The 144,179-nt window shown below is 36.6% G+C and overlaps 9 protein-coding genes across 12 annotated transcripts; 4 read left to right on the top strand and 5 right to left on the bottom strand.

Moving 5' to 3' along the window:
- Positions 1-22,577: 22,577 nt before the first annotated feature.
- Positions 22,578-36,349, top strand: gtf2e2 (general transcription factor IIE, polypeptide 2, beta). Of its 2 annotated transcripts, none has more exons than XM_028017037.1 (8): positions 22,578-22,791; positions 24,699-24,863; positions 32,670-32,752; positions 33,360-33,467; positions 33,874-34,056; positions 34,504-34,597; positions 34,680-34,795; positions 34,943-36,349. In XM_028017037.1, exons 2-8 carry the CDS (start codon positions 24,704-24,706, stop codon positions 35,060-35,062), a joined length of 864 nt encoding a protein of 287 aa, XP_027872838.1. In that variant the 5' UTR covers positions 22,578-22,791; positions 24,699-24,703; the 3' UTR covers positions 35,063-36,349. The 2 variants fall into 2 exon arrangements, with proteins under 2 accessions (XP_027872838.1, XP_027872839.1); XM_028017038.1 differs by having other exon boundaries at positions 22,581-22,795.
- smim18 (small integral membrane protein 18) lies at positions 26,869-31,002 on the bottom strand. The gene is made up of 2 exons (XM_028017040.1): positions 30,791-31,002; positions 26,869-27,977 (listed from the first exon to the last, which is right to left on the bottom strand). Exon 2 carries the CDS (start codon positions 27,970-27,972, stop codon positions 27,658-27,660), a length of 315 nt encoding a protein of 104 aa, XP_027872841.1. The 5' UTR covers positions 27,973-27,977; positions 30,791-31,002; the 3' UTR covers positions 26,869-27,657.
- LOC114144333 (dynactin subunit 6) lies at positions 34,805-38,210 on the bottom strand. Its single transcript, XM_028017039.1, has 7 exons — positions 38,092-38,210; positions 37,852-37,916; positions 37,649-37,754; positions 37,453-37,538; positions 37,302-37,349; positions 37,073-37,215; positions 34,805-35,941 (listed from the first exon to the last, which is right to left on the bottom strand). The coding sequence occupies exons 1-7, from the start codon at positions 38,118-38,120 to the stop codon at positions 35,849-35,851; spliced, it is 570 nt and encodes a 189-aa protein (XP_027872840.1). The 5' UTR covers positions 38,121-38,210; the 3' UTR covers positions 34,805-35,848.
- A 1,171-nt stretch (positions 38,211-39,381) lies between these two features.
- hgsnat (heparan-alpha-glucosaminide N-acetyltransferase) lies at positions 39,382-49,234 on the top strand. Its single transcript, XM_028017035.1, has 18 exons — positions 39,382-39,622; positions 40,723-40,838; positions 40,975-41,111; positions 41,987-42,105; positions 42,236-42,305; positions 42,516-42,585; positions 42,721-42,821; positions 43,679-43,755; positions 43,865-43,895; positions 44,127-44,287; positions 44,444-44,559; positions 44,677-44,798; positions 45,067-45,193; positions 46,197-46,283; positions 46,369-46,446; positions 47,400-47,470; positions 48,025-48,137; positions 48,234-49,234. Exons 1-18 carry the CDS (start codon positions 39,436-39,438, stop codon positions 48,413-48,415), a joined length of 1,965 nt encoding a protein of 654 aa, XP_027872836.1. The 5' UTR covers positions 39,382-39,435; the 3' UTR covers positions 48,416-49,234.
- Positions 49,235-49,562: 328 nt separating this feature from the next.
- On the top strand, positions 49,563-57,126 carry rbpja (recombination signal binding protein for immunoglobulin kappa J region a). Its single transcript, XM_028017036.1, has 11 exons — positions 49,563-49,789; positions 50,427-50,465; positions 51,496-51,591; positions 51,683-51,848; positions 53,252-53,426; positions 53,507-53,644; positions 53,740-53,852; positions 53,972-54,112; positions 55,323-55,478; positions 55,574-55,677; positions 55,759-57,126. The coding sequence occupies exons 1-11, from the start codon at positions 49,770-49,772 to the stop codon at positions 56,075-56,077; spliced, it is 1,467 nt and encodes a 488-aa protein (XP_027872837.1). The 5' UTR covers positions 49,563-49,769; the 3' UTR covers positions 56,078-57,126.
- Positions 57,127-59,957: 2,831 nt separating this feature from the next.
- On the top strand, positions 59,958-74,922 carry stim2a (tromal interaction molecule 2a). Its single transcript, XM_028018146.1, has 12 exons — positions 59,958-61,197; positions 64,688-64,818; positions 65,812-65,923; positions 66,007-66,118; positions 66,842-66,957; positions 67,135-67,312; positions 67,411-67,588; positions 69,216-69,377; positions 69,538-69,638; positions 69,731-69,987; positions 70,307-70,499; positions 70,639-74,922. Exons 1-12 carry the CDS (start codon positions 61,077-61,079, stop codon positions 72,155-72,157), a joined length of 3,180 nt encoding a protein of 1,059 aa, XP_027873947.1. The 5' UTR covers positions 59,958-61,076; the 3' UTR covers positions 72,158-74,922.
- A 3,462-nt stretch (positions 74,923-78,384) lies between these two features.
- LOC114144912 (uncharacterized) lies at positions 78,385-80,842 on the bottom strand. Its single transcript, XM_028018151.1, has 5 exons — positions 80,737-80,842; positions 80,243-80,635; positions 79,537-79,683; positions 79,390-79,451; positions 78,385-79,195 (listed from the first exon to the last, which is right to left on the bottom strand). Exons 1-5 carry the CDS (start codon positions 80,771-80,773, stop codon positions 79,079-79,081), a joined length of 756 nt encoding a protein of 251 aa, XP_027873952.1. The 5' UTR covers positions 80,774-80,842; the 3' UTR covers positions 78,385-79,078.
- Positions 80,843-87,900: 7,058 nt separating this feature from the next.
- LOC114144911 (uncharacterized) lies at positions 87,901-91,579 on the bottom strand. The gene is made up of 5 exons (XM_028018150.1): positions 91,449-91,579; positions 90,918-91,307; positions 89,635-89,781; positions 89,479-89,540; positions 87,901-89,328 (listed from the first exon to the last, which is right to left on the bottom strand). The coding sequence occupies exons 1-5, from the start codon at positions 91,483-91,485 to the stop codon at positions 89,206-89,208; spliced, it is 759 nt and encodes a 252-aa protein (XP_027873951.1). The 5' UTR covers positions 91,486-91,579; the 3' UTR covers positions 87,901-89,205.
- Positions 91,580-96,235: 4,656 nt separating this feature from the next.
- LOC114144910 (uncharacterized) lies at positions 96,236-106,990 on the bottom strand. 3 transcript variants are annotated; one of them, XM_028018148.1, is made up of 5 exons: positions 106,722-106,974; positions 106,173-106,568; positions 98,233-98,379; positions 98,083-98,141; positions 96,236-97,934 (listed from the first exon to the last, which is right to left on the bottom strand). In XM_028018148.1, exons 1-5 carry the CDS (start codon positions 106,792-106,794, stop codon positions 97,806-97,808), a joined length of 804 nt encoding a protein of 267 aa, XP_027873949.1. In that variant the 5' UTR covers positions 106,795-106,974; the 3' UTR covers positions 96,236-97,805. The 3 variants fall into 3 exon arrangements, with proteins under 3 accessions (XP_027873949.1, XP_027873948.1, XP_027873950.1); XM_028018147.1 differs by lacking the exons at positions 96,236-97,934; positions 98,083-98,141; positions 98,233-98,379 and adding exons at positions 103,939-105,121; positions 105,226-105,284; positions 105,385-105,537 and having other exon boundaries at positions 106,722-106,982; XM_028018149.1 differs by lacking the exons at positions 96,236-97,934; positions 98,083-98,141; positions 98,233-98,379 and adding exons at positions 104,986-105,121; positions 105,226-105,284; positions 105,385-105,429 and having other exon boundaries at positions 106,252-106,568; positions 106,722-106,990.
- Between the last annotated feature and the right edge of the window lie 37,189 nt (positions 106,991-144,179).

Raw genomic sequence — 144,179 nt, forward strand, 5'->3', positions numbered from 1 at the left:
ATGTGTCATTCACATGATGATAGTGGTAAGCTTCACCGCTGCCTTGGTGGTAGCCAAGGCAGCGTCATGCCTCTGACAATCTCTGCCCTCTGACCGCCCCCAGCAGGCCAGGTAGTTGAACATTTGAGACAGATGAACTGGCAACCCACCAGTTACAGGACAAACTGCCTGTAACTACCTGAGCTCAACAAGCCTCAACAAGAACAGCTAGGAAAGATTCCTATCTTTGACTGCCCCTGCCTTGTCAAACTGTACAATGTATTAACAGAAGTAGTCCCAATAAATTGTGTTACACAATCTTATATACATAATAAGAAAAGGTTATTCTTAATTTGAAAAAAAAATTGCACTACCTGAATTTAATAAAATTGAAGGTTAGATTTTTCCAAATGAGTAAGTCTGAGATTATGTAGCTGTCAGGATCTGTGTTTTTCTGTGTGTTTATTTTGAGTTTCCTGTGTATCTGTGTCTCCGTGTTGTCCTGTCTCCCTTTGATTAGTCCTCAGGTGTGTCTCGTTCACTGATTACCTCCTGTGTATTTAGTGTCACCTGTGTGTCTGTGTCTTTGTCGGGTCCTCGTCTCATTTGCCTTCAAGTCTGTCGTCTGTGTACCCAGTCCGTTTGTGTAACGGTTGCTACCGCCGTCGAGCCCTGGCTTCTGCTCGGCCGTGCTGCCCGTTGTTTTGGACCATGTTGGACTGTGTTATTCTGGACATTCATCATTAAAATCATTCATTTATCGCATCCTGGGTCTACAGCGTTCTGCCTCACCACCTCTACACCGCACTTTATGACAGTAGCTGAATACAGATGAATTAATTTTGGCCTTACCTCCTTTACAAGAGATGCCACTAACTGCGATAAACATCATTTAATGTAAAAAATAAAATTAACTTTGAATATTGCCCAGCTAAATAAGTGAATAAACTGTTATATTTTTCTAAAGTTTTAAAATGATATTACACTATTGCAAAAAAAGAACAATTCATGTCATGAATTTACAAGAGATGCCAATATTGTGGAGTGCACTGTAGTTTTAAAAGTCAAGTAAAGGCATCTATTGCCCTTTGCTAGTATAAATTAATCATAAATTCACCCACACATTTTTGTTACGGCTTAGAACCATGGTTTCTAAGCAGTAAAAAAAAATCTTGTTAAAAGCATTTTGTTCACGGTTTTCCATCTCATAGCATAAAAGCTGAGAGCGAATCAGGCAGATTGTAAAGGTGTGATCTGCTCAATTCTAACATCTCTCATGTCTTTTGGGTGCGTTTTATAATGAATGATTAACTCTGCTTGTAAAATAATTAGAACATTCCCCAAAGCCTAACTTTAGCTGATAAACTAGTGTATGCTGCATAATCACCAAGTTATTAGGTTATTAATTAAATCAGAAAGGTAGTTGGGCAATTATAAAAAGAGTTCATGTTCTAAAAGTTCACCCCAGTATTTTTCTAAATAAGTTTTAATATAAGCCAAATAAACCTTTTGATGCTGATTTAAATAATTTACTGTTTTGTCCATTTCACTTTCAAAGTTGTAATTGTTAAAACATTACAAAAAATAGATGACGACTAAAGACCATTTAATTTAAACCTTGAAAAATTATTGGTAAATACACATGGATACAACTGGATCTTTTTTTTTCTTTAACACAAACATGAACAATCACTGTGGAGGACAACAGAATGTCATTAGGAAGTTAAGCTTGTGTCTTCACCACATTCTCCTTCATCTTTGGTTTATAGAACAAAGGAGGCCTCTGATTTAACTGAACAAAAATTAGCTGCCATCACTTTCCTCCCAATTTTAAATCTGATTTTCTATCATACAACACTCATCATATTGAATTTCGAGGTAAAGTTTAACCAATGAATTAGGATTCAGATTTAGGTTTACAGATTAATGACGGCTGAATAGATTGCTTTGTGAAAGCTGAAATGTTAACACTTAGTTTGAAGACTTTTGTCAAGTCAAGTAGTATTTTCTTTTTTACTAAACAGCAAATAAAAGTTGAAGTAAAAGTGTTGTCAGAGTAACAACACAGATCTCCTGTTACCTCAGGTGTGCCTCTGATTAGTTGATCTTTCCATCAGGATGACTCCTCTCACCTAATCACACTCTGATGAAGGAAACACATTGCTTCATGTTGTATAAAACAACGTGCTCAACATATGTCCAAACTTTGGAAAATGTGTTGAAAAATGTCATAAGAAGTGTGTCTACTTTATTGTAAAACATCCATTAAACATCTGTATGTCAGTTCTTTGTTGCAATTAGATAACCAAAGTAGCTAAATATGAACCAATCAGAAACACCCTTATGTCCTCCACGTTACAAGGCTTCTGATTAGGGTTGATACTGAGTTACCAAAGTTTCACAGCTTGTTTAACCTCGTCCTCTGACAGTAGCAAGACTTTCTCTGCACCCGGGAAGACTAATAATAACACTACCCACGACTGAGAAATCACACCTGCCTACACCAGACACAGGCAAGAAAAGTGACACATAAAAAGCAAGACAGGGAGAAAAAGAATAGCATATGTGTTTCTGAGTATAGACCAGGGGGGAGAAGGAATTACAGAGCAAGGATGATGCAAACAACACATGAAGTTGGTTTACTCTATGTTAAATAAGCAACTAGTGTGTAGTATAACTCCCCACACACAGGCTTTAGCCACAATGCTGATACTTTCTTCTTGTTGGTACATTGTTTTATTTACTCAAAACCAGAACAATATCTAAAACACTGCAGACCTCACTTGCCTCAGCTAATGTCAGTGTTTTTTCTTTCCCCCATATTTTTCTGTTTAGGAATTTTAGGAATACTATATAGAGAAGCGTTTTGACTCCAGGTGCAAGGGAAACTATCTAAAAAAAAAAAAAGATCTAAAATAAAAAAGGATATCTAAAGATTTAATAACGTGATTGACTTCATTAAATCCAGATGCATCTGTCATTAAAGTGAACAGACCAAAACAACAAAATAGGTACCTGTTTGTATGACCTTCAGCCATTTGGAGTATTTGTATGGTCTTTTACATTTGTGTGTGTACGTGTGTGTGTGGGGGGGGGGGAGGATGAGTAGGTGTGTGAGATTTGTCACCTGGGGTGTACGGGTACAAAGCTGTTAGAATGGTGAGAATGACAGAAAACACACAACCCAAGAGCAATAAAGGACAAGCAGCCTCTGTTTCTGTAGGCTGCCACAGCCCCGGGCGGGTGGCCATCCGGCTCCTTCACAGCCGACACAGAGCTAGGTCCACAATCAAGCACAGAAGCACGAGTCCTTTCATACATGGAATCATCAGTTCAAAACTTCAGTTTGTATTTACTCTGGTTATTTTGGTCAGAAAATAACATTTATTTCATGATCTGTATGGTGGCAAATTCCTTTTTCAGTCTGCTGTAAAGTATACACTTGCATACTTGAAAACAAAAATGAGCCACAGAAAAGGGATTACTTAAAAATATATATATTTTTTTATCTAAATGCTGTTGATGATGAACATTTCTACACTATTTTTATGCAGCCTCTATGCTCTGACACTTAAATGCCAATGTGCTTCTGAGATGGAGCCGACATTATTGAACTGATTTTTTAGACTATTTGTTTTTGCATGTCTCTTTCAGTCGTTGCGTTGGTCTCTTACATGTACTTACAACTTCTATAAATACACATTCAATTCAAAACCAAAAGAGCGAAAGAGTCGTTTATGCAGCGCCTTCTGAAGGATCTGCGGCTGCATGTGCTTGAACCTCTGCAGCACCAATCAGGATAAGTGATAGAGGGAATGTGAGAGCGTAGAATTGCTGGACAAAATGAACCATGTATTTGGGATGCACAATATTTTATTTACTAAATGGAAGAGAATTTGATCTTTAATGGTCTCCCTTCTAGGTTGAAATACTTGACTGATTCCGTGTTCTACAAGAGCATTAACCACATGTAGTAAGTCATACTTTACACCAACCTAATTTTACTATGGACAACATTTTTATTCCTTTGCTGTAGGCTTAACGCATTTGCCATATAACCACTTTGACATTCTATATTTTTGCAGTTTTGGTTGTTTCAGATCTTATTTTTTTTTAGCTACGAAGAGAACCCATCAACTATGGGTCAGACCTTTAGACCATTGATCTTTGCAGGAACATTGGAAAGTTTTTAATCACGGACTGTGGTTTTAAGGTAATGCCACAGCAGGATTCAGGTCATGACTATGACTAGGTCACTCCAAAGCCTTCATTTTGTTTTTCTTCAACCATTGCGAGGTGGGCTTACTGGTGTGTTTTGAAACATTTTCCTGCTTTACAACCCAAGTTCACTTCAGCTTGAACTGAATGAGGCTTTCCTTCAGGATTTTTTGGTAGACAGCAGAATTCATTGTTTCATTTATCATAGCAAGTCTTCCAGGTCCTGAAAAGCTCCACTACCACCACCATGGTTTTCTGCAGGCGTGACGTTCCACACCTTCAAAAGGGTTCAGCTTCTGCATTGTCAGTCCACAAATTTTTTTCTCTCATAGTCTTGGGATAATCAAGGTGTGCTCTAGAAAAGTCTTAAGGTTCTTTTTGCTAAGCAGTGGGTTTTGTCTTGGTACTCTGCCATGCAGGCCATTCTTGCCTGGTCTCTTGCTTGTGTTGGACATGAACTCTGATCTTAACTGAAGCAAATAAAGCCTGCAGTTCATTGGATGATGTCTGGGGGTCTTTAGTGACCTTGTAATGAGTCGTTGCTCTTCTTTTGGGGAACTTTTGGTTAGCTAGCCATTACTGTGCAGGTTCACCACTGTTTTATGTTAAAGCCATTTGTTGATAATGATTCACTATGTGTTTTAGAAATGGATATATGTCTGAAAGCCTTTAGTTCTGATAATTTTCATGATTTTTTGCTAAAAGCTAAAGCAAACATGACCTTTAAAACTTAGAATATTACATCAGACCAATAAAAAACTATTTTTAAAAACAGAAATGAGGTCTTAATGAAAGTATGTTTAATATTTGCTCAAAAGTTACTTTGAAAAGGTACTTGACAAATGAGACACATTGGGCCATAAATTCTAATTTGTTGAATATGAGGCAAATCTTCTGCTTCCAGGAGCTTGATGGATTCCTCCATTTCCTAGTGTTGCATCATAAAAAGTTCTCTTTTGCAGCCAGTTCTTTAAGTTTCAGCAAAAATAAATGAAGACAGTTAATGATCTAGAGAAACATAAAAGCTGTTTACTAAATGTGTGCATCCATATTAGCTATCAACTACTCTGAACCAATATTACATGAAAAAGTGAAATTACAACCAAGTGTGCTGGTTTGAAAAAGGACATTGTTAAATCAACACCTAAAAATGCTCTCACAGTTTTAAAGCTAATTGGTACTGCAGTAAATTAAAATATATATTTTGATTAGGCTCATTTGTGTAAAAAAGGATAACTTTTCAAAACAAGATATAAGAAGATATTAAACATACTTTATATTATGTAAGTATTTTAATATTACAATATTTTGTATTGATCAGATGTATTATTCTCATTTTAAATGTCATGTTTTCATTTGCTGTAAGCCAAATACTTAGTAAAATTAAAGGCTTGAAAACATCAGCGTGTTTGTAATTAATCTGTATAATTTGTTTCACTTGGTGAATTCAGTTACTGAAATAAATTAACTTTTCAATGACTGTAATTTATTGAGTGCAACTGTCTGTTGGTACTGCTAACAGATTTTTTTGACAAATGCAACTAGCTTAGCTGCAGATCAGTTAATATACTGCAGTACCAGATGTGCAAAAAGAGGATGCCAAAGCAATATTTACCTAAAATTTCTTCAGACACAGTCCAACACAAAACAGATATATTGTGTGACAGGAAGGGTTGTGATTACAAAAAATTACAAAATCTTCATGAAATGTGACATCACACAATATTAGGTCCAAGATGAGATTGCTGCAAAATTCTGGGGAAACCTAAAATGGGTTTTAGGGATCAAGGGTAAGGTTTGTTGAACATTTTGAGATGGAAAATTCATCCACCAACCTTTGCCACACTCCATTATCAGGTAATGTTTGGAGAAAAAGGTATTTGTTGAAGATCTTTGTCTCCAACTTCAACTTTGAAAGCATCTCTTTATAACTTAGTTGTACTGACATATTCTAATTTTAGCAACCACTTATAGGACAATATGTGGAGTTAATGTCAGACATAGCTGATTTTTCTCAGTAATTGGTGGAAATTGCAGCAAAGGAGTGCAAGTATTGGCCTTGCATTCATCAGGTAGACAGAAAAACACTCCAAATGAATGGAAGAGCTGCTAAGATGCCCCAACGACCCTAAGGTAATGATGTCAAATTGTGTTTACAACTTGTTTTGCTGCCCCTGTTTGGCCTAGAATATCTATCAATTCAACTGGAAGAGGACAATAAAAAATGTATGACTTATTTTCATTTGAGGGGCAAAAGAGGAAAGCAAGCAGAACTAAAAAATAAATAAAGTAAAGAACGGCATGAGTCCTCCTTTAGCAAAATAATGTCAATCAAAAGTAGATTATCAGCTGTAACAATGGTTTGTGTTTTTCTGTTTGTTTTTAAGATATAAATCTTACATTGTCCCCTTGAGGAGAATGACTCGGCTCCGGATCGATCCATTATTGTTCATCCCACCCTACATTCCTATTCTAGATTCAGTGCATCAAGTAATCAAAGCCTCATGTTGTTTGACAAAGCTTTTCATGATCTGTCGATGATGATAGATTGTGTGTGCAGCAAATATAATTAGGGATTTCAGCAACATAACATATTTTACTATTTAACGCTTTCAGAATAGTGAGTGTGTTGGATTTGTGTGAACTGGCAAAATGCTGAAATTATTTTTGTACATTCCAAGAATTTACAATAAAATTACAATTGAAATTTAGAATCATAGATGTAATTTTCATTACACGGGATAATACTGCAGTGCCTCCTCTATTGTTTTCTTAAGGGATGACTATTGCTATCTGTAACACAGCTTGTTAGGCTGTTTGCCTCATTAGTGAAGATGATGAGAAGGAAAACATAAAGTATTTGTATCAGATTTTGCTTCATTATTCAATTGGTTTTTCCACTTTAGTGTGGGAAAACACTTATAAAAAAAAGAGGATTATAAAAGAGTCTGGGAAAGTACTGTGTGCCAGCAGATATCTGGGGAATTCCTGAATAAATTAAGCTCACAATTACAGACACACTAATATACAGTAGATGTGTACACGCACACACACACGCACGCACACACACACACACACGGCTCCCCCCCTCCCACACACACAGACTTAAGCAGACAAATGGTTGACCTACGGTGTTCCCACGACATCTGTTCGCACAGCATCCAGTTGGTTGAGCAGAAAAGCCACAATGGACTACACTAGAATATTACAGGAAAAAACAAGTACAAAAATAGCTTAGCATGAATTTCTGGAAATCATGCTTATCCTATTTTTCTCTCCAGTTTATTGACTAGTAGTTGTCAGGAGCACTTTTAATGCTGAAATAGTGGACAATTTTATCTTACTAAGATACAATTATATATTTAAAACAAGCCATAGTACTTCTAGACATTTTTTATCAACATAAAACGTGCTCAAATTAAATATTTAATTTTAGCTTAAGAATTTTAAAATTAGAGGCTTTTAAACATCTTTAATAGCTGCTGTATATACAGAATTATATTTATTCTATGCAAATACACTCACCATTCAGTTTATTGAGTACATCTTTTAACACCATTAGTAAATAAGCTAGTCTTATGGCCATCACATGGTAGTAACTAAATGTATGCAGATATTCAGACAAAATGAAGATGCATGGTATGAGTTGCAAGTTCAAACAGAGAATCACAATCTGAGGGAACAGGGATTCAACTCACTTCAGCTGTCTACCATACATAGGAAAACACAGAAGCAAAAAAAATATTAATCTAATAAGACATGCAAAACTGCAGCACAGAACACCACAACGCTGAAAACCAAGATGACAAATTAAAATCAAAGTCCTGCAGATAATGACAAATTATCCCATCCTCTACCTCAGTGTCAGAATGTCTTGAATGAATACAGCAGAATAAGATACACAACAGTTTTGTTTTGGTGTCAAATGAGTCTCAGAATAGTTTCACCTTTAGCTTTGCTGTTTCGCACTTTTGCTTTGAGTTTGTTGACAACTGGAAAACATGGAATCTTCTTTTCTTTAATCATTCTGGATTTCACAGTAAATAAATAAAACATGCAGCTTGTTTAATGTTGGCTGGCTTTAGATGTAAACATAAAAAGCAATCAGTGCCAAATCACATCAGTTGCTTTGTTTCTTTGATTATTTAACTCCAAAAGGTAATTTATTCCCCTGGTAAACCTGAAAGTTGTGATTTCTCGTAGCAATTAGGAAGATGTAGTGTGAGGGGAGATTTGTTGTTCTAATAATGTATATTTTTCTCTCTAGTTTCAGTTCATTATTATGAGTTCAGTCAATGAGTAGGGCAACCAGTTGTCTTAATAATATCTTTGAAATTGTTTAATAAGCTGGTCTTTTGCTTTATTTTTGAAACCTCTCCACCACAGCCATTAGTGCCACCAGTCTCCCGCAGAGTTTGACTTTAATAACTGTAAGCATGCATGTTTTTCATGAGCATGTAGCACTGAAACTTAATGTAATGTGGTGTCGCAAGTAATACCTTATAAACACACCTCAGGTGCTTCTCAGTTTGAGATGGGAGTTTGAGCTGCTGCACAACTTAAATCCTCGCTGAAATTCAGTGTAAACTGTTATTTACGTGGATTGGCTGCAGGAAAAATCAATTCTGTTTTTTGTGGGTAATTCTGGACACCTTAATGAGTGTTTGTAACGCAAACAGTGTTTCTTTTTCAATAAAACGGTGAGTGACGAAAGAAAAAGAGAAAACTGTGAGGAACCAGAGAAGCAAACACTTCAAAATTTGCTTGGCAGTTGGTCGTTCTTTCATTCTTTTTTTCTTCTTTCTTTTTAGTTGTTTTTTTGTTGGGTTTTTTTTTTTTTTTTTTTTACAATCTCCCAGCCGGGAAAATTGATACGCTGCTGCAAAGTCTAAAAACAAACATTAGCATCATAAAGCAATGCCTGATGCATCCACTGTATTTTTGCCACTTCTAAAGATGGTCAACAATTCCTAAGCAACAATTCAAGGAAGCGCTGTTGCTGTGGTAATTGTTTTCTTTTATTATTATTTTTATAAGCCGTATGGAATAGATTCGGACTGAGTGGTGACAGACTGTGGGTGGACAATGACTGCCTGGATCCAGCACTCAGTTTTGTTTGCACCCACATTAGTCACATGGGAAGGGACTATAATTGAGTCAAGGCATCAATGGGAATACATGAAGTTTTGCCAGACTTATAAAACACAGATGAATTTCACAGTTTTATACATGTATAAATTAATTATTCCATAATGGCCTCACATATGTTTCACAAAGCCTCGTAAAATGTGGGGTTGGATAATTGCAGCAGTGTTATAGAAAACTGGGCCACCATTTGACCACTCACAGAGTTTTCTTTTGATCTACTTCTAACTTTAATGAACATGAAGGAAGACTTAGCTACAAACCGCTTGGGAAGGATATATGAAAATCTGTTTTGAAATTTTATGGTGGACTGGTGTTGTTATGAAGACTTTTTGAAGTGAGTGGCTTTGTGACGGCGAGTTTTCAAAGATGGAGAATGGGACGCACAAGAGAGATATACACAAACAGATGGAGCACTTTGTTGTCCACACACATTTAAGTAGATCTGAGAGGAAAAAAATCTTCACTTTTCAAACGCTTAAAGCAGAGGTCAGGATCTTTTAGAATCCAGAAGCCATTTATGCCCTCTGCCCAGTGAAATAAAATTTGTTTGAAACCTCAAGGACGATCTTACAAATAAAGATAACATAGTTTTTCTTTATAAATATCTACTATTGGAAATTTGTTTTGATTTTTACATGAAAGAACCACCAAACTCAAACTAAAAACACTTAAGTTTTTGTGATACAGCATTGTAATAAATGGTAAATGGACTAAACTTGTATAGCGCTTTTCCAGTCATTTTGACCACTCAAAGCGCTTTATACTAGTCACATTCACCCAGTTGCACTCACATTTATACACCGATACACAGATTGGTAGGCAATTTGGGGTTAAGTGCCTTGCCCAGAGGCAAGCTGGAATCGAACCTACAACCTTCCAATCGCAAGACGACTACTCTACCACAGTCGCCCTGCGACTAATAGCAGATATTACACATATGGCTTCACTTTCACAGTTGTTACTGTCACACAGCATTCATGCATTCAAACTCTGGATATATAGATAACATTCAGACAGTTAAATGCTCTCTAAATTTCCTAATGGCCCAACCCACCCATTCAGATATTCAGGCTCCTGGAAAAGCATATTTTTATAAAAGTTACTTACTACTTGCTAGCAAGACCAATGATGTGGTTATTAACTATGTTACATCTCTTGCTGGTACTTTAATGCCAGGAATAATCCTAATCATCTTTCATTTTTGTGCAGAAGTTGTGCTACCTATTCATTTTTAATATATTTAAAATGTATTGTTACAACAGAAATAGCAAAGCCAGGGAGGAAACAGCAGCAGGGACGATGATACAGGATCTTCTCAGGTATTGATAGATTATAACTTGTTAAGAAAAAAAGGTTTTTACATATATTTCAGAATTATCATCCCCACTCCAAAATATTGTTGTCTACATTATAACAAGTGTAAGCAGCATACTGTTTCCCATACAATTTATTTCTCACACATCATTGTCTCTTTGTCTGATTGGAAATTGGAAACATTAGTTTCTTAGATTTCTGAAAAAGTAAAAGCTAACTCTTATGCTGACTGGAACATAATTATTTTTTGGTGACTCATCCACACTTGCATGGTCATTGTTTACATCAGTACTGTTGATTTTGTATTAATAAATAACATGGTTATCTAGTTTGAAATTTTACATTAAAATTTTTCATATACTTATATTTTTAAAAAGTATTTACTGCACAAAAAAGTAAGCCATTATCTGCTCCGCAGCAACCAGGTCTGAGTAGCACAGACATTGGTCAAACAAGAAGACAGCGACAAACTTGTCTCTTGTAGATATTCATTATCTGATAATGTAGTGTAACATCATGACTGTGAATATTGACTGTTAAAGTTATTTTTAATTGGCTAAAAATGGCAGAGGTCACACTCTGACTTGTCATTAGCCTTCCCCAACAGTAATGATAACTTTTTTACAAATTCACAGCCATATAAAGTCTTTCTAATACAGATAAGAGATCATTTCGAATGATAGCTTCAAACATCAGTTCAAAAGATCTAAGCTATTTCTTTAATGGTAGCAGATTGTACTCCATGCACATATATAAACATACACGTGTGAGGGAACACATTATGGGCCCTGCTTCCCAGGAGCTGGCCCTTCTGTGACATTTGGAAAGGGCAGGAGCAGCATCACTCACATAAAGCACACACGTGCCGCTTTGACCTCGGTGTCATGAGGTTTCAACATAGTCCCCCCCTGTACAGAAGTTCAATACTCAGATTAGCATCAGGAATAAGGATTAGCACACTCCTGTGGGGTTTGGACAGCATACACTCGTTTCACCAGGCTATTCCTCAACCCCCAGGGGACAGCCACACAAAAACACAACACACTAACCTGCAAATCCACATGCGTTTGGCACACAGTGTATGGGGGCAGTAGGACCAACGCTTTGATTTATGCTGAATGGAGTTCATTTATACTCAAGCCAAGTTATTGGTGTATTTGTTAATATTTGTCAAAGCTAAATCTTTATTTTTGTATTATGTTCTTAGAGTGGATAGTGAAAATGTTTGATATCTATTCCTGATTCAGTCTTTAAGTAGATTACATCTGAAGCACTTTTCAAAGTGTGCTTTATGTTGCCTTGAACTTTTTCACATTTTGTCACATCACATACATAGACTTCATTGTTTATTTTTACATTTTTGCACGATAAGCCATTGCATGATTATGCAGTGGTAAGAAACATGATCCAAGAATTTCAAGTTTCTTTTCATAAATATAAACCTAAAAAGTGTGGTGTGTCACTTAATTTACTCTGAGACACTAAAATAAATATGTCACTTAATTTAGTAAATAATCCACCTGCATGTTCTTTAACCACAGTTTGAATGTAACTGTTCTATGATGAGTTTTGTGAAAAAACATTAGGAAAAAAATGAACGAAGCAGCCAGTTTAGAAATAAAGTTGAGGAAAAGTTTAAACAGGATTGGGTTATAACGCAATAGTCAGAATATTACTCAATATATAACCTTTAAATTGAGCTTGGTACAACTATGAAACTGTTGAGGACTATTTATCAAGATTCTTTGAGTGGAAGAAAAGTAAAACCGAAAAAAATCCAGAGTGAAACATGATGTTGGCAACATCACCAGAGATGCTGGACAGAGAAAGATAGATAAAACTACAGATAGAGCAATCCTGCCAGACACTTCAGAGGATTCAAAATACCTGCATGGCCAAAATCAAAACCTAAATGCAACTCCAAATATGTAGCAGAACCTGAAAAATTATGTTTATAGCTGCTCTTCATCCAATCTGATGGAAAGAGTTGAGTCTTTGGATGTGCAAAGCTGTAAGGACATACCCCAAAATAATTGCATGCTGTAATTGCAGCAAAATTTGGGTCTACGAATTTTTGATCCTGTATTGAGGTTTGTGATTGTAATGTAACAAGCAAGTCAAAGAGTTCAAAGGGTCTACATACTTCAGCAAAGTAGCCTAGCTACAATGCAACTAAAACCAAATTAAAATGCCATAAATACTGAGACAATCACATAATGCAAGCAGCAAGCAAAGCAATGTCAGACGACGCTGATTAAAACATACTTGATTTTCACATACAATTGTTTCAGAGCATTGGACCCAGCCCAGAGAATCCACAGTCCCCACATGTCCACACACTGAGATTTGTCACCCTGTAGGTATCTAGATGAACTGTATGGAGTTACAAGGTCGTTAATGTAAGAAGGAGCCAAATTATGTGTTGCTGTAAAGACCTGGAGGTTTATTTTTTACTGAATCCTGATTTTAACTAAAAGCCAGTGAAGGTACATGAGAACTGAGAGAGTGCAGTACGGCGTCCTGGTAAGCAATTCTACAGCTGGGATTCGGCACGTCTCTGATGGCTGAAGCAGGAATAATGAGAGCTATAATAGTCTAGACATAACAAAGCAAATGCATGAAATATAGCTTCTTGCAGTCAATAGGACAGAAGTTTTTAGTTTTATTTATTGGAGGAAAATAGAACAAATAATATATGTAATTTATTTTCAAATTTTGATTGTTTGTTAAGATTATGTCTACTTTTGCGACGTCGTATGAAATTGATTCCTAATAATCTAACGGATTTGAACTAGACTGTTTTTTGAGGCAAACAGTAATCTGAGGTATTGCTACAAAAAAAAATTAAGGGCCATCCAGTGTCTAAACTTTACTAAATATTGAATAGTGAACTTTGTAAAAATCTTAAGCGATAGCCCAAAAGGAAGCATAAACCAATAGAAGGGGCCAGTTCCAAAAATTAACCCCTACTTTTAGTACAGATCAGGGATGCTAATAGACGTTCCCCTTGAGGTCACATGAAACATTCTATTCATAAGTAATAGATGAAATACTGAAGAACAGCTTACAGATCAAGCAGAACTAAAATAGAAATTTGACGATAATCTAAGCTGATATTTTTATGTATCATTAGTAACCCTAAGGAGCACTGTCTCTATGCTCCCTTTGTAGAAAACTTGACTGAAATTCGTCAAACATCTAATTCATAATGGCAGTCTGCAGCTCAGCTGCACTGAATACAGCAGAATATTATAACTTTCTTTAGAATCTGACATTTCTAAATCTTTTTAAAATGAATCTGCTCAATTATCTCTGCTGTGAAGTACAGGACAGAGGGAAAACTGTCTCAGCAACAAAATAAACTCCTCTCCATACTTGACTGCCTGTGCAGCCTTACATAACGATGCCTCACAAGCCACCTCACAGCAAGTGAACTTGTTCAGTATCATCAAGAGGCATCTCTTCTATTTTTCACTTTCTCAGATTTAGCGGTGGATGGCTGACTTGAAGTAGGCCCTTCTCAGTCAGTCAGAGTTAGATCATTGATTTTTACTTACGCGAGGTCCGTGGAAAGGACAAGCAAAAAAGTGTCTAAACAAAGCCGCAGACTACTTTATCGTATGGAGCATTGCTGCGTGTCAGACCTCAGTGTTTGCTGTGTTAGAGGCACTTTTGTCCCATGGTCTGCCCTGTTTATATTTAACAAGAAAACCTGGATGCTTCTGCGGCCACAGTGTGCTTTTTGCTCAGAAAGCTTAACAGAAGAGCAATGGCTTAGAGACTGGGTTCAACGCAGCGGGTTTGGCTGTTTTTATCTCCCCTGTCTGTCTGTCTGAGAGGCTGCAGCTCCTCTCCTTCGATGAGTCACTCACTGGGCTGCAGCAAAAAAAAAATAACGCTTTCCTACTGCCACACTGTGGCTGCTGTAATAATAGAATTAGATATCAAAATCTAGTCCCTCCAGTTACGACTCCGGCTTAATGGGACAGTGGTGGTGTACACCTGCTGCAAAGTCTGCAAGAGTAGTGATTTTTTTTTAATTTTAGTTTCAGAGAGGGAGCACAGACTTCCATTGTTCAGCGTAAACCTTTGCTGGAGCCATATTTTAGATCAAAGTAGAACACTAACTGTGAGCAAAATCTTACATCCTTCCCCTTTTCAGGTTATAGAAGTTTTGCAAAGAAGCAAGAAAATGCTATGTACAGCTACTAACCTAGAAGAAAAGCTTCAAAACTCTCCATCTAAACAGTTAAAACACCATCGGTCCTTTACCATAAAAATTCATCAATCACAGAAGATGTGGACCACATTTTTTTGGCATCTCTGCCAAAAATGAGCAAAACTGATCAATTTCACACTGAAAGTATACATTTTTACAGTTCTATTACAAAGAGCTTTCTATTCACTATTAACTCAGGTCTATGTATGACTGGCTTCTGGTGTTAAGAGACAGTGATGTTTTACAAAGATACAGTTTAAAAACTGTGAAACATGTAGTTGAAAATCCTTTTAACAAAATGCCAAGGAAAATGTCAGAGTGACCATATGTTTCTCACGCTGTATGGAGTACAGCCACCACTGGCCTTCCCAAATATCTTCAAATGTGGCTTGCAAATATTTGTGGTTGTGAAAAACAGATATTCTTGGTGAACACATTAGAGCAGGGTCTCTTATCAGTCATATCTCATGTATAATACATCATATACTGTATATCACATAATAAACTCAGCAGACTCACAGTTTGAACTACTTCTCAGTCCTAAGAATGGCTGCAACTGGCATCATGGAGGAGCGTTATGGTGATGACTTTGGGAACAGCAAGGGATTCTTAAAAAGACAGAGGCCCAATTTCAAGGTGTCAAATTGCAAAATCAAATTTCTCACAGCACTTTTGCAACAACATAGTTCATTGAGTGTGCTATAAAATGGCTCAGAGTGCCTTGAAAATACATAACAGGTGCAGGCTTGCTTCCTGAGCAGATGCCCTGACTAATTAACCAGCCAGCATTGACCTGTTACTGGCAGAAAAGTACAATATTCTGTCAATTGGCAACTTAAAAATTACAATAAAATGCTTAATGTTATGTTATTGGATTTCATAATTGTCATAATCAATATGTTACAGAGCAGCTCTGAAAAATCTTTTTATCATTATTTATTAAATGTATCATCAGGAGTGAGAATTCACATTGTATCAGTAAACACAGTAACTAACAGCATGTACTTGGATGCACATGTTTGGGTGCATCAAAGCCTTCAGTCAGATCAATGCTTTGATGCATAAACTTAAATAGTCTTGGAATTTCTTCATTTTACACTGGATTTAAATCCACGGCTCCTGTCAAAGAATCTGCAGCACACACACACGCATGCAAGCACACACACATATTTTTATATACATATTAAAAATGTGCTACAGCTTTAGAAAAACATAAATTCTTAACCATTAAAAAACTTGGCAGGTCTGAATTTGAAAAGAAGCATAAATAGATTTTGGCCAAACATATATAGTCATTTTTGTCTCTGTATGTACATAAATTAAAGTTTGGATTTTTTTTCCTGCATTTTCAGAAAAAAATATCTACTGTGAATAGATTTTGTTTTTCTTGCAGCCTTCTTAGACATCTTTATTACGAGTATCAATAGTTAGGGAGAGTGCTGTAGAAACAGCAAACTAAAGTGAAAGAACTTAGTGCTAAAGCAATAGTTTCACTTATTTAAAAAAAAAAGCTAGGCATTTGATAACCAAAGACCTAACTAACTCAACAATTGGCTCCACCAGCAACCTCCACAGACTTTGCCCAGGGTGTGAATTATTTCAGCTGCCAGTAGGTCACACCCCCACTGGGGAAAATCACCTGGTGTGTAGTTCAGACATGCCAAAATTTTTACAGAAAACTAGCTGGTGCTGTGGGGAAGACAGCAGGCAGGAACAACCTTACAGCTGCACACACGTGACTGGAATTTGTGTACTTACATTTTCAAGCTAATTTTTTCTGTTCTTACAGTAGAAAATAAATGTGAAGATTTGCCATTCTGCAGCAAATGCTGCAAAACAAAATCTGTGCATCTGCACATGGCAAACTCAATAACACTGAATTCTGGATGAAAAATTAGTTAAGAATAATGAGTCCTAAATGTTTAAACCGTTTATATCACCCGAGTTCTGCAAATATAAGTGAGATGTTTATTCCAGGAAAAAGAAAAAGAAAAAGGAGACCAGAAAGAGTGTGTGTGTTTGTGTTTGTGTGTGTGTGTGCACATTTTGGTACTTCAATAATGAAACACAGTCAGTGAAGCCCTTAGTTCTGACAGGTAATATGCACACATTCTCACATAAGCACACACACATCCACAGCTGTTCACATACTGTTGCAATTGAAAGCTGTCAGTCTGAGACTTCACCCTCCACAGGGATTTGCACCTGACGACAGCTCCAGGACTTCACTCCTTCTCAGCTCTTTGATATTATCCCTCACCTCCAGATTCTCAGCTTCTGTCCTACTGCTACACTCACCTCTTTACTGCCATCCATGCACACACAGTGCACACCTGCAGCAAAACCCTTCAACGGTAAAGAAAAAAAAAACACTAAGTACTAAAGCTCCTCAGTATAATAACAGAACCACAGATGACTCCTGAAATTGATATTTCAGTCCCCTGTTCAGTTCACTGCAGACTGACAGTATCAGTCTAATTGGCAGCTGTTGTATGTTCACTTGCCCAGCTTGTTGTGGCTTGAAAGAAACTGCAGTTGAAATGATTATGCAGCTGAGACATCTGGAACAGAATCTATTTTTGTGACAAAGAGTTTCATTGTTCTTAGATAACTTACTTTTCTCTGTCTGCTATGGTTAAATAGGATCATTCATAAATTGGACAACTTTAATTGTGTTTACACACGTTAGCTTAATCAGCAGAGGCACCTAAATGGGACCTGGTACATATTCAGCAATCATTTTCCAGGGAAGCTATAATAAGCTCTTACAATACACAAATTACACCAGATGTTAACATACACTGAACAAAAAGACACATGACTTTTTTTTTTCTTCCATACATAACGTTAAATTATATCAAACTTGCGCTTAGTCAGTTGCAATTACCAATTTAATCTAAATAAAAACCCAAGTGATTACTTTACTACTTTCTTGAAATGTGGGAGTTTACGTAAATTTTCCTAATATATGGTAGATTTGCCTTTGAAATTACTTAGGTCAAACATTTGGGGAATGCCTCAATATTGGCCATCTTCAGAGTTTAGACTCTAATAAATAAATTTAACCATTTTTTTTCACTGGAGTAGTCAGTGTAGCGGCTAACTATGTCATTTCACTGTGGTTATTGACACTCTCCTGTTTCTTTCTTAAGCAGTATGATGGCTGAAAATCTATGTTGTTGATACTTGTATACAATCATTTGAACAAGTGAACATAACACTTTCCAGCTACTAAAAGTAGTTCCTAAGGATAAGCTGAACTGTTGGAAGTCCACACTTGATATATTTACATACTGTATATATTTTTCCATGATGTCACACAAAGACGCAGGATGTTTGAGGGATTGCCTTATCAACAAATTTCACCAAATCCATCTTCAACTCAGAGGACCAGCAAAAGATTACAGTTCAAAATCATTTAAAAATTAAAATAAGGATATGCTTCAGGGGCTATTGCTCAAAAATGCATAATTTGGTAGAAAATAGGTACTTTGTCTTGCTAGTTTAGTTTGTTATGGAAAGCAAAGTATTTCGATTCTGTGGAACTTGCTGCATTACACCTTTACAAATAAGAAATCTAAGAGTAAATTGTAAGAATTTAAAAAAAAAATCAAAACATAAAACAGACAGAAGTTATGAATCCATCTTAAGCTTATAGCTATTTCCATTTGTGCACCTTCAACCAAACAGAAAGAATTAAAAATAAAACCAAGTCACCAAAGATCTGATTATATTTTTGTTATCTTTGGTATTTCAAGACATTTTTGAAGTTTAGATATGTAGGCTACTGTAGGTCCAAAGTCAATGTCAAGCACCACCTATTTTACCTTAACAAACTCCTGCCTGAATTTATTTAAAGATATATTTAAAAAGTGCTTTTTGCTGCAATGAGATTCTAAATCAAGCAGAGATTTAACTTAAAATTAATATATATACATTTATTGGATCCATACATTAAGAATAGTTTAATAGTAATCAATCAAATGTAGGTATGCAGAAGATTACATCAGTACTACTAATGCTGCTAAATGTAACTTTTAAATTGAATTACAACATATACGCAGTGCATTCAGACCAGTGTGAAATCCCTAGTGGTTGTCATTCACTCTCAGACCGCTAGATGGCGGCAAATTACTTGAGGAATCTGCGGTATGTGTCGAATATGCATCTCGGTTGCATTTAATACCAGAAGCTGTTGGGTGTGAATTTTTGCAGCAATGGTGTGAAAGAAATGAACAGTAAATAGAAAAAAAAATCTTTCAAAAGTCACATTTGATTTGGAAATTGAGACATAAGTTATGAAATAAAACTAGAAGCTTGTAGAGTAAAAAAGGTTTTTAAAGGGGGAAAGTACTCAGGAACAATGCACTCAAAAAGGCCCAGTTGTGCAGTGGTAAAGAAACAAGAGATTTGGATGAAAAACAAAGGAATTTCAACAGAAAATCTGTGCCCAAGTGATCAAATTGATAAAGCATGATGACTTAGGTAGTAAAGCTTCTCTATCTCTCATCTCTCTTCCTTATTATCTATTATTGATGTGTTGTTGAAGTCCTGCTGAGTTCCCCAAAACTTCCTGCTATGCCCCAGGTTGTTGCTCCAGTAGAGAATAAGGAATGATGTGTATATAAGAAGACATTCAGAATGATGTGCCAGCACAGATGTCAAGACTTGAACTGCAAACCCTTACTAAATTTTATCATTACAGAGGTATTTCCACACAACAACCCTGGGGAAATGCTCCAAGGTTATTACAGTTACTTATCAAAACACTTTGGAATATCTAGAAGTTGTGGGCAGTGTGCATCTTGATATCATGAATTCTTGTCATCACAAGTTAATTTTTATAGCACTGCTGGTTTGAGTAATAGATTTATATATTTTCTTTGTTTTATTTTATTTTTTTTTCTTACAGTTCTTTCAAATCCCTTTTCAATCAAATCCAATCAAACCACCTACAAACTCCAGGTACCACATATAAGATGAATGCGTTTTTTCTTTCTTAGAATCAATAAAGTGTTAAGAAAAGCACTTTCAGCCACTTTAATCTGACAGACCACAAATTCAGTGAAACAAAGGGTTGACGTACTTTGCCTCACAAAGCAATTGAATCCACAAAGAAAACTCTTTGACATTATGTCAAGCCAGTCAAAGTGAAAATAAAGCAAGAAAACATCTAAAGTGAGCATCAGAGGATTTATGCCTTGAAGCTCAAGCAAGTTCCTCCTCAGTTCTTGGATAAAATGTTGAGGCATCTTACATAATAAACTTTTTGCCTTTTTGGTTACATAGAAAAGCTCTTTCAATTGAAGCAAAGACTATTTTTTGGAAATAAGCCGTCTATTTCTCTCACTCAGCTTGATCTAAAAGCTAGCTCAGTTATAAGACTTACAGTCCACACCCTGCTGCTTTGATGTGTTTACCTGTCTTTTTGTCTTCTTCTTGGAAGTCTGGTTAGACTGTAGCTTTATCTCATCCATTCTCTCTGCTGATTGCCTGGTGGTGAAGTTGCCTTCCATCTGCAGCCAGTAAAGCCTGGTCTCAGTCAGTGAGAGATGTAGTCCGAATATATCAGCAGTATTGCAACAACCCTGTTCCCTGAAAGACAACACATATACAGAAATCCATCACAATACTATTTTAAATTATATAAATAAACAGTAGATATTAAAAGACAGCCATGATTGAAGATACACAGATTTATGGTTTTTTTTTTTACTTGTTCATTATTGTAGACTAAAAGGGATCACTAATAGGTTCATTCTTGATTCTATTTTGTGACTAACTCCGATAATGATTCATCTTCAATTGGTGTAAATATTGTGACTCTTAAGTATAGAATTCTCATCTTAACTCTTTGAAATTATTCAAAGAGTGTTGTAAGCACAACACAGAACAGAAAATCTCCTTTGTCATCCTCCTGAAAACACAAAAGGGGTTTCAATGTTAGACTAAAGGTTTTTAACAGACACAAACTGTGTCTTAGACTGAAACTTGACAGCTTGCACATTATTACACCTTCCCAAAGAGATGAAAGCAATTCTACCTAAATAGAAAGGATATAGCCTTACCCAAGGGAAAAAATAGTTGAGAACATTTTAAGAGCTTCATGCAGGTGTTAAGATGCATGTGTGAAGACTGACCAATAAGTTCCAGAGCCAAGATGGCTGAACATGCTCTGATGCACTGTACCCACACCATCTATCTATTTAAAAGCATTAAAAAGAGGTTGGAATGTTATGGTTTACTTGGTTTTCCTTTGGCTTTTATCATCATTTCCCAGATGAACACAACTGTCATAGCAGTGACTGGGAATCAATATAAGAGGTCCAACAATTTAATCAGCATCACAAAGTTTGTTATATCAGAAAAAAGTGGGTCACTCTGTTTCCTAAACTAGTGTTTTAGTGGCTAATCTGCAGTGACTTTAAAAACAACCCTAGAAAATACAGTGTAGACTTCCACGGCAGTATGTTCACCTTCTGCCTTCAGAACTTCATTGTTTGTGGCATAGATTCAACAAAGTTTTAGGAGCATTCCTTAGAGTGTATACATAGAGCCAAAATAAGGGGCATGTGATGATATAATCCTGAATGTTTTCTTCTTTTCTTGATACTCTGGACATGTAATATTTTATTATATTTTAATGATGTTGTTCGCTCCTTCATGTAAACAGTTCAGATTCCAAGAAGGAATGAAAATCTGGATAAAGTGCAACACAGACTTTTTAAGTTTTGAGTTTATTATCCTGCTCTTGAAACAGGACACACTATTTAAATATACTCCTGAACACAAAACACGGCCATGGCATTCAGGTAAGTCACGTCCACTCTATATTTTAGGACATATGTACTTCATGCTCAGATGATTATTTACATCGACATTATGTCATGTTGTTTTCTGCACAAAGAATAATCAACTTTAGCTTATACGAAAATATGTTTAAAAAATTTATTAAAAAATTCTGCTTATTTAAAGTTCTTTTCTGTGAAAGTTTCCAAGAGCATTGCAAGAACAAGAATTTATAAAAAAAAAATAAATAAATTCACTACTGACACAATTATGCCATTACGCCACTAGGTGGTAGTGTTGAAACACTCTTTCTGAAGACGTTACCTCAAAGTATATACGTATCTTGGAAGGGACAAATATAGCAGGTATTATTTAAATTCCTTTAGAATTAAAACTTAATTTTAAGGACTCTATATAGATATTAACTGAAGATAAGAGAATTTGTTAACATTTGTTATTGTTTAAGGTAAATATATTCACATCTCCAAATATCTACCATAAAATCCCAATTCCCAAAGTTCGTTATCTTTGAGATTATATTTTTCTATTCCAAATGAAACAGCCCTGGTTGATAAATTAATTTTCTAATTGTTTTTAATTAAAAACAACTGTCTTCCAGAACATTCTTGTACAACAATCCCAAAACAGATGAACAATATTTTCATTTTGCAGAAAGTTTCAACACTAATGGGTCAAAAATTATTAACAAAAATGCTTTGGAATTGTGAATAATTTTAAAGGACACTTGTCTTACGTTAGTATTTATTAGGTATGTCTAATTTTCGACAAGTCCACTTCTAGTTTATATTTCCGAAAATTTTGGACAGATAAAAAAAAAAAATATACGCAAGATGTTTTTCTCTGTCCAATGGAAAATGCGTGGTGACGTAGTGTATGGTTAGCTGTCGAAAACCGATATATCGAACAAGAAGCGGAAGTCCTGTGAAGAGAAAACATTTGTTAGAAGTTAGTTAGTTAGCTAGCTAGCTAGCTGGTATCAACTTATTTCACAACAGAAAAGGCGGAAAATTGCTGATTTACTGGAAGATTAATTTGGCTTTGCACTTTGATTAGTTAGTCCTTTTGGACTAACTGCAGTTTATTTGCAGAGGACAAAGCAAAAGGCAGGTACCGTTTACTGACCTAACACTGCATGTGCTAATGCTAGGTTAACAGCTAGACTACAGTACATTTTCTTTACTGCGTTCTGCTGTTTTTTGTTTTGTTTAGATCAGAATATTAATCTGTCTCCCAATGTTTAAGAAGTTATTACGTCAGTTAACTGTTTACTTAATACAACAGTGATGACGAACGTTAGCTAAATCAACCAGCTATTACAGTTCGAGCTCTTACCTTGTTTTTCCTATCAGTTGTTTAGATCAATACCTTTGTGTTGATATCTTAAGAAAATATATGCCCTGTCAAGCTACTAATGTTATTTTCTTCTTTTTTTTTTTAGCTAATCAGAAATGTTTTGGGAGAAGTTCTCATCTAAATTAACCTCGGGGGGTATTTCCAAATTATGAATCGATTCCATGGCAAAGCATGGCTAACATAGGCTTCATTTGTGATTTTGAATCCTTTGTCTTTGTCATATTTGGTTATTTCAGTTGTTATTTTTGGCTCTGCTTCGTTCAGCCTGCTTATTTGGAACGAAGAATAATAATATATCTCTTCTTCTCACTCATTATTTTTCAATAACTTAGTTCTAAGAAGCAAGACTGTTGTAAATGTCACACTGTTCTTTGCAGTAGTTGTATATGTTTGTTTTTTTTTTACTCCTGCTTCAATGCCTTTTCTGACAAATGTTTTTTAGCTGCTGTGATTTTTAGAATGAAATGTCATTTTTAGTTAACTTTATTACATATGACAAAAAAAATCAGACATTTTTGCTTAAAATTGGTTATATGTTCAATGTACCAAATTGAAAATCTATAGGTTTTCTTTAACATTGTATAGACCGATGTTTAATAGCCTATATGTTGTGTTGTTATAGTTCTGTGTATTACCACTTGTTATAAACAATAAATAAAATTGGGAGGGAATGGAGGGAACATGTAATGTGTAAAGGGTCAGAGATGTACCTCAATTTATTCAAATCTACAATGTATGTATAGACTTTGCATAATCTGTTTGAGGTGTTTGTTAAACACTTACTACCCAACAAAATTAGCCATGTTACCATTTTAACATAAATTCATCTGTACTTTACCTACATTTTGTCTTATTCACAAGTAGTGAATTTGTTGTCTGTAATACATTTTAGCTTGCTAATGGAATAATAATAATTAAAAAAGACGCATCCACACTGTGGATGGCAGTGCCTAGATAAATTAGGTCAAGTGGGACGGTTGGGATCTGCAAAGAGCTAATTCATGAACTGAAACATGCATCTGAAGGATTTAATTTTTGCCAAAAACCGAATTGAAATGTACTTATTGAAAATGTTGCTGGTTAAGGACAGAGAATTGATACAAATGGTCTGAAATTTGATACCTTTTCTATGGAACTAGAGCCATAAACTAATACAGGAACTCCTATGTTTTGCACAGTATCAAGTTAGAGAAGGAAATCTAAAGAAATAGATCAATTAGTTTATGAAGCCATCTCAAAGCTGATTTTTCAATAACTAAGTTTGGCTCTATGTTATAGTCACTGTTGTTTAAGATATGAAGAAACACATAGAAAAGATTTCTCTGGCAAATGCTCATTTCTTTCAGAATGGCAATGGTCTTGACTTCCAGGTAAGCAAAATTTTTGAATAAAGATGCAGCCAACAACAAACAATAATATTTGGAAGATCATTAGAAAAAAACCTGGCAAATTTTCTCTGAATATGAATGATTTATTCCCCCCAAAAATTGGAGTAAAGCTTTTTGGGGGAGGGGAGAAGCTGACTCGGGCTGTGTTGAGGAATAAAACAGGGTTTTAGCAAATCAGTCATTTGAAATTTGTTGTGTAAGTCTGCCTGAAATCTGTTTTGCATCAAAATACTTATATACAACGTCCATGTTTTCTTCTTTCATCTCAGCCGGGATGGATCCAGCTCTGCTTAGAGAGCGTGAGCTGTTCCAAAAGAGAGCTCTTTCCACTCCTGCTGTAGAAAAGCGGCCAGCCGCATCAGAATCTGGTTCTCACAAGAAGAAGAAACCCAAAGTAGATAAGGAGAGCTCCTCTGGATCCAAAAACAGCTCTGGTAAGTGAAACATCTCATTTAATCTGTCTGTTTGATCAAAGCATGAAAGGAAGACATTTCTCTGTGACGGATGTCTGTGATATTATACACATTCACATTAATAGAGATTCCCGTTCCTGTGTGTGTCGGCGATTGACTGATACTAAATGCTCCAATGGGCTGTAAGGTTCTATTTTACACTTTAGAAATGCAACACTGCTATTATTCCTAGCTTTTCTGGTCTCCCATCTAATATGATTCTTTCATTGACACGTTTATTGGCCAGTGGTGAACAAAACCTCAAGATTATTTTTAAGTGTTAAAAGCTGATTATGGTCACTTTAATTGCACAACCTTTAGTTGTAATGAAAACATTGCAGTTTTAATATATTGATTGGCACCTCTGGTAAAAAGCCTTAAAACAAGTTTGTGTTTGGTTGCAGTAGCTCACATGCTGCTGCAATGAAAAATCCCATGTTAAGAAAAACTGTTTTAAGGAAAATCCTTGGTGGTCCACTTGGCAAGAGGACTGTAATTAATCAATAACATTTCACAAGTTGGGAACGCTTAAGAGGAGGGAACTTTGACTGTTTCTTCTTTCTACATTCTGTAGATCATTCACAGTCTTCATCCGTCTGTTCTGTTCACATGCTTTTTTTTTGGTTTTTTTAAGGATTTGTATGTCAGAACTGGCAAGGTCATGGAAGAAGTTTGATTTTTGTGTTTGATGAACCTCCTCTTTGCTATCTTGGCCATTTCTCTTATATATTATGTTGACAGACCTGATAGCAACTTTAGTTTGCTACTAAAGCCCACCAGATTTTTTGAATGTTTAGGTATTTTAAAAAAATTAAATGATGGAATTCACTCAAGCTCATGGCATCCCAGATCTGCTACCGTAATTAACAGTTGACGTAAACTGGTTTTCCACTTATGCATCCTTTATTTCATTCTCCATCTCAGTCCTAGTCTCATCTGAACACAGGCCAAACTTACATTCCCATTAGGGCTTTTTCCCAGACAGTTTTTATTCGGATTCTACATAGCAACAGTGAACTTGGAGAAATGCTTATTTCTCCAATCATCCTTATCTCTGTGTGTGGTGGCAGGACAGAAATTCATCTGTGTCCAGCCTAATGAACTTTAGCCAAAATAGGCCTCTGTGTCATGTAATTTATTTTCATATTTATAACAAAATTATAAATTAAAACACTGGTTGACATGCATGTGTTTCAAAGAAATTTTAGTGGGCTACTAACAGTTGTGCCACCTGTGATTTTAAGAAAAACACAAATTGCAAGGAAAATTTGTAAGATATTTAGTAGGTATAACAATATAAAGTGCTTTACACAATGGTAGAAAAAGGCGGAGCACAAAACGGTGAGTTGTCAAACAGAACGTCATTACTGTAGTTTGTATCACCGAGTCTTGTGTGTTCCTTCCGTCTTGATTTCTCCAGCAGTCCTGGCAGCTTTTGAGTCATTCAGATTGAAAAATGTTGCTTAGCAACCACTTAGAACCCGGCGGTTGCATTGGAACACCACATTTTATCAACCAGCACATTTTATCAACAAGGCAGTTCAAAAAGCTTCACATGATGAAAACATAAAACAAGGAAAAAAGTGGCATAATAAAGGATGGTCAATGAAGGAAATCATGGTTTCAGCATTTTGTAGTTTTCTGGCAGTGTTCCAGATTAGAGGAAAATAAAAACTCAATAATCCTTTTCCATGTTTGGTTCTGATTCTCTGAATGCATAGTAGACTAAAACCAGGGGACCTAAGATTAATATGACAACAGGTCTTTAAAGTATATTCGTATTAAGCCATTCACTGACTTATAAACTAACTAAAATATTTGAAAATTTTTTCTCTTAAGTTACAGGGAGCCACAGGGCATTACAGGGAGTTTTAGGCAGATCTGTGACGAAGACACTGTTGCAGTAATCAATCTGGCTGCAAGGCCTGCAGTTCAATTTATGTTTCATCATGGCTGAGAGACATTGCTTTTCTTTTCTTTTCTCTTATTTTGGACACCAAGTAATGGCAACACACTTTTCTGTGAAGTGGGACTTTATTAGAAGAAAAATGACTTTGACATTACATTTCAATGTATGAGTTGCAGAGAAATTGGCTCAGCAAGCTTTGGAAAGCTTATATCTTTTTTTACAACATGAATGGGGGCTTTCCATTGGAAACCTTACAAATTGTATCATTGAACCCTTTTATACACACACATACAGTTCCAACAAAATAATCCCACACAATTTACATGCCAAGCAACAGTCAGTTTTTAATAGTGATTTAAAAAGCCCACATCTTTTAGTGAGAGTTAGGCAGTTTGTAGTAAGGCATATGGAATGACACAATAAAGTAAATGACAGTTAAGCTACCAAGCTTGTGTAGAGCTAAAGAAGCAGTGCTATTTATATTGACGTTGCTGTCAGGCAGGTAATGTGTAACATGGGGGGGGAGCACGCTTGCTCTCCAAAGCATTGATGATGATTAACATCACCATAATTTTGGCATGCAACCAGATGGTCCCTTTGAGTTGGAAAAATGATCCACCAAATAAGCGGTTTTTCTTTTTATTATTTTGAAAGAAGTGTTTTAAGCAAAATTGTCAACTCTCATGCTTTCAATTTCTCAGAGACATTCTGAAATTAGGGGGAGAAAAAAGAATTCTGTTTGAAATAAAAAAAGAACAAAAATTAAGATCTTGTTATTTATTGTTACATTACTCCTTACTGTCTGACAGTTTGAGTCCTTATTTTCCAGTGAGACCCAAAATTCATCTTTGCCCATCTCTGTTGCCTCTATACCACTTCGGTGTGGGACTCTGGTTCCTTGCAGATGTTGGTCATGAGCTTGCTGCAGCTCCCTGGGCCTTCCTCCTGTAGCTGGTGGTGTGTTTTCCCCTTAGTGCAGCACCCACAGTCAAGTAGCTCATAGAGCACAGCCAAGGCAGCCAGAGAGAGGACAGTGAGGATGAAAAGGAGAAGGATGATGAAACAGGCAACGTTCCAGCCATCATGGAAGGGGTAGACCTCTTGGACCTGTAAGGAGACGCGGGACAGAGGGACGGCCTCAGGGAGACTACTTGGGTGGACAGTGGTTGTGATGTTGGCCATGTTTTCTGGTTGGAGACAAAAGCATGAAAAAAAGATGTATTGTTGTGAAATTCTGTGTTTAGTTTTCATTTCTTTAAAAATAAGTAAGAAGGAACTGTTTGGTTTTACCATATGACTATCATTGAACTGTCAAGAAAAACCTATGGTAGAGATTTCAGCTGTTCGGCTTTGATTAGTTAACCAGAACTCAAAAATCGGATATTTTCCCGATCTAGGAATTCACCTTATTTAGCACTACTTGCTCGTATTGAATTCTCAATATGTTAGAAATTAGCTCAGGATGAGCAAAACATTCCTTGTAAGAAGAAGACTCTTCTTACAAGCCTCCTAACTAATATAAGATAATGAAGATTGGTTCAATAGTCAACTGTGTACATTTTTTGGTTTCACAAATAATACTAAAAGGTTGTTTAACAGCAACAGCAACTTCCCTTTCATGCAGTCTTTGCTTCTGATATAAATAACTGACTGCCCAGAGAAAAAAAGAATATACTATACTGTATATATATATATCACGCATACTTTTTCTCATCGGAAATTATTGGAATCGATCAAAATTTTGGTAGCCTTGTGCAAAGCAAGTTATAAAATGGATATCTGCAAAAATTATTTGTATACTTTTTAGAACTCTAAAGGGAGTTTAATAAATATAGGCATTGTATCTAAGGAACTACATTGTTAAATTAGGAGATGTTCAGTAGCCACATAGTTAGACAAATTGTCTCCCATCAGTCGTTCTTTTAGCCAACACCTACCACTTTGAACCACTCTGAGGTGTGCAAGCATTTCTGCCCACACAGACACACACACGAGTGTGCACACGCATGTTTCTGACACACAGAGAGCAGAAAGAGAGAGAGGTAGCTGACCCAGATTGCTTACAGATAGAAAACACCGAGCAGAGGAACTGAAGTGCTTGTCTCTTGACCAGTTTTATTAGATTACATTTACTGTCCATTTCCTCCTAGAGCTTCCAACTCAAACTGATGTCACATGTGAAAGACCTGCTTTAATGTTACAGAATAATAGCAGAAGGGCCTGTAAATGTACCTTTAGAGCTTCTTGTTATCTGAAATAACTCTTGGCATCCTCGCTTCACTTCTCTTAAGGGGTTGCATTGTGGAGGCCATGTTCAATAATTTATTCTGCACCACTTACTTTCACCTCTTAAGATTTTGTGGTCTACATCCAGTCTTTACTTTTCTTAAAGATCTGACCAGTTGATATTGATGTTTAGGGGTCTATAATATTGGAAAAAATACAATTTGTGATAAATATTTAAATAACTTAAGTGTTAGTACTGATCTGCTTTTGCAATAAAAGATCAAATTCATTGTTTCTGCTTCCCTAAGCCACTTTTGTTGTTTTTTTTTGGATAAACTTTCTGGTAGATTTTATAGAGCTAGAATAAGATTAAATCTTTGCACATAGATAGCTATTTATTCACTTTGGAAGTAGAGGCGACAACACAGTATGAAAGAGATCAGTCACTTTAAAACAGTTATTTTAATAGCTTCCTTCCTCTTTGCTGCCAGTTGTAAGCTTAGGTGTTTATAACTAATGATGAAAATGACTGACTGACAGTAAAGACATCTGCCCTGAAGAGTGTTCTGACTACCTAGGGCTCAGGTATGATGGTTCCACTTATTTATTTAGTTTTAGACCATCCAGTCAGCATTTGGTGTTAATGACTACCTTAGTTAAAAACTTGAGTTAAAACAAACTCTGGCCATTATGGATGGGAATTTATTTTTGAAGCCTAAAAGATGGGCATCTTTTTCCAAAAGCAGTATTTTTGTGAGATGGGCCTCTTACTATTGCAAAACATACAAAAAATATTGTTTAAAATTTTTACTTCATATGGCCCACTTCAACTGGTGATCGTTAATATCCTAGTCCTAGTTGCAGGTTTATTTTTTCTGTATTATTGAGATGTAGTTGTTTATGATGGCAGAAGCTTTTGTGTGATAGTGCTTGCTGTCAGTTAATAAAATTTAACTTTATAATCCATGTACAGCATCATTTCATCAGTCACATCAATTTCACTCAGATTCGTTGCCATGGCAACAACCTCACAGACTAACCTTAGCTGACCTCCTCCATCCCCCCTCATGTTTCCAGCTTGATATTTCTGTTTTCCTAACAATCAGTAGGGGACACTTTGGCTCCCTGCAGCATCTGCTACCAACCCCCCCTTTGCGAGAGCCCCACCCCAGCCATGGTTAGTAGGTGTTGCAGGACTACGTAATGCTCTCTCAAAATTGGCCACCACTCAGAAAAAACACAGATTCCTGACGGTGTTTCCCTGGGCATCTCTTCGCCGATTTTACCCCCTCACTGGTTTGTCGTGACAGCAGCAGTTTCCTCAGAGCTGTGTGTTCTGACAAACTGAGACATGACGCTCATGAACGCCTGCGCAGACACAGAAACGGATATTCTGGTGCTTGTTATTCAACCAGAGAAGAGTGCAGTCTGGTCCATGTTTATTTAATCCTCTGTGTGTGTGTAAGCAATTTTGGCCTTGCTATTGCATCTGATGGCTAAAGGTTTTAAATGTAATTTTTTCATTGCTATTATTTGGGAATGCTGCAGTTTTAAATAAGATTGAGCAAAATAGATTTGATTTGCAAATATGAATTTGCTGCATTTTAACATTTGTGATTCAGCAGCTTAAAAACACCTAGCACTAGTCCTAAAATTAAAACCAACAACAGTTTTTGTTTTCAGGTCAGGCAGTGGTTTGTTGTGATTGGTTCATGTCAAACACGTTCTCATGATTCAGACTACCCTTTATCTGGAAGAAAATATACTAACTCACCTGTGTGTCTGGCTCTGCTTCTTAAAGATGCTGGATAAAAGATGAACTCCCTTGTTTTTAGTTCTCCCCCTGTCTCTTGGATCTTCCCCTCGCTCACACTCACACATCAACCTGCTCTCCTCGGCACACTCATGCACTTTCAGCCGTCGCTCGTGCACCCGCTCTCCTCCTCCGCCACTCCTTGCAGCTCTTCATGCATCTCCTGAACAGATCAGGCTTCTCCCCATCATTGGCTCTTTCCCTCCGCCCCTGCTCCCACACCATTCGCTAGCAGAACTGTCAGAAATTTGCCGTTCTGCCCACTGTTCAGCATACAGCCACAGAGGCTCCTTCCCACACCATGAGTCATTTATGAATCGGTGTCTGTTTTTAACCATGATTGGTCAGAACTCACTTCAGATCTGGACAAGGGAGGTAGTGATGGGTGTTATGACTCGACCCTAGCAGAGATTAGCAATTCTTAAGATTAAATAATATTTAACATCTTTTCACACTGATGTCATTTGGACCTATACAAAAAAAGGATTTTTCAGGAGGGTCACAGAAATAGTTATTGTGAGGTGGATTTGGCCCAGGCGCCTTTGGAAAAATAACAGGAAATGTATAAATTTGGGGGAAATGTATATAAATTAAATAAATTTTATTTTTTACATGCAATATAAGTGTTTCCAAACTTAATGATTAAATATTAATAATATATAATGTACAGTCATGGCCAAAAGTATTGAGAATGACACAAATATTATATTTTCACATGATCTTCTGCACGTGTTTCTTTCGAGGTAACCATGGTTCACAGAAGAGAAACAATGATGCCAAGCACCAGCCTCTTTTTAAAGTGTCCAGCAGTGTCATTCTTACTTAATCATGACAGATTGATCTCCAGCCCTGTCCTCATCACCACCCACTCCTGTGTTAATGGAGCAATCACTGAAACAATGTTAGCTGGTCCTTTTAAGGCAGGGCTGCAATGAAGTTGAAATGTGTTTTGGGGGATAAAGTTCATTTTCTAGGCAAATATTGACTTTGCAATTAATTGCTGTTACGCTGATCACTCTTTATAACATTCTGGAGTATATGCAAATTGCTGTTATAAAAACTGAAGAAGTAGACTTTGTAAATATTAACATTTGAATCATTCTCAAAACATTTGGCCATGACTGTAATAATTGTGACTGAGCAGTCTCAGAAGTCAAACTAAAAACTTACAAGAGTCTGCCTGAAAATATGAACAGGAGTAATTTTTGGGTACAATTTGTAGAGGATTAACATACATTTTCTAAACTGGTTACCATCAAAGGCACCAAAAGATGTACATGTACTAATAATCTTTAGTACATTAACAAGATACAGAAGTGCAAAGATTTGGCACACGGACCTGTTTTGAAACAGTTAATCAAGGGATCCAGCAGTGAAAAAGATCTAATTGGAATTGCATGAACTCCAATAAAATGGGTCTAATCAAATGTAGAGAAAGCTATAATATGTTAACAGTTTGTTAATGTCACTGGGGACATTCATGATTTACTGTGACGCAAAATGAAAATGACTTTAACACCCTTGTTCTAAATTCAGTATTTAAAAATGTAGGTTTTGGTTCCGCCTAAACTGTGTTCCTAAATTTTTATTTGGTTCAACACAGCGTTTCAGAAAGCTGCAACACTTCACCTAAACTTAGCTTTTTTATTTATAGCAGAATATCAGATGTTTGACTGAATCAACCCACATTTCATTACATTTTGGAAAAAAGCACTGCATTGATTTTAAAACTTTGTCACTGTAAGAAACATTTCACACATATTTTGTGCATTATATCGACTATGCTTATTATATAATGACTTCTGTTTTTTTCTGTTTTTGTTTGTTCTGTATTTGACAGAATCTGCAAATGGAAGCATTAACAGCAAGGCAAGCGCTGGGTACAAGTTTGGCTGCCTGGCCAAGATTGTCAACTACATGAAGGTAACCACATGTTTAAAAAGAGCATTAGTAGGCTTTGTGTAGATTTGAATATTTTTGTGCCAAATGTTTTTGTCATTCCTAATTACATGAAAAGTGTTGAGATCAGAGTCAGACTGGCTCAACACTTTCCACACCACCATTAATTTTTTATTGTCCAGTCATCTCCATCACAGCTTCATAAATAAGTCTATTTTTCGGATGATCGTATCAGCAGGATGAGTCAGACTTGTCCACTGTGTAACATTTGCTCTCGAGTCTTTCTTTGGGTACATTAACAGCTTGTTTATCATTCTGCGGTTCTGCAGAAGGCAGCGATCTTCTATCTGCGCTGTGACTCATCTTTTTTCTTTTTGCTGAACTCGCATATCACTCGACAGATTTCTTTTTAATGCTTGTACTTTTGTGCCGTCTGTTGATGTGAGTTTTAAAAGCTGTAAAGCCCCCTGACATTTTAGCTGCCAACTTGCAGAAGACGTTGCTGAATTTGTCAATAATTTTCAATTAAGATATTTTTAAAAGTAAAATAAATACAATGAAATATTTTTGTGTTAGCAGGTGTTTCTCCTACGTGTGTTTTAACTTTGCCTGATCTTTGTCCTGTTTACAGACGAGGCATCAGAATGGTGACACCCACTTCCTGACCCTTGATGAAATACTGGATGAGACCAAACTTCTTGACATCAGTCTGAAACAGAAACAATGGCTAATGACTGAGGTGTGCTCCTGTCATGTTCAGGGTCATTGCAGGTCTTTGTTTATTTATCACCCCAAGAGGAATTGGTTCTTTCTTCAAACATTTCCCATAAACTTTATCTTGTGTTTAAAACTGATCCATCTTTACATCATACAAAACTGTGTAGAAATCCCAAACCTTTACAAGTTGCTTGCTTCCAATGTTCTATACTTTTTTTTTTTTAAGGGTATTGGTGTTCAGGCTGTCCAAAGTGTCTTAAGATATCATTTAAAACAGGTTAATTGCTGTTTTTTTTATAGACTCATGATCTAATACCTTTCCAGTTCATGATTTTTGCAATTTTGTTTTGAATAAATGTTGAATAAAATGAATGTGTTTGCACAACAGCTTTACATGTAATCTAGTACATCTTTATCCCAAACTTCAGGCCTTGGTCAGCAACCCAAAAATTGAGGTTCGTGATGGAACTTATGGCTTTAAGCCCAAATACAACCTGAAGGACAAGAAAGCTTTACTGAGGCTGCTGGACAAACACGACCAGCTGGGCCTGGGAGGAGTGCTGCTGGACGATGTGGAAGAGGGACTCCCTAATTCTGCTAAGGCTATCAAGGTAATTTAAAGTCGATTGTATGAGAGAATATAATAATTAACATAACTACCACAAAAGGTGACTTCCAAAAGTTTTCAGGCTTCTTCTCACGTTCCAAACAAAAATTCTAACTTAACAAGGATTTTATGTGATAAACCAACACAAAATGCACCATAATGGTCAAGTGGAAGGAAAATGATCGGCTTAGATTTGTTGAGAACCTCCCAGATACCCCAAAGAAAAACCAGCTGCTTTGAGAAGCCACCTTATCAGTAAATAGTGCAGTTGTGTATAATTTAGCCTTGATATAAATGCAGATGTTCTGTGAAGGCCCAAGGTCTTTGTTAGAAACTGTGTGAAGTAGTAGCATCATGAAGACCAAGAAACACACCAAACCAGAAAACGTGACTAAGATCAAGAGGCATAAATAGTTCTGCAGGGTGTTAAAAACTAAATTGTTTTCCACAGGCTTTGGGGGATCAGATTGTATTTGTAACAAGACCAGACAAGAAAAAGATCTTGTTCTACAACGACAAGCATTGCCAGTTTGTAGTAGATGAAGGTGAGATTTTTTTTTAATTATTAGTTCGCCTCTGAACCAGCAATCACACATTTTATTTTTTGTTCCTCGCTTTGCACTGCAGAATTTCAGAAGCTGTGGAGGAGTGTACCAGTGGACTCCATAGATGAAGAGAAAATTGAAGAGTACTTGAAAAAACAGGGCATTTCTTCCATGCAAGAGACTGGACCAAAGAAAGTGGTCAGTTTCTTTTCTGTATCCCATATTTATTTCAGCAAGTTTGTATAAAACCTTCTTTTAGAGACAAGAAAAAATATATATCTAGTCACACTTATTCTGTACTGGAACAATCATCCTGTTTAACTTTGGATTCTGGCTTCTCTGCAGATGCCAGTTCAAAAGAGAAAGAAGCAAAGTGGGCAGAGGAAGAGACAATTCAAAACCCATAACAACCATCTGGCAGGAGTTCTGGAGGACTACACGGATGGTGTGCCTGCAAAGAAGTGAAACCGCAAACTATAATCCGAGGTGGCAGCAGATGAAGCCCCTGGCTATACAATACAGACTTTGTTGCGGTTCTGTCAAAAAAAAAAAAGAGAGAAAAAAAACAACCTAGCATGTTCATTTATTTTCATTCCCTCCAGGGATCAGTAGACATTACATGGAGCCAATAGCAGCAGTGTTGTGGAATGCTTTTTAGAGTCACTGGTCAATCAAACCTCAAGGACGTTTTGGGAAGAGTACCGAGATCTGTAAGCACATGAAAGCTGGACAGAAGTGGGCACATCATACTTACAGATAAAATGTAAATGCGGTTAATATGTGTTAATATTACTCTGACTATTTTTAGTTGAAAGCAAAGATGTGTTTTGAAAGGTGCAATTTGAGTAAAGAGATGTTCTGATGTTAACCAGATGTGTGGAAGACCCAGCATAAAAACATCTCCATCTTTTCTAAAACCATGGTTCTGCTTTTACTTTGCAGAACCATGGCACAGTGGTTCAGAATACAAGACTTTTGGATTTATTTTAATAAATTTCATTGTTTCACAATACGGTTTCAAATCTCTAACAATAATTGGTCAGTACTTAAAGTCCATCTCCCAAAACTTGAGGGAAAATATTTTTTTTTTTCAATCTTAGAAAAGAATAAACAAGCAAAGGGAAATGACTAATCTACAGTTACAGAGTAGAAAATACCAAAAGGGCACTATTCTTGGTGTTTAATAACTATATACATTTGTTACCTTCAAACAAAGCAATTTAATTTATTTAAACAGTTTACTGTTACATTTTAACTGGTCATGTGGCTTGCTTTAATTGTTTTCTTCAAATGGTGGTAATTTGGCAAAATCTTCATCAGGAAGTCAAGTTGGAGGGTCTGCGGCTGTAATGACAATAAAACATTTTAATGAAGAGCATAAACATGGCAAAAACAAAATCCTAGAAATGTAGGTAGGCTGGGCGCTCCTGGATAGCTTCATCACTGTTGTACATTTTCTCCAATTGCAAATAATGGCTCATTGTAGTTTCCTGGAGGCCCAACAAATGTCAAACACTTAAATTTTCTTAGAGACAAGATGTGTTGTTCTTGACACATTTTAGCCCATTTCATTTTGCCAAATGGGTTCTATTTAAGTGGTTTCTTGATTTGAGAGAATAAACGGTAATCAGGGAGATGTGGCAAGCGTAGATAATTCATAATTAATCAATGGATGCAATTATATCTTCACATGGGAGTAGGTTGGTTTGGATTGTCTTTTTTCCTAAATAAAAACTACCTTTAATATTCATATCCACGTTATCTGTGTCTGGTATTAAAAGTGTGATAAAGAAGAGAATAAAAAAGTAAGGGGGCACTGTACTCTTTGTAGTGTTTATAGAAGACTGGTTTATTTCTGCTCTTTATGCAGCAATGCAATTATGAAAGTGATATTAGCTGGTTAAACAGTTCAGGTATTTGCTTCAGTAGAGCCTTCAGTCAGCAGCTTGTCAGCTGTAGTTTTAAACCTGCTTTCTTTAACCCAGCAAGCAGATGATGTTCAGCAATGGTTGGGAGAAAACCTCCGCAGCACCTTGGTGTAAAAATCATGGCATCTATGTTTGTTTTCCTTTTTCAATTGTAGATCCCACTAAATGTTAAGATTAGAATCGCCATTTTGCCAGTAGTAGAATTTAACAAAATAGTCACACTAGGAGTAAACAGTGTAAACCATTTATTCCCTTCTACTTCTGAACATTTGAGCTATCATAAAAATTGCTCAGAGCAGTAGCTAAGTACACATGCAAAACCTTTAGTCAGGCAGGGATGTTTAAAAGTAAGGAAAATTGTTTTTGTATACCTAATGGGTAAAGTGGCAGGGGTATAGAATACCAGCTAGCTTCCATTGAGATGAATAAACAGTCCCAACAGAAAAATGTATTAATTTATTATATTGTGACACCAAAACAAAATGATAATCCTACACCTGGAATATTTCTCTTCAACCTGGATGTGTCAAACCATGTGTATCCATACCTGTGGTCTCTCTGTTTGAACTCTCCTCATACATCCAGAGCCATATATCACTGTGTTCTCAGGTATGACCTCACAGGTGTTGACCTGACAGAAGGCTCCAATGATGCATCCACTGGTGAGAATCACATTCCTGCCAACGTCAGCTAGACGGCAAGGCACAGGAAAAAGAAAATATGGTGAGTAATTCTATTAGATTTTAGTTCTAATAGCTGAATTTGGTAGAGCCCACCTTTAGATTCAATGACGTTGTTGTCACCAATTTTCAAGGCTTGCGATACTGATTAATAACAGTTGAGGCAAATCTGGTTTGAAATTATGAAAGTGCAACACATTCAATTATTTATACACAACAACAGCAGAGGATTGTCCAAAAAGGATACCACAGCCGACTTCAAACACGTTGTTTGTACCAATGGTCATGGTCTTTGGCTCCACTTCAGAGTCCGGGGTGATGTTTTCTGGATAACTTAAATTCATACAAAGGTGCAAAATTCAATTTTTACCCTTAGAATTTGTTGTAAAGCTCTATCCACATTTAAATTTGATAAATACTTGTAAGATGAGGCTAATCCTCACCTGTTGATGATCAGAGCTTGTTCTTCGATCAGGTTGCCTTCTCCAATCACAATAGGTCCTGCCTCTGCTATAATCCGAGCTTTTGGATGGACCACTGTTCTAGGGCCTGAAACAATAAACAGTTACAGTAAAGACAAGTTACAATCCATTTGCAACATCTCTTGGCTTATGTGTGTTTGCTACTTTCTTTTTTCAAATCTTACCAATAGTAACATCTCCTCTGATCTCGCTTTCAACACAGACTACAGCCCCAGCTGCTATTTTAACACTGTGAAAACAGCAGAAGTAACCGCTTAACAATGCTAGCTTAAGGTGCTAATTAGATACTTTTCTTGGCGCGTTAGAAAAAGCGGTAAAACTACTTCCCAGTCACCAGTTCTCAATTATTTCTAAACAAATAGCAGTTAACCTAATGATTGGACATAAACCTATGCTGACCTTACCTTTTCTGTGCGTTTAATTTGTCTGCCATGACAGGAGCTGCTCTGATGGGAGGCTGCGTTGATTCACTCGGGTATCGATTGGAAATCCTTTTCTCCACCCTCTGTGCATGTGCGCATGCGCCTGTCAATGTAATCGCTCCTGCTACGCTGTACCATACAACACTGTACAACTAACATTACTTGATGCATTACTACTGCAAAACATTCAGGCGTCTTCGCGGAGATACACTTTTAAAAACGTATACTAATTTAACTGACTTAAGAAGCAGTTACCATAGCAACCAACTTTAATGACTGCTCCCAGGAAATAATTTGACCAATATGATGGAGGAGACCTACATATATAAAAGGATAACCAAACCACAATTAATAAATGTCTTAATAAGGTAATAAGGTTGGTACTTAATGTGCCAACAAAGGCACAATAATAAGTGTTTTAGAAAATTATATGCAATGTGACAATTGATCTGTTTATTATTATTAATATTATTGTTATTATTTCACCATATTGGCATATATACATATTTATTTTAATTATTATTTCCACTGTATTTTTTTTATTCAGTTCCTAATTATTTATCCTTCTTGTAGACATTTGAAAGTAAATGGGGCATCAAAAAACAACCATATCTGTCACTACGTTAGTATGTCTCTATTTTTGTTGTGATTGTTGGCACATTCATTGCTTTATTTGAACATTCATTAATTTATTAATTTAGGTATTTTAAATATTGCTGGGTTTTATTCACTATACGGGTAGCTTTTAGTAACAACGTTTGCAGCGTGATATGTTTGTAATTTAAAATCTGAAAATTAGAAGTGCTCATAATTATGAGGTAGAAAGTTCTGCAAAAAGTGTTGTGTCTTGTATCAATTTAGGATACATCTAATTAATTTGCATTGAAAGCACTATGAGCTCGCTGCCTTAAAATACTCTACATAAATAGAGCAGTGGAATGGTAGTAAGCCATGACTGTATGGGAAGCTTTGTGGAGAAGCTCGATACAATAAGTTACATTTATATTTATATGTTAAAGAACAATTGGAAATAGCGAAATCTAAAAAAATAATAATAGAAAAGAAAAAGAAAAACTCTTACCAAAATGCATGAAATTGAATCATGTTCAAGTTTGTGGGATTATTTTACCCTCCAGTGTGTCTCACATCTGGAAATGCTCTAATCAAATGCCTGAAAAATCAATGTCACAGCCTTTGTTTAACATCTTCAGCACCTGCTGCCCGATTGCAAAATTGATGTGGCAATTTTCTGAACGGCGGAACTATTTTTGTCCCTTCACGCTTCCACTATAATATGACAACAAGGAAGAGTAGGAAGTTGAATACATGGCAAAAAAGAAACCAGAAGAAAACCCAAAGCACATAACTTCACACAAATCTTCAGCTGTGAGAGAGAAGCCGGAAAAGGGAAACGAAATGAAACAACCCAAACAAGCTAATATCTTTTTCCTCGCTGTCATTGTTGTTGTTATTGCCGTTTGCGTAGGACCACTAATGGCTGAAATCTCTGCACGTAAGTACAGGAATGTAGGCAAATAAAATCAGATACATTTCTTTGTGGCTTGGTTAGCAACATAGCTGTTTGGCTAAGGTTAAGTAAAACTTTTCGCAACCTTTTCTAACTATTTACACCTCAACAGTTTTAAGAAGTCTATAACCAGTCACCGCTATGGACGTGAAGAAGGTTGAAACTATTATTTGTCGCTAAAGGGAAACATAATCCAAAGAGTTTGTTGTCACAACGTAGGGCTTGAGAGAAGTACATATCTAAATAGGAGACAAATGCTTATACTGGATAAGCGTTAGGAGATACTTTGACTTGGTCTATCTCTAAAACTGTACAGTAAAATTATAAAATATGTATTCTGGATATAGTCTCATCGACCCTGTAAAATAATCCAAAGAGAGTTTATTGTCACCAATTAGGATTTCAGAGAAATACTTTTTGAAAATTATAGTCTTGATTAACATGGGTACTTTCACTGAATCTGTCTCCAAAAATCCACAATAAAATAATGAAATATTTATTTTGGATATAACATAAGTATGTGAAAGTAAAAGGAATGTCATAAATACACACTTGACTGTTTCATTTAATTTTTATCCGCCTGCAAGGGGACTCCTGGTACTCTTTTACCGTAAGCCACCATGTATGTGAGAAGCTAATGTTTTAAGAGGTCGAACGGCTTGACCGTATTTCTGAGTTTTGGCTTGGAAACTGAGCCGGAGATATTTGAACTTCCCTCTGAAGGCTATTTATGGATTAACTCAGCATGTGACCAGTGAACTCAGCAGCCATATACGCTGCAGACCTCTCACATGCTTTAGTCCTCCGCACCTTTTTGCTAACTGGCATTTCTGCTACCAAACTGGTTGGAATAGTCCTCTTTCTCTTTTTATTTGTACAAACGCATATTTAGGCTATTTGTTGATTATATCCTGAAAATCAGAGCTTGCGTGCGCGTTTATTTCAGAACAAATCATTGTACATGTTTCTGATGATCTAAGTGGTTTTTATAGTAGCTGTGCTGAACATAATATGCTAGAACGCTTTAGTTTATGTAGAAGCCTAATTGTTAATGGATGTCATCTGACCGATTTTCTTCCCTCCAGCTGACTTCGGTCACTCTAAACACGTTGCTGTGAAGATGGATGAGGCTCTTTTGACAGTCAGCAATGAGCTGGAGACGGAGGTCCTGGTGTCCTGGAGGTCAGAGCGCTGCTACCAGGTAAGCTCAAACCTACCAGTTTATCCAGCTCTTCATGACTGTCCTGCATCACAAAACTATAAACACACACACACACACACACACAAAACAAACAAATCTGATGCGTTTATTGATTTATTTCCGTATGTGCTGCTAGTGTTTGTACCAGCATCTGGGGGTGGTGCCAGCAGGAAGCAGCCCTGGCCAGCCCAGTTCAGCTCACTTTACTGTGAACACAGAACATGAAATAACCCTGCAGCTCAACAGCACTCCTAAAGCCCAGGAGCTCTGCAAGTAGGTGTATTAAACACATTGTAGTTGAGAAATGGTAATGTACTGTCTAATCATCATATGCTTGGTAACAGAACTTCCATATCAACTATTGATTTCAATTGCATGTTAACTTTGACACTTGAGTAATTTTAAAAACATTTTTATGAGTTATAAATATGCATCAACTGGTTATCTATGTTGTCTTGAATACTCTTGTCATGTCACAGCCACTGTAGACAATGTATTTTATTTGACTTTATTTTGGTATTTATTTGATTAATGCTTTTGTTGCTCGGCTTGTTAGTTTAGCTGGACAGTCATGTCTCAGTAGGTTTGCAATTAGGTTACATTCTTCCCTTTTTCAGAGGATGGTTTGAACACTGCTCAGTGAGTCATTTGTAGCTTGTTACAGTGTTCTATAACTTTAAACTTCTCCACACCTTCATGGTTTCATTTCTGACCTGCTGTGTTCCTTGATTTTCATTACGCTGTTTGATCTCAAATTAACCTGTGGAACCTGGATTTATATGAGAGTAAATTACACACAAGTGGACTCTAGAGTTCATTTAGAGATATCGGAGTAATGATGGGCTGAATGCAAATGCACTCCACGCTTTACAGTTTTTTATTTATAAAAATGTTAAAAGCCATGTATCTCTCTTCATGAGACTTACAGTTATGCACTAGTTCATGCTGGTCTATCGCAAAACAAATTCCAATAAAATACAAAGAAATTTGTAGTTTTGACACGATTAAATGAAAAAGTTCTAGTAGTACGACTTTTTTTTTTTTTTGCTTGGCATAGTATATACAAAACAAGGATAAGTGACAGTCTTTATAAAAGAATTTAATAACCAGTTAAATTTACTGTGTTTGGTTGATGTTGTAATTCCCAGAGTTCAATTCCACTTCGGGGAGCATGGGAACTACTCTCTGTGGATGAAAAATCTCAACAACGTCTCGATCACTAACTGCTCCCTACTGAGCAATTCGGACCCTGTAAACAGTAATATGCGTGAGTGTCGCACACATGAATGCTTTATTACACTGGGGTCATATAGATGAAGGTTAAATATTTTGAACCCTAGAATGAGGCTTGTACAAATAACATTTCTTTACGCTAATGTCCCGCTTTTTCCATGCAGCGATCTTGGTTGCTTTTTTTGTCATTGTCGGACTGGCCTTGATATTTGCCGTCGGATGTAGAGTATTAAGGTGGGGCTGATTTATAATATTTGTCCTTTTTATTAAATCATTTCCTGATAAGACGTAGTTTTAGTTTTAAGTCTTGTGTGTGTGTTTTCATGTATAATATTTGCAGTGTTGTTGGATAAAAATGTATGTAAATCTCTCAAGCGCCAATCTTTTATGAAGCGCTATGTTTCTAACTGGTTCCCCATAAAACACACTGTGGTTCTTGTCTAGACTTGGTGTTGTAAGAGGTTTCGTCCTCAGAATCAGTGGGACCATGGAGACGGAGAGGCTCATTAATTCTGTGAGTGTTTTTCCCTGCAGGTTTTTGTTTTTTTGGGGTCTTTTTTTTTTTCCAAATGAATTCCTTTGGCATTTAAGCACCTGATTTTGGTAGAATACAATAAAGTTCACATGTAAACTTACTCCAACCATCCAGGAACTGGGGTCTCCTCGGACAGATGCGCTAGTTACTGACAACATCCTCCCTTCCCCGGCCAACACCATCAGAAGGCTTCGTTCGCTCGACACGTTTCGAGGGTAAGACCCGCCCCCACAGTTCACTCCAGCTCTGCTGATGCAGGATTAAGTGATTTACAACTTTAGCCTGACTTGTCATCTTTATTTCATGTGATTCTCACAACAAAGAAGATATTGAAACAATCACATATTATTTTACTCCCACTAGTAAACATACTCAGTCTCTTGGTGCTACACTATCATAAAAAAAATACAGTTTAGTTACTTTTTTTCGATTTAAATAGACAGAGTTTGTGACCAAACTTTCTGATATATAGTCTCTGGTATACAGTCCCTTCCCCATAAACTTTTTCACAAATTACCTCAAAATGCAGTGATATTATAATTTTAATTAGGTGCGTTAAAGCAGAGATGTAACACAGGTCTTGAAGGACTAAACTTTTAAAATCGAAACAATTTCATTTAAATTTGGTTGTATGTTTAGAGTCATTCTGTAACCAAAAGGTGACCTTCTGACTCTGCCTTAGTTGTTTTGCTGCCTGTAATTTCAGTTTTTCAGCTTTAGCATGGTGTTCATTTGTAAATAATTCTCCCCTTACCCAGCCTGATTTGGTGGTTTTCATTTGCACTGGGTTTTATTTAGGTTTGTCAGACAGAATACAAATGTGCACAAGACATTTAAGATTTTTATAAAAAATAAATAATACATAATTTTTTCTTTTCCTTCACAATAATGCACAATGTTCTGTTGGTCTGTTTCACAAATTCACAATAATATACATAATAATATTTGTGGTTTTAATCTGACAATATTTGAGCAAACCTAGGGGGATGTGAATGCAAGTACACTGACATGCAAGACTCTAGATGTTCTGGTCTGTTCCCTCCATTTATTAAAAGTTTTCAACTTCCTTTAGGATCTCCTTAGTTATTATGGTGTTTGTGAACTATGGAGGAGGACGATACTGGTTCTTCAGACATTCAAGCTGGAATGGTGAGCCTAACCTTTTAGCTTTCTTCCTTTTTTATGCTCTTATCTGTTCTCATCTTGGCTTTTGTTGCCTTTCATTTTGTTGATTTATTTATTGTCCTTCGCTTCACAGGTCTTACAGTTGCTGATCTTGTTTTTCCTTGGTAAGACAAGTGAATTATTTTATCTGAATTTCCCCACTGTGGGACAATAAAGGATATTTCCATGCTATTATTTTACCTACAAATTTTTCATATGTACACTGGAAGGGTGTAGCTCAGTTAAACAAGAGTTTTCAGCCCACAATGTTTGTCTTTCTTATGGTTGTCCTAGTGGTCCCTTCCAGTTATGTTTCATCTTCTCTCCCTTCACTGCATGTCTCTGACCTCCACCAGGTTTGTGTTCATCATGGGCACATCCATCGCACTCTCTATCAACTCATTGCTGCGTGGGGGAGCGAGTCGTTCCTCTCTGCTCAAGAAAGTCTTATGGAGGAGCGCTCAGCTGTTTCTCATTGGAGTCTTCGTCATTAACCCAAACTACTGTCTTGGACCATGTAAGAATAAATGTCTCCAGTGGATGTTTTGTCATTTATTATTGATTATTTTTGCTAAATTCAGTCCTAAAGTGTACAAAATTGGCTTTTATAGTTTACATTTGTTGTAGTCTTTCATCTTGTGTCTTTGCCTTAAGCTTTTCATTTACTCCACAGTATCATTGGACAATTTGAGGATCCCGGGTGTGCTGCAGCGCCTTGCCTGGTCGTACTTGGTTGTTGCTAGCTTGGACTTACTGGTGGCAAGAGGACATCTGGACATACTCACGACAGTCAGCCAAAAGTTTTGCTTTCCCATCATTATTTAACATTTCTTTATATTTTTTAAAGAAATCTTTAGAAAATCTTTAATTTGTTCCAACTGCTAACGAGAATTGTGTGTTTTCCAGGATGCTTGGTGGTCTCCTGGTCTTGATATAATACTTTACTGGCCAGCCTGGCTTTGCGTGCTTCTTTTGGAAATCCTCTGGCTGTGCCTCACTTTCTTTCTTCCTGTACCAGGCTGCCCAACGTGAGTCAACTAGTGCTTTTCGGCAGCAACAATAAATTATTGGGGGTTTTTTGTTTGCTAAGAGAAGGGAATACATTTTCTCTAAGTGAGAAATGTATACCTCCTCGGGACTTCTGGATGCTTTTACCACATTAAATTCAGCTTCATTTTTAAACTTAAACAAATATTTTCTTTTGTACATAATTTTTAGATAGCACTGAAGCAGTCAATTCTGCTCCTTTGTCTGCCCTATCAGTAACATTAATTCTTTCCCTTCATGTTGGTACAGAGGATACCTGGGTCCAGGTGGGATCGGGGATATGGGCCTCCATGCGAACTGCACAGGTGGAGCAGCTGGTTACATCGACCGCAGGCTACTGGGAGAACAGCATATTTATCAAAGTCCCTCATCAAGGGTTTGTGCAATGTTTATTTTGTGCTAATTTTATTATTAGAGATGCACCAAGAAATTTCCACTTGATCAGCCCAGACTGACAAGTCAGCAATGTTGAAATAAAGTTTTCAAATGAGTGAAAAAACCATACCTAAGCCCTATTTCCTTATAGCAGCAACAGTGTTAAGAAGACTAAAAGTTACCTATTTTCAGTATCGGTAAGGTGTATAAAAAGACAAGAAACTGTATTTTCTATGATAGGTACAAGCCCCTACAACAGTGGTCCCCAAACTACGGCCCGCGGGCCAGATGCGGCCCGCCTCCACATTTGGTCCGGCCCCCTGAACAATACCAGAGTATTTTCATATATGTGCATTTTTATTTAATAAGTTGGACTTTTGCAATAAAATGTTCCTTAGTAATGAACTTTATTTATTATTAATTATTAGTTAGTAACTATTTTATACATGCATATAATTGACCCTAACCCTTTTTTTTATGTGGAGAACCCAGTGTTATTTGGTTATTATTTATTTCATAAATAGTGTTATTTCCTGACTTTTGTTTTCTGAAGAATCCAGAAAAGGTTATTTGATTGTGCTTTCTGAAAAACAATACATTTTTATGTTTAGCACTCTTACAATCGTCACACTTTTTCTGTTACAAACTGACCCCGGCCCCCCATCAGAGAAGGGACAAGTTATGTGGCCCTCACAGGAAAAAGTTTGGGGACCCCTGCCCTACAACCTCAAACCCCCATTTTCATAGATCAGTGAGTCTAGATAATGAATGGATTGATGGAAGAATGTAGTTTGTAAACATGGTAAGATATCTGCAGTTAAGTCAGGGCTCCTCAGGAAATTGATTGGAAATTGACCACAACATTCTGATCGGTGCAGCTCTAATTATAAAGACTTTATTCCTAAGAGGCCCTCCCATAGTTACACAAATATTACTGAAAAGTGGTCTGAATCAGTTTTAGAATATTTACATAAACACCTCTTTGCTGTCATTGTAATATTCAGGTGATTTATGCAACTAAGATGCCTTTTGATCCAGAAGGTGTTTTGGGAAGCATCAACTCTGTCCTTATGGCTTTTCTTGGATTACAGGTTAGTATTTATTTAATACTTTGTAAAAAAAAATAAATAAGTGATATAGTAAGTCTTTATAACATGCCTATATTTTTGTGCTCAGGCTGGAAAGATACTTTTACACTATAGAGATGTTCCTACGAGTGTTATTTCAAGATTTCTAATCTGGGGTCTCTTACTGGTAAGATAATTCCCTATTAACTTAGTGCCAACATGAAATAAAACCAGATTAGTAGATCTGAGAACTCACAGACCGATTATGCTTTCAAAGACACCACATGCACACTTGCATTCATTTTGGCATATAAGAGTCAGATTGGAGGTACAAGTGAACAAGTTAAAAAGCTACTAAGCTTGAAGAAAAGTAGAAAAAATAATTCTTTGCATTCATTTTAACATACAAATGTAGCACTAAATGAAAGCATTTTATTGAGCATTTTGTCCTTTAACCCTTGAGTGAGTTTCTTAAGACATTTACACTTGCCCAAAGACAGATTTAAAACTGTCTTAGATGTTATGCATTAACACTTTTTCTCTGTGTACAATTTTGGACTTCAAAAGTGTTGAAAATGGTTTTATGACACTTCCCAGGCGGAGAAGCAGCAGCTTTATCTTACGCAAAGTCATTGCTGATGTATTTTCCTCTCAGCGTTGATAACACAATACTGTTTGTTACAGTCCAAAAAACTGTCAAAGGTCTAGAGTCTATCAGTTAATAAAGGCCATTTGATTTGTATCTCTTGGCCTCTTCTTCTTCTTCACTCTGAAGTAATGTGAAAGCACCAAGAATACCCCTTATTTTTCTCAGACAGCATTTAAAATGTGTTATTTTTTTGTTTGAAAAGATAATGGGCAGTTAAGTCTGTGGTATATTTTGTAAAATTGAGGTTAAATTAAATTAAAATAGGCCATATTAAAAATCCTAAAACTTATAGTAGGTGTTCTTTCTTTTAACAACAGTTGTCTTCAATATACTAGTTTAGCATCACAGCATGAGTTCATCAGGCTAGGTGATTAAAAACAGTTTCGATATTTACATTTCTGAAATGACTACCGGTAATTGTACTGAAAAGTATGTTTTCTGTTGGTTATTTTTCCTCCCCTCTGGATGATTGACTGATCTTCATCCCATAGGGAGCCATATCAGCAGTTCTCACTGAGTGCTCCACAGACAAAGGTTTCATTCCTGTTAACAAGAACTTGTGGTAAGGTTTGCTCCTAAATATTGTAATATGGGAAAGTGTAGTCCAAGTGGTTACTTTTTTGTGTTAGTTGAAAAAATTCTTCAAACAATTGTTTTTAATCTGAGAATCATGTTTTTTTCCAATTCATTTTCAAGTAAGAAAACTCATAAATTTTGTTCTGTAAACACATCAAACATCCTATCTTAAGAATAAAAAATCAGACTGTGTAGATCAGTAGACATGTAGGCATGTAACCAATGGAGGTATTTATTGATAGGAGAAATGCGAGTCTAAATCTGCTTTATTTTGAGTTTTTTTCCAAACCATGATCTATGTATATATACATATATATATCTGTTCATTTAGTGTTAATCGTGTTATAGGGGTGACACTATTAGTCTCTTGCCTGATTGACAGTGTTATACTGACAGTGTTATACTCTCAGTCTGCCAAGACACTCAAATTGTACCCATATTCATTGATGTGCAGTTTCCCATTTTACTTTCAACAAACTTAAGAACTCCTAATCTAAACATCTTTAATAATTATCCTGTATCTCTTTGTATAACCTCTAGGTCACTGTCCTATGTGACAACATTGGCTTGTTTTGCCTTTGTGTTGCTTGTGCTTGTCTACTACACAATTGATGTTAAGAAATGGTGGTCTGGGGCACCTTTCTACTACACTGGTGAGCATTTCTGTCAAGCTAAGCCCCTGTACCTGTTTGATGGATGGGGAGCCATTGTGACTGTTCCTTCACTTTCACTCGTTTGCTTGATTTCAGGCATGAACTCCATTCTGGTGTATGTGGGGCATGAAGTGTTTGAGGACTACTTTCCTTTCCGCTGGCAAATGGCCAACAGCCAGTCACATGCTGAGCACCTCATCCAGAATGTTCTCGCCACATCTTTGTGGGTTGTTATCTCTTACATCCTCTACAGAAAGAGGATTTTCTGGAAAATCTAAAGGACAGCTTACTAAATCAGGAGCAGTGCACAAGCAATGCAAATATTTTTTTTTTACATCTGAATTGCTGGTGATAATATTTAAAACCATATGGAATGTGGGAACAGGTATTAATTTACTTTATAAGTGCCATAATAATTACTTTTTTCTAAACTGGTTTGATTTCACCTTACAAAGCGGACATCACCATTGCTTTTCTTATCTTGCATCTTTTGTTAATGATCATTAGACTGCAGAGCCAAAGATGTTAAGCGCAAATTACTTTTTTTTCACATTTTTGGTTAATATTACCAAGTATTTAGTACATATTTGTTCTCTTTAAATCTGGTTTTCGGTCTCTGAAAACCGAAAACCAGATTAACAGTTTAGCTGAATTGATCTAAACTGTTAATAGTTTAGATCAGTGATTTGGAGCTCTGTAATATACGTTTTTCGAGCTCAAAATTGTAAGATGTTACCTCATTTGTTTTTTAGGGAAAAAACATCTGGGAAGTGAATTTAGGATGCCAGCAGACTTTAATTGATTTCACTACTTGTCATCAAGTATTTGCAAAGTCCAGTCATTGACTTGTGCTAACATGTTTTAAAACAACAATGCTGTTTATTTCAACAAACATCAGATACACTCAGAAATGTTTTAGAGCACATTTACAAGGAATTAAATGTAAAACATGCTGATTATCCAAATGTTGTCAGATTTTGGTGTAATTGTTCATCTTGTACATTTTGAATTGATTATGTAAAACTTTTATACATGGTATTTCTTTTTTATATTGTTAATAATTTGAAGGGTATTTAATAAAGATAATTCAGAATTGCCATTTTGAGTTTAAATACCTTACAATTTCTTGTGAAAATAAAAGAAAGTCTTTTTTTTTTTTTTTAAATGTTAGCCTGTCTTTTATTGGACGGCTTTAAAATATAATTCGTGTTAGCAACAGTTATTTATATTCAGTCTGTCAAAGGGTTGGTCTATTGCCTGAGAGAAGTCGTGGGAATCGTGTAACAGAGAGAGTACTAAAAACGGGTAGTTAAGGTGCCTCTTAATCTCGCGATGCCTGTGGTTTATCGGTTCGTGTCAACAATGAGTTTCCCGTTCTCGCGCGATTTAACTACTTTCCCACGCCTGTTGTTTTGGCGTGTGCTTTCTGTTGGTCACCCCATCGCCACCTTTCCTTTTTACCCCTCCCACTTCTCTCACCCTTTTCCCCCCATCACATCTCCCTCCGTCAATCTCGTCGCTGCTAGTACGGTTTTTCTGAAGCGGATTGGCTTTGGCGAGAGCTTGGGGGTGGGATCTCGCGATTGTTGGATTTTTTTTTTTCGATGGGGAGGGTTGAGGGGAGATTCGAAGATGGCGCCCGTAGTGACGGGGTAAGTAGAAATTGGACCATAATGTGGTTGAAAATGTCAAGTTATCATACAGAGAAGCACTCCTAGGTTTCACAGAGTTTTTATTCATATTTTAAGTAATAGTTTTTTAAAAATATTATTGTTAACTCGGTAATTTCACCGAATCCAGCTTGTGGTTTAATGCTGGGTCAGTTTCTCAAAACTATTTTTCGCAGCATGCTGGTTCTCTATTCCTCTTGAATTTCTCCTTAATTATTTCAGATTAGTGCAGATATTTCGTGTCATATATGTATTCTTAATCAGTTTTTGTCCTTATTTCTCCAGTATATTCCTAAAACGTGTTAATAGCGACATTTTCGAAATAAAAACTAATTTATTTGTCTCAATAGTTTAAAAAGATATCAGTTACTGCCTTCTTTTTGAAAGTATTAGTTTATTATAGCCAATTCTCTTTCCATACTCCACAACAGCCTGTTCCATCTCAACATTTGTCCATTTTATTATTATAGCTGCTGATTGATTATATTCCTGGTGAATATATATTGTGCAATAAACTAGAACTGTGTTAGGACAATAACAGAGGCTAAAGTTTGACTTTTTTGCTGCTGTATACTAAGACGACACGTAAAATGCATCAAATCCTGTTGTTGTTTTGCAGGAAGTTTAGTGAGCAACATCTTCCTCGACGGTTAACGAGGTGAGTAGAGACTTCAGCTAAGCCCGACAGAACATACTATTTACAAATACAACTTACCAATTCAGTAAATCATCAAATTTAAATTATCTGAGTTCTGAAATTCAAAAAGTATATAGATTTGCTACCCACCATGAAAATGTACCATGTAATAAATGCACATTCTTGGTTGGAGCTTCTTTTAGATGCATTACTCCATCAATGACTTGTTGTATGGATGTCGTCAGGATAGTTTGCTGGCTAAGCACAGTGATACCATAGTCAATAAAACAAGTTTTGATGTATTTAAAGCATACAGCATACAATTTAGGCTTGTCAGCACAAGAAAGCATTAAGTTCTCTGAAATGCCCTGGTAGGACTTGATAAAACACTGTGGATCAAACACAGCAGATGACATGGTTCCTCAAACCATTACTGACCGTGGAAACTTCACGCTGGATCTTAAGCAATCTAGATTCTACAGCTCTGTGCTTGTCTTCCAGACTGTGAGACCTGGATTTTAAATCAAATGTAATCTTTTCCTATTTGTGTATGAATTAAATAATGCATTATTTCATTGCCATCTTCTTTTTAAATTACCTTTGTTAGTTCCTTGTAAAGGGAGCTAAAAATCTGACATTAGGGCGTGCTGTGGTGGTGTAGGGGATAGCGCGACCCACGTTTTTAGGCCTTGAGTCTTCGACGCGGCCGTCGCGGGTTTGATTCCCGGACGTCTTCTTCCCCCTTTCCTGTCAGCCTACTTTCATATAAGGGACACTAGAGCCCACAAAAGACCCCCTGGAGGGGAGAAAAAAAAATCAGACATTGTACACAGTCATATGATTGCGTACTACCGACATACATGTACACAAACCATTTCTGTATTGAAATCATTTCGATAATTTTTTTGTAAGGTATTCCAACTTACAAAGTGTAGGAGTTTCACTTTTTGAACAGGATTACCGAAATAAACGTTTTCATATTCTAATTTACTGAGTTGCACCCGTATTAAGTCGATTGCTATTTTTGGTATTTAATACATCTTTTTTTCAGGGAGGCTATGAGGTCTTACTTGAAAGAGAAGCAGGATCAGACAGTCCTCATACTGCATGCAAAAGTGGCACAAAAGTCATATGGAAACGAGAAAAGGTTTGTGAGAGGCCGATTTATTTAAATAAAAAATATTTTGTGAACAGAATACATGTTTGGAGCTTTCTCATATTATTATTGTCCCCGTTAGGTTTTTCTGCCCGCCACCATGTGTGTATCTGATGGGGACGGGTTGGCAGAAGAAAGTGAAGGAGTTGGTGAAGGAAGGTTGCTCTGAACAAGAGGCCCAGCCTTATGTTTTCATTGGGATAGGCAGCAGTGAGCAAGACATGCAGCAACTTTTTCTGGAGGGAAAGGTGAGTCACAAATAATGATATAACATGGGCTCACAGTGTTTTACAAGGGTATTTTGCCACACCACAGGCACAAACATCAATGCGTTGTATTTGAATCTGTGTTACAGATAAGGGTGTAATAGTATCAAGAAACCAGCTGATAGTTTCTTGATACCATCAGCTGGTATCAAGCTGATGGTATCAACCAGATAATGGTTTCTTGATACTAGTTGAGGTTTTTTTTGTTTTGTTTTTTTACTTTATTCAGCAGTAAAGGTTTCTGACAATTCTAGTTTATGAGTGTCTCAAGTAATTCTAAAAGTGATCTGCATAGTGCTAACTCCAGGTTTGTTTTGATTTTCGTTAACTAATAAGGTTGTCATGAAACAATAAAGACACTAGACAACAAGATTTCTGTATGGGAAGTTTCTGAATAACACTGTGCTGACATTTGATAATTGAAACAAGTGTAGATTCCTTTGGAGGAATTCTGATATATAAACAATGCAAATGATTTATGAATTGAGTGCAGCTGCTGTATAAACTCCTGCTGACAGACTTGCATCTGGAAACTGTACTGGTGAGCGGTTGCATGTCTGTTGCTGTTAAGGTACTTGGTGCTGTTTAAAAGCTGCAGACAGTTGGATTTTCCTATATATCAGTAATATTTACATTCAGCTTGAGGTAGTTTCAGGTGTCTAATTAAGTTAATTATAGAGAGAGCTTTGTAATTTGTTGCTAAAAATATTTTATCAGGAACAATGATGAAAGAACCTAGACAAAAGGAAAGTTCACTGTAGCTGACTGAGAAGCCAGCTAATCAGTAGCTTGAATACGTAGACACCAGCCAGAGAGCTCCAGAGATCCAGTAGGAGAATCAGTAGACAGGATATCTCACTCAACAAGTCTAACCTTAGACTTTCTCATATTTAAGAAAGATCCCAGAAATTTCAGATTTAAATTTTAAAACTGCTGTTTAAAACTCTTACTGAGCAGAAGCTATTTTGCTAAAAGTGGGCAGAGCTATTGAACCAACTTAATGTAGTGACAGTTGCAAGTGTTTTATTTTTCTATCATGTGATTTATTCAGATAGGCTAAATACAGATGCACTGAACAATTTTCTGACTTCTATTTGCGATAAATTCTAGAAGCCCTCTATCTTCCCCCTGGCCCTTGACAACAACACACTGTTTTTTTGTTGGAGTACCACAAATCCCAATAAAGTACTCATATGTTTGATAGCAATTTGACAAAATGTGGGAAATCGCATGGGGCATGAACAGTTTTACAAATTATTGTGTATGCAGCAGCCTTATTCCTTAGAAACTCGTTCTTTCAAAAACATAAAAAAGGAATTGAAAGCGGATCAAACTCGGTGTGTCCTCAAAAACACCTCTAATATTTTGTCCTCTCTCTGCGGTAGAACTTCTGCACAGCTAAAACGCTGTATATCAGTGACTCAGACAAAAGAAAGCACTTCATGCTGTCTGTGAAGATGTTACATGGAAACAGCTCAGATATCGGAGTTTTCCCCAGCAAGAGGATCAAAGTCATCTCCAAACCTTCCAAGAAGAAACAGTCCCTGAAAAATGCAGACTGTGAGTCCACAGCACATTACTGTATTGATTTAATCTCTTGGAGAACATTTGGTTTAATTTTCCTCTCCATCTTTCACCAGTGTGCATAGCTTCTGGGACTAAAGTGGCCTTGTTCAACCGCTTGCGTTCCCAAACAGTCAGTACCAGGTACCTTCATGTTGAGGGAGGGAACTTTCATGCCAGCTCCCAACAATGGGGTGCCTTCTACATCCACCTGTGTGAGTCAATCTTCTGTCTTTTTTTAAAACTTTCGGTTATTTATGTCTTTTATTTGAACAAGTAGATGCTCAGAGAATTTTCTCAATTTGTTTAGTGGATGATGATGAATCTGAAGGAGAGGAATTCACTGTAAAAGATGGCTACATTCACTATGGCCAGACAGTGAAATTGGTCTGTTCTGTTACTGGCCTGGCCCTGCCTAGACTGGTATGTAAGTTGCTGTTGCACAAATGTCCTGAAGTGTAGCCCTAAGTTTTTGTTTTTTGTTTGTGTCGGTGTTTTCTTTTGCAGCGTACATGATGGGTATTTTTTCTGTATTTCTTAAGATCATTCGTAAAGTTGACAAGCAAGCAGCGCAGTTGGATGCAGATGATCCTGTATCTCAGCTTCACAAGTGTGCCTTCTACCTGAAAGATACAGAGAAAATGTATCTTTGTCTTTCACAGGAAAGAATTATCCAGTATCAGGTGTGTAGATGCATGCCTGTGCACACCCACATGTCTGCAACTGTTAACAATAATTGTTTTTTTGAGCATTTTATAAAAGGTTTGTCAAATAAAGTTTAGGGAAATATTATTTGAAGGGCGATTCATACTGTAATTGTCTATTTTCTGCTACATACAAGGAAGTTGCAGTACATTTGCCCTAAATGTTTGTCACATTTATATTCTAAATGAAAACGAATCGCTTTGAATGTGTTTATACATTTTGTTGAAAGAGAATTGGTATTGGGCAACATTACAATTTGTGGTTCAGATAGTTGGCCTGTGGGCAGCAAAGCCTGATCGATGTATCTCTAGCAACTTCTTCTGATTTTTATGGCTACACTGTTTATGCTCTTTATTTATTCTGTACATGGCTTTTGTTGCAGCATTTCTAAATGCACTTGGCATGGGTCAATAGACTTAAGTTTGTAGAAGTACACATTGTGTGTTGATACAATGACGATAGTTATGTTTTGTATCACAAATCTACTGCTCTTTTTGTAGTAATGTGTGCAATATTAACATTGCAAAGAACTGCTTGGAGGTTAACGAGTATTTATCGAACAGGTTAGATGTTATTGTCCCACACTGACTCAAGTATTAAAGCATCGAGGTATTTAGGTTCACACAAAGATAAGTGTTAAAATATTTAAAGACAACATTAAGGATAATATACTGTACAGTAAGTACAGAACTATAACATGAAAATACTGTGCCGTTGTCAGCAATAACGTACTTGGATCCAAGAAATGTGCAACTGTGTAAGGTTTTTTAGAAAGATGTACATAATGTGTATTGCATGTAAACAGTCTATCGTTCTGATTAATCAAAATCTTATGACGATTTTTTACGGTAACTACAAACAGCATGAATGTTTTCCTACAAGAAATATTACTTTCTTTACCAGAAGTAATCTGTTTCAGCTATAACAGCAGACACTGCCTGAGTACAGTCCTTCAATACAACCCTATTGTTATAGATAGAAATAATGCATTAATTTTTTTCATTTTCTAACACTATTTAAGTTTGTATTTGTGGTGGATCACTTAAATTGGAACCAGACTGATGAAGAATATTGTTTACCATCAGTGATTCAATCTGTCAGAGCACCAAAAGGTTCAACAAACAAGTGTAGGAAGTTTTATTTTAAATTTTTGTAAGTAGTGTGTAATGGTAATAATTTCTATCCCAGGGTACGCCATGCCCCAAAGACTCTCGCAAGGAAAACATTAACGATGGCGCAGCATGGACTATCATTAGCACTGACAAAGCAGAGTACACATTTTGTGAAGGCATGGGTCCAGTCCCCACACCGGTCAGCCCCGTCCCTGTGGTGGAAAGTCTGCAGGTAACCACAGATCAGACTGTCTCATATCATTCCAACCTTTAGACTACAGTCATTTTTCAGGGTCTTTTAAGATGCGTCTTTTTCTCCCTCCTCAGTTAAATGGCGGAGGAGATGTGGCCATGTTGGAAGTGACGGGACAGAACTTCACCCCTAACCTCAGAGTTTGGTTTGGTGATGTGGAGGCAGAAACAATGTACAGGTAAAACGGTCTGCCAGAACCTAGCTGTGTGTGTGCACACGTCTCTTTTTGATGCGGACTCCAATTTGTTTGCTCGTTCAGGTGCGGAGAGAGCATCCTCTGTGTAGTTCCAGACATCTCTTCCTTCAGGGAGGGTTGGCGCTGGGTACTGCAGCCCGTTCAGGTTCCCGTCACGCTGGTCCGCAACGACGGAATCATCTACCCCACAGGCCTGACTTTCACCTACACTCCTGAGCCGGGACCTCGGCCTCACTGCAGTGCCACTGGGATCATTCTCCGATCCAACAGCAACGCTTCCTCATCACCAGCATCTTCCTCTTCACCTTCATCTTCAGTTGGCGGCCACGGCGACGGCCACGCTGCCAGCAGCAGTGACTCAGGCGTGTCAGCACTGACGTAGTCGGCTGTGGTTCATGGTTCATGGTCGTGCGCTGTCAGGAAAGGATGTGAAGTTTTTGTATAAAAGGTTCAACGGATCTGCAAGCCTGTGCTGAAGTCCCGAAGCTTTATATTTTTAGAGCAACAGTGAAAACATAAGGAATGCTTCTGAGCTGGAAAAGGATGAGTTAAAAGAAGAAAAAAAAAACTTTTTACTGACTCTGTGCTTCAGCGCCCTCTGGTGGGAAGTTGTGGACATGAGCCCCACTCAGACTGATATCCCAGATCCTCACCTATAAGAAGTGGGATGTGCCTTCTAATGCTAACACCTGGATTTGATAAAATGTTGTTTTTATACTTATGTGGGTGTGAAAGGTGTCTTCCTTCTGCTTTTTACCATTAAAATCTTATTTTTACTGAACAACCTTAACTATTCTGAGTAAAGGACAATTTGTAAAGGTAACATTGTTTTTATGTAGCATAAAAACATAATGTTCAGATTATATTTTATAAGCTTTTTCGGTACATTTGACCATTTTTGTATGATACTGCAAACTTACATTATTTTGTTATCATATAGGTTGCTATTTGTGATCCCTATTTTTGTCTTGTCTCGAGTTGGTTGCAGTTCTTTTACTGTTTTACTACAATTTCATTCTCTTCACAGCACTGTTTATTGCATGTTAGGTATTAATAACAAACATTTTAACAATTTTATCTGCTGGTCAATAATGGGTCAGTGTACATGAAGTAAACCTGATTTGGAAACATGTCTTTGAGGTTCATACTTTTTAAAATCTTCTAAAACTCCATGAATGCAACTTTGAGCTGACCTTCCTAGCACTACATATTTGATGCGTCAGCCCAATGCAACCAGTGTTACTTGACAATTTTTCACAGTATGTCATAATTTTTGGTATGTTTTATATGTTGCTTTCACATTGACATGAATGATAACTAAATCAATTATGTAATTAGCTCAGTGTGTTTCGTGATGCAATCTGAAACATTGGACTCAGTTGAGAGGTGAAGTTTTTAAAAGTAAAACATTAAATGTCTTTTTGAAGCCAAGATGCGCATTTGACCTATCGCATTCTCACTCATTACTCATTTGCATGCGTCGCTGTATCTTTGGCACATGCATTATAGGAAGACTACTTAAGCTTCTGAATTGCACCTCTTTGAGAACGTTTGTTGTGTAGGGAAAACTATAGATGTGCCGATATGTGAATGAGGTACAAAGTGATGTGGAAAAAACGGTTACTAGATTTCTTTTTTGTTAGTTTTTTTGTTTACACTTAAACATTTCATATCAGCCAATTCTTCAGTAATACTAATTTGATACTTTGACTAGGTCACTCAGTACCTCTGTTTGTGTTTAAGCCACTCAGCTGTGGCCTTCCAATGACTGCCTGCTGTATAACCCAAGTGTGCTTGGACTCAACCTCAACATTCTCCTTTAGGATTGTCTAGTAGAGAGCAGAATTCATGGGAAGTCATTTGGATCCTGAAGAAACGAGGCACCCAGAGACCATAATGCTACCACCGCCACCATGTTTGGCAACAGGTATGATATCCTTTTTCAGAAATTTTCATAATATTCCCCCAACCTATTTTTAAAATGCATATCAAGGCACATACTGTATGTCTAATTAAAATCTGCTGTCCTTCATTGCTTCATGAGAGCTCAGTTAATTTTCAGTGTAACATATTTGATTATTTGCACCCCTTTTTAATATTGATCACTGAAATATTCACGTTTCTTACTAATGTCAGATCCATCTTGGTGTCCCAGCTGTGTTAATTTTTAATTCTGCACTCTGTTAAGTGGTTCTAAAACAGACTGTCTTTCTATTTGGTATAAGTATGTGGTTGCATGAGAATAACCTACAACCACCATCCAGGCAGCTCAGTTCCTTTGGTGTTTATTGAAGAAGAACCTTATCTCTTCTCATGTAGTTTGTGTTCTTTCCTTAAATTATACCTGAAAAGATGGGTCATAATTTCTGTGTGTTGGCTGACACTTCCGCAAGCAAAGCAGTCTGCAAAAGGTAGTTATGGATTTTTTTTTTTTTTTTTTTTGATGAAGCAAATAATTCTTAGTTTTTATTTCATCCCTAAACAGCCTGATTGGTTCAGAATTTAAGTGAAGTTCTAAAAACAGTAAATCCTTCAAGTCTTGATTTAATGTAAATTCAGTTGAATTTGTATCAGAGGCCAAAGCTACAACTAACACAAGAGCAGCCAAGACCAAAGCAGACTTGTACTCTTCCAAAACATATGCAGTCTCAAAAATATCTGAGCGATTTAAGCAAATATTATTTTATGAACTTTTAGTCTGAGGTCAAATTTTAGTTGTGAGATTCATATATAGCAAATTATTATGTACAAAGGAAATGGAGGCAGTTCTCCACAAATGATCTTCCTCTGTGTAGCTTACCCACTCATTAAAAGTAAGCCACTGTAAAAGCAGAAGGTACAACAGTGGTTTATATATTCTGTTTTGTTGAATTTCAAATTGCCTCGAAATGCTTGAAATATTTTACATGTTAGAGGATAATTGATGGTGCAACATTGTTCACCTCCATTTCCTGTATATAGTCATCCAATATAAACTTAGATTCATAAAATAACGTTTTCATTAAACTGCTGTGACGTGTCTCAGATTGGAGTTGTTTTATGATGGTAGAATGATGCTTTTGTCTTTGCCCCTTTTAGGGCTATCAATTAGCTTCAGGCATCATCTAATCTATATTCACAAATGTTATGTCAATCAAATCAATTTGTACTGTATGTAATTCATACAGAATAATGGTATGAGGCTTCTCAAAAGCAGGTAAGTTTGGGTCTACTCTTTGGAAATTTACTCTATGAGACTGAGAACTTGATTTGAGTCACAGTATATATTTTATAAATCTAAAAACAGATCTAGTATTGCTGAATTTATGTGGAATTGTGTATTCACTCTGCTCTTGTTACATACCACTAGGGTCACACACCACTTGGACATACTCCACAAGGTAGAGGTCATATTTGCCTGACTATTTATAAACCAGGACCCAGATTTCTGGAAGTAATGTGACACTTCTTTACTGTGTTGTGTTTTTGTACTTGTGTAGGCTGCTTGATCCATGCACTTTCAAGTTGTGTTAACAAACAATTTTATTTGAACAAGGCAAAATACATGAATCTGGGATTTAGATCATATCACGTTACATCTTGGTGTGATTGGAAATCGCAAGTGACTCGTATTAACATTAGTAGCTCAGTGAACAGCTGTACTAGCACTTGCTAAGCCTCTAAACATAGATTGACGGGCTTGCAGACAGTACACTCTAAAAACTGTTGGGCTATTTCTTTCACCCAAACCTGAGTTTATGTTCCTGGAACAGAAGTTTTAAAGAAAGGCTAGATCTAAAACTGTGACTTTGTTCGATTAGAGAAGATCGTTGTTATTATTTACATGATCATTTTGATCTATATAACCACCTAATCAAACCTCACTGAACCTTTTCCATAGCATATAAGAAGATACTGTCTAATAACACTAATGTCTGTGGATTGTGTTTATGTCTGTAGTTCACACTATTTTTTTCACTTAAGATAAGATAGTTAATACAAGCTGGTGCTAGCTGGATCCATAAATTCCTCTTTAAACAAAGAAATGGTCCTAAAGTAAATAAATAAAGGATATATTTATTATGATGGAAAAGATTAGAGTACATATTTCACACTATTGTAGAAACAATAAAAAAACAGTCTTAGAAGCTCTTTAGAGAGACAAAGTGCCACAGTCAGTAAGATAAAGTGAGTTGCTCACAGTTGTAGATATTCATTCAGGGTGTATACGTAGTGGGGGGTGGCACTTAACGGCTCTTAGACAGAAACTTTTGTTCAGCCTTTCTATCTTTGCACTAACTGTCCTGTAGCATCTACCAGAGGGGAGCAGGGTGAGAGAGTGGAGCGCTCTACTGCTCTCACCTCGTGCTGCAGGTTCTTTTTGTTCTTTGCTGTACAGCAGTATGTCGGGATCCTGGGAGTGATTCAGTCTCACTAAGTCCACAATGTGGTCTTTTGGACCTGTTCAGGTCCAGATTTTTGCTGTCACACCATTCAGATGGCGTGACAGACCTTCTTTCTGAATCTCTGCAGATTGAGAACCTAAATGGGTCATTTTTAATCCAGCAGTTTTTAGAGTGTGCAACATGTAGATGCAAACACAGGACAGACTATTCCTGGCATGATGGAGCAATTCTGAAGGGACTAATCGATGCTCCTTTTCGTGCAGCAGTAAGATAGACGAGGGTAAAGAAAAAAAACTAAGTTAATAAAAATGTCTCTACTGTAGCTGGCATAATGATCAGTACCAACCTTTTGCCCCGTGTATATGGGATGTGAATTGGGACATTTACTGAAGAGTTTTCTGTTGCTGGTAGGGGGAGGAGAGAAGCTGACAATTTTCTGGAAGAACGTCACGGCTGGGACGACCACTGTTTAATTGGACCCCAGGAGTTATAAAACACTGAAACCCAATACAGGAATCCAAGAGAAGACCTTTGCACTTATACTTACAACACTGCATTCCAACTTAGATTTTCACTTTAAATGACGACCTTCACTTAATCCTGGATTTTATTTGATGGATCATTTTTGGAAACACATTTTCTGATTTGTGTTGCACAGGATTTGGACGACCTCAACAGAAATCCAACAGAATATTTTTAGAATCGGCAGAGATTTATTGCGCACAGCCTTTTTAAAATTAATTTATTTATTCTTACCTCGTATATTATTGTTGTGCAAAGTACGCCACCGTCTATTTTGGATAAGTATTATCTAGCTTGGATGATTTCTCAAGTGAGCATAAGTATCACATCTCTGTTCTGTCTCTGCACCCGTAATAGAAACACGGATCGCTTTCGCAGACTGACACTGCTGCCTGCGGAACGCTCGTCGCTAGTGTGTTATCTCCCCATCTTTTTTCAGAAGTTTCTAAACTTTCGACGATAGAAGCGCCTGAAATGCTCGCCATCTCCATTGTATTTCTCATTTTTCCCGCTGCGCTCTTTGTTGCTGCGCAAAGCGTTGGGGATCTCCAGGGCCTCACCTCTCCCGGAGGCAGCGCCGGCTTTGACCCGCCAGGTAAGTAGGTGTTATACGTTTAAAGACAATAAAAGGAAAAAGTGAGTTTTGTAGGAGAGCTGGGGAAAGCGGATTCGTTATCGGAACAACCAAAAGTTCATTACCAGTATGACAACACGTAATGTCTTGGTTCAGAATCACCTTCCTAAAGAAGGTAGCTGCAAAATGAATAGATTTACAAATCTATTCATTTTGCTGCTATGCAGTATTGTACTGGTTCATCCCTAACAAGAACTAGTTTTTGTGTTTATTATAATTTTTTGGAATTATATTTTCAAATAATAATTGCATCATGCCATGATATCATTCACACATTTGCATGTGAATCATCTCCTTGTTTTGCATCCCTCATATTCTCTCCTGTGTAAACTATGGTTGAATATCCATAGTTGAATTAATAATTTTAATTAAACAATTAAAATTACCTATCTTAATTGTTTAATCAACAGAAAAGAAAATGTTCATTGAACACTGCTCTATTTAGACATGTAACTTTTAACACTTTCTTGTCGATCATAGAGGACATGGTGTTGAGAGCTTTTTCCACATTAAGTAGTTATCACACAGTCAAAAACCCACAGTAACACCAATCCATAACTAATTGCTGAAAGTTGAAGTTGTGTTGGACAGAAGTGTCATGTCTTTACTTTGATTTTTAAAAAAAAATATTATTTATTTTATTTATTTATTCTGGATGCATGTATCCCCTCAAAACAACCATGTAAACAAATCTGTCTTCACAACATGAGTGACATACAGTCACCATGCAGACATCAGTTCTACAGGGCTTTGCACACACCACATAAATGCAATAGCACATCACAGGCATTCTCACTCTTCAGAAATGCCAGTTTCATCAATGACCAAATGGTCAGAGTTGTTGTTCTTTATCTACAAATACTGTTCATTCCACAGCTTGAAGAGAAAAAATATATATATATGAAATCAAAGAAAAGACCAAGAAGCTCTCAAAACATAACATAAAAAGTCCACACCCATTGGCAGATAGGGAAACTATTTAGAAAAAAATTATCTAAAGTAGCATAGTCTCGCACTAAATAGGTTTCTTAATTTACAGCTTATTTTAGTGCATTTATTCACTAAAATGTGAAAAATTCCATTTGGTTTGTTTGTTTACTTGTCTTTCAAAACACTGTTGCCTCACTTATCAGCACCCCAAGAATTCTTGTAAATTTACTCAGTCATTTTTAAAACTACTAAAACTTTAAGTTTATTAGAGTGCCTTTGTCACTTATGAGTAGTAATTGCCAACGTACTGTTTCTTTAGTATAGAAAAAAATCATTCAACATTATTCAAAAAGGTAAAGACAAGAGAGCATAATACAAGCAAACAAAGGCTGAAAGAATTTTAATGAGTTGTCAAAAGGTAAAAGGGTGCCACAGTGACGCAGGGATAGAGCGTGTGAGCCATGTACGGAGAGGCCTTAGTCCTCAATGTGTCTGTCACGGGCTTGAGTCCCAAGCCGATGTTCTTTGTCACATGTCTTTCTTCTTACCTGTCTGATCACTCTCCAATAAAGGCCATCTGAGCTGATAAAGCCATAAAAAAGTAAGGTTATTTATGGTATTTTATAGTTCTTTGCCAGGATTACAAGTCAATATGAAGGGCAATGTGAAATTGGAAAAAAGCAGCTTTTAAATGAGGTAAAGTTTAGTGCTGTACTGTTCATTTTCAGTTGATCTTTCCTCAGTCGCACTAAATGTGCAGATCGTTCAAAACGTTTATTGTGTCTCAGCTTGCATTGGCTTAACATCTTCATTTGATTGGACATTTTCCTGGTCATATTTACTGTAGATCAGGGGTCTCAAACTCCAGTCCTCGAGGGCCGCAGACCTACAGTTTTTAGATGTGCCACAGGTACAAACCACTGGAATGAAATGGCTTAATTACCTCCTCCTTGTGTAGATCAGTTCTCCCAGCCTTGCTAATGACCTAATTATTCTATTCAGGTGTGGTGCAGCAGTGGCGCATCTAAAAGTTTCGGGACTGCGGCCCTCGAGGACTGGAGTTTGAGACCCCTGCTGTAGATCATTTGTTGATAAGAAAAACTCTTCATTTTACCACAATATATATTTTAAAGCTTTTTGAAGTTTGCTGGTGCCAGCTGATGGTGGACTTTGCTAGCAGACCTTTGACCTCACTCCTTGAAGTACACAGATTCTTGTGTCATAGATAAAAATGAGCTCTGACTCGGTAGTCGGAGAGGCCTACACTAGGAAGTTGTGTCACTTACCCCATGTGTTCCCAGCCTAGACTCAGACATGGAACACACTGTACAATTTAAAGTTTAATTTCATCAGTTGATTCAGCCTTAAAAACTCCAGAGAGACTGTGCTCACGTACATTCTGTTTCCATTTTTCTCCTATGTACACATTTGTCTTTTATTCATTGTGCTTGGGTCTTTAAAAGTTTGATATTTTAGTCTTGGTTTTAGTACAGATGTCCTAATGTTTATCACAAAGGCATCAGTCTACAATAAGCAGCACTGCTTCAGTTACATTAACTTTATTTATTGTTTTTAAAGTGAGATGTACTCAACAACCCTTTTCCAATCTGGATATAATATTAAAAACATGTAAATTGCTAAGTTCTTATTTTGGAATAAATTCTAATTTACATATAATTCAACTCACCTGTTTTTAATTTGACTGCCTTTAAGTAGATTTTAGTCGGTATAGTCAAAAATTATTTATTTTAAATCTGAATGTAGGTTTTACTGTTTTAAGCAAAGCATTTGTTGTTTTGTTAGAAAACAAAAGTTTATGTAAAAACAGAAAGACGTTACAGCAGGTCAAAAAAATAAAATAAATATAACAGTGATGACTTTGGTGTCAGTAGTCAAATGATGAAATCCAAAGAAAGTACTAAGGGTGAACAAAGTACAACTGTAATATAGTTGAGCTTCATATACACCATATCCCTAGTGAAACATGATGACAACATTGTCATGCTATGGGGTCAGTGGGGTCAGTGAGTCAGAGTTGGTGGGAAGATGGATAGAAGTAAATACAAGATAATTCTAAATGAAGACCTGCTGGAAGTTGTGAAATACTGGAGTCTGTAAATGGCCTAGTCAGAGCACAGACCTTCAAATAAAAGTCTCTGGCAAGATTTTTAAATTGCAGATCAACTAGATATTCTCCAATCAATCTGACAGAGCTTAATTTATAAAGAAGAATGTGGAAAAAATGTCACTATCATAAGATCCCATTAAAATATGTGTTATTGTTGTAAACATTAAATTATGTTTCATGCATAATATAATATTTGTAACATTCTGTTTGTTTTGGCTAAAATTAGAATGGATAAAAAGTGTCTAATTTTATCTTTATTTCCTCAGCCAAATATAGACGATGAGCAAATTAACCTGGATGTCATAAAGATGTTCTTAGACATCCACTGTTTGGAGAGACTGGTCATTAACAAAACTTAATTAATGACTAATTCAATTGTCTTTCTTTATTTAGACCCATGTATGACTATATATCCACCCTGTCTGAGTGAATCTGATCGCTACAGCCTGGAGGCCCTGCGGAGCATCCATCAGATAATGGATGATGACCAAGATGGTGGGATTGAGGTGGAGGAGAGCATGGAGGTACAAACTGTGGTTTTTACAGCATATTTCATCCTCGTACATGGTTGCTGGGAAGCTCCTTTTACATAAGTCCTTGCATGCAAGAGACAAGTAGAGTGAAGAAGTGGGACAACAGGTGTGCTGCCTGGAGGAGTCAAGAGCTCTTTCAAGGATAGCAACAGTAAATTTTGCCTTTGGCTCAGTGACAAAATCAGTTAGCACCAATAGAATACTGCAACTACACTGACTTTACTGGCATGCCTTAAAGAGGATATTTGTAGAGGTCATACTCTTCAAAGGTAAACTCATGTTGAAGACACCAAGTCAAAAAGGGTTCTGCTGTGTTGTCTCTCATTGAAATGTGTGTTGTAAATTTGTTTTATGCTATTTTCAACCAGATGTTTCACTTGTTTCCAAACAGGTGTATTTCCAGTGTATTATTGCATAATGTTTCTGAACACTTTTCACTGGTAAAGCATATGCTTTTAACATGAACACTGCATTCCACCTGTGCATTTATATCTGGACGTTCAAAACATTTACCACAGAGTAAATGTTTTGAATGTCCAGTAAATAGCTCATAAAATATCTGAGAGTCTTTTACTTTGGTGGTAAAGTCTGGACTTCTAAAATGCTGTTACCCTCCATAGTGTAGTTCGTGGACACAGTATCCTAGGGCTCAAGTTGCGGTTGGTATGGGAACATCAGTTGACAGGTCCGGGCCAATTGAAGTCCCAAAATTCCAATAGCTGTCAGAATGGATTTATGGGCAGGAACACATTCCAGGAAACCTCCAACACACTTTTGCAACACAGAGATGTTGGACCAGCTATTTAAAAAAAAATGGATTTCAAAGCATTCACTTGTAACTTTTATAACAACCTGAAAACATACTCTGTGTGATTAGGTGGCATTTCTTTTAAGTAAATGAGAGAATTCTCAATGTGTTATGGATCCCTTTGCTTTTTTATCTTCAAACGTTTCTGTTTCACCACGGTTTTCATTCTGCTGCAGTTCATTATGGAAGACATGAAGCAGCAGCAGACTCACAAACACAGCAAGTTGCACAGAGAAGACCAGCACATCACAGTGGAGGAGCTGTGGAGGGGATGGAAGTCTTCTGAAGGTGTGCACAAGTGACAAAGCATTAGCATGCATTCATAAGGGTCAAACATTCCCTTTAAGTAACTTTTAGTATTAATTTGGCAGTGCACAACTGGACACTAGATGATGTTCTACGCTGGCTGAAAGACTTTGTCGAGCTTCCGCAGTATGAGAGGAATTTTAAGGACTTCAGGGTCAATGGAAACACCCTACCCAGGTTAGAAGAACGAAGAATCGCTTCATGATAAACGTACTAGCTGATGTTACTGTGTTAATCATGAAATTCTCAGTGGCATAAACAGTAAAATATATAATCACATACATTTATAAAAGAGTAAAAAGGCACATATAACAGAATTTTAATGCTAAACATATCTGTCATTCTAGCATCATGCTGTGGGGATGCATTTCTGCTGCAGAGATGGTTAGAATGAAGCCTTCCAACAAAACAACAAACCTAACACACAGCAATGGAATGAATACTATAGATAAATGGAATATTCTTGTGTTAGAATGGTCCAGTCAAAGTCTTATTCACGCAAACTGAAATTCTATTCAGTCTGTGGCATGACTAAGAAATACCTTAGCAATTTATCATCACAAAGTAACAATTCTATACAGCAGTTTAGGAAGTAAGAACATATTAGAAAACCTTTGCTTATGATGTTTAATACATATTGGTTTCTGTCATAAAATGCGTATGTTGGTGGAATAAGCATCTTGAATGCACCAAAACGGAGAATACTCAATGTTTTTCATCCAAGTGATTAGAAGTTGACAATTTTTATATAGGTAAAGATAAATTTTCTCAGACATTTGAGATCACAAACTTTCTACAACTTCAACAACCAAGGATAATGCAAGAACAATGCACTTTAAAGAAAAGCCCACTTTTTGTACTACCTACCAGAACTGAATCTGACCTGATTTATATTTGTAGGATTGCAGCAAATGAGCCATCCTTCCTGAGTTCCCAGTTGAAAGTGCTGGACCAGAGAGACAAACAGAAGCTCAACATCAAAGCTCTGGATGTGGTGTTGTTTGGACCACCTACACGTAAGAACTGTTCCTTACTTTCCTCTTTCTTAATATGTAGTTTTAGCCTTTCTCTTTCAGCACCATCACTTAATGTGTTTGTTTGGATTTTTCCAAAGATAACTCTACCATCCCTACACATGGACAGTTAATTTTGTCTTTCACAACCTATTATTGTGCCTTTCCATTCTATAACAGGCCCCCCTCATAACTACATGAAGGACCTGCTGCTCATTGTGTCTGTGGTGATGGGAGTTGGAGGCTGCTGGTTTGCCCAAGCCCAAAACAAAGCCAGCAAGGTTCACGTTGCCAAAATGATGAAAGATTTAGAAAGTCTGCAGAGGGCAGAGCAGAGCCTCATGGACCTACAGGAGCAGTAAATATTTAGTGTTTTGTTTTTTTAAAAAAATGTTGATGGGTGTCAAGCAAATTTTTCTTTTGTTTATCAAGCTAAGAACCTTTTGCTTTGCTCAGGCTGGAGCAGGCTCAGGAAGAAAAACGAAATGTGGCAGTGGAAAAACAATTCCTGGAAGAGAAGATGAGAGATGAGATTATTGGAGCTCAGGAGGAAGCTCACCGTCTTCATGAGCTGAGAAAGGGAGCCGTCAGCGAACTCAGCCGCCTGCGGTACGCAGAGGAAGAACTGGAACAGGTAGATACATTACAACAGGAGGGGGGGCAACTTCATCCGTACTCTTTGAGAGATTAATATCACATAATCTAATGGAAAAAATACTTTAAAATAAGGTGTGGTTATACAACATAAAGTTAAAATTAAAGAAATGCATGTAAATGACTGCTGATCTAAAAACCCAGGCACATCTATACAGATTGTTTCAATAATCACCAAGATTGTCAGTGAGCAGCAGGTTCAATTAAGGTGAATGTTCTAACAAGCATATGTGATAATAATAATCAGGAAGCTGTAAATTACAACAAACATGTCTGATTTTGCTATAGCTAATTAATCACGGTACTTGAGCCAAATAGCTGAAATAATTTACATCTGCTTGTAGGTTCTCATTTGTTCATTTGTTGCTAGCTGTATTTGTTTTTATTTTTCCCCTCAAACTGCTTCCAGTGCTAAACCAGAATGAGGTCTTATTTAGCAGTAGTACATTTTGTTTTCACCACCAACACACTGAATCTACTGCTTAAAAAATTTGTGCTATATTTGTTCTAACTTTTAGACTGATCATAATAAACATGCTTTCATCACTTGTGGTTTCCCATAATGACCAACGACTGATAAAAATGTCCTCAGTTTGAAACTTTGCTTAAATTAGAACAAGAACAATAAAAACAGCTGCTACATAAACAGTAACTTTGATTAGTACTGAATAACAGTCTTACGGTCTCCCATTTTCCACAGTTTTATATTAATATCCCTTTATCGCTGCACATTGCTGTTTTCACACAGGCCATTTCCAGCTGAATTGATAAACATCATGTTGATAAACTGGTGTTTATGAACATGATTTGAAATGGTATGAATAGAGGTTAGCAATGTAAATATTGAGCACAAGTATCAGTTGTTGTGAAAATAGAATTTAGGGACATTTATTTGCAGGCATTGTCAGACAAATACTGGATTCAGTTTAAATGAAATGTGTCACTGAGTTTTCTGCATCTTATAGTGGAAAGAAAAGAGCAGTTCAGATATTTACTGGAATAGACATTTTAATTGGTGCATTGAGATGTTTTGCTGTCTGTGGATAACCCAAAAAATTATTTTTAGTACCACTGGAGAACCATCTGTAGCACCATCCTATGTTCCGGAAAAACCCGTTATGAGCTGCAGCATGTTTTGGTGCTATAACTCCCTCAAGCTTAAAATGCTACCGGCTTCTATTACTTTAAATTGGTTAAAAATAACACGGCTTGGCAGGCGTTGAGCTAACGTCTTCTTTTGGTGTTGTGAATATCTGTGCAGCGAGGTGGGGGGGATGGAAAATCTATTTTTTGGTCATTCTCCTTTTTGTTGTTCAACACATGCATGTGACAACCATGTCATGGACTATAGTTATAACAGCCGTTTCTTTTTTTAGTTTAAGTGCACAGTTTGATAGCAGTGTCTTGTGGTCCAACAACTAACTTCTTAATTTTTTTTATCTCTCTGAAAAGGAAACTTAAATAAATGTGTACAAAATCAAGCACTAATGTACATACAGATACATTATTGAAGAAATAACTTGTAAGTTACCATTGTAGCGTGAGTAACAGGTTTCTTTTAAAGGAAAGGATTTGTGACTGAAATCTGATTTCTAACACTTCTTCAGGTCCGTGGAGCGCTGAAGCAGGCGGAGAAGGAGATGATAGCCAGCTGGACAGTCTCAGGCGCCCTTCAGCAGTGGCTCCAGCTTACACATGAGGTGGAGGTTCAGTACTACAATGTCAAAAAGCACAGCGCAGAACTGCAACTTGCCGCTGCCAAGGAAGAGGTAATGAATGAAAAACTGCATGCATGTAAAACTACTCATTACTTCAGAACTAATACTTTGGTAAGGTGAATAAGTGACTAAACAACCAGGAACACATTCATGAATTGTTGCAAAGTCTACCTGCACTGTCTGTCACATCTCTCTTTAATCTTTTCTACAGGCAGAGAGGATCAAGAAGAAGAGAAGTTCTCTTCTGGGAACGCTTCACGTGGCCCACAGCTCCTCCCTAGACCAAGTTGATCATAAGATCATGGAAGCAAAGTGAGGCACAGAGTTACACAAGCAACTTTGGTTTTTCGTCTGTCTAAAAATAATGTCAATTGTGATCACTGAATACTTTACATACCCCACAGGCATGCGTTGTCCGAAGTAACAGCTTGTCTGCGAGAACGTCTTCACCGCTGGCAGCAGATTGAATTCCTCTGTGGTTTTCCCATTATGAGGAATCCTGGACTAGCTAACCTCTCCGCTCAACTCTACTCAGACACCACAACCGCCTTGGGGTTCCCCCGAGTAGCCCAGTCTTCCTGTTCATATCACAGTTCTGTTCACGGCTCAGTAGAAGATCTTGTAGATGAGCAAGCTGCACCTATAATACCACAGATGTCTGGTGAGTTACAACACTGAAATAAGTAAAAAAAATAAACCAAACTAATATAATTAATTCCTTAAACAATTGGATGAAGTACGTTGAAATTTTTGAATTTGCGATCTCACCTCCTAGTCCTAAAAAGATTTCCATTGGCCTGTTTATTAGGTACTGTTAACACCAACATCCAGCAACAGAATACATTTAGGATCTAGATGCTGAAATTCGAACACAGAATCAGAAAGGGAAGAAAGTGGATTTAAGTGACTTTAAATGTGATAAAATAGCTAACTATTGCCTGTTATATGGATGAAGGTCATATTCGGTCCCTTTCCCACAGTTCCCATTCCGCCTCTTAAGCGCTCTCCTCATCTTCGGAGATCCACCACCTCAAGGGCACGTCGTCCTGGAGTCCTCCCTCAGCCACAACCCGCCACCATCTCCCAAGACCCCGACCTTCTGATCCCCATTAGAGCTCCTTACTCTTGCTATGACGAAGGTGAAGAACTCCTCCGAAAATCTCTTAAAAAACAGTAAGTTCCCATCCCCACAAGTTTACATACATTTTTAGAGAACACAGTTACAATTTACACTTTTCATTGTGAATTTTATTAAGATGTCTTCTCACCATCCTTGTTTGTTTTCTCCTTTTGTTTTATTCCCCTTTAATAGAGATTCCCAAGAGAAATTCTTAGACTCTGAGTTTATAATGTCACCTACCCTCAGCAAAATGTTTCCTAGTCCTATCCTGGACACTTCATCTAGAAGATTGTATCATGATGAAGCTGAACTCCTTGCAGACAGTCCAATTACAAAGCCTTTGAGTGGACATGTAGAATTTCCTGCTGATCCTCCAGTTCACAACGTGTCTGAGGAAGAGCATGAAAATCCTGTAGATGTAGGTGTTTCTTGCAAGACAATAGTAAAAGAAAAAATATTGGATCCTTCTTTGGAAACCATTTCTTTTAAGAGTTCAAATGAAGAATCTTGTGGAAATGCTGCACTAAAGAAGATATCTAGACGTAGAAGTGAGGTTTCTATGGATGATGCATTAAGAAAGGGAATTCCTCATAATTTAGACATGGAGGTCTCACCCATAAAAACAGAGAAACAGACCACCGAGGATTTAATGGACGTTCCCTCAAGGAATTTTTACATAGACAGATACGACGTAGACCCATTGGAGATGAAAAAGATTTTTCGACCGGAATTGGAATCATTAGCAGAAACACAGACGATAATATCAAGGGATATTCTGGAGACTTCAATAAATGTGGCCTCAAGAAAGAAAGGGAGAGATGATGCTGAACATTTGAATGAATTGAGAAGAGTTATGAGGAATTCAATGGGAATGTCCCAAGACACAGCATCTAGGAAGCTTCCCCTGAATACGGGAGACTTTCAGCTCGAATCCTCTCTGATGGCTGTACCAAAGAATAAAATAGATGAGACTGCTGTAATACCACAAAGAAAGATATCTAGAGAAGAGCTGGAATATTGTTCAGATCCTGCCTCTGTCAGGATGCCTTTCAGAGAACCAATGGATGCTTTTAGGGATGCTCCAATCTTTAAAGATACACCAGAGTTTGGTCTGGAGTCAGCACAAAGCAGACGGACACTGAGACATGAAGTTGAGATGTCTGCTGGTTCCCTTAGAAGGAGAATTTCTGGACTTTCAAGAAGCAACACCAGTTCAACAGATAGTTTCTCTGAGAATATCTCGTGGGATAGAGTGAATGCTTCAGTTGACATGTCTAAGCATCTAACACCGAGGGACAATTTTGGAGGATTTGAATCAAGTTCTTTGCCATGTCGTATTGGACAGCCAGATCTTATGTTAACATCCCAAGTTCCATGGCAGTCGTCCTCAGACTTCTGTACTGCTGGGCCTCTGAGCCAACTCGTGTATGATGGAATCCTTGAAAAATCATGCAGCTCTATGTCCTCAGTGCATACGCCTCTATCAGCTTCTACACCAAGCCTTCCTCAGAGCAGACTGCTGGCAGAGCTGGAGTCACCACTGCCACCTCCACAGGCTGTTTGCCCAACAATTGCATCACCCTCTGAGAGTGGAGATGAGAAGAACAAAGAGAAGGATAAAAGTAAGAAAACTTTAAAGCTCAAAAATCTTTTTAAAAAGAAAAATGAGTCTACTCCAGAAAAGTCTCACAGTGGTCTTCAGAAGCTCTGACAGCTCACAAGTGTTTCCCCTCTTCTGAGTTGCATTGATTGAGAAATTCTAGCTTGAGGACATGTTTGAGTTGGCTGACTGGCCAAGTGAGGTTACATAATCCTGGAAAAAAGGATTTAGCTGCTGCTGGTGCTTAGTGGCATTGGATGAACAATGATTTGCTCGGCTCAGGGACTACATAATGAGCTGCCGAGGAGCAAACCAATGAATTTTATGTAAAGCATCAGTACTGACCTCAAATCCAGCAAAGTGTTTAAAGCACAACCTCTGATGGAGATCAGGGTCAACAGGAAGCCAGGAATCCTGAGTGGTAACCTGTATTTAATGCTCAGAATGCCATTAAAAACACAAAACTGTTAATAAGAAATCATCCAGTTCTGTGTTGATTAAAAAAACCCTAAGACTTGGTCTGAGCCCAGAAACTGTACAGTTTAGATATGTTCCTCTATAGCAACACAGAGGAAATTGAAAGAACACAGCTTCACCCTGAAATGACAAATTCCTTTATGTGATAATGTCAGTGCTCAGGAATTCACTGTTTATGAGGACGTGTTGTTTATATATGCACATATGATGAAACAGGAAGCTGTTTCAGAAAACATCTGAACAGAAAATTAAGGCAACACAACCATGTGTCTATTTTATGTTGATTATAAACAGAGTATTTAAGATTATAATTTTCTGTGTGAATTATTTTATATTTGAAACCAATTTTACTTGCTTAAGAAGTCTTACAGGCACATGGCTAATCAAAGTGTCTTAGATGTGTGATTTTTTGTATGCTTTGCCTAAGGCTAAAGGACTAAATAATGTTGATAATATTGCTGTTTTTCTGTGTAACAGAGTAAATGCTTGAATTTATAATGAACTTCAAATTAAGACATTTATTGGAGTGAATAGAGATTGCAATCATGCATTTTATATTTAGGGTTTTCTTGTTGTTTTGGTTTCCAGTTTGATTTTAATCAAACTGTTATCATCCAAGTCTATCTGGAAGTTTGGAATCTTTAGGAAAAAGTTAGGACATCATATCCTTCTTTTCTTTGTCTTACCCCCAAGTTCTAAGTTGGAAACATCAACTGACTTCTGACTTGAAAAACCACATGTTTCTCACCTACCTGAAAAAAATCAAATATGGCCACTTCATAAAAAGAGAAATAAAGATGCTTTTTTGTTATTCTGATTGTCATGTTAATAAAACACAACAATTAGCAAATTTAACTGGTTTTCTGACTAAACAAGTTCATTTCTGGGATGAGAATCCCAAATGAGACTTTTAACTACTGATATAATCTTAGGCTAGAAATCTCACAGCTCTATTTAAGCAACTGACCCTTCTGTCAAATCCTAGGCACATAAACTAAGCCTTAAGTACTAATGTTCACATACTGCAAATCTCTTGTTGATCTGTTGTGTGGCACCTGTCTTTTCCACTAGAGGGCAGTGATGTTTCAGAGAAAATATAACCCAGGAAATGTATGAGAACTGTTTTGTTTTATGCTAGTCATCCATGTAATTACAACGGGAAAAACAAATGTGATTGAATTTATGCACAAAGAGTAACAATGCATCCCAATTAATCTCAACTTTTCTTTTTTTTTTACTTTGAACAAAGTCTTAACTAAATGAATGTAAAAGGATATATATGAATCCTGAGGGTATGAATCTGCTGACCTAGTGCTTCTACAAAACTTCTCATGCATGTATTTTCATCTTTTAATCACAATTACCTACAAATCAACCTGTTCAACAACTTATGGCAAGCATAAAATGCAGTATACACTCTAAAAAATTAAAAACAGTAAATAATATCAAGATCAAGACCAGGACTTTCCATTTCCTATTTCTGTGCCTTTGGTAAATTTATTGTCACATTGTAGGGATCAGTTCTGCTACAGAAATGATATATGTATATATAGTTTTTTTTAAATTTGCATTTTTGCATTTGCATTTTTATCCAGCACCATCATTTAATAAATGACATATTTTACGGTGGACTCTGATGATGAACTGACCAGTTCCTACTGCGACAGATCTAGCCTAAAACATGACACTTACACCGCTATGCTTCACACATAGTAAAAGATTCTTTTACTGATATGCTTTATTTTCCTAATAAGTCCTTAGTTCTGACTTTGAAATATCTAAGTTTTAGATTCATATGTCAAAAAGCATTATTCCAAAAGTCCTGGTCTTTGGCTGTTTTCAGTCTACTTTATGAACACCTCAGACAGCGGTTTGGATCTCACTTCAACAGTCAGGAGCAGACCAAACTAAATGTCTGTGGTTTAAAACCGCCTTCAAAATGCTAAGTAACAGTTCTCTCTTCATGTGCCACTGTTGTAATGAGCTTCTGGGACTTTAGCAGCTTTTTCCTCTCCAGATATTGCATTTTTAATAAAGATTTAACAGGAAACATTAAAAGTCCTGTTTTTCTGGTTGATCTATATTACTTGAATTTCTTAGTATTGTTAAATTGATATTACATGTCCATATACTGAAATATGTCATAAACACACACAAGCTTCCATATGGTGTCCTAATTTTTTCACATGCCTAATGTTGCATGGATTTGTCTTCCCAATTTACCTAATGGTGGAGCATGGGAAGTCAGCCTTTATTTCTCTTGTGTTTTCTTTTATCTAGAATTCTTGGTTGCAATTTTTGATTGATTTCTCTGATCATTTGAAAAATATAATTTGCAATCTGTTGTTTTATTTCATCAATGTTCTCTAGACATGACAGATTAAACAATTCCTTTGCATTGTTGTTTTTACTGTGTCATTTATTTACCCTTATGAGAGACTTAAGGGTGATCAAAGCTATGAAAAGCTAGACAGCTTATTCTTTTAAGTGTGTTTTTTACGTACTGTTGTAAAAAGATTCTGAATAATTAAAAGAAAATGAATACATTTTCAAGTTCATTTGCTATACATGTCAGACTGAATGAGTAGTTAAATTTTTGATGTTCACAGTTTTAATTTTAAGGAAGATTGACGTAAATTTAGCAGCTATTTGAAATGCATTCAGATTAAACACATTTATTACTTGCATTAAAACCATGCAGAGACATTGTGTATTTTAAAAAATTTAATCTTTAGTATAACAAAATAAATAGATGCATAATAATTAGAAAAATATTACAAATACATTAAAATCAGGTAAATTTTAATGTATTTGTAAATAGTCAATAGTCTCAGTTCTGATTCAAATTACTGTGACCCCTACTTCTGCTACATATCCAGGTTTTTTACTCACCGTGTGTGTATTTCACCACACATTTTACTATACTGTGAAATGTCAGTTAAAGCTTTTGTATGTTTAAAAAACTGTCAGATTGCAATGTGACAACTCAGCCAAATATTACATTCTCAAACATTATTACATAGAGGGATGATATTCCATTTGTGCTGCAAAGTCAGAATTTCTGAGTTCTAAGTAGAAAAAGAGGATCAAAGAAGCAAGTTAATTTTGTTGGCTTGGACCGCATGGGCCTGTTCTTGACTCTTGTTCATCACTGAGCTTTGGTAACCCATCACTCAGTGTTTCATCTGTGGACCACTTTTTCCACTGTTGACCAAGAACACCCTTCATGAGCTGGGGTACTGAGAATTTTGTGGCTTTAGCAAGGCAAACCATACTGGCCCGTATGCCTTCAGTGTCCTCTAACCTGCAACATGAATCGGTTTATGTTTCTCTATGTGGGTTTCCTGTGAGCCTGATCACATGAGTTATGACATGCTCACTTCAGTGTCAGTTTGTGTTGTGTTGCAATGGCCCGGAAAAGATTTCATAACCCATAAAACTCTTCAGACACATTTGTTGCAGGTGTGGTTTCACTACTTGATGAACTGATTGAATTTGGACCTTGTTTCTTTTCAGTTAAAATGATAAAGCAATTTTAAAATGGCCAACACTCCAAGCTCATGCTTTGTTTCTGAACTGAGTTTGTTCTGCCTATGCAGTGTCTGGCAGCGATTTTTAGAACAGAGAAGGAGCTGATTTTGAAAAGGCGTTTCCTCTTTAACAAAGACAGATTCCTATTGTAGCAAATGTTTAGTTGGTTTGTCAAATGTTTCACTCTGGAATATACAGTGTGTTGCTGAAGTATTAATACCCTTTGACCTTTTTCATATTTTACCACATTACAGCCAAAAACTCCAATGAGGTTTTTTGAGACTTTATGTGATAGACCAACAGAGAGTAATTGTGGCAGGCGAATGATTCACAGATAAAAATCCAAAAGGTGCGGTATGTGTAGTTATTCACATACACATACCTGAACTTCTGTGAGGCAGAAGTTGAGCTGAGGTCAGCAGCTCCAAGGAGGAGCTTTGTGAGAGCAAGCCCTTAGGCACCGCTCTATAACTGCCACTGGAGATTCAAGGATTTCTCAGACATGTATGAATGTTTTTGATGAGGGAATAATATTTCAACATGATATAAAACTAAAGCATTTACTGCATTAAACATAATACCCCCCATTCAACATTTTAGCAATGTCAGAGCCTAAGCACCACACTGAACTGTTGCAGTAATTCATGCAAAAAAAGGCATCAAAATTTACATGCATTTTTATGGACCTTATATAATATTCATATTTTCAGATACAATATATTTTGGGTTTTTATAATCTTCCATCCATAATAATCAAAATTGTCCAAAATACAGGCTTTAAATATATTGGTCTATGTGTTATGAATCTACATAATACATACATTTTTGTTTTTTAAATTAATAACAAATTCTTGAACTTTTTCAAAATATAAAAGTTTTGAAGTTGTACCTGAGTGGTAAATGATCTTGCACCTGTTGCGTTTGAGTCAGCCTTACAGAAGACTGCAGCTCAGTGGTGCCATGTCGTAAAGGTTAACTTTGAAGTTGGCTCCTTGTTATCTTGTGACATCTCTGAAATTTCACTGTGTGAGCAGCAATGGGTGAGCTGAAGATAAAATCTAAAGTGCCCTTGTTTATGGGAAGAGAGGGGTGGGAGATGCAAGATTAAAGCAAACCAGTGCGCTCATGGTCATGTGACAAGCAATTGGCAACATTTTCATTGCATCACATTTTGCGCTGGCTATAAAGTAGAGGTAATTTCCAACTTAGAGGGTGTATTATGTGCACCAGCTGGCATTCATCATCAAGTATTGGCATTCATGACATTTTCACATAGTTTTCTTTTTGTTTTCAACACATACCTAAAATACACATTGTCATCCAGAAAGGCTATCTGATTGGCTGCTGTGCAGTTAAACTGAATATTTGGGTCACGCTAGGTACTACATTAAGTTGTTTATAGAGCCACAAACCACAAGCTCTGTCTGAGCATCATGTGTCTTCACATCCTCAATTAAAAGGATTGCTTCTCTTAACTGAGTAAAATTTCTGCATACTCTAGCCACTGTTAGTTCTTCACTGAATGAAGAACTGACATATTTTAATAAAAAATGCAAGCAGTGTATTTTCTATTAAAAGCACAAAGACAAATTTTATTCTGTTTATTTAATTTTCTGAACCTGTTGTGCCATTTAGAGAGTAAATATACAACAAACACCAAACATTGTGCCACTGAAAGTTATTATGCCCTGTTCTGACATCTATACACTATCTAATGTAAGCATTAGTTTAATGTGTTTCATAGTGAAACACATTAAACACATTACTTAGCTGATTAAAGATTTAACTTTATCAAATTTTCACACGCAATTTGGATTTTAAATATTTGTCTTAACTTTAGGAAGAAATCAAGAATTCAAGCAAGGAAGGCCTTTCGGTTCGTCCCTTTTCGGTGCTAGAAAACACTCTCAGCCATAGGGCAGGACCCTTAATCACTTTAACACTAAAAACAAACTATTAAGTTTTATGATAGCATATTAAATGTAACATAACATATAATAAAATGCTACGTTTTATGGCTATCCACACAAGTTCACTCTGAATGCAGACTGCAAGATACTGAAAGAAGTCTCCTGAAACTCTAAGCTGTCAACACATAATTCATAGACTCTTGCTACTGTGGACAGAAAAACAAAGAGACTGCTCAAACGTAGCCTTCTTTAGAAACTCTTACACATAAAAGAGAGACCATGTTTTGGACAGCTTAGTCCAAAGTGAAATTGCTTGTATATGACACATATAGGACACATATGACATAAATGAAATGCAAAAACAAACAAAAAAAATGAAAAAGAAAGACATACACCAAGAGTACGGAGCAAGAGGTGTCATGATTTTGGGAATGCTTTAATTAATTATGAATTTTATGTGGTTTGAAGAAAATGTTTTAAAAAGCTGAAATGGAACAAAACCTTTTGACATTACAAATACCCACAAAATATGAGTAAAATCATCTAAGACTCGGAATATGAAACGTCCTGGCATGAGTTGAGCTTGTGATTTTGATCTGAACTGAAACCTCACATGGTTGTAGATGCAAGGAGCTTTTCAAACATCAAAGCTGTAAATGAGGATTGGGGCAAACTTTCTTTTAGACTGCTAGACTGTTCAGGGAAGTTTCTAACTGAAGTTATTTCAAGTAAAATGTGTAACACTAGCTAGAGAGTATAAGGTTCCCTAACATGTTTGTCAGCTAGAAAACCTTTTTTTCTTTGCTATTATAAAACATAGTTTGTTTTTGGCATAAGTAAATAATTTCTTTTACAGAAACAAAAGGAAGTGTCTTGATCAAACACAAAGGCTTTTTAAATTAAATGTACATAATATTTATATTCAGAAGTTATATTTTGCTATGAGACATGTGAACATAATAATAAAAAAAAAGCATTTAACAAGGCAACCTAATTTTTCCTCAACCATATGTTAAAATGTCCATGAAACATTTATGAAAAGGATGAAAAACTTTTGTCAAAGTTTAGGTTTGAAGGACAATACAAAAAAGGGAATACATTGATCTTTGTTGGATTACATGCAAGGAGAATGTGAATCTTCATTGGCGCTATACTTGACTTTCACTGTCTTCTTCTTTGGTCTCTTTGATAGCTGATGGACTTCCAATGCAGCATAGCATATGTCTTCATCCTAACATTTGAAATTCAGAATTACTAAAACATAATATTATGACAACCTTTATATAGTGGAAGGACAATGAAATAAAAGGGATAACAGACTCGCTGGTTTTCATTGAAAAATGTAACTACAACACGTGGGCAGATAATTGTGACACAAAGAATACCTGTGCTTTACCAACTGGCAAAAAAGGCTTGTATTGTTACCTGCGTCTCTTCTGTGTATCTTTTTTGTTCAGATTGATTTTTGTTGTCTTGATCTTCTTTACCTCAAAGAAGGAAAATATCCACTTAGTAATATTTCATCACAATAGCTTAACTTTAAATAAGCAAAAGAGTGAATTGTTGTAATACCTGTCTTCTGACAAAGCAAGTAAATTAAAAGTGAGGAGAAAACAACTGAGAGAAGAAAAATAGTCGGGCACAGAGAGAAGAGCAGCTTCCAGCAGTCATCACAGTCATCCACTGTCTTCTTAAAGTCAGAACAGCTTCCACAGGTGTCTTGATCAAACACAAAAGCTTTTTAAATTAAATGTACATAATATTTCTATTCAGAAGTTATATTTTGCTATGAGATACTCAATCCAACATTTGTGTTTTAGTTAATGTATTGAAGAAGCAAAATACAATAAAAAGTTGTGAGAATGAACTTAATAGTGTATGGAGAATAGTTTCCTTCTTTTTTTCTAGCAACAATATCTATTCTGGATCTAAAACAATGTAGCAAATTCCATAAAAAGCTTGGTATTTTTTCATTATAGCTTGAAGGAAATTTACCAAGCTTTAAAAGTTATTTTTATCTGTCGATAGTATTTTATCCTTTTTCTTAGTTTGAGCCCATTTCTCCTTTCTAAAGTTAATATACCCTAAAATTACAAATTGTGTGCCTAAGTCGGTGCATAATACAAAATAACATTTGGAATATTGTAATTTTTCTCCTCTCCACCTATGGTTTTGTTCAAGAAAGCATTTAATCTTTGTTAACACTTCTTTTTTAAGTGTAGCTTTTCTTAGGAAACACAGTCACAACACAATACATAGGAAATTCAAAACTGCTTACCGAGGATGAGATTTGTAGAGATATTCCCATACGTAAAAATGTCTTTACGGAAGATGTTCTTCTCATTGTCTTTCTCCACTTTTGTCTCTTCGGTTCCACAGTAATAGAAGCCCACATCTGAATTAGTGGCATTTATAACCAGTAGATCATAAGATTCTGAAGATTCATTTTTAAAAAATTTCAAACGTGGAAATTTTGTTTCAGGTTTTAACTGATTCAAAGCTCTTAAAACATAATGAGACTGATCTCTAAGGGAGCAGTTCCTGAAGAACCAGGCCACAAATACTCCAGTTGATACTTTGCAGTCACAGTATAGAGTGATGTTTTCTCCAGGTCTGAAGGTCACCTCCTGCACTGATTCAGAAATGCAATAATGACTGCAGAATATTAGTCCTGAAAGAAAAATAAATTCTAATGTTGTCATCATCATAGTATGACAGCAAGATTGTTTATATTTTTGGATAATAAATGTCACTCAAATGTTAAAAAGTTACCTAAGAAAAAAATCAAAATCGTCTGCAGTCCATCCATGGTGGAAGTTACGTTGAGCTCAAAGAAAGGCTTACAGGTTTATACAGGTCGATAAGATGACATAGATCTTTCCATTGAAGAAGAAGCAGCTGTTGATTGGCTGGTTGAATGGAACGTTTCATTCTGTGCTTTTACAGACGCCAGTGTTCAAAATACAGTTAGGCTTTTTGAATTGTTGCAACATGGTGAGATTTGGTAAAGAGTCTAAATAAAACTAACCGCACCACAAGTTTTAAGTTTGATGCTTCAGAGCAGGGCAAGTTTTCATTTGTCAGTTTCAATACAAACTTACATACTCAGTTTGTAAGTATGTACAAGTGAGTACATACTGTCATGTCCAAAAGATCCAAATCTTACCAAATAAGATACAAGATTTACAGATTTAAAATCCATTTTATCTTATTACTTGTACATTGTTTTTGCATCACATAGTGTATTTACTCAAAATATGATTAATCAAAATTTTGTTTGCAATACAAGTTTTGCATTATTGGTAACCATAACTTCTACTATGAAATAATTAGAAAACATGAGGTCAAAGTTTAGTCAAGACCAGTAAAAATAAAATTAATATTGGATTAAGTTCTTAGAGAGTCCGATTTCATATTGTATCAACAACAGTGGTCTGAAACAACAACAGCAAAACAAAACAAAACAAAAAATACAATAAGATAAAAAACAAAAGCATATATAACAAATGCAAAAAAGAACAGCTTTTACTCCACAAACTTGATTTCCATAAGCCAAAACAGTACATTGTATAACTTTGTGTCATTACAGTCCAATCGTATAAAACTTTCTAAGGAGTCACCAGAAGTTTATAATTTTTGGCTTTTTTTTAGTTGTTCCATGTTTATGCCTTACAGTCTCTGAAAAAAACTGCTTCTAAATATCCTGAATTCACTTTTACATGCTAGCAAACTCACATGTATTTACAACTGTTGCTGCAGGGCTCTATCTTCACACAGATCCTTTCTGATGATTTGACCTTTGTATGTTCCTTTGCTCATCATGTTTAATATTTGATCTCATCTTAATCTCAAAACAATTACATTTTTTTTTTCTTTTTTTTTTATCTCATCCTCCTCCTTAGATGTGGCAATCATCACAACATATTTCTAGGTTTCAACATCACACTCTAACTGCTTAACTTTTACAAGCTAAGGCAGTACAGTAGGGAAATGGTAACCAGGTAATCAGCATACAGTTATCCTTACTTTTTACATGTTTTTACTGGTATTTTAACTAGTTATCCTTGGGGATTATTTACTTATTCAAACTCAGAATATTAGCTATGCCTTAGAACCTTTTGGGAAAGCCCATGATGATAGCATGACACTGTAAGCTTCTGGGCTTCTTTTGGTGTATTTTTACTTCTCTAGTTATGGAAACAGTAACTCTGGTTCAAATATGCAGTCACTATTCAGATTGATGGTTTCTCCTGACCTTGCATTCATCCGTAGCACAGATGCTGCACTGCGCAAATAATTATACAAAATAAGGTCTGGACTAGAATTTAGGGAATCAAGTCTTCAAACAAGATTAAAAGATTTTAAATGGAAAATAAGCAACATGTGCAAAAGTGCTAAAAGGAAATCGTACTCAAACTGATTTTGGGAAATGTTGTTTAGAAGTAAAAGAAATATTAACACAACTAGAATCTTCTGCTATCCATCAAAGTTTGACTATGATGCAAAGCTGAGAGATGGTTAAAGTTTTGACCCATACTTTAAGTAACGAGTCTATAGAATTTGTTGATTGGCTGCTTAAGATTAAACTAAATTCACTTTAATGAAACTATTTGACCCAAAGAGAAACATAAACTGTAGTGAAACCTGTTTAATTTAATGTTTTTCAATGTTAAGTTCATCTGCTGAGGCCACCTAGTGGCAAATGTTATAATTTTGTCTATTGCTGGTTCACTGACGCCGTCTTGTGGTCACTTTTATTACTACAACTTGTTTATCAGAAAGGAAGGCCTGTTGATCTCCATACCAGTAGGTGGCGGTAATGCACACCATTAAGTTGCTTGCCAACCGCCATTAAAATCAAAAAGAAGAAGAAGAAGAAGGCCTGTTGATCCATGTGCTCCGAAAGAAGCCCTTTTTGTTGTGTTTTCGTTAATCTAAATGCGAAAAAGGGAAAACAGCATCGTCTGTAAGTACTGTTCTAATTTGCTTGTCATATAAATCATAATTTGTAACCCGTTGACATGTTTATGTGAAGATAGACATTTACTTATGTCAGCCCAATATGTTAGCCTAGCTGGCATTCATTTTCTGTACCTTTGTGTGTTACAGTTTTACACGATTCTCATTAAACCCTGCTAAAGAACCACATGGAGTGCGTCTTGGTGGACGGATGGGAAAGTGTTTAGCTACCTGTATAGCTGAGTTACTGCTAAAAGTCACAGTGCTTTGCGAGGCAAGGACATAAACGTTGTAGTAACTCTTCAAATGCTTCTTTAGATATGATGTCGACTGTTGACAGGAAGATTCATCTGTACCTGCCTGTAACACAGCAAATGCCAATACGCCTCTGACTGAAGAAACTTTGTTGTTGTCAATTATTCTCTTATTTTATGAAGCGTTTATCATTGCACACTCATTTGATATTGGCTCTGATATTTTGCATCTTGGTGCAAACATATCACCAAACATATCTTGGTACAAACTTGAGCTTCCTTAAGAAGAATTCTACTCCGTTTTTTCTTGTTGACAGCTTCACTGTTGCGTCTCCAGTCTGGTCTGTAGTTTAGGTGAACATTGTGATATTTACTTTTCACCCCCTCTACTTTTTCAACCACAATAGCAATAGCATTTTGCATATTCCCATTTCACATGAAATCTACATTGATCACCCTCTTTCACTCAAGATTATTGAGTTATTTCTACACAGTCCCACAAAGAAATCCACCACATCTTGGTACACACTTCTGCATAAAATCAACATTAAAAGAATATTCATGCAGACACCCTTTCCTGTAAAATTCTGGCAAGTCAATAATTTGCACAACCAAGCCCATTTACAAGGCACTGATGACACCTACTGGCTGTTCCAGTGTATGACTACAGAAGTTTGAGTTACAGCAGTACAGTAACTAGGAGTCAAAACAGGAAATCCTGCCCTTTATTTATATAGATATATATATATCTATATATATATATAAAAAGGCCATATATATATTTCCATGAAATATCATGGAATGTTATGCTTATTGTAGGTGCTAAGTCTCAGTAATTTTGTCACATGTAAAGTTCTCTCAAGGAGAAACAGACTTGACACTTACAAGGCCTGAGTTTTGAAAGCATGACTGTTTCACTTTCTCGTAGCTGTAAACAGTCCATTTTGACTAATCTGCAGGCTTAATCTGTCTACACGTCATCCTCTGCAGATTAACAGGGGGCTGTTTGTCAGTGAGGGTTTCCGGTGTATTTTACACAACAAAAAGGTTGTGGATGGTGGTTAGTTTTACTGGCAGCTTTGTTTTCTTTAATGTTTCAATGGAAACTATATAACCTTTACTTGACCACCTTGTCAGAAAATCAATATATTTGCTTTACGTAAAGCTGCAGATGTAAAAAGGGTAAAAAAGTAAATAAATAGTTTGTCTGACCCAAAATCAGGCTTCAATGCAGTTTACTTCATGCCTTCATTTCTGAGTTACCTTTGTATAAAAAACCCTATATTTTAAGTGCAGAAGTGCTAAACCAATAGGTCATACAGTGACAGAAGATTGGTGATTATTAAAAACAATATCTAATTTTGGAGAAAAAAATAAATGCAGACACTTTGACACAGAATGGAAAGGCAGCTGTGTAAAATAATGGACTGTAAAACTGAATTTATCTGCATGTCCAATCTCTTTGCATGTATACTTCTGCAGAGATATGAAGGAGCTGTTTGACAGTCTGCATTTCCTGTAACATTCACCACACAAAAAGAGGTCGGGGGTTTGAATTGGCCATACTGTCTGCTCAGTGTTGTCTCATAAAAGCATGTAAATTATTTACAGCTTCTTTAGATAAGCAACTTATTAAGATGTCCAATTTTCTTCTTCAGATAAATGTCAGCACTTTATAACTGAATGTAAAAAAAATAAAATAAAACGAAACAAAACAAAACAATAAAAGTTCCAGCCATTATAAATTTGATAAATTTTAAAATTTATAATGCAAATGCAAGTCAGGACTGTTTTGAGGGGTCTGACTGGGAGATGTTCAAGGCAGCAGCCACTTACAACGACCAGATCAACGTCGATGAGTACGCCATGACTGTGTCAGCCTACATCAACAAGTGCACAGAGGACGTCAGCATCACTAAGAACATTATCACCCAGGCCAACCAAAAACCCTGGATGACTAAGGAGGTACGGGAAATGCTAAAAGCACGAAACTCAGCCTTCAAGTCTGGCGACAAGGAGGCACTGAGGACAGCGAGAGCCAACTTGAACCGTGCTATCAGGTTAGCAAAGCGAACCCACAGTCGGAAAATACAGGAGTTCTTCCACGACACCAGCAACACCAGGAGTATGTGGCAAGGCATAAAGGCGATCACAGATTACAATCCATCCTCCCCCCCAGTGGGTGAAATTGATGCTGACTTTCTAAATGGACTCAATAACTTCTTTGGGAGGTTCGAGGCACTGAACAGTACTCCGGCAAAGAAAACTGTTCCCCACCAGGAAGAGGAGGCACTCTGCCTGGACACAGCCGATGTGTTCAAGACTCTGAAAAGAGTCAACCCACGAAAGGCCCCAGACCCCGACAACATACCTGGGCGAGTGTTCAGGGAATGCGCAGGTCAGCTGGCTGGTGTCCTAACAGACATTTTTAACACCTCACTGGACCAAGCCACAGTGCCAGCCTGTCTCAAAACTGCCTCCATCATTCCGGTGCCAAAGAAACCTCAAGTCACCTCTTTCAACGATTACCGGCCTGTGGCACTGACTCCCATCATGATGAAGTGCTTTGAAAGGCTGGTAAAAGAACACATCGTCTCCAGACTCCCCCCCCCACATTCGACCCGTTCCAGTTTGCCTACCGCCGAAACCGCTCCACTGAGGACGCTATCTCCTCCGCCCTACACCCGAGCCTGGCTCACCTGGAGGAGAAGAACACTCATGTGCGGATGTTGTTCCTGGACTTCAGCTCAGCATTCAACACAATCATCCCACAGCATCTGGCAGAAAAACTGGGACACCTGGGCTTCAGCACCTCCTTGCGCAACTGGCTGCTAGACTTCCTCACCGACAGACCTCAGTCAGTCCGGATCGGACAACACACCTCCGATGCCATCACCCTCAGCACAGGTTCCCCTCAGGGCTGCGTCCTGAGCCCTCTGCTGTTCACTCTGATGTCACACGACTGCGTCCCCAGGTTCGCCACCAACCACATTGTGAAGTTCGCGGACGACACAACGGTGGTGGGCCTCATCAGAGACGACAACGACCTGGACTACGTTGACAAGACGAAGGAGATGATCGTCGACTTCAGGAAGAACCGGCCCAGCCACGCTCCACTGCTCATCAACAGCTCGGCTGTGGAGGTGGTCAGCAGCACCAAATTCCTGGGGGTGCACATCACAAACGACCTGACCTGGACTGGGAACACCACGTCTCTGGTCAAGAGGGCACAGAAACGCTTGTATTTCCTGCAGAGGATGAGAAGAGCACACCTGCCCCCGCCCATCCTCAAGACATTCTACAGAAGCACCATAGAGAGCATTCTGACCAGCTGCCTCTCTGTGTGGTCGTGTGGAGGCTGCAGCGCCTCCGACTGGAAGAACGTGAGGAGAGTGGTGCGGACAGCAGAGAGGATCATCGGGGCCCCCCTTCCCTCCATTCAGGACATTTCATCCCAGCGCTGCGTGTCCCGAGGCCGAAACATCATCAGTGACCCCTCACACCCCCACCATGGACTGTTCTCCCTGCTGCCCTCTGGAAAGAGGTTCCGCAGCATCCGGTGCAGGTCCACCAGGTTCCGAAACAGCTTTTTCCCACTTGCCATAAGACTGCTGAACTCTTAACTGGACTGCACTCAAAATTCTGGTCTCCACTTCATACCTTGCACATGTACAGAGCTAAGTAACTCCATTTTACTGTCAGTCCTGCACTTTATATTTTATATTCATATTTATATTCATATTTTATACTGTATTTTATTTTATTCTGGAGTAACCTCACAACATTGGAACCTCAAAACATTGTCCTGAGCCGTATGCAACGAAATTTCGTTCTGTATACACCCTGTGCATGCAAAATGACAATAAAGTCAGTCTAAGTCTAAGTCAATAAAAAAATGTTTTTACTCTATCAGAATGTTTTGGGTAGGTTTAGAAACCCTCCTTTTGAGTTGACTCCTTACTATAACTCAACAATAAAACACTGTGGCTTCAAAGTTTGTCTCAAGAAATCTAGGAAGGCTTGTATTGTTCCTGATGAGTCATTGATGGTGTTTGAAGCCTGTCTGCTTCATAATGAGATTTGAGTAATGAGTAATTTCAACATATACAGACTGCAATGATCAGCTCACATGCAGATCCTAAGTGCTGGTGATTTGTTAGTTTGTGTGTGATATAAAGGTGCATTTTCAGTTTGTGAGAAAACAAGCAACTCATGTGGGAACATTTTGAACCAATAGAGCACTTGTGTCAAACTAGAGGCCCAGGGGCCAAATCTGGTCTTCCATGGCTTTTTTGTGTGGTCCTCAAGACTCCAGACACCAAATTACATCAAACAGTCCACCCAGTTTTCTGTTATTGTGGAAATTTACGTAAAATCAACAGATTCCCACATTTTCCCCCCGCTAATGTGTAACTGTAAGTTTATTGGAAATTTTCCACAACAATGGTCAAAAACATTGGTTTTAACTGACCACTAACTCCCACCTGTACATGGCAGAATTTTGTGTTTTTACTACACCGCTGCCTCAGCCTAATTTAACATCAAGTTATTCTTCAGTCATCATATGACGATTGACAAATTCACAACCAACGTCATACACAAAAACAAATATTGCAAAATTCCTTGAAACTATTTCTAAGTTGGTTCCACAAAACTAGTGATTTTAATTGCAAAAAGATTTTTTAAAAATTACAGTCAGTCGCAAAATCATGAAAGGACTGAACAATATGAAAAGATGTTTAATTTTAAGTAGTACTTATAAAATGCAGAAACAGGTATAATGTTTTTTTAGAAGAATTAAAAATACCAACAAACACTCTGTAACCTTGCTGAGAGCCTTCACAGAAAACATAGCAGGAAAGGATGCATCATAGGAAACCATTTGGAATGGAATTCCTACAACCCAGGCTGTGGCTAGATTAATTGGTTTGTAATGTATAGAGATGGTAGGCTTGAAGATAATTTCTTTATTGCTCTTTGACACACTTTGCTTTTAATTTTGGTCTATTGACTTCAGGAACTAAAGTTTTACTTAATCCACTTCTCAAGAAAATTTGTTTTTATCATTATGGTGGAAACTATGTTAATGTGCTCTTCATATGACCATCCAAAATAGCCTATTTTTGGCCTTCAATTTGTTAAAACAAGCTGACATTAAAAATGCATTAACTCTTGCCCTTTATTATTTAGTTTTTTTGTCATTTGCATAAGAATTAAATTGGAAGAACCTAGCTGGTGAATTACTTTTTTAATTATTATTATTTTATTCCCTTTGTTAGAATCTGGTGTTGTTTGTTTGATTTTGGAATTTTGTCACTTTTGGTGTTCCATAGGTTTTCTTTTTCTATTTAGTCTTAAACTGTCATGTGAATTCATATTCTGCTTTTAAAATGTATTTTGCATGTATATAATTCTAAAACTTGACCTCCAACTTATAAATTCCTGAAGTTCATACACGTTCAGTATTATTTCATGGTAAAAGCTTTCTGAGTACAAAGGCAACCTAAAGAGCTCCAAGACAAACAAACTAACCTGCTGCTTAAGGTCTCAAGGCCGACAGGGACCCCTAATAGTGATTTATTTGTAAAATAGAAAGCAGGTTTTACAAGGTCATATTAAACGTAAAATTTAATTTTAATTTTAGCAATTTTAACCAATAGTCACTTTTAAGAAGAAAAATTGGGGTCCACAGAGAAAAATTCTAAATGACAAAATATGACAATTGGGTTGTACTGGAAAAGAGGCAGAGAAAAATTACTTTGTTTTGTCAATGTATATGCTACATAGAAGAAATGTTAAAAAAAAAAAAACAGAATGAATGGAGCACATATATGCCTTTAAACATGTTTTGGAATTAGGTCTGGGATGATGTACAATGGTTTTATTGTTAAAAAACAAAAATAAGTTTTCTGAAATACATATTTTTTTTTTTTTTTAAATCTGCCATTAAATTCTTAGGGAATGGGAGAAAGAGCACAACTGGTACTTATTGTTCAGGACTAAAACTTCAGAGTTCAGTGTCAATCTCCTACACCACAGATGTTTTGAGGTCAGAATATGTGCTGAAGTCTGAAGGCTGGGTTTTCCTCTTCCTCTTTGGTCTCTGCGATGGTCGATGGATTTCCAGAGCTGCGTAGCAAACATTTTCATCCTAAAATTCAAGATGTTTTTTTTAAAATATTAACAAATGTTGGGGCCTGATATTTTAGATAGACTATCAAGCATAAACCTGTCCTAGTAATGTGTCAGTTAAAAATGACATGATTTGTCATAATCAGATTACATGTAAGTAGTTTTTTACCTGTGTTTCCCTGGTTTGTCTTCTCATTTCAAGTCTCCTATTGTTTTCTTGAGCTTTTTTAGCTTTAGGAAGGAATGCAAAATGCTAAGATTAATTCTCAGGATCAAAGAGTCATTATGACAGCTATAAATAAAAAAGGACAAAATTCACAAGTACCTGCTTTCTGGTAAATCAGATAAACTGCAGCTGAGGAAATGAGGACAAAAAGAAGAGCAAGAGCTGGACAGAGGGAGAGGAGCATCTTCCAGCATGCAGCAGAGTCCTCTGCAGTCTGGGTGATATTTGAATGACAAACAGTTTGATCTGTATTGAGAACAAACATTTTTCAAAGACTCAATTAATGTGTAAACGTTTCATTTCAACAACATATCAGGCAGTAATATTTTTGTTTTGGAGTGCAGTCAGGACAGAGATTTGAATCTTTTAGATTCAAGGCAGGAACTTGAATCTCCACAGAGTTGAAAATTAAATCTAAAGATTAACGAGGTGGAAAGGTGACCTTCTTTAGAATATTCCTGAAAAAGTTGATTTCCGGATCTCAATTCCATACAAAGTGAAGCACATTATATAGATTACTTTTTGCACAGACTGATGCTTACAAGCCATTATTTCTGTTAATTCTAATGAATTTTTGTCATGAAAAACCACATTTATACCACATTTGTTTATTTATCAGGCCATTGAAAAAACATTTGTAATTGCGAAATGTGGCCTCAATGAAATGTAAATTTAATACCTACTGAAAGGTTGCTGCTTTTAAAGGGCACTTTTGATTCGACAAAAGAGCCTCGCTGGAATGCATATTCTAGCTTATTGAATATGACTGGATATAAAACCTGAGCTGGTGTATGATTTAATAAGAAAAATGTCTTTATTTGCTTTTTCTATAATTTTTTGAGTAATCATTAGCTACTAAGAATGAAGCTGCTTTATGGAGACATTAAAGTAGAGAGGTTGTGAGTAAATTTTAAGAATTCCAAAAATAATATTTTATTTTATTGTGAACTATGAATGAAGTTACACTACTTTGGGGATATTCATTAATATAACTGTTTCCCCAGGGTCTCTATTATCTCAGTGTCAAAACTCTTTTGAAGAAATAAACATATGTAAAAATTGTAGAATGACAATCACTGAAAACTTTTCAGTTTTGTTTCAGCATTTACATAATAAATAACATGATGTTTCACATTGTCAAGCTTTTTGATAAGATATCAAAGCATTTAAAGAATAACTCAGCAAAATTGATTTTCATCAACAAGATAATCATATTTTGCTAAAACGTCTAAGTGTGATTCTTGTGTTTTTGATGTTTGTAAATTTGTTTAGACTCAATACTTTTGTTTTTCCTCCTCTATATTTATGTCCGTATTTTGTCAGGTAATTAGATTCCCATGATCACTTTTAGAATTTTCATGTAATTAGAAGAAAATACTTACCAAGTGTGATCTTTGTGATGATGTTGCCGTATTGGTGGATTGTCTTCTGCAACATATTTTTATTTTTGTCTTTCTCCACCTTTGTCTCTTCAGTTCCACAGTAATAGAGCCCTTCATCAGAATTGTTGGCGTGCACAATCAGCAGGTCATAGGAATCAAATGTAAAGTTCTTCAGAAATTTGAAACGAGAAAATATCTTTTCTGTTCCAAAATCAGTCTTTACATTTAGAACAAGAGTTGGTTTGTCTTCATGTGAAGAATTCTTGTACCAAACAATATACACTCCAGATGACTGCTTGCAGTCACAGTAGAGAAGAATGTTTTCTCCAGGTCTGGCAGTCAACTGCACCACTGATGTAGAAATGGAAAAACGACTCCATAAAGCAACTCCTGGAACAGAAATACAGTAATAAGATTTTCTTCAGTTAAATTTCAGCAGAACAACAGTCAAACATTTTGTATAAATTAAAAATATATGAAATACGTTTTAAATATTTCTCATAAACTGCTATTCAGTCAATTTGAAATTACCGAAGCAAACCACCAGAGTGACATGTAGCTGGTTCATGGTTGATGTTGACCTGCAGCTAGAGGGCAGTTTCACAGCCTTTATTTGCGGATATAGTTATGTTGTAGTGAAACTTTTTCCATTAAAGGAGTTGTTGTTGCTGATTGGCTAGTTGAATGGAACATTGTGTGGTCTGTATGTTGATAGTCGTGTATAAAGTGAAGAGTGACTGGTTTTCAGTTTCTGCTTTGTGAGACTATCATAAAAAAGGAAAACAATCCAAAAAGAAAACAAAGAATTGAGAGGTTTAATTTTAGTTGGTCTCCTGAAATCCAAACATACATACTGCTTTACTGAATATGGTTAAAATTGTACATATTATGTGTAGTTGTGAAGATCATCTTAAAATACTTATATAATAATACATTTTAATTGTATAGCACTTTTCCAAGCACTCAGAGACATTCTACAGGAAGCAAGTTAATGTACAAACAGAACACTAAGTACATCAAACACTTAAATATAGAGCATGTTAAAAAAATCTACAAAAAACAAGACCATTGTAATACATTAAAATTTGATATACAATGGCATGTTTTTAGATGTGATTTGAACTTGGACAGATCTGTACAGTCATGGATGTGTTTGGGAACAGAAAATTATTCTTTGTGTTAGAATATTTCACAGTCTGCATTTATTGTGTTTATCAAGATAGAACTGTGTCCTTAACAATAAAACCCGACTTGGATTCAGCACTTTTTAATTCATATCTAGATTAAAATTGTTTCTTTATACGTAACGATCAGTTATGAAGCCTAGGCGCAAATTCAAACTGGAAGACTCTTTTATCCCCACCGGGACCCGTTAATTGAAGCGACCTGCCCACAATCGTCGACCTATCAACGCCGGACCAAGCCACTTCACGTCCAATCATCGACCAAGTCCCAGCTGATAAGGACCTTCATTCATGGCGTCCTTCGCTCTCCAGCCGAGCTCAACTCACCACCACCCCTTCTCCTCCATTCGCCCGGTCCTGAGGCCTGCACCCTTCTTCAACCTCCACCACCAGTGCCGGGCCCTGGGGGATGACGTTCCTAACAGCATCGGGGATGCTCATCTGAAGCCTATCGCTAACGCTGCGATAACCGTTATCCCCAGCCGGGGCCCGAGCGCCAAAGACTTTAAATTCTGTTTGTCAATAAACTCTTCTAATTGTCTTCTCATCTCCGTCTGAGTCTCTCCAGATTGAAATGTCATATGTGTTGAATCCCAAATTCTTGAGGGTCTGTGTCTTGCAACTCCTTCTTCAACACATCTAGATGAATGTTCAGTGTTAGAAAAATTATCCTCCTGTTCATTTACTTATGAGTTTATTTTACAAGTTATGTTTTCATATTATTCTTTTTATATTATTACTCTCATATTATTATTCTTTTTTATGTTTACTTAACTTCTCTTTCTTTTGTAGTACTTTATTAATCTTTTGTAGTATATTATTAACTTTGTTTAGGATGTTTGCTTGGAAGCTAAAAACGTTAAAACATTCATGTGTTATTAGCTCCATATGTAACTGATTAGTTGTGGTCAACCACATGCCCTTGTAAGGGCATGTCCACAGAAGGTTCCAGAATGTAAAGACAGTTGGTCAATTCTCTGTGTGACTGTGTGAAGAAGCCCAACCTCCTTTTTCTATACAATAAAGAGAAATGCAAAGAAAGATCTGGCAGAATTGATCCCAGACAGTGTTTGACAGCGATTCGTCACGTCTGCTTTCAATTCTCCTGTTCTGCAGAAAAGAAAAGAAAAGTAACCTCTGTCTCTGTCTCTGGCTGATTCTTTGCAGGTTAGGACAAAATAAACCTATCATTCAGGGTTTTTGTACTGCTGAGGTGTCCAACCTCCCCAGGTCTAAAGTCTTTTTGCAACCTCATACAGGATCCTCTCATGAACTCTGACAGCTTTCCTGTTCCTGATAAAGAAAAGCATTCTCACAGAATAATGTTGCCACCACCATCAGTCATGGTCAGGATCTTGTTTTCAATATGATTTATTGACATTTTTTTGCCACTCATAGCTTTTTCCATGTAGGCCAGTTCATATTTTGCCACACGTAGCTAGAGGAGCTTGTTCTACATGGTTTTAATGTCCTATCAACAGATTCACCAATCTAAAAGTTTAGTTATACAGCCACGTCTTGATATGTTTTTGGTTGAGTCTCTCCATTTTGGGATGGTGAATTGAATAGGGTGTTTAAAAGAGGTATGTTTACTCTTGCAAAACTGTGTACAGTCCCTCTGGGTTACTATGTATAACACAGGCTATATAATAGTTACTCATCTCAGGAAAAAACATCAAAGAAGTTAAAATTGTCAGATAAATGTTTTAATGAATGTGAAAATAAAATAGTGGCTTATTTAAATAGTTCTTCTATCAGTCAGAATACAAAGTAAAGTAAAATAAAATTTTAAACACTGGACACATAACACAAGTATGAAAGCAGATGGTTTATCAGCTCTTTAATCAGTCAGAATACAAAGTAAAATAAAATGGACATACATAAGACAAAAATTCCAAAATAAAAACAGTAAGATTATTCACTTGACAATGCCAAACTTAATTCTAAAATAATGTCTGACTAAACAGGTATGTTCTTTATCTATGTTATAAAGGAACAGTCGGTACGGCTAACCACAAATGTGAAAGCAGATGGTTCCACAGCTTTAAAGCCATGACCCAGTCAGTTTCATTTCCTCTCTTTCACGCAAAGAATGACTATTGTTAGGCAACTACAGAAAAAGTTAACCATTTCATGGTATATAAGAGTACTAATATTTTTAACCTATCTCCTCTGTGATGTATATAGAAGTTAATCAAAAAACCTTTATTTTTTCAGTGAAAAAGAATATATATTTTTCCACTTGCATAAAGAATATTTGCCCTCCTGCACAGAGCTACACATCTCCTCTCATAATCAAAAATACACTGTTAAAGTACAACTACATAGAACAGAATTACAATTATTGCAAACTGTGCAATAATTGCACAGTTTGCCTGCAGGTAAACTGCAAGTTTATCTTGTCAATATGATGAAATCTGCAGAACAAAGAACAAATGCTCATCAGTGTGATTATCCTTGGATTTTATCAACCAAAGTTATAAAGAATAAAGACTATCTTTTACAGCTTTTATGTTTGTTTTTCATATATTAAGTATGCATAGCAGTGGGGCTCTACAAACAACAGGACAGGAGGAACAGAGCGGAGGAGCCCATGAAACGTTGCAGGAAAAGAGAAGATCCTGCCGTTAGATGGCAATATCCCATACAGCTGCAAGTTTTCAAAAATAAAGCTGACAGTGAAGCATGACGGGAGGTTTCATGTGGCATCTATGTCAGCACTACTGAAGTATGCTTCAGAAGTATCTCTATGCCATACTTTCAAATATACCATACCATACCACATCATATCTTTCAAGTCCTCCAGCTGGCTGGTCACACAATTCATGCTATCACCACATCACTCTATCAATCTGCAAAGCAATTTTGCCTTTACTCTTTAGTTTTCACCAGTTCCTATTTCCATTTTATCCCCAACCATAGTTATTTTGTACTTACCGTCAGTTTTGAACTCGTAAACAAACCAGTTTGAAGCCATGTTTCTTATCCTGGTGATTTTCTCCTGTAGATTACAATAGATCATACAGAAATGTCTAAATCTCAATTGGCTTTTATTCTATATATCCGTTCCTGAATATTTATTTTACTCTCCATTTCCACTGAGTATGTTTGAGTCCAATAGCTGAGGAAATGTGAATCTGAGGGCTTGATAAAACCAAAATAAGTCTCAACAATCTCCTCCAATTATGAACCATTTATAGGACATTACTTTAAGTCGATGGTTACCATAGCCAATAGAAAACACACCTAAAGCAAGTACTAATTGACCTGTTCAGTTTGTGCAGTACAAAGTGTTTTGCGACAGATGGCTCCTTTTCATCCCAGAAGAAGTTGGTAATGAAAACAAAAATTAGATTAAATATTTCTTAACAGGCTTCATGTCCATATTTACATAAAATGAAATAAGCATACAATCCATAACAAGAAATATAAAAACAATCTTCAAATACAAAATCATAAAATAAGAAGAAAAAACTGAATTAATTAAAAAGAAATAAATGCATACACAAAGACACTTCAACCAGTATCTCCTCAGACTGGCTGAGTAATAAGAACTCTTTGTAGGATCCGAGTCCTAAAATTTATGTTACCACAATCATTGAATCATTCCCTGAAGGTGAACATTAACTTCCTTAAAAGTCATTTAAAGGTGCAAACACCACAACTACAAACATCTGACTGCCACTTCCCCCTCTGAGCATCCCACAAAGGATTCTCATTGCGTTGTTTGCAACTTCAATCTTATTCGTGCCACGTTGCTTGTAAGATACTCACAAGAGGGCAGTATATAACAGTATGCAATAAGCTTTAGGTTAAGGAAATAAATATTCAAAGATTGTAATCTTTCAAAATCACAATCTTTGAATATTTTAATTAGCAATTAAACCACGTTTGTTATTGATACAAACTGTGTTGAGTTGTTTTTCCTCCTAATGATTTGTATCTACTTTCATAGCATGATGCATGAGTTCAGAAGTAACTGGAGGTTTGACTAGATTTGGTAATGATGAAATGAAGGTGGTTAACATGCCCAATAGATTCACACCATAAAACTCACCACTGCTATTTGTATAATGTCAAAGGACTGTTGTCAGCTGCCAGCTCCCAAAACATAAACTGTTACTAAGATCCCTGTGAGTATCAAACTGTAGGGTTTTATTAGTCATCATTAAATCAAACAAGTACAGGGAGACCATGTCACCACGGTCAAGATACATGGTGTACATCAGCTACAAAACCTCATTTACTTTGTGAAAGCAGCCTTATTGTTACAAGGGTCACATCCATTGCTGAAGCTATGATCCTGTAATCCCAGAGATATGAGTTGAGTCCTGACAAGTGGATAACCAGTCATCACTGTTAACGAGCCCTTTCTAGTGAAAAGGTTTTCTCAAAATGCAAGTAAACAACTGTAGAATAGCCAGGGTTAGTTGAAAACAAAGCAAGAGCAAGGGCATTAAGCTCAGCACCATCTGAATTGATTGTGCACCGAAAAGAAAGAGCCTACAATAGTGCTACTGATGGCATTTTCTTGTCTTTATCATTAACATCATTGGTTGTCATACATGTGGAACCTTTTCCTTGCCAGATAGACAAACGTCCAATTTGCTACTTTCTCTGGTTTAGGACAACCACTTAACCTGGTGACTGGTGAAGGTCTTCTCTAGGGTAATCATTTAATGCATTTTGGGAGGCTTTTATGTGATGCATCAACATAAAGTATATAGTGCATGAAAGCATTTGCATGGGTTTAAATGGTAAAAGCTCACCTCTAGACTTGAAGGTGAATACAAATGCACTTCCTACTTCTCAGATTTTATTTCATTTATATTTTTCAAAAGTACTAAGAAGATATAGTTTACTATAAAACAATTTAATCTGTATGAATACATCTGTATGAATACATGCATCACAACAGACAGACTATATATTAGTACACAGTGACATTTCAGCTAAAATATATATTTTATGGTTGAGAAATGACAATAACTGGAACCAAAATAAAGAGGGATTCTTTTGAAATTCATAATACCCTGATGTACTTTGTTCTTATATTCCCAAAGCCTTTTCTTTTAGAAAATATCCGTCTCTAGATATAATTTTTCTTTTCAGTCATAACTACTTCTACTACTACTACTACTACTTTTCAAAAGCTGTTTCTGGAACATTTTGTGTACATCTGTCATTTGCAGAAGTTCAAACTAAAAATCAAACTAACTTCTTATTGAGTTTGTTTATAGATGTGTCAACTTTATTGCTTATCTAGATGTGTGGAATAAGACAAAATTGAAAGCAAAGTTAACCTTCAAACACAGTCACTGCTCAGTAAAACAGGAAATCCACAATGACAAAGGGCCCCTCACACTTCTGCAGAGGACAGACTGCACTTTCAGGTTACAGCAGTTTCACTGTCCAAAGAGCATTAAACATGTTAAGAAGAGAGATCAAAAAACAAAGACAGGAAGTGCAGCAGAAATACATTTAGCATTATGAAGGAAAACCTTATGCACAAAGATTTTTTGCCCTATTTATTTTGTTTGCTTGCATTTTTTAATAATTTTGTTTTGATGGTCAAACTTGTGAAGATGTTTTAATTTGCAGCTGGCAGCAATTATAACTGAGTATTTTCTATTAGTTTGCCATTCATTCATTCATTCATTTATTCATTCATAACCAAATTAACAAACACTGAGATCAGAACATTTTAATCTTCGACTTTCATGTTGTATATGACATCAGTAAAGATGCAGAAGTCTGATGTGTGGATCATTCTCTTCTTTTTTTTCTGAAATGCCAGATGGACTTCCAGGGCAGCAAAGTACACATCGTTCCCCTAAAATTAAACATTTTTATTTGCAAAGATGGCAACATTGTTGACTAATAAAATATGTAAAAATTGTGATCTATCACAGAAAACTCTAACTACACTTTACCAGGTCCATGAAGTATAGTTGTTTGAATTATTTAAGTTATTTAATTACCTCTGTTTTTTCTGGTAGTCTCATGGAGTCACATTTCTCCTCCTTATCACGAGGCATTTCTGCAGCAGCAATGAAAACAGGAATGGTGCGAGTTAAGAATCAAAATACTGCATTCTAAATGTAAATTTGGAAGGATTCCTTTACCAGTACCTGTTTTCCAGTGAAGGAGAAAACCAAAAGTTGAGGTCAAGAAGGCGGAAAAAATAAAAACAGCAGGACACAGAGCAAAGAGCAACTTCCAGCACAAACCACACTGCTCATAAGACATGGTTGTATTTGAAGGAGCAACACTGGAATCTGTATAATACACAAAGCAGCAAGCAATGTTTATGAATTTAAATGCCATTATTTTTTCTGTGATTTTTAGATTAAATTTAGTATTTTACATTAATGTATGTCTAGCATACATTAATCTTTTAATTTATATATATATACAGTACAGACCAAAAGTTTGGACACACTTTCTCAATGAGAAAGTGTGTCCAAACTTTTGGTCTGTACTGTACAGTCATGGCCAAAAGTATTGAGAATGACACAAATATTATATTTTCACATGATCTGCTGCCCTCTGGTTTTCATGTGTGTATGTCAGATGTTGTCATCACATACAGAAATACAATTGCAATCATATTATGAGTAACAAAAGCTTTTAATGACAGTTAGAATGAGTTAATGCAGCAAGTCAATATTTGCAGTGTTGACCCCTCTTCTTCAGGACCTCTGCAATTCTCCCTGGCATGCTCTCAATCAATTTCTGGACCAAATCCTGACTGATAGCAGTCCATTCTTGCACAATCAATGCTTGCATTTTGTCAGAATTCCTAGGTTTTCGTTTGTCCACCCGTCTCTTGATGATTGACCACAAGTTTTCAATGGGATTAAGATCAGGGGAGTTTCCAGGCCATGGACCCAAAATCTCTATGTTTTGTTCCCTGAGCCAGTTAGATATCACCTTTGCTTTATGGCAAGGTGCTCCATCATGCTGGAAAAGGCATTGTTCATCACCAAACTGCTCTTGGACGGTTGGGAGAAGTTGCTCTCGGAGGACATTCTGGTACCATTCTTTATTCATGGCTGTGTTTTTAGGTAAGACTGTGAGAGAGCCGACTCCCTTGGCTGAGAAGCAACCCCACACATGAATGGTTTCAGGATGCTTCACAGTTGGCATGAGACAAGACTGGTGGTAGCGCTCACCTCGTCTTCTCCGAACAAGCTGTTTTCCAGATGTCCCAAACAATCGGAAAGGGGATTCATCAGAGAAAATGACTTTACCCCAGTCCTCAGCAGTCCACTCCCTGTACCTTTTGCAGAATATCAGTCTGTCCCTGATGTTTTTCCTGGAGAGAAGTGGCTTCTTTGCTGCCCTCCTTGAGACCAGGCCTTGCTCCAAGAGTCTCCGCCTCACAGTGCGTGCAGATGCACTCACACCTGCCTGCTGCCATTCCTGAGCAAGCTCTGCACTGCTGGTAGCCCGATCCCGCAGCTGAAACACTTTTAAGAGACGGTCCTGGCACTTGCTGGTCTTTCTTGGGCGCCCTGGAGCCTTTTTGGCAACAATGGAACCTCTCTCCTTGAAGTTCTTGATGATGCGATAGATTGTTGACTGAGGTGCAATCTTTCTAGCTGCGATTTTCTTTCCTGTTAAGCCATTTTTGTGCAGTGCAATGATGACTGCACGTGTTTCTTTCGAGGTAACCATGGTTCACAGAAGAGAAACAATGATGCCAAGCACCAGCCTCTTTTTAAAGTGTCCAGCAGTGTCATTCTTACTTAATCATGACAGATTGATCTCCAGCCCTGTCCTCATCACCACCCACACCTGTGTTAATGGAGCAATCACTGAAACAATGTTAGCTGGTCCTTTTAAGGCAGGGCTGCAATGAAGTTGAAATGTGTTTTGGGGGATAAAGTTCATTTTCTAGGCAAATATTGACTTTGCAATTAATTGCTGTTACGCTGATCACTCTTTATAACATTCTGGAGTATATGCAAATTGCTGTTATAAAAACTGAAGCAGTAGACTTTGTAAATATTAACATTTGAATCATTCTCAAAACATTTGGCCATGACTGTATATATATATATATATATATATATATATATATATATATATATATATATATATATAGCATTATGAAGGAAAACCTTATGCACAAAGGTTTTGTGCATAAAAAACCTATCCTCCCTACTGAATGTGAGTGATATGTAATGGTACATATATATATATATATATATATATTTGAATAGTCAATCAGAAAATCATGTAAAGCCAATGCTAGACATACATTAATGTAAAACATTAATGTAACTTCAATATTAATGATGTAACAATTTCCACAACAGATGGACCTAATTTTCCACATCTCCAAATCTCTCTGTGTATTTGATAAAGACATTAGATGCCTTGATTTTTATTTGTGGGCAAAAAAAAAAATATATTTGTGGGCAAAAAAAAGAATATATAGATAGCAATTCAAATGAATTGCTATCTATATATTCTTTTTTTTTTTGTAGTCAATGGGGATTCAAAAATCACCAAAACCTTTCTATATCTGTTATCATTTATTTGCCATCACAGTATGACTGATGTTTAGCAATCCCAATGCCCTTTGGTAGGTGACAACAAGCTAAGAAATGTTATTTCTAGCTGTACAGGAAAGAATTTTAAAAATCACACTGGACTTTACAATAACAACAACAACAAAAGAACAAAACAAAAAGACAGGGCAATGTTAAATGGCTGTTCAGCAGTGTTGTATAAAGTACTGAAATCTCAGAGTCAAGTAAAAGTACAAGTACCTCTCCAAAATATGACTTTGGTAAAAGTCGAAGTCACTGACTGAAATGTTACTTGAGTTAAATTCTTAAAGTATCTGAAACTTCTTGTACTTAAGTATGGAAATTACTGTAAAAATGGATGTACTCAAGTAATGTAATGAAAAGTACAAGTAAAAAGTAAAACAAAGCAAATGCAGTTTGAATGACATTTTTTATATTTTGGTAAACTTGTCAAATACACTTAAAATAATGTAGCCAACCAAGTGCAGGCAAAATTAAACCTGCTAATAGATATACCTGCAGGCATCATTTAGTTAAGAAAATGAGGTGCTTTACCTATAGCACAAGGTTAACTTAACCTGCTTTACAACTGAACCAGCTTCTTAGTAAACCCTCCAGGACAGAAAATACAAAGTTTTTGTAAGCCTTAAGTTTTCCCTTCAAGTAAGGTCAGTGCTGAAAATGAGAAAAATAAATAGTACAGAAAATGCGGCCAACATGAAGAAAAAGATCTGTTACGATTACTCTACTTCACAAATCAGTGAATCAGTCAATGCTACAGTCAGTAGCTGGTGCACACAACTGGTCATTATGCAAAAGAAAAAAAGAATTGGGAGGGAAATGCAGCTTATTGGCATCTGTAAACCTGGTTTTGAACTTGCATGCCTTTCCTATATTCGTTAAATTTAGTCTAAATTGCTTCTGTCCCCCTTGAACAGAGGAGTCTAGGTAGCCTGATACAGTCAACATTAGGCCTAAGCTAAATACACCACGTATGGAACTGAAACAATGCCAAACAAAGTTCATTTATGGTCAAGATTTCACAATACAGTAGTGTCTAGTGACCAAGCTATAGTTACTGAAACAGGAGGATTATAACCATTTCATAAGACGTTACCTCGATGTGTTTCTTCAAGTTGGACGGGGAGTTTTTGTAAGATAGAATTTCCATGTGACTGCTACTGATTGCGAGACTTGCTTTGTGTTTAATGGGAGAAGCGAAACAGGTGTATCCTAATTAAAAGTAAAGAAATCAAGAAATGGCAAAAAATGTGGAATGAAGATAAGAAAGGAAGAAGATTATATGAAGTACAAAAGTCAGTTCAAATTCAAAGCATTAATGAACGAAACAGAAGAGAAGAAATAATAATTAGTAGATTAAGAGTAGGTCATACCTACTTAAATGACATGCTTTATACAATAGGGAGGAAAAATAATGATAAATGTGAGAGATGTGGAGAGAAAGAAAATGTAGAACACATATTGATGAACTGTAAGTCAAATGAACTCGAAAGGGAAGAATTAAAGAGAATAGTTCGAAATATAGGGCATGAATGGAATCTTAAAGGTATATTAGGAAATGAAGGAAACATAACAGATATTCACAAATTAAGGAAAGCATTGTTTATTTATCTTAAGAATACAAAATTAAAAAATAGAATTTAATAGATGTGAAGTAATGCTTCTACACACTCATGTACAGTAGGTGGCGGTATGCACCTTAAAGTTGCTTGTGATCCGCCATAATAGAAAAGAAGAAGAAGGTGTATCCTATTGGTGGTGATGAACAAGCCCAGGCAAGCAGGCTACGGACTTTGTTCGGTAGCCTGCTTGCTACTTGCTAATCAGTAGGTGGGTCAAAACACTTTGTTTCTCTCTCTCGCTTTTTTGTAACGAGTAACTAAACCACACATTGAAAATGTATCGGAGTAAAAGTACGCAATTAAGTTCGGAAATATAGTGAAGTAAAAGTGAAAGTCATCAAAAATTTTCATACTCCAGGAAAGTATGAAGTACACCAAAATATACTTAAGTAAAGTAGTGAAGTATTTTTACTTCGTTACTATACAACACTGCTGTTCAGATATTTTGTTGTGACATTTTCTGAAATTATTTTTAAACAGTTCCCTTAAAAATATGTTTTATGAGCTTGCCTTTGTTGGTGGAAGTCAACAGCTAGATAGATAGATAGATAGATAGATAATTTTGAGATTAATTTTAGTGTGTGCTTAAACTTTAAGCAAGTTAATACTATGTGTTGCACTCTTAATAGTTAATCAGTGTGATTTTAGCAGGTTCTTTTATTGATGAAAACTGTTAACACAGACAAGAGCGACAGTGAGCGCCTGCCGGTATTATGGCATAACACCTGTCTGTCAGTGATCTGCGATGAATTGCTGTTCGCTCGCTGAATCCGTAGTGCTCACTGTGATCTATATGCCCTCTGGTGGCGAACTGCTATAACTACAGTTTAATGCCTCAGACCGAGTAGGAGAAGTGCAACTTAAAAATAATTTCTATAGCCAAACAGAATGGAAACTCTGCCGGTGTCCATTATGACGCTTTTATTGGGCAGCCTAGAGCCCCTCCCCTTTGACACCGCATTCGACCAATAATGTTATGAAATGGCTTTTTTCCGAGCCAATATTATCCAGAGAGCGACTTGAGCTCATTTTGACATGCCTGTATTCTTTCTGGAATATTTCTAACTGGTCAACTCGGAGACTAAATCTAAAGCCACCGATGTGTAGCGAACACTTGTCCCGTCATAAGGATATAAGGCATTTTGGGGTTTGTTTTGACATGAATCCCCCAGCTGCTTGCGTAACCACCCGTAATCTGTGCGCCTTTGCTGCGTCAAAGTCAGGTCCTGTGCGCTCTCCTGCGTAACGGTGTTTACAGGACTTTTTCTCACCAATGAAGGGGGAGTTGGGGGTGGGGACGGGGGTAGCGTAAAAGGAACTCCGGGTACGTTTGTTGTATAGAGTTTGCAGGTATCAGTGAAATGTGTGACATTTTAAGACTCAAAGCATTATCTGCTGTATCTGGAATCCAGAATGACTTTGGCAGCCCTAAAGCATCACCATGACCAGAAAATGGACCAAAAGGCAGATCCTACAAAGTCTAAATCTTGAGGCCTGACAGGCCAAGAGAGTCATGAGTCAAAGAAGTCTTACCGGTCAAACTGAAATCTCTGTCCTCAACCTCCAGGCAAAAAAAAAAAAAAAAAAATCTTTAAATGATGAGGATCCCAACAGTTGTTGATTATTTTGACAGAGTTCTATTGTTTTTTTAAAATTACTTTTTACTTTAGATTTGTGTTGTGGCTGCAGTCATACACATGTCATCTTTTTTATTTTAGATTAATAAATAATTAAAGGATTGCTGACAACGTTAATGTAAAGGTATAGTTCAGGTGTTTTTTTTAAGTTATTGTCTGATTAAAATCTAAAATGTATATGTTTATGTGCTGGGTTAAAAGATCAATCTCCTCCATCTTCTACCTGAGCTGCTAATGTGGTCTGAAGAGAAGCATCACTCCTTATCTATATGGAGTTCATATATTTCATATATTTCTGGGTTTCCAGGCATAAAGAGATGGATGTTACTGAATTAATGGGAGTTACAGCCACCTCTCCTTTTGTACAAAAATGAGATAACATTTTATTTTTTATGTTTTATGCTATATTGTGTAGTTTTTTAATCTGCTCAACAACTGTGTACATTGTTACTGTAATCAATGTGACCTGAGTATGCAGCACCTCTAATTTAATTAATCTGAGTATGACATTTTTAAAACTTTTTGTGACTCATGTTTTATTTTTTGATTCTTGTAGTTAAGATTTTAGAAATGATTTTAGTAATGAAATCATAACAAAACATAATCACAGAAAATCTGGGGTTAAAATGTTTCTAGTCATTAGAAATGCAATTCAGGTTAAAGTTAATGACATTGAAAGAGCCTACAAATATATTTTAATGTCGAAAATCAAATAAAATGAAATACATGTTTTTACTGTTACTGAAATCTAAAATAAAAATATAGTCATTAGAAGAGTATAACTTGTTGGACATTTCCCTGATGTTTTTGTCAAAGCTGACAAGGTGAGATGAACACATTTGCTTTCAGACATGCAGCCATGTCTGGAACAGTCAATGCATGACTAAGCAGGGCTTCATTCTGATCAAGACAGATTTAAACACCATCAAATCAAAAGTTTTCTGAAAATGATTTATTTGTGATTGTGAAGGTTACTCATTTTTGTTTGATTTCAGTGTTAGAGGAAGAACATAAATCAAAGAAAGCAATTAGAAATTCTCTTTAAATTTTGTTTTAACCTCTAAGTTAAATAGAAATCTCCTCCTGGAATGTCTTGATAGCAGAGTATGTGCTGAAATCTGAACTCTGGATCGTCCTCTTCCTCTTACTTCTCTGTGATGGCTGATGAATTTCCAGGGCAGCATAACACACATTCTCATCCTAGGATTTAACATTCAGAATCATCACGATCTGGTAAAGTTTATTAAAGAGAATACTTTTATCTAAAGCAAAAAAGAAAACAAGAATGTTGTTTGTTTTTTTACCTGTGCTTCTTCTGTTTGTCTTAAAGTGTTTCCTCTCTTTTTCTCAGCTTTGGTGGTTGCTGCAGATGTTAGAAAATCTCCAATGTAATAAAATTGAAAGAAACAAACAATCTTGGTTTCAAAGCTTTAAATGAGAAAAGCCATTAAAACTGCATTTACCTGACTTTTGGCATAGCAGGTAAACAAGAAATGCGGAGAGGAGAGCTGAGAGAGCAGAAAAAACCGGACACAGAGCAAAGAGCAGCTTCCTGCACAAACCACATTCCTCCACTGGCATGGAAATATTTCGGTGTGGTAAATGAGTCTCTGTATCTAAAAACGAATAAACATATAATTATGATAAGGATTGAAATAGTACCTTTTATGATGTTTTATAAAAATGTAATATATTATCGACTGTGTGCATTTTATGAATGCATTTTTGTGTTTCTATGATGTAAAGCACTTTGAATCGCCTTGTCGCAATGTGCTTTACAAATAAACGTGATTAATTGAATTATTTATGCATTTTTTCTTTAGAATGATTGAACATAGGGCTAATGCAAAGAGATGGTAATTTTTAAAATCTCCTGCTGGGACGTTTACAGCTGTAATAGCGGGTTCAGTAAATTCTGATAACCTGTAGTATTTCATGATAATAATTAACGGGAATGATGAGTCATTTGCTAAACAATGAAAAACATTTGAGGAAACATTCTCATTCTCATTTGCAATTAGTTTTGTAAATGCACACAGCACATCATTCTCTTTACTAACAAAGCACTTGAAAGATTTTTCAACAATTTTCTTTTTGCATTTTCAAAATGTTACAGTAAGAGCTAAAATATGTTTAGGTGAAACATGAAATTGGCACTATTTAATGCAGTTAACTTTCAGTTGCTCAAACTTGTCTACAATAAATACGCAGCAGTGTTATTACTGTCCTATAATCAGAAAGGAGTACTTACAGAGTGTGATCTTTATGGTGATGTTGCCATAGAGGTAAGCTTCTTGAGAGAAAAGGTTTTTGTTTTCATGTTGCTTTACCTTGTTCTCCAAAGTTTCACAGTAATAAAGTCCCTCATCAGAATTAGTGACGTTTATGATCATCAGGTCATAGGAGTTGGACGACTCATTCTTCACAAATTTAAAACGAGGGAATGTGATTTTTCTTTCATAATAAGAGCTCGTCTTCCAGTCTACAACAAGAGTAGGTTGGTATTGATGGGAACAGTTCCTGAACCAAACTACATATATTCCAGTTGACACTTTGCAGTCACAGTAAATGGTGATGTTGTCTCCAGGCCGGACAATCGTCTCCAACATCGAAGCAGAAATGGAGCAATGACTCCAGAGAAAAAGCCCTAAAAAACAACGACATTCAGAAGATAAAGCACGTGAATATTACTCCAGATTTAAACCCTAAATGTTGCATATATTTAATCTGTGAACATAGCTTAGGTTTTGCAAAGAAACATGCTTATTGTTATTTATATATTGGCAAATCTTAAAATTACCACAGAGAACAATGAGAATCTTCAGCAGTTCATCCATGACTGATGCTGACCTGGATTTAAGTGACAGTTTCATAGGTTTTATTTGCAGACGTTATGACGCAGAGTTTTCCGTTAAAGGAGATGCAGCAGCTGATTGGCTGCTTGAATGGAACATTTTATTCTGAGGTTTCTTTTGGCTGAGTTAGGGGCATGATGTGAATTTGGGGGGTATTTCAGGTGTTGCAGCTTTTTGAAAATTCAGAGTGAGGGTAATGGATGAACTGCTGAAGGAGTTTTGGATTAGACCATGTACTTTATTTGATGAGTTATATAAAAAAAAAAAAAAAAAAATCTTTATTCAATGTGTTAAAAGACAACACAAGGTAAAATACATAGCAATGTGCAGTTCCTTAAAATATTTCCTAATTATGTTATATATTTTTATTTGTTTGTTGTCTTTTAGAGGAGAAATTATATCTGGGTAAAATTATACATCACCTATTTATCACAAATTGCACGGTGAGTGGAATGTGTGTTATTTATCTTTTTATAAAAATGATTTTTAATATTCCAAATTACAAAGTGAATGTACCCATACCCACTATTGAGCCTTCTTATGCAGAAAATTTATAGACACAAGTACACATAGCTGTTTAGATTCAGGTGTTTGTCAGATACACTCTCATTTGCCGCTAAATACATCTTGTATGACCATGTACCATATATTTTCCAGTGATGTTATAAGTAAGAAATTGCTTTGTTTTGACAACTTCAAAGCAACCTATCTGAATCTAGCAGGAAATAGTGGTGGTGGCAGCTAACATCCCTCAAAGCTAATGGAAAAGTAATGGTTCTGCTGTGGAATCTGTAATCAGATGCTGTGGTGCATTTTGGAGTCAATAGCTGAAATAGTGATGGATGTAGGGAAGTACAAGTACTTCATTAGTGTACTTAAGTAGATTTTTCATATATTTGTACTTTACATAAGTAGTTTTTATTGTGGGTATTTTTGACTTCTACTCCACTACATTTTACATTACGTATCTGTACGTTCTACTCCACTACAATAGTACTAATAATGCTTTTGTGTTACACGCTATATTCATGTCACATTAAGTTTTTAAAATTTGCTCATTAAATTGAAAGTAATCAATGACTTATTCGAGTTAACCAGTTCAAAAACCAACTCTCGGGTCCAAGTTTTGAAAATAGTGTCAGGAAATTAAAATATTGTTCATTATTGACCCATTACAAGGTTGAATACACTATTTTTAGCTGTGGAGTTATTGGAGTTGAAATATCAGTGGAAAGTGCTTAGTCCTTTTTTAGGTTTGTCTAATGCCTTTTTTCTAAGGCAGATAACGTACTGCAATGTGTTTACAACAGTTAAAATAACATTAATTTTGCTTTGTGTTAGATTTAAAAAAGTCAAAGGTATAATCATTCTTTTTGTTTTTTTGCTTAATGGCATTTAGCTCTACAGATCATCCTTGAAATTCTGATCCCTATAATCACAAGTCCAAGTGTAAACTGTGTCACACAGGGCAAACACAAAAAAAATATGAATTATCTGCAGCATTGTTCATTAAGATGGCTCAACGCTATTGAAGTATAAAAGAAAACATACATACTTATTGCTATTGTGATGTGAGCTGTGCCTGAAACTTAAATTGTGAAATACTATGACCCCCATGCCACCTGTGCAAATAGACCCAGGACTATTCAACTTTCTGATGTTTACAAAAAGGTTGTGCCAGGCCAGGACAATAAAGATAGGTGGATTATTCATTCTGGATTATTGGATTGGATTATTTATTTTTTAAAATATTTTCACAAAAGTTTAAAATAGGCCTACAACAATACAATTTATAAATAAAAGATAAATTATAAACTGCACCAACTAAACATGTACACACATATACAAATACTATATATATTTACACATGAAAATTAAAACTGGCTCAACATGGCATCAATATCAGCATCCCGGGTTGCTTTGGTTTTTGGTTTTCTCCTGAGTTTGCACTTTTGATAACCTTTTATTTGTTTATGTTCATTCTTTCTTCTTTGTTTTCTGTTTCTGTCAAACTTGCCTGTATTTACATCAGTTTTTAGCTGTTTATTTATGTATGATTAGGTTTTATTGTGTTTGTTCATTCTTTTAGTTATTCTTTTCCTGTTAGATTTAAGTTTTACCAGCTCCCCAGTTAGTGTGTTCTCCTCCCTGTGCCATTTTTTCTGGGTTGATTTTAAATTAAATGGACACAGAGATGAGCAAGAAAAGAGAAAAGAGAGGAAAAATGCGTGAAAAAGGTTTGAAAGGAAAGAAAAAGGAGTAGTGGAGAAAAAGAACATAGAGAAAACACAAGTCATTATCCCAGTGGAAAGAGAAAGAAAACTTAAAGAAACCACAACAAACAGCATATGCAGGTATAATGATAACAGATTTATTTTAAGTATATTTTTTTCTGATGAAAGTGTGGATGTTTCAAGAGACATTATTGATTTCAAAGGAAAAAAAGGCAGCAATTGTTGGTTTGCTTTTATATGCTTTTCTTGTATGCACACATTGTGTAGGTAAGCAGAAACGTGATGAAAGTAGTTATTAGATGTACAGAACCAAATTATTATTTTTAGTGGTGGTCTGTGGTCATTCCTGTGGCCTGTTATGACTCAAAATGTATACCATAGTCTTTTGTTAATCACATATTTTTCTCAAAAGACAACATGAACAAAAAAGCTGCAGTGGTTGACATCTAAGTTTTACTGGTAAAGCCATAATCACAACCATTTATCGCCCTGTCATAAAACTATTCCAGAAATACAGTTGGTGTATAGATGTAGTTTTGTCTTGTTTTGTCTTGCTAACATCACCTAACACTTACTCTATTAAAAGCAACGGAGCAATTCCATGTTTGTCATAATTTGTGTCTCTTAAAATAATTCCTTCCCTGACATGACTGATGAATTATGATCAGTAACATTGAGCTTGTCTGCAGATTCAGTTTGTCTGCAAATAAACTTCTGCAGAAGCTTTGGGGGTTGTTTTCATTGTGGGTTTCCTGTTAGATTTGCTAAACCAAAAGTTCACTCGACTGTTTTCCACTCCTGATCCTGAAAACAGTTTCCACTAATGGGGTGCAATTTTGATGCATAGTCACAATTACTGCAGGCTTTCCTTTGGAAGATCTCAGCACAAGTGAACAAGGATTTTTAGCACATCGGCTCTATCTAGTCAATCTAGCTGGATAGAAATAGAGATTTCACTTGTGGTGCTTTTCAGCTTTGTCTGTTCTTGTGACGTGAGTATACAGAAAGTAAGTTGGTCAATCCGTTTCTGCCAGGCCACATTGATAGTGAAACTTTTCAGTTTACTGAGCAAAGAGGAGTTAATAAATCTCTTTCATTGAACTATAATGCACCAGATCAAAACAATCTATAATAGGTATACATTGTCATCCCAAAAGACGAAAAGTTGAAAAGTTTCCAAAACTCTGCATTTGTAATCAATTACATTAGTAAATTTTTACCTGCGACAGACTGGCGACCTGTCCAGGGTGAACCCCGCCTCCCGCCCGGAACGTAGCTGGAGATAGGCACCAGCAGCCCTCCCGACCCCATTAGGGACAAGGGTGAACAGGAAATGGATGGATGGATGGATAGTAAATTTTTACTGCAAATGATTGTGCTAATTTTGACATTAATACACAGGCTGTACTTCTTGTCCTTGGATCAGTGTTCAATAGTACAAAATATGTCACTCTGTCAAGCCTTTTTGTTTATTGGGTGAAATAGAAATTTCAGTTATTGGAACCAAAATTAGAAAAAAAAGAAGACCAGAGCCGTACCTGCATGACAATACTTTTACAGTAAGTATCAAGCGTGTTTTATAAATAACCCTGTGGTCCCAATTTCCCCATGTTTAAGTTTAACCTGCAAAACTTCCATAGTTTCTGATTTAGAACAAGACGTGATTTATAAGATGTATGTTTTATTCATAGCTGTTTTCTGCCTTGCCCTAGTCATTCGTACGTTGTTTATCAAGGATGTGTCAGCTTCATTGTTGTCATGAATTCCTGAAATAACACAAAGTTGGTAGGAAAGTTGATAGGTTCCACCTCTTTGCTCAGTCAAACAGGAAACCCACAGTAACAAAGAAACGGTGACACCTCTGCAGAGACTGAACCTGCGGATTTGAGTAGTTTCACTGTCCGAGGCAAATTATACATCCTCAGAAGAAAGGTCACGCAATGAGACACAAACTGCAGCAAACATACAGTTAACAAGTGATAAGGTTAGCTGCTGGTATGAAGCTTGTTTTTAATTTTGTGGGTGAAATGATGTTCTGTGCAAATGTAGGAAGTTATAAATACCCAGAATTTTATATCTAAAAATATATATACAGTAACTGATATATTTGTTCGTGCTTCCAAGAAATTGTTTCGTATCTGTTCTTGAGAAAAGTTTCTAAGTAACAAATTGTGAAGCATACCAGAGCCAAGTAGGGTTCAGAAACAAAACAAAAAAAAAAATTTCTACAATATGTATTTTATTTTTTAATGAATTTGTTAATACTTTAACTCCTGAATGCATCGTACAATTTGGTATGTATATATCTATTTTTAAGGAAATCTGTTTACTTATTGTTCTAGTTCTGACCAGAATGAAAAGGAACAAGACATGATCTACATATATAAACTTTTTATTCCAGTTGCACAGTATACTTGAAAATGAGATTTAGATCTCAAGGGAGTTTACCTGGTAAAACAAAGAAAATACTTTACTCAGATGATTTTACATACTGAAAGATCAAAATGCCATGACTCACTGTTTATAAAGACTGCAAGATTGACTAAGGCAGTTTGTTTTTAACTGATGTTCGGGTTGTCATATTTACCAAGTTTGTAAAAGTCTTATTATTGTTTTGCTGTAATGTCTCTTGATATTAGGCTATGGGGTATTTTATGATACAACTATTTAACAAAATACATTTCTGCTTAATATTTACTGATGACTTGGTGGAATCTTGTCTCTCTCTACCTAAGCAGTTTTGACCCTCACAGTTTCACAATATTTCACACCTTGAAACAGTTTGCAACAAGTTCTCACAGCATGGAGAAAACAAACATTGTTTTAAGAAAAACCCACAGGAAGTGGGTGGGTCATTGAAAGACATGTTCATGTCAGTAAATGCTTAGGTGTGACTTTCCTTAGGTTTAAGGTTGAAAATCTAGGTTTTCAACCTTAAACCTCTGTTGAAAATCAGTAGAACAAAGCGTCTACTGTTATTTTCAACTCTAACCCTCAAGAAATAACTCAAGATCATTTTAGAAGTAAAAGTGAGCTGTGTGACATACAGTTGTGCCCACTGACGCAGGCTGTTGCTAATGGCAAGACTTTATTTATAGAACTAAATGTTCAACTGGTGAATTCAGGCCTAGCAAAGTTTTGTTACAGAACCATTTTTCAGGGTAAACTGAAAGAAATAAAATTGAGTTTTTTTAAAGAGATTATCTGGGAATGAATGACGTTCGTTATGAATGTTAATGATTCTAGAGGGAGAGGCAAGCTGTTAAGGAGAATAAGATGGCATTGCTTTGGAAAACTGATCACGTACACAGAAAAACTTTTTTTTTTTTTTTTTCAGATCATATTTCTGTCCAGTCTTATGTGTTTTGACTGTTGGTTTATAAAAGCGCTAAGCAGAGCTGTACTGTTAATTTTGTTGTACTGCTTACTGTGCAATGACAATAAATCTATTCTGATGTAAATTCATCTTCAAGTGATAGAATCTAATGTTATGTGATACAGTGTGTAACGTGGAGTAGAGTAGGTCAGAGGAAGATGCTTCGAACCAAGGTCTCCATGAACAAAAATAAACTTTTTGTTCAAGGAGGGCCACCAATGCAGGGCAATAGCTTGACTAACACTGGGAATTCAGAAAAACCAAGGGGTTGTTGGAGATGGAACATACTGTGGATATGGTGCCATGTTGCCAGGGTCCAGTTTAGCTTAGAAGGCTTGATAAATTGCATCCTTCATATCCCCAGATGAAGGCCATGATACTGGTAGATGGGAGAAACCTCTAAGGGACTGTAAATTTTTCATCAGAACTGCTTTTTCTGCAAAGGGCATCAAACTTAATGATGCAGAAAACAGATTGATAGGTCCTAGGATGTCCTCTTATTTGTCAACACCAAAAAGCTATACAGAGTTTTGAAATAAAGCATTTGAACATGCTATGCTGTACTTAACGATGATTCAGAACATTGTGTATAATTGATCACTATACAGCTCTGCTTGAAAGCACAGTTGGTAGCACTATTGCTTTGCTGCAACAAGGTTTCAGCTTGGATTCCTGCTAGCCCAGGAATCCAAGGAATCATTGCATTGACAAGTGGTTATTGACTATAGATGGACAGACTGATGATCAATAATGATAATTATAAATGAGTAGCTTATGTTTATAATTAGTTAAACAGCAATAACTTATTATTAAACTAATAGTCAAATACTCAAAAATATATCAATTACTAATCATACTCTAATTTATTTTTCTTTTCAATGAAGATATATTTACTACCTGAACAATATTTTATAAGCAGTACAAGCAAAGAATCTACTGCTATTTATTCAGCCTACAGAAATGAATCCCTGACAGGCTGAGTTTCTGTCCAAACTGCAATGAGTTATTTAAAGTCGTCAGTGAACAGTTTTTAGGCTTGAAAGCACGAGCTGCATGATTAAAACTGCTTTTTCTGTCAAACAATCTCCTTCATTTTAATAGGTCTTGTGGCGCCCTCCATGGGATCAATTCAGAAGTGCAGACATGTCATTAGATAAAATGGTTAAAAACTAATTGTTAAACGTGGTTCACGTACTTGTGTGAAGGGTATGCAAAAAAGCAAAAGGAAATATCCTGGGTTCATATGTTGCATCAAAAATAAATTATGAGTAAAGTTATGTTGAACATTATAAAGTAAAAAGTTAGAAAGGCAGTGGGAAAACTCAACAACTTGCATAGTAATTTAGTCTGCAATATTATGATGTATATTTAACTATAAGCAGGTGTTGTTTGTCTCTCTCTCTCTTATATATGTATATATACACATACACACATGTATAAATATCTATCTATCTATCTATCTATCTATCTATCTATCTATCTATCTGTCTGTCTGTCTGTCTGTCTGTCTGTCTGTCTGTCTGTCTGTCTGTCTGTCTGTCTGTCTGTCTGTCTGTCTGTCTGTCTGTCTGTATGTATGTATGTATGTATACATGTCAGTGACGTGCGGCGAGGTTCAAAGCCGTTGAGGCACGGACTTAATCATAATCATATTTACAAATATATACCCCCTGCATGTTATTGTTTACATAAGGAAATTCCGCACATGTGGACAAAACCGGAGGGTTTTACATGTCATGTAAAAGAATTGTACAGAAAGCTGCGCTGCCGCCGTAGAATAATTCTGTTAACTCAATCAAACAGCACAAAAGCACACATGCTTCGTGTGTGTGTGTGCGTGTGTGTATAATATCCAGATATTCATCTGCTACAATGTATTCTTAAGGCAAAATTGTTGCTCTAAGCCTGGGAACCTCAATTCCAGCGCTCGAGGGCCGGTGTCCTGTGACCATTATGTCTCTGCTTCAACAAACCTGAGGCCAATAAACAGGTCATCAGCAGGACTCTAGAGAAAATGACTGCACACTGAGAAGGTACAGTATGTTTCAACTTTTCTGCATAACCTTATACACACAATGATTTGCTTTATTGTTTTAAATATAAATGTTTGATTTATGTTGCTAGTGCAGGCGTTTGGTTGTTTTTAGCAAACATTGGGTCAAAAGTTGTGACTCAGTTTGTTGGGTTACAGAGAACAGGAGATTCATCTATCTTCAAAGATCATGTTGAACTTTGCAAGAACCTGAATAGACTTCACTGGATCTCTTCTGCATTGTGTATGCTGAACTAAGCTGATAACTCAACCCTGTTCTGTTTATCAACCCTGGATTGTCCAAATTTGATGCATGGCTGGGTCAGCAGAGTAACACACATCCGTTGGTTTTAGTCCAGCAGAATTTGGTGTGCATGAAGGAGGAGTTATGTATGGCAAAGCTTAGAAAACAATAATTATTAAAATCGCTTAATGCTCCGATGCTGTTTTTGAGCCATTTGGGAGATGAGATTTTACTACTGATGTGCTGGTGTTTCTTAGTAAGTCGGTTGGTCATGTTTGTCCAAGTTTTGTTTTAAATGGAAAAAATATACAAACTCCAAAATCATATTATTGTGTGATGTCATGCAATGAATTCAGATGTAGTGATCAACATAAGTGCCCCTAATTCCAGCCCATCTGCTGACCAAACATTGATGCTCTGCAAAATTGGGACACACAGATGACACTGTTGGCCGTCGTCCAGACCCAAATGACTTTCATGAGACTCTGTATAACCCAGTGGCAAACTAGATGCTCTCATAAAATAAACATATTTGCAAATGCTTATGCAAATGTTTCGATTTTTCATTTTTCTTGCTATGCTCATTCATTCTTTTTTACTTAACGTTTTTAGCTTTTGTTTTCCTCACTTAATGACAGTCATTTCATAAGAGAGAAACATTTTCTAAAATTGTCAAAATGAAATGTCCTGTCTGCGACAGACTGGCGACCTGTCCAGGGTGAACCCCGCCTCTCGCCCGGAACGTAGCTGGAGATAGGCACCAGCAACCCTCCCGACCCCATTAGGGACAAGGGTGAACAGAAAATGGATGGATGGATGGATGGAAATGTCCTGTCTCAATACTCAGCAAAATCCCACCCTGATCACAGTGGTTTTTAAAGTCATGTGGAATCATATCTGAAGATGTGAATGCTTAGTGAGACTTTTATGCAATCATGTGCACAGACTTCAAAAACCACGAGACGTGAGAGGCAAATCCAAGGATGTGGTAAACAGAAAAGGTACATGAGAGAGCTGGGCTTAGAGACTTAAGTGCAAAGCCTTCAGATTCAAAACTGTATTCATATTTTCACTTTTTATGTTCAGTACAGCCGCATATTTATGCACGCATTTACTTTTACCATACGGTTTGCATGTGTCTGAGTGGAAATTTTATCCAGAAGATTTTGAGCTTTGCAGCTTTTAGTTCAGGCCCACACACACCATCACACACAGGCAGAGGTATATGCTGAAACAACAAGTGTTTTAAAAGTCAATTGCTTGGTCAACTTCTAAAGCCCTCCATTAGCCAGTGCATATACAGAGTGGGCAAAAGCTGCAGTTCCATGCTGCAGAACAAGAAATCTTTTTATTAAAATCTCAAAGCATTGTCAACATGTTTCTGTTTAGGGACACATGACAATAGAGTATGACAATAGAAATGTATATTAACAAATACATATTCTTCATATGAAAATATATTTACATATCAAAAACGCTGATTGTGTAATGCATAAAGATTTTATTTAAACAACATTTCACATTTGTATTCTAATATTTCTATGATGTTATTAATGAACATTTTCTGTTTGGATATTTTTTTAGTTGTCCACTTGAAGATTAAAGAGGTTTGTACATGGCAGCTCTGAGGGAACCTGAAAACAAGTAGAAGCTGGAATTGCTTAGAGCGTGATGTGTGGCTGCACAGATGTGGTGAGAATAAGTAAAGGTTTTGTAAATTATTTGCATAAATACATGTATGTCATTATACCATGTCTAAATAAAATACTGCATAGACAAATACACATAAAATATTTATTTTTCATAAGTATTACCTTGTGCTTTCATTTGTATATCTTCATATGAAGAAAGATTAATATTTTGTATGCGATCTTTCCATATTCTCACTCACTTTCGCTTAGTATGTATGTTTAGTAGGTGTGTCAAACTAAACCTTTTTTTTTCCTTTTAAACTTTTGTTGACCTTGTAGTTCAGGCAAACTACAGGTCAACACATCCTTGCACTGGAACTTCTCCTTCAAATGTTAGTTTTTAAGCTCGCAATCTCCTAAGATGCCTCTAGATGGCACTGTGGCTACTTATTGAGACCTACAAAGTGGAACTGCCTGTTTAGCACATCAATTACACTGACTCACTGTGCTCATCTCCATTTAGCGCTCTGCTGTTATCTGCAGCCCTTTACTGACTGGTTCATATTAATTGTATCTGACGGGTGAAAATTACTTATGCGCATAAAGGAAAAATATTATTGAGCCATACGAGAGCGATATTCGCTGCATTATGACAAAAAAAAGAGTCAGCTTTATTACAGCTTTTACTTTTTTCTAGTATTATAATTACACAGGCTCTCTCCAGGCTGTTTCTCTTGTGAATACACAGAGTTCAATTAGTAAGACTTTCACAAATTTCCTAATGCTAATTTTCATTTGGTAAGTTATTGTAGATTGGAAAACATGACTTTAAAAATTTATCAGAAAATTTAGTTAAATGTGCCAATATGCACAGATGTACACAGCTGCCGCATTGCAAGTGCAGTGTATTGTTTATCAATATTGCTGTTTCCCGCTAGTTCTGTCTTGTAAAAATCTTCTTCTCTACATAATCCTGCAAAAATATTTGCACCTTTTGTGATTTTATGTGACGTACCAACACCAAGAACTGCAGAAGTGCACTGGATAAGTGTGAGGTGAAGGAAGGGGACATATCATCTATTACAAATAATTCAGAAATAAGAAGAAAGGGGTGGCATACATATATATCATCCAGCCAAGTCAATGCTGCTTTGTAGAACCACTATTTGTACAATTGGAGATACTATGTCTCTACCAGCTTAGCAAATATAAACACTTAAGTGTTGAGCGAGCATTTGTTGATACTACTTTTCAAATCTTGCCACAGATTTTCAACTGGATTTAGGTCTGGTCTTTTACTGGGCAATTGTCACCATTTTAAAGTTGTACATTTAGGATCATTGTCCAGAATGAGGGTGAACCTCTGCCCTAGTCCAAGGCCTTTCTGGTTTTCTTCCAGAGCCACAGCATGATGGTGATATCAAAATGTTTTATGGGGTTGTGTGTCCACAGGAGGATACTGTTCACTAATTAGGTGCCTCCTGAAGATAGTTGTTTTTTTAATATCAAAAACATTTACACCTAATACATTTTTATTCTTTAAAAAACAAACAATGTGTCCATCCCCTTTCTTTCTATTTCACATTTTTGTTATTGTGTTATCCTGCGATGCGAAATAAAATCCAAATGTAATATCTTGAATGTTGTGGTTATAATGTTATTTGATAAAATGTTGAATAGTACATTTCAATAGCCTGGTTATTCATTGTATGTTAATGTTATCATTTTACATGATACAATTAAGTAATTGTAAACTATAATTTAGATGCCATAAAAGTAATATTTTATCATAAAGTTTGATAACTTGCTGTAACCTGTTAAAAACAGTTTGATTCGGATCAAACATCGAAACAACATAGATTCTACAAAACTGCCTCCCTTTTTACACTTGAACATGAATTATTTTGTCACAGCTTACTTTTCTGTCTCATTGTTTTTCTTCCTCTGAGATTCAACCTGAAACCTTCTCTGCAGTAACAATGTTTTTATAAGTAAGGTAACTATGGCTACAACACGTATTCAAGGACCTTTAAATCATGCAGAGCTGGCACTGGGTGAGAGGTCAGTGTACAATCCTGTTTTACATCAGCTAACAACGAAAAATAGGTAATTACTTTGTGGGTTTTTGTACGCCATTGTTTCCATTTGATATAAAACAAATTCTCTTGCGCCACATTTGAAAATTATAAATTCAATTTTCAAAGAGTGAAAGACAGCAATTCAGAGAATGTATCCTCCGCCCTCGTGTTTTTTTTCTCTCCCTCTGATTAAATTGAAGCCAAACAAAAACCTGGGCCACAAGTGTCCAATTTTGATTTCATCTAATGCTGAAACAACTTGATGGACAAATCTACGCTCATGTGCACAACACTGAAATATAAAAAAAGTTGTCTTCTTTAAAAAATTGACGATCAGTTATAGTTTTGTTGTCAAGGCACTCACGCCAGTTGCTGCTTTGAAAAATAACATTTTATCATTTGTAATTCAGAGAGGCTTCATTCAGTGTCCTTGCAAGACCCATGCAATTTCAGTAGAGGGCTAAGGTAAGGGCTTCAAGGTGGAGGTTGCTCTGTAGATGGGTTTTTCAGCTTTATTTCACTTCACGCTAAAAGAAATAAGCATGCTTTGTGAAAGTCCTTGGCGCTTCATCTTAAACTATGCCAGTTTTTTTTTTTTTTATCAATTTATTACTTGTGTTGAAATGGTTTGCTTTTACTCTTTACAATCCCTTAGTCTGTTTTCTTCAGAGGCCTGACTTCTTACTGCCATGCCTTTCCCGACATATGTTTTCATGTGCATCATTGCATGTTTGTTTAATATTAGCCAAGTCACAAGTTCAAAGCTATGCTGTCCCGATTTCTTTTCTGTGTCTAGAAACCCTTCATATGACTCATCTCATTGTATCCTCAGCGTAAAAATCTCTGTCACTTCCACCTCGTCACAGTGATGCTTTTTGGGGAGCATGCAGGGTTTTGAAAGGCTGTATTTTATGCCAAGCCATGATTTTCTTGTAAGATAATCCCAGATGTTTCTGATGCGCTAGCCTTGCCAAGAATATTCAAACAAGGGAGAAATATAGAACTAATGTTCAACTTATTGTGGGTTTGAAATGCAATGTCAGTGTTAGGTTAAGTAAGTCGGCTACAGGATATTTGCGCTTGTATATTCACACAGCTCTTGTGTCGTCTGCATCAAAGTCATCACCAACACAGTATTATTTTAGTTTTTGTCCTCTCCTGCTGTTTGGACTTGTGATCTGGCTTGTCTTTGTGTGTTTGGGGCCACTTTTAAATGGAAATTGTTTTACAGGACATGCATTGCTGGAGTGCCAAGTCATTAAAATCTTGGTTTTTGCACACACTGAGATACCTTACAGGTCCCCTTGTGGGTATGCAAAATTGACAAAACTTAATCTATTGATGAACAAACTAGAATGAATTTGGTCTCAGTACTTTCACATAATAGTGTATGGAGTTACAGCTTTTTGGTCTGTTTTAATGGGTAAATCACTGTGCCATATGCTTACTGTTCTTGTTTTTTTCCCCCTGTTTAATTTGTCTGTTCTCATCTGTACCCCTTGTTTCTTCTATCGCTCCTTCTGTCCCTCCATTCCAGGTGCTAACTTTGAAATAATTCAACATGCATTCCAAATGACTGTGAATCATTCTTTCAGAATATATGCATATTTCTACACTTCCAGTTATTTCTGGCCCCATTGTCCTTGAATCATTTTAATCTTTTTGCTTCAGTTATGTTTATCTCATATATTTTGTTTGACCCCTTCTTTTTTTTTTCCAAGAAGATGCAATGTCAATAGTGTTGCAGTAGTTTTCACTTTATGTCAGGCTTTTGCCAAAGTAGTACCGGGTTGTTCCTGAACATAACTGGTTTCATTTCCATGCTGAGTGTGACAGTTTTGGTCAGATGGCAGTAGGTTGAACACAGTTAGGTGTTTCATGCACAATGGTCCCAAACATACATCAAAACTACTTTAGAAATCTACAAAACCCTAAACTCAATTCTAAATTTGTGGACGATGCATAAAGGCTGATGTTACACAAAGAAGCAATTTAAAAGGTTAAAAGAGAAAACAAAATCTAAATATCTGGGTAGAATTATGTCACAAGCTTGTTGTTGATTAGCTTCTTAAGTTCACTCAACATCTAATAAGAAAAAATATATATTAAGTTAATTTATTTTATTAATTCATTTCACAAACTGAAAGACAGTATGCACGTTAATTACACATATATTCATGTTTTAAAATCTGTATTTCTTTTAAGTTGGATGATTTTCTGCTTACAAAATGAAAACATGACATAATTCCCCACAAGGTTAGAATTTTACATGAGATCAATGGAAAAAAAAATCCACATATTTGAGCTTAATGAAAGGAATTTTAATTGCTGCTATTTCAGTTGTTACTTTAAAAGAGAACTTTTAACCTGACAAACAAGCCTCATCGGATCACTGTATAATTTATTGAATATGACTAAGCGAATCTCTACAGTTCTGGCCTTTTATGGATACATAAAATTCGGAATAGATTTAATGTGCTCAGTTCTTTCTTTTTTTAAAAACATAATTGAAGTTGTTTTCTTTTTTTTCCAAATAAATAATTACAATCCCAGTTTTTAAATGACAGTTATGTCCTCATTGAGGGTCTTATTGTACAGCTCCACTATCTGGAAATGTTATGCCTCATTTTTAATAAAGTCACATCTTGGTACACCAGGGGAGTTGTTTGATATTCAATATTTGAAGGGACTCGGTGCGTAGGCAGCATTGTTTCTACCTGTAATTTAAGCAGCCAGTTGAACTTGACTGACATTGTACTACCACAGCAATATAGATTACTTCAGGAAACAGATATACTGTGATCCAGTGTGAACCATGAAACATAGATCATTGAGAACCACAGTAACATCAATCTAATAAATCTAATCAAACTTCAAGGATAATGTGTATAACAGCACCAAATAATTCAAAAGGAATGATTTAAAAAAAGAGAAATTCCTCTCATCTTCCCATCAAGGTCAATTCATATGTGCACCGAGCACATCATCTGGTAAAGACACATTTTTACAAAGGGGAATCAGTCAGTCAGCAACACACATTCTGTCCCCCATGGCCCGCCCCCTGAAAGAAGACAGAGCAGCTCTGCAGCAACTACGTCACCGTGGACACGTGAGACAAACTGCCCAGAATCATTTTCCAGTTGACTCCTACTTAGCTCCTTCCACACTGAGCCAATTTTCAACAAACGCAGTCACACATACAAACGAGCACAGACCCGTGGAGTTATAATGCACCAGAGCATCCGTCCACCCACGCACACGCACGCACACACACACAAAGGCACAGCTTACTCTCGCTGCATGCCAAAACAGGGGTCACAGCCACTCGTGGTGAATGAATGCCAAGCAGACTGGAGCAGTTGAAGAGACGAAGGGAATCACAACACATGCTCTGCCTCCCCTCTTTTCCACGCTCACTCAGTGTTGGCCTTTCCATGTTCTCTCGATTTCCCCTCCCAAGGCTGTTTGTTTGAGTGCTTCAGCCTTAAGTGACACTGCTTTTCATCCATTAGCCTTATTAATCTTTTTTAATCGGCAGAGAGTTCACACTCGTTGGCAGCACTGTTATCCTGTGGGGTTAACATTCAGCAGTTTAGCAGCCAATAGGTGACTTGTTCTCAATTACTGACCGATAAAACAGAATCACACTTGGTGACATTTCGGAAAAGAAGCCTGGGCTCGAGGGCACTTTAGACAATCACACAGATACACACCGATTTTTACATGACTGAAAGGCCAAACATCATATTTTAGAGGTACAAAAACATATTTACACAAACTTTATGAAAAGATGCCATCGGAAAAAATATTTACTGTATTGGATAGGTAACGATCACTGGATTTATTTCATCTCAGAAAAACTTTATAGATTTTTTCACATAGATTTATTACATTCTTTGAATCATGAACTAAGTTTCTGATTAATTCACCATATTTTAGTTGAAAATTACGCAGCTTGTTTTAACCCAGATCAAAGATTAGCTCTAACAATGCTCAGTCCTAAAGCCTCATCAATAAAAGTGGCTTTTACATTACAGAGACTTGTTTTTCTTTCTGTCTAAAATATGAGAATCACCCATAATGTGAGAGAGTGTGAGAACGTTTAGGTCCCCACATAATGAGTAATAACTGCACAATCACACGCACACACGCACACACATTAAGATAAGAAGTAGAGCAGGTTAAATGAAGCAAGGGAGACAAGGAGGGATGAGTTAAATGAAGGAGAGAAAAGGAGCTTTCCCCTCCACCTCATTCTAATCTGTTGCGATTGTAACCATAGTCTGTCCATGGCCAGATGGTCAACAACACACACACAGATGCACACACACATACACCCCTGCAGGATGACATCCAGAGGCTTTAATTCTCGCAGGAAGCAATCTGATTTGCTAAATCTCTACACATAGTATTATTGATAAATGGTAAATTGGTAGAAATATAAAAAAACCCCCACAATGCTGCGAAAGCTAGAAGATATTCGCTTCGAGTAGTAGAAATGAAAAGGAGTAAAAGCAGAGAAAGGCCATGATAAAGACAGAGAGCAAGAAAAATTTGGGACAAAATAAGACTTCTCCCTTTTTTATCTCCTCTTGTGTTGTTGCAGAGTGTGACTGCTTCGGCCCGCCGGCGAAAGGGTTCGTGTTCAATCACACTTTCCAGCGAGACGGAAATTAGAGTGCTCTCTTCGAGCTCCGTGGCACACACAAACACAAGTGCCTGCGCACATACACGTGGGTCCAGGCCTCACCCTCATGCACACACACAGACACACACTTCCCGCAGATGGACCCACACAAATCTGTGTCTGCTGCATCGCATCTGTTTTTTTCCTTTTCTTTCCTTTTCCCTGAATAACCAGAAGCCGCTGCCTGCTTACTGTAGCTGGCTGACTGGACGCTTCAGGGCAAGTTTGACACGAATCCTGTCTGATGCCTGTTTTTGCACTCCGATAATTCAATTAGGGGGATGGCCCTTGCTCTGCTGCACACGCCGACCTGAAGCTGAGCCAGAACCCCAGGCCATTGGGTTATAGTGAGAGGGGGGATACATTACACGGTGTTACCTGCACTTGCTGACAAGGAGAGACAAGGCATGACCTGTGGAGCATTTTAGCCAGCTCAGTGGCAATATGACCAGGCCAACTCCACAGGAAGGCTGCCCACACACAAAACACCGAGCAGTGCATATGCCAACCAAAAAAAGAGAGTGAGAAAAGGAGAGTCGAGTTCTAGTTGTTTCTGTTTTATGTCTAGATGTGTTTTGTTCCTGATTCCTAGAAAGAGGTGGACTCTGAAGATACTAATGCATCGGGCAGCAAGTGTTTTTCTCGTCATATTATTTGCCAGGAAGATGCAGTTTTGCCATAATGTTCTCTAACTGGTAGCACCATTAACAGAATGAATGAGTGTTTGGAACGGCACTTTTTAAACAAAGCAGTTCAGACTCAAAACCCATGATGTAGTTTCTCACATATTGTTAAGCAAAAGTGCTTTTAAGCCATTGAAATGTATTTTACTTATATTTTCCGTAGACAGCACACAATTCTAAAAAAGAAGAAAAAGAACACATGGATATTAAATTATTTTAAATATAGAAACATGAATGTACTTTAGTCTCAGTATTAGTTTAGCCATCCTGTCGCTCCCTCAGAGGTAACAAATTGCATCATGGAGAACAAAGAAAACAGCAGCTACAGTAGAACAGGAATATATTTTTGGGTAGGTTATAAACTTATATCCCAAACTCTGAACATGGAGCACTTTTCAATCCATCATCTGAAAATGGAGAGAGTATCTACCAAGACATGACTGTCCAGCTAAAATGACAGGATGAGGAATGAGAGCATAAATTAGGGAAGCAGCTAAAGGGCTCACGGTGACTTAGAGGGGCTGCAGAAATCTACAGCTCAGTTCAGTGGTTAGCAAACTTTTTCTTTTTTTTTTTTTTCCTTTTTCCTATTAGGGCCAAAATTGTTTAACTGCAAGAACACAATTTATTTTCTTAATTAAAGCTGAAAAAGAAATTCTGAAGACTTTTTTTATCTCTTCAATTATATACTAAATAGACAATACTTTATTAAAGCAGTTTTGTAGAATCATTGTTGAACCAAAATATACACAGTTGCTGTATTAATGACAGATACATATTTTCCAGAGTGTTTTGGGTTCATGTTTATTTTATTTTTACACTAGGCAGCAATTGCTGTTTGGAATAGTGTAATCAATGAAAACAAATGTTACTAAAAGAAAAATACTTTGTCTCATATTTTTAAAATGTTTAAGAAGATTTTATTTGTTTGTAAAAAGAAAATCTCCCTGTATTTGCAAGGGGCCAAACGAAATCCTCCAGAGGGCCACATATGGCCCCTGGGTCACACTTTGGACATCCCTGGCATAGGTGAATTAATTTGTTGACAGAACAACCTATTAGTGATACCGACCTGACATATGAGAGGACCAAAAAAGAAGCTGTTGTTAAAGAAAAGCTATAAGAAGTTTGCAGTTCAGCATTATCCATTAAAGTTACACAGTAAACGTGAGGAAGAAGGAGATTTTTAAATTACATCTACAATGCTGTAGATTAAATTTAAATGTAAAGCCAGATGTAAATGACTTCAATCAAAGACTAGTACTGTTAGAATTACTCAAAATCCAGATCTAAATCCAAATTCAGATCTGTGGTTGGGCTTGAACATTTCTGCTCTAGATATGCAAAGCTGGCAGAAAGAGTCTGCAAAAGACAAAAAGTGAAACAAATGTAGCAGGTGTGAATAATTTTGTAAGGCAATATAAAAAAATAAAAGTCTGTCTGCCCATCAGTTCCAACTCTGAGCCGGTGTAATATGTTTAAGTCACAGTGAGAGTCAGAACGAGATGTTGCTGCCAGACGGCAGACAATTTGAAAAGGATACAGATGAGTGGTATCTGGAATTCACGCATTGATTTTAGAGGTTTTTGCTCCCTTTCAAACCTGCTAAAATACAGTTACTACATCACAATCCCACAACGCAAGAATGCAATTATTGAAGTAATTTGTTCAGTTGTAGGTGGAAGTAGATACTATATTGATTTGCTTGAAAGAATTCTCTCATGCCATTTTGCAACTGTGGTATTCACAGATTATGATTCACAGAATACAATTATAATATGGAAACTAAAGGTGTCCTGAAAATACAAAGCTTCAAGGGCATTGTAATTATCGAAGTTCCATAGATTAATATAAAGCCTGAAGTAGCTTGTAGTGCTGCCTTGTCTAATTGCTCGTCTCTAGAAGTACATGAGAAAGACCGAATGCTGCTCTTTTAGCAGAAGACTGTGGAAAAGTTTTCAATAGAAGTAGTGAAACCAATTTAAGAGTAATTAGAATTTATGCATTTTTTGGGTCAAACGATTACTTGATTCTATATCTTCTACATTGATATAGCTAAGATAATTCACTACATAAAAGCTGATACAGTGCATGTAGATTGTTATACTCAAGTAAAGTTCTAACAGCCATGTGGCCCAAAGTGTTCAATTTGTGTTTGCAAATGCTGTATTGATAGCTTACCTACACGTCAGCAATAAGAACACAGTATTTAAAAATGTATAACTTGATAAATTCCAGATTAATTATGCCATAAAAACAAATAAAATAAATTGCAGGTGGTGTATTTCCTTTTTTTCAAGCATGACTGTATGCAAAAAACAAACTAAAACATCATTAAGATAAAAAATGGTGACTAAAGAGTGAATTTTTAGCATATTTTCATTTTTTTAGTGACATTTTCTTGATGTTTAATTTGTTTGTCACTGGCTACTATATAAACACACTCGCCTGGTAGCTGTTCCAGTTTTGCAGGCGATTATGATTTGATTAAGCCAATAGGACCACATCATCTCTGAAAGAGACCAGATGTTAAGTTGAACATCTGTGGGATTATGCCATTATTTAAAATAAATAGCCATTTTCATTGTAGAAACAGAGATAAATGTAAAAGGGAAGCGAGGATAACAATTGGCTAGGATAATTATTTGTATGTTTTAGATGTTTAGTGCAATATCATCAGCAAAAGGATTGAGCACAATTGAAAATTTAGTAAGTGTACTGTCAGTTCAGAGATGAAAGCTCATCGCCCTCTCTGTCACACGCACACACATGCATGCCTACAACAACATACAAGAACACCCCCACAAGCACATCACGTATGCTCAGCTTTACACAAAGAAAGAAACAGAGAAAACTCACTCATCCATAAAACTCCCCCCCCCTTTCCCTCCGAATGTCACACAAACGCCTTGTATTACTTCTAGTCCACTTCTCCACTAATGCCATTCTCCCATTCTTGAGAGGACAATTGGGTATGTTTGTTCCCTACCCCCGACACCCCATCAGACAAGTTGGGGAGCACTGAACACCTCTACACTAGGACAAGCAGAAGGCCAGTGCAAATATATTTGCTCTCTCTGAAATGTTCATGTATCTGCACCAGTTTGTTCTGTGTGGTATGTTTAAAAGGGAGGGCTATTGTTGGAGCGGAGATTGTACCTCTGAAAGTGAAATTCACTCAGGAAGCATTGGTTCCGGGAGGAGATGAGTAGGGGTTTTTTTTCTTTCTTTTTTTTTTTGCCTTACAAAGACACACAAACGCGCATACACAAGTACATACAGAAATACACAAGCTAATGGCCCACACGCACAAACACACGCCGACTCACACGTAGATATGCGTGCACCCATGCACACATGCAAACACAGTTCCATACATACATCTCTCCTGAGGCAAAGAGAGGGTGAATGAGTTGATGGAGGCTTGCAGGTAGAGGGTAGTATTAAGGGGGGTATTTTTAGTGGTTCGAGGGACATAGAACGCTTACAATAAACTTTTTCCTCTGATAAAAAAAAAGAAAAGAAAAACAAAACTGCACAAGCAACATGAAAAATAGATAACTAAAAAGCTCTTCTTCTGGACTCACGAAGAGACTGAGATAGCAAAGAAGAAGAAAGAAAACACATTCCAGAAGATAGAGGCTATTTATTTATTGTCTGAGAGGTTTCATTGTGAAAGTTGAGAAGTTCAGCCCTTTGACATGCAAACACATCATTCAGTGCTTTACAAAAATATTCACACCCTTTTAAATTGTTCATTAGTCACGATGACAAAAAATTCTATGTATTTGGGTGGAAGGGGAAAACCAATATTTTTAATGTTTCTGAATCAAAAAAGTACAAATCTGAAGCTAACTCCCTTCACTATGATAACAGTGCAAAAAATTACATTTAGAACTCATCTGCTAAGTAAAAAGAACTCAACTGACCACAATTTAATTTCAGTAAAAAAAATCAGTTAACAGAGAGAGTCATGAAGACCAAGGAATACAACAGACAGGTTAGGGAGAAAGTTGTGGAAAGGTTTCCAGTATTGCTGGTTATAAAACAATACACCAAAGGTTTTGTCCTATATATATATATATAACAAGTTCAGTTTACAGTTTGCAACAAAGCATTTACAACTATACACAGCATAACACACCATGCACATTGTGAAATACGATCATGGCAGTATAATGTTGTGGGGATGCTTCTTTAAAACAACAAGCAGAGAAGTCGGAGTTAATGGGAAATCAGAATTAAATACAGGGCAACACAGAAAGAAAACAAATCTGGCCTCCTAAAAAAAAGATACGCAGTAGCAAAATGTAACTCAATAAAGCATTAGTTGGCCGGAAAACAGATACATACATTTCAGGTGTTTGCACAATTAGCTATGTATCATGTTAGTATTAGAATGTAGCAATGATTCCAGCAGAGAATTCCTGTCAAGATAGTGAAGATATCAGACTCTGCACATCTTACAAAGAAAACAAATAAACAGGAAAATAGCTCAAATGAAAGTGAGAGTCAGGAAATGTGTGTAAGGAAGAACAAAATAGTTAGGGAGGAATAGGCAGCGTTGCATATGGTCCAAACATAACAGTCAGAAAGTAATTCAAAGCTTGAACAACTCCCAACAGAATCATTTTCTGTTTTCTTGTACCAAAAGCTTTGAACTCTGAGAGAAAAATGTGTTTTTTAAAATCAGAAATCGTTCTGCAGGCTGTTTCTTAGTCAGGGCAAGAAGCAAGATACTTCTCTAGCCCATATTTGTTGACAAAGCATTTGGGACAGTCAGCAGAAGCGTATCATGGGAAGCCCTGCTTCAGCCAACTCTTTAGTTTTCGGTTATTTAAATGCATAAATAAATGATGAACAGACAGAAATGGATTCATGCATAAATATGAAATAGATCTGCGCCTAAGCGTTTACATGGACAAAAAAGGTGTATTAACTTCTGGGGTTTGGTGTTTACTTTTGTGCAGCTCATAACAAATCTCAGTGCACCTGCATGAACACCATCTGACAAGTAAAAACACACATCCAATTCATTTTTACCAGAATCACCAATCTTCCTCTTCAAAAGCACCATCCCTGCATACAAGCTATGCTAACATTTAGCTAATAGCAAATGGGGAAAAAAATACCCTTACCTCCAACTTCTAAATAGAAATCTGTAGAAATATATTTTTAAGAACCACTAATACTACTTTACCACCAGCAGCCTGCACTGTTGATACAAGGCAGGATTTTTCCAAGATTTATGTTGTTTAGGTCATAGTATAACCCAAATGTTTGTATTTCACCGCTGAAATCCAGACTTTTTAATCAAGTCAACATTTTTGCAAATTGTCATTGCCCAATTTTGGCGAGGCTGTAGAATGTCAGCCGTATTTACCTGTTCTTAGCTGATCGCACGAACACCCATTGTGGTCGTCTGCTGCTGTAGCACATCTGCTTTGTGGTTGTGCATCCAGAGACACTATTCTACCTTCCTTTCTGTAAGTGGTTATTCAAATTTTTTTTGCTTTTCTATCATCCTCCACCAGCTGTCTATACTCCTCTGACACCAGCAAAGCATTTTATCCTCACAGTTACCACAAAGGTAAGTCATCTTCAACTAGATTCCTGAATGTGTTGAGTTCTTGCCATGAAATGCTGATTGGGTATTGTGTTAAAATATTTTTTATTGCAAAGTTGGCTCATTTTGGATTAAAACTATGCTACACCCATGATCAACCCAATGTGATATGTAGCACTTTGCATGCAACTAAATGTTAGACAGTATTCTTTAAGCCTTTAAACCTTAATTTATTATAATTTTGATGATTATGGCACCTGCATGCCATAATCATCAAATAATTAAAACTGAAAATGCAGTGTCTCGGGGAAGGATATAAGAAGGATATTGTATTAAACAAAAGGATAGTGTAAACAAAAACATTAACTTCTGAAAAATATGTTCACTTCTATGCATTCAGTATGCAGACAGGCCTCCTTTGGCTTGAGCTACTGCATCAAGGCAACATGACATTGAGATGATAAGCCTCCGGTTCAATGGCTGTCTTCTGCACATCTGTTCAGTCAGCGGTTTTCCCCATGGTTTTATAGCCTACTGACCCAGACTGAGACCTTTTAGAGGCCTAGAGAACCTTTGCAGGTGTTTTGAGTGTTTTTTTGGTTAACTGAATAGTGTGTGACATCACAAGTTTCTGATATTTAACTTATTTACACAATTAATTCTCTTGAACACTGATTGTTGGGTTTTTATTTTCTATTATCCATAATCGTAAAACAGAATAAATGGTTGAAATATTTCATTTATCTGTAATGAATCTGTCTAATATGAGTTTCACTTTCTGAAATGACTGACAAAAAATATTGAGCTTCTTCCTGATATTGTAATTTTTTTAGATGTACCCATACAAAAACCCTTCTTAAGTATGAACAATATGTACTTCCAATGTAAGTATGGCTTTATGTTGCTCTGATTTGTTCACATGCTTTATAACTTTTACTTCAATAAAGAAAATATTTAACCTTTGCTTTGTAGAGATAATCAGAGTCAGACAGTTGGATTTTTAGAATTTGCCTCCTCCTCATGATAAATAAATTCTGAAATAGAAAATGTTAAAGTGCTTCAAACTCTGAGTTAGACTCCAGTTTCTTTTCCACAGTACTTCGAAAGCAGAGAAATAGGTTCTTGAAAAGAAAGATTTGTGACACAAAAGTAATTTAACAGTTTAGGTGCACAATTGAAATAAGCAAAGCGAGACTAAGATCGCTGACCTGAGCTCTCATTTATGAAACTTTGCATAAGAAACGCTGTAAATCCATGCAGTAAAACCAGCAGCGCACACAAAATAATTAGTTTTTATTTCATGAGGATATACACAGCTGGTGTTTGTCAGCCATCATAAATCCCAAACAACAATGAAGCAGTACTTAAAAACAGCAATTTGCATTCATGTAGGATTGAGTAACTATATGGTAAATGACAAACTACCTCCCTTTTAAAGGTCTTTACTATATACCTGTTGCTACCAACATGGGAAAAAGAAAGTAAAGACTCCCAACTGAAAAATGTTAATAGATTTCAAAAGAATCTTTAAATTTTCATCTCTGTGTTCATTGATGTTGTTATCCCTTTGATATCCCTCACATTTTCTGAGTTGTCACACCCTTTGTTTTGCAGCCCCAGCTGCATTTTTGAAAAGTATACATCCTGATCTGTATGATCAAAAACCAATAAACCTATTTATGATGGGAGGGAGGATTCTGGTTTTTGGCAGTAAACAACCATCTGTAGTGTAACCTGTATGACATTTCCAGCTATGATAAACTTGCAGAAGTTGAATAATTATGACTTGCTTTCTGACACCATGTTAATGTAACATTGAAACCTCCAGTAGCTCACAGGTTCTCCTTTAACATCTTCGTAGACTCATGCATCTTTTTGAAAGATTTATTGGGATTAGTGGCTTTTATTTGACAATAATTTAACATGAAAGATGATGAAAAGAAAAGGGGGAGACATGCAGCAAATGACCAAAGGCCATGGATTGAACACAGGACATTCACATCCACTGTGTTTTATTTGTGAAGGAATAACATAAAAGTTTGTTTGCTGACAGACATTTTTCAAACATCCAGCAGGTAAGTAGATAGGATCCAGTGGTTGTAATGAAGACTTTGTGAGTCCAAGGTATCACTCTTTGCAGTTCTCCACAGTGAATTTGGCAGATTTGATTTACTTTGCTGCTCAGCATTTGTGATAGCAAGAGAAATATAGGTTTTTGTCAGGTCTAGAGGCCAGTGGCTAAAGGAAAAAGGTTTATGTGTCACTTCATATGGCTAATCCTGGGAACACAGAGTCAAGAATGACTTAAGTTCCTCAAAACATAAATCAACTAAAATAAGAAATCATATATATTTGAAGAATGCTTAAGTTACTTCTGTAACTTAGGTTTATTGGTATGGATGTGTTTTCGGATATAGTTGTGCTTTTTTAGACAAAAACATAAGTATATCCAACAAGCATTAGTTAAATTTAATGACATAGATTGCTGACATCAATGTAAAAGTGGTTTTCTATTATTCATATTTAGCAATATATGTACATCATAAAATGCCTCACATATGTATTTGGTGCCTCAAAAAGATGTGTACTTTTGTCCATTCAGCACCTCATACATGTGCTCAACTGCTTCCACTGTCAAACCTTTCATTCTGAAATCTTGAGAAACAACAATCAACATTTGTCCCAATTAACAAGCAGAGGTTGTTGATGTATTTGTGTCATCTGGCCTGTGTTGGCACATTAATCTGATCTGATTACTTGTGATCTTTGCTTGTGGGGCCTGTGTGACTTGTAGCATGAAAAAACACTCTGTTGTCATCCTGTTTTAAATCTCTGTCTTCTGCTCTGCTAATTGGTAAGAGCCACAGGCCCAACTACAAGACAAATGCAACACAATCAGGCCCATCGGGACTCCTCTGTGAATCCGCGTGATGCAGTGTGGGTGGGCTGCTAAGGTACTTAGGAGCAAACATAAGATGTGTGGGCGTGTCCCCCCGTTGAGAATGATGTTGGCTTCAAATGTGAAATGGTATGCACAAGTAATTTTGCGCATGTGGACAAGCCTTGTCATATTTGTGGTTCTGGGACATGATCTGTTAAATCCTTTAATGGAGTTTCTTTTCTTTTTTTTCTGTTGGAGTGTATAAGTGAGCAAGGTCTCAGATATGGATCTAATGTTGGTGCCTGGTTACTGCCAGTGACTTTCTGTGTTTGGCCCCTAGTCAAACTTATCTAACCAACAACTCCTGACAGCCTACTCGAATTGGACAAGGTCAAACCTCCCCAGCGAGTCCAAACAACAATTTATGCTTCATTCGATCCTTTAACTCCTGCGTGGTTTGCCTGGCAGCCATCTTGTGCTCCCAGCTGCCAGTGGCTCTCTGACAAGTTCAATGGCTGCCTGACTGTGGGTCATGCCTAAACACATCGAGCTGTATCTTGTCAGGAACCTGATGGCTCTACGCTGGGGGTGGCTTATCTCACAGACAGCTGCACCGACTGTATAGCAGCAGGTGAAAGAGAAGCAGTAAAGGGAGGGAGAATCAGGACAGAGGATAAAGTCAACTGAAAATGAGCGGTGTTGTGATTAAAGTTTGAAAAGGATAGCAAAGCTCGGGATAGAGAAGAGTGGGGAGGAACGGTGACTGATTGAAGACTAACATTTAAAAGAGAATAGATAGAAACAGACAGTAGGAGGGAAACATTTGAGGAGCAATAAAATGGAGAAAAAAGACGGTAGAGTACAAAGGCAAGAAGGCTAATAAAGGAGAATGGTGGGACTTCTTTGAACCAAATTAGAAAAGGGAAACATGAAATTGGTGGAGGAATGCTGATGACTCAGAACATGAAGGAAATGGTAGCAAAAGATGAGAGATCTTTCCAGAAGGCAGGGAGGGAGAACAGATAAGAAGCAAGAGAAAAGAGATGCTGATAAATGTCTTTTGGGTGATCTGATTGAAAGGACTGGTAAAATACGGAGAGCAGAAAGCACAGGAAAAGAATAAAAGCTAAACAGAGGTGAAAGCAGGTTAGCCATGTATGCATCCAGGTATCAGAGATACAAGCTGATAGAGATGAGAGATACAAATAGGTCAGAGGCAGCTGTTACCTCTGAGACAGATGCTCATTTTCCTTTGTTCCTTTCCGTGTAGAGAGAAATTTGTGCTTTTTGCAGTGTTCTGCAAAAGGCCTCCTTACCCACTGACATTTTCATGTTTTTTCATATCAAAACTAAAAACTTATAGGTATTTCTTTGGGACTTTATGTGACAGTCCAACACAAAATGCCACCTCGAAGTGCAAGGAAAGTGTTGGAGCTTTTTTGTAAAATTGTACACAGAATTCTGAAACATCTGTTGTCCATTTGTATGCAACCCTTCTGACTCAATATTTAGTCAGTAGAGAAAAAATCTCCAATGACTTTGCATGTAGTGTGGTAATTTTCCAAGAGAAGTAGAGCGCTGCATGTTGGCAAATCATCACATTCACCATAATCCATTGCAGACCTACATATGATACGACCCACAATCGGCACTTTAGATTTTCTTGACTGGAGGAATGCTGAATTTTTTTTATTTTAATTAAGCTTGCAACAAATATTATGTAAATGTAAATAAGCTAATTTTGTTTAGAAAAACTGGTGGACACTTGAAATACATGTTATGTCAGTCAAAGCTTGGGATATTGTTTAAGAAGCTGTTTAAAATTCCCATCTTTACTGTATCCCTGACTTGTTTTCTGTGTTACCTGGTATTTTTTCACTGTTTCCCACCAAAAAATGTCCTAAATCATGTATTGTGTTCTGATTCCAGTCCAATAGTTTGGTACATTGTGTGTTTATCACATAAAGCTGCCAATGAAATACATTAAAGTCCAAGGCTATAACGTAACAAATGTGATAAAGATTCAAGAGGTGTGAAGACTTTTACAAGGCACTGTAAGTGCTAGATTTCCAGCACATTACAAATTCAAATGATTTGTCACCATATATGAACACTTGATGACACAAAGCATTAAAAGAAGCAAAAACAATCGTTGGGCTTGGCTCATATACACGGCTGTGTGTATCGGTTAAAGACTAATAGAGCTGCATAGATATCACAGGTGACCTTTAAAAGCTGTATGGCTTGACTTTAATATCTCTCCTCCCTGCCTTCTCCCCTCTCACCGTTTCTTGTCTTTTCTCGACTCTACTATAATAGACACAATTACTACTCATCTTCTCCTCTTATCTAGAGGCTCCTCCCCCTATTCTGAATTATTTTTATATATTTCTGAGCAGATTTTTTTCTTCAGCCGCACCCTGCGACTGTCAAAAGCCTCTTCTGTCTAAAAAAAAAAAAGAAGTCAATTTCCTCAAAAGCAGATGGAGAAGGTTTTGATGGTGATTTGGCAGCATGTCATTGCCAGTAATGGTGCTTGGAGTTCCTCGTTTCATTGGACTACATTATAAAGTGTTTGATCTATATTCCCTCCTCTTAGCAATATTCTCTCTCTTTTCTTTCCCTCCTCCATTGAGATCCTTGACAGCCATAGAAATGAGAAGGAAGACTCTAAGAGACTTTTCAATCTCTTCTGAAAAGAAACTGGAGCATGGAGGTGGCTGGGCTGGTGGGAAATGGACGAAATATCATATATTTCAGGAGTTCCAATGATAAGATGCATTTTTAATATTTCAGCTCCGTCAGCTGGGTCTTAAAGGTCTGGACTGCAGCAGAACTTTCCTTTTTGAGAAAGATATTCCCCTCCAAAGCAGTAAATGCATTCACCAATTCTCACACTAAAGTAGGCTTGAGTTTTTCTCAGCGAAAAAAGCACCATACCAGCATGTTTAATAATTTTGTCCCTAGTCATTGGGGAGAAAAAAGAAGCATGTCCGATAAAGGGGGGCGTAGGTTTTGAACAGTTCCTGAATTCTTTGTTGGTTTTTCATGTTGGAAAAACCAAGAAGTGACAAAAAAAGCTGGATTTAGAGGAATAGACAGAAAGAAGCGTCGCTATCAGATGTGTTAAACTATCGTGTCGTAATGAATGCATGCCATTTGTCTCTGCACCTCTATTAAAAACTCCTTCACTAAAACCACAATTACACTACATTCATTCACTCTCCTGGCACCTCTAATTGCTGCGTGGGCAGCCACCTTTGACATCCTCAATCAAAGGACCTTTTACTCTCGTGCACACGAGACGCACACACCCAAGCAACCATAAACACATGTGGACGCACACGGCATAGATTTTAACTACTAAAATGAGAATATGATTATTTTGATAGATATCAAATTCTTCCCTTTTTAAGGTTGCGCAAAAGTCTGCTGACACAAATCTTGTGAAAAAGCAATCATCCACAGTGAGTTTGTGGAGCTGTACGTGTTGGCTACAGCTAATGAAGTTAAGAAAAAAAGAATTGCGAAAGTGTGGGCGGATGTCTTGCTAGCAAACTTAATAAACATCACATGCACTTTTAATTAACTACATTCTCCTGTGACAACAAGGTACTAACAAGACCGTCGACACTCAATCATGCCTGCAGAAGGGTGTTCAAACGTGCGTGTGGTGAGCGGGCGTGAGCGTGTGTGTGTGAAAACACAGAGGTGTGTGGGGGTGCGTGGGCGTGTGTGTGAATGTGCCTCTGCGCTGACACACTCCACCTCCTCCTCTCCATGCTTTGTGCCAGTGTGTCAAGAATTAGTGGAGACTCATAATTGCATGAAAACTAATTTCATCTCTAAAAACCTCATTTAATGGTACCAATTTTATTGCCTTATCCTCTGTGGCTATAAATTATGAGAATTACTGTTCTTTTTTTTTTTGCTCCTAACTAGATAAAAAAATTATGCCTCTCTGTGGATGATAGATACCATTTGAACAATTTTGTCTTGTAATGCATAATATTCCATCTCCAGTTTTAAAATAGTCTGCAAAGCAACTTTCAACAACAGTGTAAAGACTGAAGTGGAGCCTTGTTCAGATCTTTAAGGTTGATTCAGCTCCACTGTTCACTTAAAAGCGTGACTCACACAGCACTGTAAATTTCAAAGCTTCTTTACCTTGAGCAGAGGTTATGTCTATTTGTGTAGAGTTTCTGATAGCTCACATATAGTACTTCCAACACATCTGTTTCTGGTAGGTCTTATGGTTCAGTCAAATGACATTACGTTTTTATAGATTTCAAGCACTTACTTGACTCTTCATTTTGTAACAGAAAATGTAATAGTTGCTCAAAACCACCTGCGACCTTGCAGGAGATTCACCGATTAACCCTGTTTCAGATCTTTCAGTGTGCTATAGCTGCGTTCAAATTCTGGATTTCTTCTTTAGAGGGAAAATCTAATACTTTCTTTTAAAATTGTCCTTTTGTTTCATACAAATTTGGAAAAAAAAATCTCTTGTTCTATTGCGTTTAAAAAATTCGAAAGGGTAGCTTATCGTATCTTTCATTCAATCTCAGAAAAAAGTGAGCACACAAAATTAAAGATCATAATTTTCAATAACTTTTCTTTTTCAATTGTCTTTAGACGTGTAGGTCATATTATTAGAAGTAGTGATAGCAAAGCGTACATCTTAAATTTGAATTAAAATAGTGAAAATTTACATGTAATTTTTTTCAAGTCCGATGAAAAAGACAGAAAAACCTAACTAACCAATAGCACAGACTTAAAAACAATATAAATTGAAAAGCCTTCAGTAAATAGCCCAGTCGAACACAACCTGAATAAAACAATAAAAAATGGTATTCAAGCCACATTCAGACATTAAAGTTTTCATTTTTGCTCCTGTTCTGACCAGCATTGTCATTTTGATGTGTGTGTGTTAGAAAATTACCTAAAACCAAATAGGCCATCAAATGTGACTATTTATTAGTACAAGTGGAAACATATTTTCCCTCCAAGCTCTTGTCCTTGAGGGACAGTGTTGTGGCTCCTTTGTGCATAAAGTACCAAAAGTTTTCAACCTTTAAAAATAAACAGGCCACAACTTTTGTTGACTCATAAAGAGCAGTGTTGAATGAGCTGCACGTGCTTTATTATTCAAGTCAATGTTCTCAAAAAAATGAGTGCCACTCATTGCACAACACTGGACATTTTTTAAAACACAGATTAACATTAACATTTGATTTCATGAAACATTTATTCTATTTGTGAAAACACAAATAAGATGCACATATAATTGTTTTTGGCACGAGGACCACCTTACAAATAGATAAGCAGAAGAATACCTAATACATGTACTAGCCAATTCTTAACTGGAATATGAATGCAGACTATAATTCTTTTTAAAAATGCAGTTTATCAAAGTGAAAACAGCATGAGAGGTTAAGAATTTGATCTTTCCAGAAAATATGAATAAAATCACATCTTATTTTTGAGAATAAGATACACACACACTGTATTGTGTGTGTATAATTACACTCCTACATACAAGGTATTAGGCAAGTGCTTCATCAATGCAAAGACATAAACATACTAACATAAGGTACCAAAACAAATGTAATAAATCTTGTTGCTCTGAAACCCTTATCATTTGTTGAAGCATAACTGGTCAATATCTAGAGTGCTGTTCCGTTAATTTTACAACAGAAGCATTCAAGTAAAGTTACAGCAAAGATGCTGTGGACAAAGCATCATTGATTTTACAACACATGCACCCATGATCTACACATCAACCACATCGTTAGCTGCGAATTCAACCACAACAGCTGAAGGTTGAACAGCTGTATCTTTGTTCACATTCAGTAACTGCATGCTTCTGGACATCAGCCTTCTGTAGGGATTAATAAACGGTAAGCCTAACCGTGCAATATTTTAAATTAGTGCAGCCAGCTGTCAATCTGCCAAAACATGGACTCTTTATTTGGATGCTTGTGCCTTCTTAACCCACTTAGTATCAAATTAAAACATTAGCAAGACACATTTAGCCTAAAAATCAAATTTTTGCTTAACAATTTTTATAGGTAATCTTGTCCCACTTGTTTTGAGTAACTCCTTTCCATGCCTCTTGGGTTAAAACAAATTAGGAATGAAGTTAGAAGTTTGATAACGTCATTAGGTACATAATCACCTCCTGAACAGCCAATACATTTTAACACAATGTGATCTAAAACACTGAGGCACAACAGACTGTTAGAGACAAGCTGTTCCCAAACAATTTGTTTGACTTGCAGCACTATCAAACTCTATTATGAAGATAATGTAGCTAAGGCACGACACAAGCAGCTGAATAAAACTCCCACAAAGAAAGCTGCACAAATAAACCCACAATCTTTCAAATGAGAGAAAAGACATTGAGGAACAGTGACTGTGGGGGATTATGAAAACAACAGGCTATAGGCTAACAAGCAAATCTGATATATTTTTCAGCCGTGAGACAAAATGCAAAGTTACAGGAAGTCAATAACACCATAATAAAGCATTATCTCTTCTCAAGTGAAGAGTAATTTTCTTTGGTCAATCAAGACTACATCTCTAACTAATTTAGACATTTTGACAAGTGGTGTTAATGATGAAAGGCAAATTATGACAGCAAGTAGCCGTTTCTGTGGCAACACCGCTAATAACCACATTTTTCAGGGTATTGAAATATCACTACTTTATGAGCTTCATAGTAAAATGATTATTATTATTTTCTTGCAAAGGAACTGCTCTGAAATTACCTTTGATCTGTTATCTAGTACTGAAATACTAGATGTTGCTGCAAAGAACGTTTGCATGCAAGCGTGTCTTCCCACGCAACCCAAGTCTTTGAATTTGTCACGACATTCTCCAACTCAGAGAGAATATTATCATGGGAAAACGTTGTATCAGAGCGCATAACAAACAACAAACAGAAGGCAATGGTGAAAAAGGTGCTGGCTCAGAAAAATTAATCCCTAAATGTTTCAAACCAGGTGACATATAAGACTATGCATCTTTTTAGGGCTGTGAATAGACCTAAAACAGTGGAAATGATTCTTCTTTTCTGGATAATAAAGTTGCTTCCCCCTGCACACAGATTTTTTTCTTCACACTTTGAATGTAATAGGTATTTGAGCAACTTACTATAGGTTGTCTATGGATGTAAGCTGCTCTGCCAGCTCCAACTGCTATTTTCTATTTCTACAACTTGAAACTGCTGCTATCTTGGGAAAATGTGAGATCATAACTAAAACCTGCCACCATTGATTTTAGTGATGGGCCTTTAAAGCCTCAGTGCATATTTTTTTGTGACAGATTTGTTATGGGGATTCTCACATGACAGTTACACAAAAGCTGCTGTCAGACTATTTCCTATTTTGCCATGTATGCTGGCATATTGAAAAACACATGTAAAAGGTTAGGAAATTAGGTACATTTTGTGGAACATCAAGTCATTTCAGATCTTTGAAGAAGGTGCACTTCTGTTAAGACGCTCTAACTTTGAACAGTGCGTGTGTGTTGGGAAAACAGATATTCAGTGTTGAAATGGGCTTGGACAGAGCTGCTGCTGTGATGTCAGTCTTATTTAATCATTTTTTTCATACTAACAGATCAACTGAATGAAATTTCAGTGCTTTAGTGTTAAAGTGGTCAGATATTTTCTAACCAAATTAATCAGCATGTAAGGCAAAGTAAGCTTATTATTGGGTCATTTTTGCAAATTTTGAGTAGCAATTGTGTTCATGCTGTTTCAGTGGCACTCATGTAGTTAAGTGCATTTTGCAAACAGTAAAATTTGCATCAGCCTGGCTTAGCTCATGATTGTATTGAATATGTAACAGTGTGCTGGAGTATTATTTGCCATTGAAATGCAAGGCGGCTGGGCAATAATGTGACAGTAGTATAATAAAGGAACAGTAAACAATTGCAATATGGTAAAACTTGTTTTCTTGATTATAAATATTTTAATATTGTTACTGCAATGGAATGCGTAAAATACACTGAACAAAAGGATCTTAAAAAGTTAGTAAAAATAAATTAACATAGAATCCTTAACATAGAGTCGATTGTATGATAATAAGGCACAATATTTCTTGTAAAAGTTAAGTCTGTCTTTTGAGCTTTAAGCTATTTGTTGTCAGCATGGGACTTTGTCTGCCTAGCTAAGCCAACCTGGCAACCTGTCCTTTAAACCTGGCAACTTGTATCTACAGTTGATGCTTTTATTTTGAAATGAAAGGTAGAAATCTCAAACACTTGTAAATTTTTTTATCTGGAAGGTCTTTGGCTTCTCAGTATAAAGAAGAAACTGACCTGTTTAGTGGATATGTGAATATGTAAAGAATATATAAAAGCCTTGACTTTTCTTCCTCAACGCAAAAGAACAAAAGGGGAACTGCAAACAGCTCGTCTTGTTTTAGTTCTCTCAAATTCATTATGTTGGATCTTCTTGCCTGAACTTGATGCTTTATTTCAGTCCATGCAAAATATATTAATTCATTGTTATCGTTTTCTCTTCACCCTGTTAAGTTGAGTTTTTCACACATGTTAAAGGTCTAAGCTAACATGTAAAGTACAGTAATAAAAATTATAATGTCTAAAAGTAGGCTAAAAGCCAAATGAATTCTTCAAAGTGGGTTTTACCTTCCTACTGGGTTTAAGGTCCTCAGTTCATCCCCTTCTACTCGTCTTCGACTTCAAGTTTAAACTTTCTATTTTTTTTGTTTGTTTACAAAAAGATTCACTATGGAATACATGGAAATAATGCCAACATTGTAACTCCCAAGGTATTGTCACTGTGCATGGTTGGCTGGCATTTTAAGATTAGCATATAGATGCAACCATTTATGATGCAGATCTCTATTAAAGACCATTTTAGTTTATTTACTCAGTAATCTATACATAATGTGACTTTATGGTAGATTAATCTACCATGCAAGTCTCATAGTAGCCCTCCAGAAATAGCGGTTGGAAATCGAAAGCCTGTCAACACCTAAGAAAACCATTGCTGCTTTCATAAGATTTTAAAGGGAAAGCAACAGCCTGGTACTGCTAAGTAAATGTACTTGACTAACTGGTCATGAGCATATTTACCCACTTTCATGAGCATCTGGTGAACACAATGCCTGGTAGAAAAGACAACAGCAGAAACTCCAGACAGGCAATTGTTAATACCCATCAAGCTGTGGTGGCCATTTCCAAATTATTGTTCAACATGAAGACATTTGCCAGTCTTCACAGAGGTGAGCATCCTGACAAATTTACCTCAAGGTTGGACTATGTCAGAGAAATGAAAAAAAGTCTAGTAGCTCTAACTAAGACTTTAAGCCTCAGTAACCGTGTTAACCTTTAAAGTCCATGACTGAAAAGTTTTGGATTGTCAGGAAACAACTGTGAAACGCAGTTCAACCTAAATTTCAAATCTGAATGAACCACAAGACCTGTGGAGCAATCTTTTTTGTACAAATGAAACCAAAGTAAAGATCTTTGGCAATAATAAACACCCTGCAACAGTTGAAGACCCAACTAAACTAACCCCTACATACCTCAGACCTCGTACTGTCTCATCGGTGTGGGTGCTTTCTGCTAGAAAGAGTCAATTAGAGGTCTAAAGGTTTGGTGTGAAAATTGCGATTGAGTTTTCAGAACTCCATTAGGTCTTAAATATAAGATGCTAACTTGATTTGTGTTATTAGTGAGCAGACTTTATGTGCCAGTCCTGCCAGATTGTTGGCCTATAGTGAAGCCAGAGGTATCTTTACCTTGGCTTGCACACATCCTTTCCACCACTTGTCAGCTTGCCTCTTGTGCTGAGCTCTCTGAAATGGAAACTCATTGCAGTGTCAACATGCAGTCAAATTGCCTCATCAATTTGATTGCTGTACTTGCTTTTTGGGGAAATGTTTGCAAATGCTTATAAGAGACATCTGGGTCCCTGAGGTGTTCTCAATGTAAAAAATTCAATGTTAACAAAAAAGTGTGTGAACACTATAAAACCAACTCAAACACAGCTGCAAGTGGCGCTGAATAAAAATGTTTATTCTGTTACAAAGCCAATCGACTGGGATTTCAACAAGCCAATGGCGCCTCTGTTTCATTGTGCTTCATTGTGTGCACCTCCATTTGTGTCTGTTTTGTTTGTTGTGTGATGGCCTGCAGTTACAAAATGCCATTTTGCACCAATTGAAAGTTCCCTCGACAGATGGCAACAATACAAGCAGATTCGCAAACACCCATATGCAAAAACCTTCTAACAGCAGTAACACAATTGTCTGACTTTTGACAGGTTTGACTGAAGGGAAAGAAGACACCCATCCTGCTTACTCAGACAATCATGTTCCTTTAAACTCCATGGCAAAGATTATCTCAGCAATCACCTTGAGATGGACCCTGCAGATAAGTTTAGATCAGATGGGTACAGAGATGTGCGATAGATAAAAGTCTTTAACAGACAGTGAAGGACATAATTAGCTCAATAAAGATTTTTACCTTTGGGCTGAGTCAGCTAGAGTCATCAACATTTTCTGTTGATCAGGATAAAGCACTGTCAGGGATAAAATCTCATTTTGTTTAAAGAAGGAGCTATGAATGGTGTAAAATGTGGCTACATGAGTCTGCATATTTGACATTAGAACACCTGAGAATGGAAATGAACAGACTTTAGGGCCTACACTCTTATATAAACCTTTTCCGTCTATCTAGTGGGGCAGTTCCTGAGAATGCAGATAACTAACAGGAGGCAGTGGGTGGGTGTTAAATGTGGGGGGAAGTAAGAGGGTCCAATAAAAGAACAATGACACAGCAAATACATAGAAGCCAATTAAGACTTTTCTTTTAATGTGGTGAATTACCAAGCACAAGCAATTTGCAAGTCTCTAGAAGTTGTTTTTCAAATAAAGCAAAAATAAATGCCATTAATTTGTTCCCTACCTTTCCCTGGCACAAGCATGAAACAGAGGAAACCTTACATCTTTACTACACACCAACAGAAATAGGTGGAAAGAAAATGAGCCGCACAGTAATTGACAGAAGCTCACAAAAACATGCTTTTGAGCTTGGGTTAAAAGTCTGGAAATTAGCATATTCAGAAAGGGTCTTCACAAGTTCACTTTGCTCTGCTCTTACACCTGGTATTTTTTTATGAAACAGAGCTGTGTGCATATTTTATGACAAAGTTGTGTATGAGGCAATTTTCTTACACTTAAATGAAAAGGAATGTGAATCACAAGCACAAAAAGAAGAGTAGTTATCTTCTTGCAGGAGCACACAAGCTGTAACAGTCCAATCAAAAGCGAATGTATCATGTCAGCTATCGAGCTTTGCACTCCTGGTTGATCCATAGAACGTTTGATCATTTGATGCTTTATCAGAACTAATAAAAAGCTAGTTTTATGTGTAACTGCAACTATTGAGAAGCAGGAACCCTTGGCAAGTGTAGCATAGACCTCGTTATAATGACTCATTAACTACAGAGTACTTTTAAAGGAAGGTCAAACAATGAACTTGAAAACTTTTATCCCTTTTCCTACCTTTTCCATTTGCTTTCTGTTGACATGACTGGTTTATGTTCACCAATGGCAATAAAAGAAAGATAACTCAAGTCTGTCATAGTAATATTATTTTTATCTTTTCTTAAAACTAAATAGAACATCTTTAATGCAATTCCTGGTGATTGTCCACTTCCAAAAATGATAACTCAAACTACCATGTATGCCAAACTGCAGTTAGAGGCCACGTCGTTAGACATGCAGTACATGTTCCACTGACTGTTAACACTAACAGCAAATCAGCTAATTGCAGCTCACTGCATTTTGGCCTTATGTCATGGTGAAAACAACTTGTTGAAGTTCAAACCAGGATCAGAGTGGAGAAGAAGATTAATTAAATTCACTTTTAAATTAATATGGTTGTTACTGCCATATTAATACTGAATATTTCAGCTAAACTACCAATCTACTTGGATTTTTTCCCATTACAAAC

This window comes from Xiphophorus couchianus, chromosome 5 (assembly GCF_001444195.1).
Source record: "Xiphophorus couchianus chromosome 5, X_couchianus-1.0, whole genome shotgun sequence".
NCBI lineage: Eukaryota > Metazoa > Chordata > Actinopteri > Cyprinodontiformes > Poeciliidae > Xiphophorus > Xiphophorus couchianus.

Excerpts from the sequence above, each read along its gene's own strand:
- gtf2e2 (XM_028017037.1), top strand. The coding sequence starts at position 24,704 with ATGGATCCAGCTCTGCTTAGAGAGCGTGAGCTGTTCCAAAAGAGAGCT. Across the intron at positions 24,864-32,669 it reads TGGATCCAAAAACAGCTCTG|AATCTGCAAATGGAAGCATT; the intron begins GTAAGTGAAACA and ends TGTATTTGACAG. Across the intron at positions 34,057-34,503 it reads ATTCTGCTAAGGCTATCAAG|GCTTTGGGGGATCAGATTGT; the intron begins GTAATTTAAAGT and ends TGTTTTCCACAG.
- LOC114144911 (XM_028018150.1), bottom strand. The coding sequence starts at position 91,485 with ATGAACCAGCTACATGTCACTCTGGTGGTTTGCTTCG. Across the intron at positions 89,782-90,917 it reads CATCACAAAGATCACACTTG|ATCAAACTGTTTGTCATTCA; the intron begins GTAAGTATTTTC and ends TTCTCAATACAG. Across the intron at positions 89,329-89,478 it reads GACAAACCAGGGAAACACAG|GATGAAAATGTTTGCTACGC; the intron begins GTAAAAAACTAC and ends CTTGAATTTTAG.
- rbpja (XM_028017036.1), top strand. The coding sequence starts at position 49,770 with ATGGCGCCCGTAGTGACGGG. Across the intron at positions 49,790-50,426 it reads ATGGCGCCCGTAGTGACGGG|GAAGTTTAGTGAGCAACATC; the intron begins GTAAGTAGAAAT and ends GTTGTTTTGCAG. Across the intron at positions 51,592-51,682 it reads TCATATGGAAACGAGAAAAG|GTTTTTCTGCCCGCCACCAT; the intron begins GTTTGTGAGAGG and ends TGTCCCCGTTAG.
- hgsnat (XM_028017035.1), top strand. The coding sequence starts at position 39,436 with ATGGCAAAAAAGAAACCAGAAGAAAACCCAAAGCACATAACTTCACAC. Across the intron at positions 41,112-41,986 it reads AAAGCCCAGGAGCTCTGCAA|AGTTCAATTCCACTTCGGGG; the intron begins GTAGGTGTATTA and ends TGTAATTCCCAG. Across the intron at positions 46,284-46,368 it reads TGGCTTTTCTTGGATTACAG|GCTGGAAAGATACTTTTACA; the intron begins GTTAGTATTTAT and ends TTTTGTGCTCAG.
- smim18 (XM_028017040.1), bottom strand. The coding sequence starts at position 27,972 with ATGGCCAACATCACAACCACTGTCCACCCAAGTAGTCTCCCTGAGGCC.
- LOC114144912 (XM_028018151.1), bottom strand. The coding sequence starts at position 80,773 with ATGGATGGACTGCAGACGATTTTGATTTTTTTCTTAG. Across the intron at positions 79,452-79,536 it reads CTTGCTTTGTCAGAAGACAG|GTAAAGAAGATCAAGACAAC; the intron begins GTATTACAACAA and ends TCCTTCTTTGAG. Across the intron at positions 79,196-79,389 it reads GATACACAGAAGAGACGCAG|GATGAAGACATATGCTATGC; the intron begins GTAACAATACAA and ends TTCAAATGTTAG.
- stim2a (XM_028018146.1), top strand. The coding sequence starts at position 61,077 with ATGCTCGCCATCTCCATTGTATTTCTCATTTTTCCCGCTGCGCTCTTT. Across the intron at positions 65,924-66,006 it reads GGGATGGAAGTCTTCTGAAG|TGCACAACTGGACACTAGAT; the intron begins GTGTGCACAAGT and ends TTAATTTGGCAG. Across the intron at positions 66,119-66,841 it reads AATGGAAACACCCTACCCAG|GATTGCAGCAAATGAGCCAT; the intron begins GTTAGAAGAACG and ends TTATATTTGTAG.
- LOC114144910 (XM_028018147.1), bottom strand. The coding sequence starts at position 106,794 with ATGAAACTGTCACTTAAATCCAGGTCAGCATCAGTCATGGATGAACTG. Across the intron at positions 106,569-106,721 it reads GATTCTCATTGTTCTCTGTG|GGCTTTTTCTCTGGAGTCAT; the intron begins GTAATTTTAAGA and ends GTTGTTTTTTAG. Across the intron at positions 105,285-105,384 it reads CCTGCTATGCCAAAAGTCAG|CAACCACCAAAGCTGAGAAA; the intron begins GTAAATGCAGTT and ends TAACATCTGCAG.
- LOC114144333 (XM_028017039.1), bottom strand. The coding sequence starts at position 38,120 with ATGGCAGACAAATTAAACGCACAGAAAAG. Across the intron at positions 37,917-38,091 it reads AAATTAAACGCACAGAAAAG|TGTTAAAATAGCAGCTGGGG; the intron begins GTAAGGTCAGCA and ends CTGTTTTCACAG. Across the intron at positions 37,350-37,452 it reads CGTGTTTGAAGTCGGCTGTG|TATCGCAAGCCTTGAAAATT; the intron begins GTATCCTTTTTG and ends GTTATTAATCAG.